We start from the raw sequence: 123,000 nt of genomic DNA, 5'->3' as shown, positions 1-123,000 counted from the left end.
GGGCTGCGTGGGCCAGGAGGAGGGGGAGGGCCAGAAGCAGATGTCACAGCAGACCCTGGCTGGCTGTCACTGGGTTTGCTCCCATGCCCAGTGACAACATGGCCGTCCCCAAACACACCGTCTTTGATCTGATTCACGGCAAATCAGCCGAGCCCGAGGCCTGCCATGGAGGGTGCTACCTTCTCCACTGTCTGACCTCCCCGTCAGGCGTGCTGAGCCGAACTGAGAGCTGCTCAGCGCAGCGGGCAGTAAGCTGGCTCTTGCCAATAACTGGAGTTTATCACAGAATTCATGGAATGGTTTGGGTGGGAAGGGACCGTTAAAGCCCACCCAGTCCACCCCCCTGCAAGGAGCAGGGACATCTCCAACCAGATCAGGTTGCTCAGAGCCCCGGCCAACCTGGCCTGGAATGTTTCCAGGGATGGGGCATCCACCACCTCTCTGGGCAACCTGGGACAGTGCTCCTCTTATTTCAACAAATATTTTTTATAGAAAACCTGTCACACTGATTTTTTTTTTCAGTAAGAAATGACACCTGCCTTCCTTTTTTTTTCTGACAATTTGATTCAAATATTATTTCTGTTATCTGTCTCCAGCTGTCTGTTCCCTGTCCCTGAATACAGATCTTTGGGGATGCTGCTCATCGGAACACGACAGGATTTCTGTGGTGTGATGTAAAGCTTTTCCTTTGCAAAGCAGCTTCACGGGAGAGAGTCTGGATCCCAGAGCCCTGAGAACCACTATTGCTCTGTTAAATGAAGATGGATCTGATGGCAGTGTCCCTTCGCAGATCCCTGTGGTGCACCCAGGTGTTGTCAGCCTCCGCGCAGGCCGACTGTGTCACGGCGCGGTGACATCCTTCGAGCAGAGACACGGGAGATGCAGCAGAGCTGGGGACAGAAAGGATTATCTGGCGAATCCCAGGTGAGAGCCCTGGAAAGCCTTTCTCCTTTGGAAGTAGATCCTTAAAACCTGCATCCATCCGTCAGTTTCCCTTTATGATTTATTTCTGCTCTACGCTATGATGTTCTGATCTTTTTTAAAGTCTCCTTTATGTTCTGGGATTATTTCCAAATTGCTGCTTAATGAGATTTTTTAATTGTTTTTATTATATTAGCTGACAAATACAGACAAACTTGAAGGTTTGAGTTTTTTTAGCATTTTAATTTTTAAAATTGTTTAGTGAAAGCTACAGAGTAATCTCCAGATTGTCTGGAGAATGAAATAAATGTAATTGTATGGGAATAACATTTAAAGGCGGATTATAAGATTGAAGATAATTGAGAAAATGTTTTCATATTATGACCTACAGTCTCCGCACAAAGCTCTATCAAATTCAGAGTTTGGTTCGCACAGCTTTGGTTACCGTCGATAGCATTTTTCTCCTAAACCAAAGAGAAAGCGAAGCCGTTGGAGCCGTTAGCGAGCGGGAAGGACAGCAGGGTCCCGCTGGGTGCTGGTGCCCGTTCCCAGCCCAGGGGCCGGGGCCACACCGCTGCTGTCCCCAGCAACGGTCGGTGCCCGGGGGTCTGCTGGTGCCCACGGTGGGGATCCAGGAGTCACTTTGGGGAGGAGAACGGCTCCCGTGCTGCGGCTGCGGGAAAGTCACGCTGCGTTTGGGCTGCATGGGCTGCGAGATGGGACCCTGGAGAAATAAGTCCTGTCTGCTTCGTGAGATGTATCATAAATAAGTAAATGATGTACTGTCCCGCTCCTGTTTTCTCTTTCTTACCAGAATGAGCTCTGGAGCTCCATCTCTGCGAGCCGGCTCACGTGGGATCCATTAAAATGTCCCCTTTCGACCCGCACGCCTGTGAAAAGCAGAAGGCAACGAGATGGCTGGCGGCCAGCAGAGCAGAAACCATCGGCCTGTGCTCGAGCGATGTAATTCCCAGAGCCTTCTGTGTCAGAAAAGGGGCCGCGGGCTGTACCCCGGTCCCGCAGCCCAAACCCATCCCTTTGGAAGGGCTCCATCGCCCCCACCTCCTTGGTGCCACCCTCGGCCGATCTCTCCATTTTTCTGCAGTGCCTGCTGCCTGCCATCCCTCTGTCCTGATCCGATTAGACATTGCCCAGAGAATCCTGATTTACTCCAAATCCAATTTTAGCAGTAGAAAGAACAGAGCACTAATGTTTTTCCCTTTCGAAGCGGGACAGTGAGCAACGTTGTCCACCAGCCCCCAGCTAACTGGGCTCTGAGCCCACCGTGCAGGTACTCCCCTGCGTTTCCTGACCACGGTTTTCATGGTCGGTGTGGATCGTGGAAGGCACCGTAAATCCTGCTGCACACCCCTGAGCGAAGGAAAACTCCGCGAGTCGGCAGGGATGATGTGAAGCGTTCCCCGATTCCACACAGCCCCCCGCACACCAGGTCCCCACGGCCGCTCCCGCGGCCCCTCGGCACGGCCGCTCCTTGCGTGAGTGCTGAGCCGGGGGGCTCAAATCACCGCGGGGCAGCGTGGGTGGGAAATCCTGATACCAGGAGTGGGGCTGGAAAGAGACTGCCAGCATTTCCAGGAACAGCTTAAAGAGGTGAGGTTTCCACAAAATGGGTCAAATGCACCACTTCTTCCTTGAAGTTGTATGGAAAAAGAAAACGTCAGTAAGTGTTGCTAAGGAGGAGGAACCTGCCTTCCCTTTTTTTTTTGTTGTAGTAGCTCCCTTCTCCAGAAGAGACTTTCAGTACGATAAGAGTTTTGTAGCAGAGACCATTTTCCGACTACTGCCGGTGAGCCGGTGTATGAAACGAGCAGCGCTGGCAGCGGCGGATTAGCCACAATGAATTTTGCAATCTAGAAAACGTGGGTGCGGGATGTCTGACAGGCGGAAAACCTCATTACTGCGCGGGGAGAGCGGCCGGCGCCGGTTTATCCAAAGTACAAACGTGCAAATTAGCCACGACGAAAGGCCAAGCTGTCGGAACCCGAGCTGTTTACATCTCCTTGCAGAGGTGAGCGTAGAGCCCGTTTCATTATAAAGGATGTCCCAGGCTGGGGATCTGAACTTGAAGACAGTCTTGCTTTCCCAATGGGAAACTCAGGCTCATGGCCATGACATCCGAGTGCGGGGCCCGGACCGGAGCCTCTCGGAGCGCAGCCGGCCCCGTGTGCAGCCGGGCCGCGTGGAGCCGCAGGCGCCCACAGCAGCACAAACGGGTTTGCTGCAAAAGATGATGCAGGAATTTTCCATCTTGTGATGGCAATTCATCTCCTCTGGGGCTAACGGACGGGCTGAAACCAACTGTTTTGTCCTAATTTCTGCGGGCTCCGGCATCAGCAGTGACCCTGGTACAATTTACTGCCAGTTTCAAGTATTTACTGAAGAAGTGTTAGAAAAAAACAGCTGGGTTTTCTGGGCTTGGGTCTCTTTAGCAAATGATAACTTCACCCAGAAACACTTTTATCAGCCCCAAATCATTTGTGAATTGATTTCAGATGACCCGCTCTTCCCGTTCATCCCAAGCTATGAAGTACTCGTGCACCATTTTTCCACAGTTTCTCTGTTTCTCCCCGGAGTCAGATGAATTTCGGAGCTGGGAGATGGATGACTCCTGTATAAAGTTTCCATATTCACTTAAATTCAGCAAGGAAGCCTCCACATAAATGTAAACGATCCCCAGCAGTAACGCAGGAGTTACGTGCCGTCAGATCTGCTGTATGGGAAGGAGCCGAGTGGTTTCTCGGAGGCTGGGACAATTGTCTGCTGTGGAGCAACCACAGGAAGAGCTTTTCCTTTAGTGAGAAGCTCTGAGCAATACGGGGAAAAGTGGCTTAAGTAAAAAACGCATTTTTTCTTACTCCATATCCTTGCAGAGAAGGAAGTACAGTTTAGCAGGTGCAAATTTATGGTGAAATTTTTTACAGAACAAGAAGACCTGGGCAACCTCTGTGACCCTCTGCCACGCTGAACTTCCACTGATCTACGCTTCCAAAAGATTTTTAATTAATACCATTATTTGCCGTCTTCTTTCTTCACTAAGCGTAAGCAGAGCATCGGCCGGCAGTGAGTACCAGAGAGCCGTGACGGTGGGAGGACCACGCAGCCCGGCGGGTCCGGCTCCGGGTGGGGAACAAACGTGCGGTGTAGGGCTGACGGATGAGAAAGGGAATAATGCAGAAAGAAATAATGAGAAAGAAATAATGCAAGAGCTAGCTGTGCTTAACGGCTGACAACAACGACAAGCAGCTCTTTTCACCTGTTAAATGATTTCTGGGAGTCCCAGGCAAGATGAGACTGGAGGAGAAAACAGATGATTCCGGGACTGTGTTGGGATTTGTACTGGGAAACTTCACGTGAAATGATCTGGCTGGGCTTTTGACGGGAAAAGCGGTGACGAAGGCTGCTGCGCATCCAGTCGCCTGGAAGATGCACAAACAAGCAGGCAATGCGTGCCTGCTTGTGGCGCCATTAAAAAGTTTACAGTCCCTTTGCCAAAGCCTCCGAGAGACCATGCAGTCCTCTTCACGTGTGCCTCTGGCAGGACTGGTGTCAGGCAGGAAAACTGGGATGGGAATCTGGTCTCGGGGAGCAGCTTCCAAGGAAAAGGGAATGTTGGCCACAGCCGTGTCAATGCCGGACACGGGGCAGCACCCACGGGAGCACCACGGGCGCTTGCTGCCGCGTCCCTCCCGGCATGCATCTGCCTGTGCCGGGAAGGGGCCCGGGAGACACCGTGTTGGGACGTGCAGTGGAGGTGGGACAGGGGAGATCGCAGCCCTCTGCTCGTCCGCACGGCAGGATCGCCGTTTCTAAAGCACCTGCCCTGGCTGCACACACAGCAGCGGCTCTAACGAGTTCTTAGTCTTCTGGTTCCAGCTAGGACAGGGTTAATTTTGGCTGGCACTGGGAGAGGAATTGGGGACACAGCTGGGACGGTTTAGCAACGGGCCAGCAGCTGGGATGCCCCACCCCAATTAGCCCTGGGCCATTCCCTGCCCTGGGCCGCTGTGCTGGGGGTATAAAGTGGGGCCGGGGCTGAGGGGCTGGTTTGGCTGCTGGGGAGGGAGCTGGGCATCAGGATCCATGGTGAGCTCTTGTACTGGAAATCGCATGCTTAATTTATGCTGTTACTGGTTTTGTCTTCTGTCTCTGTTTTCTCTTCCTTTGTTGTTCTGTTAAGCTGTTGTTATCCCAACCCATGAGTTTGCCTTTCTTTTTCTCCCAATTCTCCTCCCCATCCCTCTGGGGAGAGGGGGCGTGTGCAAGCAGTTATGTGGCATTTTAGCTGCTGAGTGGGGCTAAACTATCACAAAATCATTTTTTATTTCTTTCATCTTCTGTTTAGAACACCTCCTGAGACTCAGAAACATAAACTTCTACAATTTGTATTTTTTGAACCTGCTTTCTCCCGGGAAGGCCAGCGGGACCTGGTGGTCCCAGGCTGAGGGGCGCCCCATCGATGGCTGGCTGGCTGTGGGTGCCCTCGCAGGAGCAGGGCAGAAATAGCGGGGCACCCACGGCTCGGGGTTAAGGACTCTGGCAATGCACGGCAGAGCATTGTCCTACAATTAGATAGCAGCATGTAAAAGCTAGAGGACACCAGTGTCAGTCGTTAGCAATTCACAATTATGTTACTGTATGAATGTGTTTTCTGCTGCTTGTTAATTTATGGACAATTAATTAGCAGAGATGCTTGATTAAATTGCAAATTAAGGAACGGCAAATATCACACAAGTTCATCTAGCCGGATGTTGGCAGATAAAGCTGAATGAAAGTTTTCAGTGAGATTTTTGGTAGGGACGTGAGTGTTAAACATCTGTTGTGTTTTATAGGAAAAGGAGTCTCTCTCATTGGACACTGAATTAGCAAAACACTTTATTTTGAATTTATCGAAATGAAATGTCCTCATGTTTTGCTGCAAGAGTCATCGCTTGTGAGACTGCATCACTGCGCGTACCACAAAGGGCTGGAGCTGGTTTTGCTGTAAATTGCTCTTTTTCTCTGTTTGGTTTCACTGCTAATAAAGAAACCCAGGCATAAAGAGGCGATGCTGACCGGGAGCCAAAGTTGGCTGTTTGTAGTTCTCATGTTCTAGCTGCTTTGGGAGGTGTTTATTTGCTGAGCAGCGGCTGACCCAGGAAAATGGAGTGTGTTGTAGGTGACACATAGCAGCAGGAGCAGCGAGTGTCTGTGCTGCGGCACAGGAAGCGAGGCCATGATTCGGGGAAATGTATCTCCAGTAGCTGCTGGAGATTCATCAGCATCTCGGTGGGACAGACTGGGCTGGCGGGGGGGCAGGGGACTGGGGCCCTTGGGGAGCCCCCGGCAGAAGGTCCGCTGTCTTAACCTCTCCTTGATTCCCCAAGCACCTACTGAGCAGAAGAGGCTGGGGCTAGAGGTCTGCTTAGATTTAATTTCAAGGCTTTTCCTTTCAAAGTTGTGTGTTTTACTTCACTTTTGAAGTTTAACTGCTACCCCAGTGTGGTGAAGGCTGAGGGCTGCTTAATACTCAGGAACGGGGGCAGGCACCAATGAAATGACAAATACAGTGGCAGAATAAGCCAAACATAATCTTTAGCCGAAGAAAATGTCCCAGTGCTGAGCACTTCAGTGGCAAATCAGCAGACATGTGGCACAAGAGGAAAAAGGAATTGCATCCAGGCTGAGAACCAAGCAGCCAAGCAAACTCTAAACCAAAACGCTGGCAAAAGAGTAAACTGGAGATGGTCAAACAGAATGGAAAATATTACAGACCTACCAGTGCGTCTGACTGTGCCCAGGTTATCAGTCTGGTAGTTTTTATACTGGAATAACTCAGAGCTAGGGAGACTACTCAGGATTTTCATAACATTTATTGGATCAGCATCAGGGTCTAAATGGGAGGTGTCTGCGTGTGTGGAACAATGGCTCTCTAATGTCAATGAGCATCTGCGGTGGCAGGAGACCAAGATCAGCAAAGGCTGATTCATCAATGGCTTATTACTTGAATTTGTGTCCCTGTCTCGAGTCGGGGCTGCGGTGGGTTTGCCCGCTGCCTCCCTGAGCTGCCCATCCAGCAGTTGCTGGCATTTCACGCTGCCCTCGGGTCAGGCCAACTCGATCAGCATCGGTTTATTATGAAATGCCCAGAGTGATTTTACTTGTCATGTCTGTCTCAAAGCGGCGCAAGAGAAAGTTTAAATATTATTTCTGGCTCCTTCAGCTGCTAACTTTAACAGCTTTTTCATGGAAGTTTCCATGCTGTTCTGTGAAACTAAGATTTTTTTTTTCCCGCTGATTTACATTGGTCTAAAAACATTGAAGTAGATGAAAAAAGAAACACAGGATTTAGTCTGTGCTTTCAAGGCATTTCTGTGTGAAACAGCCAGGCACCCATGGACCTGTGGCAGCTGAAGGGAGCTGACCGCAGCTGGGTGCGGTGTCACCTGCCAGTACAGCCTCTGCTGGGGGGGGATTAATATGTTTCATGAGAACATTTTGGCTAATGAGAGGTTATCAGCATCTCCTGTTGTCTTTTGTGCTGGGAAGGCAGTGACTGAAGCTCTCGCTTGCTGTGTGTGAGGCTGCTGCACTTGGCTCTCCAAGAAAACAGTAGTGGGGTGGTGGGACCATTGTTAAACTGGAGGCTTTTAGCCAGCAACTGATGGCATGAAGAAACAAATAGCCCCTCTGAATCAGCTTCTGCTGTTTTTGAACCTCAAATACATCTAAGCCATTGCATGCACTCCTCCCATGGGCAAAGGATGTTCTCACCACGTCTGCTCAAGAAAAGATCCTGTGGGTATTTACAGCCGCTGAGCAACCCGCTTGAGCTCCGCTGTGGGCAGATCCGTTCCCCACAGCAACTGCAAGAAAATCTGCCATGGGAAGAGGAGCGAGCCTGGCGAGGCACGTGGATGGCTGCGGCTCCGGACCTTTCCATGTACCCAGCACAGATGGTTGCTCTCCTCCCTGATCTCCCAAGCCTGAACACACTGTCTGCTCCTGCTTGGTGTGGGCTGTCAGAGGATTTATCACTGCATTACGACTTAATTTGTTTCTTTGTCCTGCAAAGAAAAAGTGAGGTATAATTAAAAAGAACTCTCCCAGATTTTGGGCCTTTGTGTCCTATGCAGAGAAGAGATTCATTTATCTGGGATCAGTGTGAGTGGTCTATGATACAGATCGTAATCCAAGTATGTAACTTGCTCCTTACCTCAGCTTTGAAGATTCTGTTTGACCTCTCAAAGAGATGTTACAGCAGTACAAAAAATTTATTCATATTGAAATTGAAAAATACATATCAGGAGAACTTTTCATGGGAGTGCAATGGATGAAATGTATAATGCAATGGTTTTGTTCTGGTTTGTGCTCAGGCATGGCAAAAATGGCAATATAAATTGTAAAGACTAAGGCAATCATTCACATTCGTGGCTGTAGATGTTAAAAGCTTTACAGCAGTCATGTGAAGCCCCTCATCAGCCTAACAAATGAGGAAAGTGAGGCGCAGGGGTGGTCCTTGTCTGAAGGCAAACCAGTGGGTTTTAGAGCTGGGAACAGACCCAAACTCTCCAGAGAGCCAGTGCTGAACAGAGCCAGCGCTGATGTCTGCCCAGGAACAAGGAGCAGAGCAACAAACAGCAGCGATGCTTCGGGGGCAGCTGATCGGATGTGTGCTTCAGGCTGCGCATTGAGTGCATTGGAACAGCGGTGGGAAGCAGGAGATCCTGGTGCTGGCAGATGGAGCCGGGCTGGTGGGTGTGCAGGGTGGCCCACGCTGCCAGCTGCTGGGGAGGGCCAGGAGATCCTAACGCCACAGCCTGCCAGTCGCTGTGCCGGCCGCAGCTCGAGCAGCAGAGCGGGGTCATTGCTGCCAAGGGCTGTGCAGAAACCCTGAGGAAGGGAAGGAGGCTGTAAAGTGCATGAGCATCTTATAGGGCCCCAGTGTCAGCTGGAAATGTCGATCATCGATTTGTAAACTGCCACTAAAGATGAATTGCAGTTTAAATTGGATTTTGTAAAAGCAGCCATAAAACATCTTGCCATGCAATGCCATCTCCTTTATAAAGTGCCGTGAGCAAAATGCCTCTGATGCTGTGTGCTTCAGACAAGGTGGTGTGGAGCGTTGCTATCTGGTGATGCTGTTTGCTTGTGATGCTCTAACTTGTGCAGTTCACAGCTCTCCAAGGAAATGATGGGAACACAGAATAAATGCTCCAGCGCCTGGGGTGCCCGGGCTCCACTTGTGCGGTTCTCCAAGGGTGAAGCACGCAGAACACCGGGATTTTTTGGTCAGGTTAGTATGCTGAACCAAGCAGCTTCAAAGATGTAGGACAGAAGTATTTCCTGACAGCCACTGCAAGGAAACAAGGAAGTAGGATTCACAAAGTTTAACTTTCCATTCTGCCCCTTTACTTCACAGCTTAATTACACCAGTTAAAGGAGACCAGTTTGATGGCAGGAGCAGACAGCAGCATTAGCTTGCCCAGCAGAACAGCCCCTTCTGTCTCTGCCACACCAAATAGCTTGTTTGGTCAACAGCCCTCTTGCCAAGCCAGTGGTACAGGGAGAGCTAAACTAGTTAATCAACAGCTAGAGGCTGTAAACATTTAGTGAAAAGGCTTGTAATTTTTGGTCAAATATATTATCTCATTACAAGTCATCTGTTAATTTCAGGAGGCATTTCACATATTGCTTGTGTAAAAAACAGTAGCTCCACACCTGAGAAATGCCTGCAGAGCTGGAGGCCTTTGTGTTCTGTGTCCTTCATTCCCTTGCCCTTTGCTGGGCTGCCAGAAATGCTGTTAATGGAAAATGTTCCTGGCTCTCCTCATCAGCACACCCGACTCCTCTGCGATGAACATCCGCTGCCGCAGGTCTGACCCCCGTGCCGCTCAGTCGGTCCTGGATTTGCCTGCCTGTGCTGCCATCGTGCTACAAACTGGTCTTCCTTTCCAGATGAAAAGCACCACGAGCTCCTTTTCTGTTTGCTAAGCCAAAGCACCTCAAATTCATGGTAATGTACATTAACATCTGGATTTGCTATTTATGTACTTCTTACTTTTTAAAAATTGCCTTTGCTTTTTTTAAATTAAAAAGATTCAGCAGGGTCTTTTATACCAATGTGGGCACATTCTACTCCATGCTGTTCTTCACTACATGCTCTTCTCGGGTAAAATACTCAACAATTAAATGGCACATGCACTGGAGAGCGGGTCCTTTTCTTACGGAGCTGGCAAGCCAAGTGCTGCTGTAATGCCCACCTGCCCAAGCTGACCCACTTCAGCTGTTCTGCTCATTGACCCTATGAGCTGCTAATGGCCGAGCGGTGCTCAGCATCACTGGGTGGCCAACAATGTCTGCTCCAAGCACTAAAGCTGCATCATCTCACTGCCATGAAAAATCCTGGAAGCAGAAATGTTAAACTTCTTCAGTGCCTTCTGTCTCTGAAAAGGATATGACAGAAAACAATTCCACATGATCTTGTTAGACTAATGCTATTATTTTTAATGAACTGTTCCAGATCGTGCCTTGAAGTAAGAAGGGGAAAAATGATAACATTTCCTGCTTCTGATAGCTCTGTCTCAGAAAAAGAGCTCTGGCACAGGCACTAGATGTTTGCTAGGAATTAGATGCTGACGGTGAGCATCGGAATGTCCCAGTTTTCCTGCCTGTGAAAACAGAAAATGCTGTCTCTGTTGCAGGAATATTAAGAGGATAAATAGACTGATATTAGCACAGTACTTCAAATATTTATGTCCTGGTCTTGCAAGGTGTTAATGTGCTGTGGTCTGCACCAGATCCTGGGAAGGGCACAGAAAAGCAACGAAAGGACCAAGCATTGCCATGCTTGCAGGAGTTTTGTTCTTACCCCATCCCAGGCCAGTCCTAACGCTGCGTACCCTACTGTGGTATGTAAAAGAAGAGAGAGATTGAGCTTTGTAAAATAATACCGTACTTCCCGAGTGAACTTTGCAGTGAAGTAATTTATAGGTATCATTTAAACTCCTCTCTTCAGCTTTGGTGCCTGAGAAGTTTGCCTGCATTTTTTCTAATAGTTAACAGCAGTTCTTAAATGACAATCTGGGTAACAGTGACTATTATTGGAAGATTAAGGCAGCCAAACTGAGTACACTCTAGAGAGACTTTTGATCCCAGCTTTACGCACTTCTTTCCATATAAAACTTTAACAGCAGACCTTTTAAGAAGCATCGGTAGTGCACTTTGAAAGGCAGAGTCTGAAATACCACTGCAGCTCTCAGCCAGAGCTGCTCTGCTACCTCCTCCTGATTCTGACGCTCTAGTGTGGGTAGACAGGTTCTCCCCAAATATCACCAAAAATGAGAAGATGGGCTGCGAGTCCCTCTCATGCTTGGCTCACCCTGAGCTTGCTCTGGGAGCTTTCCTGCAGCTCCTCAGATGGCACCTGCCCCAGAGGGAGGGGACCTCGTGCCCCACCTGGCCCCCATCTGGACAGGCGCTCTCATCTTGCTTCAAAGTCTGCATGGAGCATCTGATGGAGGAGGGGGAAACAATGCGATTTCTTTCCCTTCTGACATCCTGAAAGGTCTGATTCAGAAGGAAACACTGCAAACAGATTCTTGAAAAAAGTGTTTAGTGCTACCAGTTACTAATACTATAAATGTCATAGCTAGATTACATTTTACTGGAAGCATAAAACTAAGGTAGAACCGTCTGGCTGGACACTGAACATACACCCCTCTGCCTGTTGAGGGGTGATGACTCTGTTTAAACCCCCTGTGTTTGGACCCTTGTGACTTGCTAAATGAGTCGTGTTGATTAAAATATATATCTATAGATTTGTAGCTCATAATCTTGACTGCTTACAAATCTTTGAAAGTAGAAACAAGACAAAATATGAATTACTGGTATGTTCAGGTGGTATTGTTTTTTAGCTAAAACTATTTATTACAAAAAGATGGTGCCAGTTGATGCGCTAGCTGTCGTGTAAGTAGCCTTTGACACTAAACGGTAAGCTCAGGCTGTGGTGCTGAGCCTTCTCACGTGCCCCTGACTTACCCAAAGGCTGTAACGCGCTATGTCTTTGCCGTGTTGTGCAGGCTTTTGACCGATGCTGTGTACGCGGTTCAGTCCAGGAAAGAATGAGTAAAGCTCTTTGGACGAATGCTGGGTCTCAGCCACATATCTGGGCCAAACCTTGTCTTGGTTAACTTGCGCTGGTCTGATGGGCTGTTCCGGCTATCTGCACGGGCAGATGTTAGATTTGAAATGCTGTTATTTTGGTTGGCGTGGTGAATATTTAATTCAGATTGCTTTTGAAAGTATTGCTTTGACAGGGACTTTGTACAGTGCCGTCTCAAGAGTCAGTACTTTGGGGTGGGATTTTTTTTTGTTCTAAAATTCTCAACATCAGACTCAATTTAGTCATGTAGAAATCAATAAATTACTGCTAACTTTAACATAAGGGCAGAGTTAGGTCAATTTTAAATGTTTTTGAGCAATCTTACTCATGGTATTCAGGCTCTTCTCTGTAGTTGGGAATGACATGATGAAAAACTTTCCACTACTTTAAATGTTAAGGAATCTCTGAAAATATTTAGAAACAATCAATTCAAAATGTTCTATGGTTTGGGTTTTGGTTTTTTTTTAAGTACAGTGTGTTCTTCTGCAGATTTTCATCCAATCTACGTGCTCATGTCCCAGAGGCTTGTTTTCATGGTGCATTTGTATTTCCATCATAAAGTATGTCCAGTGACACATACAAATGAGGCAGGTCTTGGTGGAGTGTGTCATTTTAAGAGCAATCTGCTAAGGGTAGCTGAAGATGAGCTGTCTGTCTGAGCACAGAGAAAAACAACAGTTCTGTAAGCAGCGCTGAAGCTGGAGCACCACTTGGGAACAAGCACTCTTTACATTAAGTTGTGCGCAACCAGCTGGGAACGACGTAAAACTCCACTTAAATATTTTTTTTTGTCTCAACAAAAATACTAAAATAAGTAGCTTTTGGAGACTTGCTTCGTGTCAGGCTACTCCACCTCCTACTAAGCTTCTCCATAGATTTCTCCCTGCTAACAGAACAGGGCAATAAGCTTACAGAAACGCAGGTTGGCACCTACTGCTGTTTTAATTTAAATGACTATTTCAGGGGATTGGGAGGAGGGTATAGGTTCTCTGTGTTGGTGTTCTGTGTATAATAACAAGTTGAAACTTGGTAGTTCATAAAAATAAACCAGCTTAGTACTGCTACACTGAAGTCCAAAGTGCCAATAAAACAGCGGGAGGCATTCCTACGGAGGAGGATAACTGTCCTTGCTCTGCAGGGGTCCTTGGGTTTAACCTGCTCCCTGGGACCCATCATGCTCAAGCAGGCTCCAACTGAGCAGGAGGGAGCGTTTTGCCTGACAAAATTCTCCCAGCAGTCTGGTGTGGCTGGAGGGCGGTGAGCGGCTTCCCGGTGCCTCTCCCCGCGATGGGACAGCTGCTGCGGGACAGCCCGCAGGACCGTGCCCCCACGGGGAAGATGCTAGCAAATAACCATGCTTGTTTAGCTGCCGAGGCTGCGCGGGCATCCGCTGCTCCGCCAGACGGAGCTGCAACTGAAATGGCCTTTGCTTCTAAACAACCACTGTCCCTCCGTGGGGTGAGAGGGCCCCCAGCTCTGTCCCTGCCAGCACAGATCCCCTGGCACAGAGGCACTGCAGGGTGGCTTTGCTAAATGCTGCCTGTGAGACGGAGCAACCCCCAGCCCTGAGCTCACCCCCTCACCGCGGGCTAAGGGGCTCATTTGGCCATGCTGTCTAAGAAGGTGGGTGCTCTCTGACTTTTGAGTTGTACAGTTCTTTTGGGCATAATGGAGAAGGATTCAGGTGAAAGCACAGGTTTTCCAGTTTTTTGATACGGTGCTTTTACGGTGGAAATGGTTAAAGTTGCTTTTTATTCAGTAGCAGCCTGTGTGGATGGTGCTCAACTATAAACCCATTGCCCTTTGCTATTCATCAGCCCATCAAAATAAGAAAATAAACATGTTGCTGTAGTAATGAATCCCTTGTGTCTGTTCCTGGGGGGGATGAGCTAATTGCCAGCTAATAAGCTCATGTCAGAAAATGTGTTTCCATCCCATCCCTGGAATGGGATCTGTGGAGTGCATGAGGGAAGAGAAAGAACAGAAATTGAAATAGCATTGTAAGAGATTGATATATTAATTTTTCACACCTCGCAGAGAAAGCAGAAGAAATGGATTCCTTAAGGTGAAGAGACTGAGCACTTAAATAGCAATGAAATTGTTCTGTAAATTCTAGCACTTTAGGCAAGTGTCAATAATCAGACCCATTCAAATATATAAATTTAGAGGTTCATAATGCCCAAGGCCAGCAGAGACCATTACAATAATTTTTTCTGACCTTCTCCATCATATGGGCCATGGAGCACCTTTTTAATATATATACATATCTATAAGAATTATTGCCAGTTCATGGATTTTTTTCTGATTCAAAAATCAGACTAGCACAAACCAGGAGTAAGACTGTGGAAATTACACTGCTACAAAAACTCACAGGAAAAACCAGGCATACTTACTCATGGTTTTTGGATAACAGCACATGTGAGTTACTAGCAGCTACAAAAGTGAAGTGCTTAAAACAAACCTGTGAAAAGAAGGAAGCAAAGTGAGGAGTTAGGTAGACTAATATATAAAATAGTTAAATATGCCTTGTGTGTGTAAAAACCTGTGCTACAACAAATTTAGTTGACAGGAAAATTTGCACCAGTGTGAAGTGTATCAGGGTATTGCAGCAGTGTCTGTAAGGGGATGGATGTTGTTCCCCTTCAGTGAGCACCATGTGCACTGCACAAGCAGCACGGCATTGCCTTGGTGCAGGCGTTGGTAAATGGCTTTGGAAAATTTAAATTGCACTGAGACAGCGCAGTTTGTTTGCCAAAGTTCATACAGGATGAAATTACAAGTGTGCTGAGTTCCCCTAAACTCCCAAACAATTATTAAACCTTCTGAAATGGCATCTGCAGTGCTCAGCTGTCATCATTGATTGCTACCTGCTGTTTTTTTAGGTTTTTTAGCTGTGTATTTTTGGCCTGGGTTTTGTGATGCCCCCTCTGTGGAAATCAAAGAGCCGCATCTGGCCATGCCCTGGACAGCGGTGGTGGTGGCGGCGATGCCCATTTCTGTGGCAACCCACTACATCCCCATGTGGTCTGTGCAGACTGTGGTTCGCGTAGCAAAGGGCTGATGCACACCTGTATGAGAAATGTAAGCAGCAATCAGGGCTGACTGTGAGCTGGTGAGCAGTTGATTGCAGAAGGGAAGTTAGGTTGGGGGCTGTTTTTCCCAATCTCATTGACAGAGTCTTAGGATGTTTTTTAAACCAACTGCTCCTGGAAGAGTCTCACATCTAGCTTGTGGGGTCACTCAGCGACATGTCTCATTTGTCACCTGCGTAATTAGCTTTTCACAGCGCCTGAGAATTGTGTGGCACCCATGGGCTGTCCGTGGGAGATCAACGAACACCGCCAGTGCATGGAAACCAGTGCTGTTATTTCAGCTGCTCCAAGGATGTCCGTGTTCCGAGGTAACCTCCACAGGTACACTGAAAAGATGAGAGGAAGGTGCAAATACATGAATAAGTAAATAAATGCCCACCACCGCTTTCCACAGCGTGGGACAGAGTGCAGTGACCAGCCCGCAGCCCCACCCGTGTTCGGAGCAGGCTCGGTTACAGGGAACTGGAGAACACGGAGGCTAACCAAAACGGGCGCACGCTGAAAAGCAAGAGGCACCGGCGGAGACGGGGCTGAGGGGCCTACGGGCTCCGCCGCGGCCCAGCGAGGGGCCGGGGCCCTGCTGCCGCTGCCGGGCGGGCTCTGCGCGGCCCCGCCGCCCGGCCTACAGCTCCCGGCAGCCGCGGCGCCGCCGGAAGCGCGGCCCGGTGGCGGCGCGCAGGGCTGAGCGCGGGGGATTTGGACTCGCTGCCGGCCGGGCCGGGCAGGGCCGCCATGGCCCTGGCGCTGCCGCTGCCCGAGCCGGCGTGGCCGGAGAGCCTGGCCCCGCTGAAGGTGTGTGCGGCGGGGCCTGCGGCGGGGCGGGCGGGAGAGATGGCGGCCACGGTGTCGGTGGGGCGGCCCGGCCTCAGGCAGAGCCGCGCCGGCACCGCAGCCCGCTCTGCACTGCGAGCTGCGCGGCGGGCGGGCGGGGGAGGCCGGCTCTCCGCGGCGGCGGGACGGGGGCCCGGCCCGGCCCTCTCCGCTCCTCCGGGCCTCGTCGTGCCCCTGCGCCGTAGCGCCCTGACACTCAGTCCGATTTCCCTTGCTGTGCAGCTGGGGGGGTGCCGCTGGTGCACGGCCTCCCCGCGCTGCCCGGTGACCGCGGCTTTCCCTTGCAGGCAGTGGACGACTTGTTGCGGTGCGGGATCTGCTTCGATTACTTCAGCACGGCCATGATCATCCCGCAGTGCTCGCACAACTGTAAGTACGGCGCGGCGAGCGCGCCTGCTCCTCGCACGGAGCGCGCTGTGTGTAAGCGTGTTGCTCTGGCGGGACTCGTCCCATGCGCTGCCTCCTGCCCCGGCTCCCTGAGCGCTGACTAACCTCAGAGAGGTCGCCACGAACCCGTTACTTCCCTTTCACTGTAAGTCTGTGCCTCCTGTCCTGCGTTAATGGAGGGTCAGTTAATACATCACTGTTGATTCGCTGGTTGCGTTTTAAATTTGCTTCAGTTTTAAGAAAAATCGCACAGAAACAGCCCTTTTAATAAAAATTGCTCACGTAGGAGCCAAAGTAGATGGGGCGTCTGTGGCAAGTCAATAAAGGGGCAGTAAGGTCGTCGTTCCCTCTGTCCTGTGACTTTGTGGAATTTAGAATTAACGTATGTCATGTAAGTGCACCTTGCCGTACATTACAGGCAGTACAGAGATGGCTGTGATGGAGTATGTCTTGGCCCTGTGACTCCTTTTAAGCCTGACTTGTCATTCAGTTGACAGATTAAAGCAAACGGGTAGGGCCAAAGAAGGTGTACTCAACGAAATTTTCGTCTTCGTACATCTTTCCCAGGAAACGTGAGACTGGAGAATGACCTTGTGGGCCTTATGGGCTGGCAAAATCCTCTCGCACCTTAGCCGAGTGACAGAAAACTATTGAAAAATGTCCTCAAGAAAGAGTTTTCTTTAGAATTTCAGACACAAGTAATCATTTGACCATTTGTTATTTACTGGCACGTAGAACAGCAATTATCAATCCTTTATTTCCTTGATAAAACACGTAGCTCTTTGAGTCGCAGCTTAGCCAGCAAGGATGGTTGCCTCTGGGGAGCTCTTCCGGATGGAAGCTGTGAAGCAGCCAGCAGCCTTTCCTCGTGCAGCTACAGCTGCAGCCTTCTGACAGCACAAACACGTCATCTGGATTAATGCACTTAAACACCACCTATTCCTACAATTCTTAATTTAAATATCTTTCATAACATCTTGAGGGTGGAACAAAATGCACAGCTGTATGGCAGGGAGCGTTAAGTGTTGTGAGCTAAAATTTTCCATGCTGCTCTGTCTGCCTCAGGCTGATATCTGCTGGAACGTGGTAGCAAAGCGAAGTACATTGCCTTTTCTCATGTTACAATAAATGCTTTTAATTGTTTTGTTCAGAAACTGCAGCACTTCCTCTTCCTTACATGAAGGGAGACATTGTAGTTTGGGGATGAAATATAGTTTAGCTTGGCAGACCTGTCGCCATTGAAAACAGTATATTTATGGTGGGGTGCACTGGCAATTCTCTAGCTGGTGTTCCGGCCTGCCTGTGACACAGCTGGGTTCAGAGGCCCTTAACTTCAAAAGGAATCTGTCTCCCTTTAACAGATTACACGTTGAATTTTACCCTGCAAATTGCAGCAAGTCAAGTTTTCTACAATAAATCAAGATTTCTTGAAATATTTTCTACTCGGTTGTCCTCGTGTAATCTCTTCAGTCCACTGAGATTGTACAATTGGAGCAAAAACCGCTCTGCCATTAATGAGTGATTATTTGTGAACAGATGAGGATGAAATACATTTGCTTGCAGAATTTTTTTTCTGTTTCTCTTTTTCTTAATGATGCATTACAGGGCTTCTAGCTATCTCTGTAATCTGTACCTATAGCCACTTAAATTTCCTCCTCTGCTTGCTCTTGGGTGACTGGTAGCATTCAGCAGCTCTCTTGAGAGCAGTTGTTTAACTTGCACAGTGCTTCAGATTGTCTCTTTAGTTGCAGATGTGGCACTCGTGTTTCTTTCACACAATAAAAGCCTCTGAAGATGGACATCTTGCCAGGGGTAGAGTGAATTGTGGCCCTGAGATTTCTGCCACTTTCAAACTCAGTCCATTCAAGCTGCGGTGGTGTAAGAGGTTATTGCGGTCGGGTCTGCTTCTTGTGGCCACGACTGCTGGCACAGGGGTGTTTAAAACGCGGTGCTCTCCCGAGGAACCCAGGCAGCTGGGACCAGCCAGGGGCTGGTGGCAGGCGGTGGTTGAGGGTATCTCAGCTCTGCCTTCTGCTGCCTCCGCCGTCAGGGCAGTGCCCTCCAGCAAGGGATGGAGCTGGTGCTGGGAGCTGCAGCATGCTGAAGTTTATCCCAAGCACAGGTCGGCATGAGTGCAGCCATGGCCTGGGGTCAGCGTAGCTTGGAAGGTGAGCAGGGGAACGTCGGTCTGTTTGACTTACTCAAACTGACTGTAGCTCCCTTTTGTCATCCAGGGTTTTCTTTTCTGTGAATCTGTATTGAAATTGCTACTATGCTGCCAGCTAAGCAGGTTTTGAATTGCTTGCTCACTTAAAAAAACACTGATGATCTTCAACGTGTGGTGTGTAAATTGTGGCATTACTGACTTTTCTCATGTCAAGCTTGTTTTATTCCTCTTTCTTCTCTCAACCTTGCTACTTCCAGTTTAAACTAATTACAGATTGCTGTTTGCTGGCAGTTATTTTTATGCTTTCACTCTGTTGTTGTCATTAAACATCCAGTGCTAGTTCTCAGATTAAATTCATACTTTGGCATTCTCTTCCTTTCTTTCTACAGTGCTGTGGCTAAGTCTTGTAACTGGTTAGGTAGATGCAGTTTTACAGGTGAGTTTGGTCTGTCAGCGCAGATGGAAGTGAGTCTGTGGTGCCATTTAATTTGTGGTGTGCGTGCCCTCTAGAGTAGACAGAGACCCCTTTTGTTACCCCAGGAGTGGCAGGCTGAGACCTGGGCCGTGGTGGGGCTGTTTGTCCCGCAGGAAGAGGAGGTGAGGGGTAGGGAAGGGACTGGGGACAGAGAATTGTGAGGCCGTTGTTTCCTCTGCGTGGGCCCAGAGCCAGCCCTGGGCACAGACGTTAAGGCCAGGAGCTGCAGTGATTTATTATCCTGGAACACGCTTCAGCTGCGCGGGCTCTGAACGATGATGGCTGCCAAGGGGGCCAGTCCCACTGCGCACTGAGGGTGATGGGCTGTTGGGTGCTGGCAGGCTAGAGGTGTAAGTTGATTCATATTCATCCAGTTAAAGTTTATTTCTTCTTTTTAATGGATTTCTGCCCCCCATCACATCTTACTATATAATGTGATTTTTGAGTATTTAGATGGATTTGTGGCTTTAAGTGCTGAATTAGGCCATTAATACTCCTGTCTCTGTGAAGGAGTCTGAAAAACGGCTCCTCAAAATATATCTGCTTGGGTGCTTTTGCTGAAGGTGTTAGGTGCTGAGACTGACCACTCTAGTGAGTGAATGTCTGTTCTGCTGGAGAGTGACAAAACTTTTTATATCTTGAAGTAGTTATGAAAGCTCAAAGATAAGTAGAGAAAGTAGAATATTTCAGGAATTTACTGTGACAAAATGAAGCAGATGGCGTATTTCACCAAGGAGTCTAGTGTATCCTGTGATGATGATACAACTTGCTTTTCCTGGGAAACATGTAAGCCATCTCTCAGTTAGTGTTCCAGTGCTGTTTCCCATCCTTTTTAGCCTTTTCCCTCAACAACAAATTGGCATTGTTTTAGAAAGAGGAAGAAACACCCAGGAAAAGTTGGGGATAGAGTTTGTTTGGGGCTATGCGGGAAGATGAAAGTGAGCCAACATTAGTCATGTCAAAAAAAGAGCAGTGGTGGGGGAGTGACTAGTGCAAACACACTGCTGTTGGTGGTAGCACACCAAGGTTTTCTCATCTTGTGTTAAAGAAACAAAAGTAAACATCTGCTTTTGACAGGGAACTGAGATTAAATGTTGAAAGATGCTTGCATAAAATACAAAGTTTTGTGCTAAAATGGTAATCTTAATTCTGTGGACAAGTGGTGTATTTTCAATGTTGGTGTGTTGTGGAATAGTTTGCATATATTGTACAAAAAGAAGACGCACTAGTAAGGGTGTTGAACTGCATTTGGAAGAATACCTGTTTAAAAACGACGTATTTCCTTTTTCCAGATTGCTCCCTTTGTATCCGCAAGTTTTTGTCCTACAAAACTCAGTGCCCAACATGCTGTGTGGTAAGTGTTTTTCTTTTCCTCAGCTTGTTGTTTTTTATTTATTTTTTGGCAAATCTCAGGAGCTTTTCCCTTTGGACTATGCTAAGTAATTAATTCTGGTCATATATTACCACCTTTCCTTTTGGTGAGCAGCTCTTTGGGCAAAGCGTGGTGCTCTTACAACCAGAATTCTCCTGTTTCAGAGCTACTCTTCTGTCAGCACAGGCAGAAGCAGATGGAGCATCAAACCTGGGTTTTGGCTCAGAGCTGTCGCAAAACATTTAATATTGCCTCTCAATTTGTTAAAGTATTTAACATCATTTAAAACACGAGTGCTGAAATTTAAACATTTAATTTTTCCATGACTGAGTGGCCTTGCTTCATCTTTCAAAGAGTCTTTAGAAGTGTCCGCAGACTGCCTAGTCCTAAAGCTCCCTGACTGCGCTGCGTAGCCGTTCGGGGGCTGCGAGGACTATGTTACGCACCAGGGAGAGGAGGCGTTTGCCGTGAGAACTGGGTTAAATGTGAAAAGCACTGGAGGCAGGTTTGGCCTGCTCTGCAGGTGGGGTGATTATTACGATCTGACTTGAAGGCTTTTTTTTTTTTTTTTTTTGATTAAAGGACACAGAATGCAATTTATTTTAGGCCTTAATCTAACTTTTCATCTTAAACCAATTGGGCTTTATTGAACTCCTAAAAATGGTAGGCTGCCTAAAAGCAATGAGTGACGCTTCAGGAATATTGGCAAAATAGAAGTAATTTTCTTCTGTATTTCTAAAGCATGAACCAGACTAGATTTTTCAAGACTGGAAAACACATCTATTTGTAGCTCTGACAGTTTTTAAAACTTCAAACAAGTGCAGGCTACTTGATGTACATTCCTAGGGAGTATGTTTTACTACTGCCTTCTTAAAAATCACAGCAAGACTAATAAAAGCTTTCTAAAAAAGAAGAGCAGAGAGAGATAAAAATCAGAAATTGTTTAAAAAGAACGAATTGAATGCACAAAGCCATCTCATAATTCATATTTTCATTCCATAATCACTCAAAAGATTAACATTTCCCCTTCATCAGTTTCGTGCCTTGTTGCTTAAGGTTCTTACCACATTCACGGGATCCTTGGTTTGGTTTTCAAAATCATTAGAACTGGGCTACAATAAAGCATTGCTGGAGACTGGGTAAGCTGGATTTTGTTACTTTAGCTTTATGCTTCATTTTTATCCATTACCTATAATTTCCCACACTTGCAGTTCTCAGGCAGTTATTTTAATTTGAGATGTTATTCAGGAAAAAATGTTTACACTTTATGCATCCTCATTCACACAGCAATTTAGCCGGACATAGTTGAGGCATTGATCCAAGAACCAAATTATTGATCACTTGAACATTTTCTGGGTACTTGTTATTTTCAGCTGCATTTGAATGTTTGTTGGGGTTTTTTTTTTCCCCCTTTAAAAAAATTCTTTTTTTTTAATAGGCAGTCTCGGAATCAGACCTGAAAAATAACCGGACATTAGATGAACTAGTGAAGAGCTTTAATTCTGCCAGGTATACTGTAATTTTATTAATACAATCTCTGGTTTGGCAGCTGGAAAGGCAAGTGTGACTTATGTTTGTGTGACCAGGCCAGGAGTCCTTGCAGAGGAGCAGAGTGAGGAACAGTGTGAGGACTGAGCAAAAAAATTGTGGTGTCACAGAAATATCGTCAGAGATGAATCTTTATGCTCTTGGAAAAATCCTGCAGTTTTCTGGCTGAAGGTTGCTGTCCTCTCAAGTGGTGTGTTGGGGTTGTGTAAGCTCATCTTGCTTTCCTTCTGGTTAGCTGCCGTGTAAGGTACAGTCTCTTCCAACATGTAGGAAGTCAAGCAGACGTGTCAGGATTCTTCAGGGAAAATAATGGTCATAAAGATCTTCTTCTAAGAACCTTCCTATGTGTGCAGGGGAAATTCTGAACAGAAAGGTTTTGTCCAGTGGGAATGGTCAAAGTGCAAGAGGATTCTCTTGGTGAAGTCATTGGATGGGAAAAATGTCAGTGTTGAGGGACCGAGAATGTGAGTTTCCTGGATAAGAAAGTAATGGAGTATTGTGCTTTCACCTGGATTTCTTATCTACTTTTCGTTTTAATTCATTTTTGATCACCTCATCCCTTTGAAAGACAGGAAGAACAGAATAAACATGACTTGGTAAACACTTACCACAGTAGATATATGAGGTTTCTTGTATTACCTCTGTTTTCTTTTGATTAGAAGCAGCTCAGTGATCTGCTAGGTATTTTGTAGGTATTCCTGTGTCTGTGGGAGACAAATACACTATCATCTTTTTCTCTGAAATGAACTTGGAGCTTGAAGTCACTGAGATTCTTGGCTTCATAAGTGATAGGAAGCATGGTTCAGTTTATGGCTTTGTTTCTGGAGAGGGTTTTGGTTTCTCTGTGATGAAGATCTCATCTTCTGTATGATCACTATCAGATTGAATTGATTTTATTTGAAGAATTGAAATCCTACAGTTCCGTTATTTTAGCTTGAACTCTGTCTTTGGTGTTTCCTAGTGATAAATGGATTACTATTTTTTTTGTTAATGTCTAATTTTGTAGGGAACAAGTGCTGACTTGGATCCATTATGATACTGAACCTTAAACATTCATTCTTTTTGACTGCTTTAATGGATCAATATAAATCTTACCAGTTAGAGTAGTTTAATCATCTTTCCTTTTGTGCCTTGGAGTTCAATCAATTTCTCAACATGAAGTTAGATCAATAAGACAAAAACTGTTCTGCACCAGGTGGGGAGTTAGGTGGGGAAGAGCCGGTGCAGGGTTCTGTCTGGATCTCTGTAAGAAAGGCCCAACAACAAATGGCTTGCTAAGAGAACTGCTTTGATAGGGCAGAGCGACAGAGGAATACAGCTAGCGAGTAAACCTTGCCTTGCTTCAGACGCTGGGCGCCGCGCGGTTGTGCCTCTCTCAGCCTGGGATGGCTTTTACTCTGCCGATGGCCCGCAGCTTGTGGGGAACGCTGCTTGCCTGGAGAGCCTCATGTGAGTGTCGTTAAAGTGCAAGAACGTTGTCGGTTTCTGCTCTAGTGATGCCGGTCCAGGACAAATCTTCTGTCTCCCCTCCTCCCCCAAGTCTCATTTTGGCCCTCCCCAAAAGAAATCCAAAGTCCAGGGCCTGATTTTTGGAAACCTAAGCTCTTCAAGTCCATCCTGCCTTGACTCTGAGCCTCAGGTGGTTCAGCGTTTATGAAAATTAGGCCTTAAATCTTTTCAGTATTTCATAAAATGCAAATACACTTCTTAAGTCAGGCCTGTAGGGAAAGAAAATGTTAATATTGGTCGTACTGAGCAAAGTAAAATCTGTGCTCCAGGGTCAGGGTGTGCATGGAATGGAAATCATTGTAAATCAGCCTGAGTGCTGACCCGTTTGTACTCTGCTCAACATTTAGCCCTGCACAAGTGTTTGCGGAACTGGAGCCTTCGTGGTCCTTTGTGCTCAGCGAGTGTTGTCTTGGGAGTCCTGCTCCCTCCAGGTAGATGGCCTCTGATGTTTCCCAGTGGAAGTGAAGGTGCTGTGTGGTTCCGTATGGCCCATAATGTTCTATTCTGCGTGGAAGCCTGGAGGAGCGGTTTTGAACGGGCTTTGATAGGCCTGAACTCGCATTGCCCTGCCCTCCTGTTCAGGTGCACGCAAAGATCCTGAGCAGGGACGGAGGTCAGGGAGTGCACCGCTCTGGTCACATACTGCCACAGGCTGCTGCCAGGGTGAGAGCAACCTTTGCTCGGCTTTCTCTCTGCTGCCTGTGCTCTGCTTTGCAGGCAGAATTTATCACTCTGACCAGGTCAGCAGAGCAAGACCGCGAGTCCTCTTTGTGCCAACAATAGTTTTCACTTGCAATGAGGCCAGTGTCTTCAAAAAGAATAAGGGTAAAGTTCTGGTGTTGTTTTGAAATTAATTTCATTGTCCTCTGAAGAGATTATTTTGATGAAAATTGTCAGTTTCTGCATCACCTAGTTAGAAAATTCAGCAACAGAAATTAGAATTATATTTGCATAAGTAGAAAACCAGCCCTTGCTGAAAATGGTGTGTGTTTTTTTCCATAAATGGGGAAGAAAAATATGTTTTTACAGTCAAGTTTATATCTTGGTTTCCTAATCTTGGTTACTTGACAGGTAGTGAGTCAGAGGAATAAATACATCTGCTCCAAGTGCTTGAGAGAGCAGGTACTGTCATTTCTAATACACCGATTAAACTTCCAGAAGGACTGCAGAAGGAATTTCAAGGAGAAAAATTGTCCTTTAGTACAGTTTGGACTGCCCTGTGTGAGCTGTTCCTAGGAAGATTCACAAGCCCATCTCCTCAGAGTTTATTTATGCGGAAGCACTAGATTCCCACCTACCTTCTCTGCTCCGTAGCTGCTTCGGCAAGGGAGAAGTAAAAGGGCCTTAAAATGGGAACCAGGATCTTCATGGAGGACGACAATGAAATTTTTAGGTGGGTCTTGCAGCTCTGAAGAAAGAATTGTGCCAGATGTTTATACTGTTATTAGAACATGCTTGGCAGGGAGAGCGTGCTGTGTACAGTGTATTAAGATGACTCTCCCTTTAGGTAAACTAAAAGAAGCGTAACCCCCTGCCCTAACCCAAGCCAATGATTAAAGAGGATGGGTCTCGGAGGAGGATTTGATCATAGCAGTCAATGTCAGGACTCACTAACATCTTGTTGATTCATCTTTCAGCCTTTAAAGGGTGCCTGTGCTCTCAGGCTGAGGTTTGTCAGCTGTGATGCATATGCTGCTTTTGTGCCAGGAAGGTAAAATTGTGTCTGCTAAAACCTTTTGGAGGTGGATAGTAGTCTGTGTTAATTCCTTAAGAGCATATAATAGATACTGTTGAAAACTGCAAACAAAACACAGAGCTTTTTGAAAATGGTGGTGTCCTGAGGTTTACCAGTAGATCAGTTTGTAGGTTAGCCGGACAGTCCGGAGCCGGTATGGGTGGACTTCTCCATTAACTGCATGCTTTCTCTTGCCTCTGCTGTCTGTCTCTGAATGGCAGATGAATCTTCCACTCTACTCAGGCTTGTCCGAATCACTCCGGTAACAACGATCAGAATTCCTGTGAATAACGAGAAACTTGAGTAATCTGCTTTGGCGTGGAGGGAGGGGGGCGGCAGCTGACACAGGTACTGTCGGGGAGCCCAGGGCTGTCCCAGGAGAGCCCGCGGTGCTCTGGCTCCTCCATCCCTGGGCACCGGTCCGGCGGGGCCGCTGGAAGTCATGGCACAGCCAGCGAGGCTGCTCGGCGCGCCCAAAATACCGCGTGCTGGGAAAAGCCAGTCTGGGGCTTTCCTCTCCTCTTTCGAATTTAGTACTAGCATTTTCTGTATTTTCCCACCAAAAAAAAAGGCACACAGAGATTTCATGTGTGTTTTGGCAAACAAATTTTCACATTCTCGTCCTAGTGTTCTTTCCATTGATTCTGTGCCAAGATCAGATCCCTTCGGAAAGTCTATTCATAAGTCTTTGTTCTTCAGTATGAGGAAAAACTCCATGTGATTATTTGTAGACCAACACTGTAATTAAAGGAACATTTATTATCATATTATTGTTAGGATAGATTTTGTTTTTTGTATTTTTTCCAGTTTCTCTCTCTTTGTTTTATACCAGACCACATCTTATTGAGACAGCTGTTATTACAGAATCTGAACTTTCTGTTTGGAAGGTTTCCTTATTCTGGCTGCCTTCCTGCAGATGCTAACATCTTGCATTAGAAGTGAGATGGCCTTCTGTTTGGGTAGCCTGTCTTGTCAGCTCCAGCGCAGCGCTCTCGGGTTCAGAAGCCTATCCCTTTGTACAGGATGCATGGCAAAAACGCGGAGTTTTGCACTCTGAGCCTTTTGCTGTGTGTCTGCTGCCTGCTTCTGCTGGCCACAGAGCTCCTTCCTCCCTCCAAACGTGAGTTTTGGCTTGGTGGCCTTCCTGAGGGACAGCTCAGACTGCTGAAGTCTCTGCTTCGGAGAATTCGAGGTACTATAGACTGTACTATTGTGATACTTCCTGAGAAAGCAATGTTGAGAGAAGGATATATGAATCAGTCTTAAGTCTGGTGAAAAGGTAAACTGATGTGAAGCTTGACTTTTAGGAGTCTCGTCAGCTAGCGTGAACGCATTGGGAAATACGTTTTAGTTAGTGAACACATGTTACGGAAAAGTCAACAGATGTCATTGGTGGTTACAAGTAGTAGAATGTGTTACTTTGACAAGAGGAGGAGCTCTCAAAAGCAATGGAAAGTACACTGAAAAGATGCATTCTCTAGATGAAGAGAATTTATATAGGCAACTGTCCAATTGTTCAGATATTTTTACCTTTTGGGGCTTTTTGTTCTTTATGCAAAGACTAAACTGCGATTGCATGTACACAGTGGTTTTGTGTTATCTGAAGGACACAGAATTCAGTGTGCTGTAGCATGGGATGCCGGGCTTTTGTGTAGAAATAGCTGCTCAACAGCCAAAATAATAATGTGGTAAGTGTGTGTGTTGACTTTGATTAGCTGCTTTAATGGTAGGCTGCCTGTATGAAGACCTGAGGGAGTCTGAAGAAGACGTTTTTTGCATAACCAGAAGATAAATTCCTTGTTCAAAAAGGGGGGGGAAAAATTTAAAAGTACATCTTTGATAGAACACCTAGCTGCTTCCTTTTGAGGATTAAACTTTGCCTAAGTGTATTAAAGGCAACTACTTTGTTCTCTTTTGAACGTGATTGTAGAACAGAACTATCTGCGATGTGACAAGTCTTCTGAGGCTATAGTTGGCTACCTTTAAGTTGAAGAATTCTGTGCATTTATCAGCAGTAAAATGCGATAACTTTGTCTGCCAGGTGTGGCTGCCAGTGGCCGTGCTGAGCAGCGATACCTGCCAGACCTTTCTGGGACTCTGGATGAAATACGCCGCCGTAAGCAGCACATGTGGGACAGGGCTGTGTGAAGGCACTCAGTGTTCCCATTAACTGTCCCCAGTTCCCTGTGACGCTGATCCGATGCCAACAGTAGCTAGACGCTCCGTGTCTGTGTCAGCTGGGGAATTAACCTCCCGCAAAACTTCCAGTCCATATCTAGGCATGAGCAGGCAGAAAAACATAGTTTTGCTGCCACAATTAATTGCAGTTGTTTGCACTGCAGAAAGTCAGTGTCCCGGGACAGACGTGAATTGCCACTGACAGATGTGGCCATCGCATCCAGTAATCCAGGAAATTTAAACTCTCCAAATCCAGCTCCTGAATCTGGCCTGAATATAACCACTGCAGGATGTTCGACGTGCCGAGCTGGTTGGTGTGGCTGTTCACCAGGCACTGATCTTAAACTAGTACAAGTGCGGGGTTACCTGATGACTTACATGAGTTTGTTTTTAAAAGATTTATGTGCAGACAGTTCTTAATTAGTTGTTCTTCTTGGACATGAAAAATCTTTACCTTAAAAAACTGAGAAGTTTTCTAAGTTACCCAATACTGAAATGTCTTCAGCTTTAAATCTGAGAGTATAGCTGCATTTCAGACTTCTTACGGGCCTTGCGTCTTCATGAAAGTGCTGTAAGAAATGATTTTATGGCAGTGCATGTTCTCTAGGTACATCACCCACAGCCCTCCTCCCTTTTAAAAAAAAAAAAAAAAGTAATCCAAATATTCTTCCTGAGTTAAAAACTTTGCAAGTTGAGGACCCACAGCTGTTCTACTTTCACAGGCTTTGTCACCTCAGGTGCAGTGAGTTGTGTCACAGTCAAGGCTGTAAAGCCATGGTATTTAAATGAAGAGCATGCACTTGCTGAGCAGCAGCAGTAGTAAAAATCCTAGTGCTTGAAAAAGTCAATGTGTTACAGATGGGAAGGAGGAGGACAGCTCTTCGGTGTTACTGACTTGTTTGTGGTCTTTTGGGGCCATGCATTTGTGTCTGGGGGGCGCTGAGCATCTTGTGCCGTTGTAATTAGTGCTGCGTGGGGTTGTCTCTTGGAAGAAGGCAGCATCTTTGTTCCCCTGCACCCTGAATGCGGAGCCCTGGGCCGCAGCTCTGCAGCAACAGCGATAGTGCAGTGTGGGTGGGAGAGGAGGAGGCACAGGGGCTCTTGGGCTCCTCAGCATCCTGAAAAGCTGTCCCCCTTCCTGTCCCTCCCTCTCGTGTTACCCTGCTGTAAAGAGAAGCGAAGGGAAGGTCCTCTCCACCCCACTTAGCAAGTGAGGACAGAGTATCTCTTAGAGGTGAGCCTGTCTCCTCCGTTCATTGTTAGAGAGATGCTGCCTTTCCTGTAAGATTTTCCATTTCTTGTGAACTGTCCCAGTTTGCCAGAGCTTGTAGATTTGTAGATAGTTGGGGTTTTTTTGTTGTTTTTTTTTGTTTTTGGTTTGGTTTTTTTTGCAGTTGCCTGTTTTTTGGTAGGACTTCTGATGATGCAGCAGGCTTGGCTTGGCAGATGGTGGCTGTGAGAATGGCGGCGAGTCAGGGAGAAAGCTGAGGACAGCTGGGCAGGCTCTGCTCCCAGCAGGCGCGACAAGTGAGCGGTGTGCAGGCTGCCAAGGGGAGACGGAGCAGTGAATTAAAGGGAATAGAGTAATGACCACGTGTGGACTTCTGCTGGCTGGTGTTGAGTGGATGTTATGAACTCTGTTGTAACCCTCAGGCTGCGGAGGACTCTTGTCAAAGTAGTAGTGGGAAAGAGTGGGACATGTGGTTGTCCGTTGTTGATGTCAGTCGGGAAACTCTACTGTGATGATACAGGAGTGAAAGTGAGCCCCAAGGTATGCGGGCAGGCCGGACAGCTGCATCGCTGTGCAGTCTCCCCGCCAAGAATGCAGTCTCTGGCTTAATTTATCTTAGATTGATCTGTATAAAATAGATGGTAAAATAAGCAAGACTGTGCAAAGACTGCTGAGACAGGGGCAGGAATAAAACATGTCTTAAGATCTTATGCAATTGCCTGAGTAGAACAACTGTGATTTTATAATTCTTCACATTAGCTCAAAGCTAAAAGCACTAATGAGACAGAGAGGAGAATGAGCCTTCTGCTGCCACCGTGTTCCTATCGCTAAAGTACAAGTTTATTTCTTTGAAGAGAGACTTCTGTTTAACTGGCGCCTTGACATGTGCTCGCCATGAGGAGGGCAGGGAGTGCCAGTGGGAGGTAAAGCACTCGTAGAGGGGTGGTAAGCGTTCTGGCGGAGGCTGAAGTGGGCTGTTCTTGAGGGCAGTTATGTTTTCCCCTTATTTTATAGGAGAAAAGAACAAGGGTTTTGTGCTCTTTGGCTGATCATCAATGAAACACAACCGAAATAGCTTGGGTTCCTAACAGCAAATCTCAAGAGCTGACAAGCGCAGTTATCTCTCGGTGGGGGGGCTGCGAGCAGCCGTGCTGAGGAGACCCGCAGTAAGGGGGGACGGGAGGAATATGGCAATGCTTTCTGCTAAGCTCTTTGGTTCCAGGAGCCTCTGTCACAGCTACGTGCTTGACGTACTCTGACTTGAAAATGGTCAGCTACCATCTTTAATAAGGGGAAAACCTTTTCTTTACTGTGCTCTGTGTGATGTTTTGAGAGGCATTTTGTTACATTTGGAAAAAAGAAATGTATTTTGTTTGAAAATCAGTAAGATAATTCTTAGAGCGTGGTGAGGCTCAGCTGGCGTGCTCCTGCTCCTGGTTTGTGTGGGCTAGCCAATTCCCAAGTGCTGCGTGTGAGGAAGGGGGAGAGGGAGGAAGGAATGGAGGAAAAGCTCCGTCTGTTTTCGTTCTGGTTTCTTCTCAAAGGAAAAACTAATACTGTCCAGTGTAGTTAACTGCATGTTATCTTCTGGATGCTTCTAGACAACAGCTGTACCGGTTGGTCTTGGATACTCCGCTGGTTCCGTCTCCGTTGGCCCCTAGCAGGCATTCAGCTGGCAAAAGCCAGGTTAGGAGTCCTGTTTCTTGGCCAGTGGTAAAAGAAGAAGTGCCAGTGATTGACAGTTTCTTGAGAAAGGAAGAAGTTTGCCCTTCAACAAAGGCAGATGGCCTGGCAGGAACAGATCAGAAGATATTCAAAACGGAGGAACATCAAAATCTTTACTGCAGTTCTGCAGAGATTGATGGTAAAGACAACGAAGTGGGGTCACAAGAGAGTCCTGAGTGCACCAAAAGCCATGAAAAGCCTTCTACATCCATGGTAAAAGTGGTCAAGAAAGGTGAGATGGTTAATTTTTGGTTTTGTCCTGTTCTCTTCCCCAAGTCCCTCGTTGTGGTTGGCTGTATGCATTAGAGTACATCCAGTGCGTGGCATTCCTCTCCTCTCTCTGCGTTATTCTGATCTGTTAAGGTGCTTCCCGTTGAACTGGACTATGCTTTATTCAGATTACTGCTTATGGGGGACGGCTCTGCTACAAGCATGTTCTTGATGAGGAAGTCTGGGCTGCTGCCAAGTAATTAAATGGAGTTCAAAGCTTACAGATTCCTTTGCTTTGAGTAACAACTCTAAAAAACAATAGTTGCACAACAGACTTATTTGGTAAAAAATGAAGTAATTTTCTCTTCTCCTTCCCCTTAATGACTACACAGACGTTGACATTAATTCTGCTCTCGTATCCTTCAGTAACCAGAAGCAAGGTATTTGATAATGTGCTTGTTGTTTGAGGGGTGCACCCACAACCAGAATGATCATGGCTTCAGCTTTGTTAATAATTCTATTCATACACTCCCTAGAAGAAAGCAATCTGCTTTGTTCTTCTGTGATTGTACAATGTTAAGATTAATTTATTTTGAAGCATGAAAATCACGGAATCATTTCAGTTGGAAAAGACCCTTAAGACCATCGAGTCCAACCAGTAACCCAGCACTGCCAAGTCCACCACTAAACCACGTCCCTAAGCTCCACATCTGCAGGTCCTTTAAATATCTCCAGGGATGGTGACTCCACCTGTTCCAATGCTTGACAGCCTTTTTGGTGAAGGAATTTTTCCTAATATCCAATCTAAACCTCCCCTGGCACAACTTGAAGCCGTTTCCTCTCGTCCTACCGCCTGTTACTTGGGAGAAGAGACCGACACCCACCTCACTACAACCTCCTTTCTGAGAGTTGTAGAGAGCGATGAGGTCTCCTATCAAGTGCTCATTTATACTAATCAACTAATGACAGAATCCTCTTAGTTTTGACATGATGCAGATGTTTGTTCTATGACCCAATTAAAAGCCTAAATTAAAATAAAGGATCAGGTAGGAGTAGAACACTGATTCTTATTAGTTCATATTTATCTGTTCTTTTGTTTAACAATTTGTTCAGCTGGAACACTGAAGTTCATATTTATTCATCAGCTGGGTAAATGCTGCTTAAAGACGCAACGCAGCCTGAAAAGTAGCCGTATGAAAACAGCATCAGCTTACCCAGAAGTTACGTTTCCTAGTTTTATGCATCAGATTTGCACTAGTAATTTAAACTAATCTGAAATTTTACTGCTCATTTATTCTTGAGCAATTGAAATTTTCACTTGCTTACCATTTTATGACCTTATTAAGTCCTTGAGCATGCATTACATTGCAATTATTTCCACAAATACAAGGTAATTGGTCAAACAATATAAGTGAAAGACTTAAAATGAGGCAATGCTGAAGTGGTTTTAGTAAGCGTTATTTGTTCCTGTGTTAAGAATTGAAATGTTAACTTCAAATACTGCTCAGAACTATTGTGTTATGTTACTGTCCCAACTTGTGGTATTTTTTGTTTTTTTTTTTTTTTTTTTTTAACCTTTGACTAGAATATGATGTCATGGGAGTCAAGAATTGCAAAGCAGTGTTACCAGATAACTCTAAATTCCCACAGCATTTCACAGTGTTTTTCATAGGTTGTTCTTTGTTTTGCCTTTTAGATGAAAACTGACTTCCTCCATCCTAATACAGAGGATGTCAGTTAAAGAATCTCTCATACTGTTTGTTTGAAGTTAGCCTTTTGGTTTTGACATAATGTGATTGCTAGAGGCAAATGTTTAAGTCTGTGTTTCTGACTGTCTTTACAGGTAATGTTTATAGTGCTTCTTGAAAATACGATGCTAGAAGAATTCATAATTTAGGAGTGAAATACTGCAGAAGTGAAAGATGTTAGTATGGAAATATGCCTATGTTTACATTAGCCCCTCCGTGTCTGTGTAGTATGTGTGTTATTCTAGATTTTGATTAGAGATTTCATTCCATCTGACTGCAGAGAAGATGAAAGCCATTCTGATATTACACAGAGAGGGAAATAAGTGTTCTGGAATGAAAATGACAGTGAAAAATGAAGATTCTGGATAGACATGCCAGATTTTTTTTAAAAAAAAGAAATCTGGAATTCTGGATTTTAATTTTCTTCAGTTAACAATTAGTTTTTCAGATGAGAACATTTGCTCTTTGCTGTAATATACCTGCTAGTAAATTCCTTCTCCCTTGCTTTCAGTGGATTGCCCTGTTTGTGGGGTTGCTATTCCAGAGCAATACATAAACAAACATCTGGACAGCTGCTTGACAAGAGATGAGAAGAAGGACAGCCTCAGAAGGTAAGAAACAACTTTAAGAACTTTTATATGCATGTAGCCATCTTTCTGCACTGCTGACGTAGGAAATACTAGGTGATGGGTTATCGTACACTGGATTGTGTGTGTTTCTTGGCTACCTGCTGTATCGATCACTCTAAAACCACCGTATAAATATGATAGTGATGATTTTCCCCTCTCAAGAAAGTATGTGAATCACCAGCAGAATTGCTTTTTGGCTTTTAGTGGCAAGAAAACACTGTACAATTTTTTAAACAGTTCAACACCAGGTATAAAACTTAGTCTGTACGTTATTCTCGTCACATTTCTGCTCACTAGCATTAACATTCCATTCAGGTAATGCTTATTCCCATTTTTCACTTGGTGAATGAATTGCTTCCCCTGATTCAGATGGAGCAAGAGACGATTGCTTCACTAGCTGTCAAGTTAAAAGATAAAAATTGCACCTTACTCACTCACTGTGGTTCTTTCTAAGTTGCCCCAGTCAAGGTTGTTTCTTTAAGATCTCAGTTTCCGTGAGATTAATGCATGCCTCTGACGTTATGCCTCTGCCCTAGAATTTGTCACGGTCTCCATGTTCACATCACAAGGGTAGACTTCAGTTTATTTTACTTACTGGCATAAATTTAGGCCATTATTATTTCTAACTGATCAGACTTAAGAACAGGGAGGGACTTCAGCTGCATGCAGTTTTACTGCATGATTGTATTTTCAATTCCTCTGAACGCTGAATTAGAAAGTAATTTTATGTTAAAGCTCTCATTTTGCCCAGTTGTGCTTAGAATGCAATCTGTAAGCTGTGGGACTTTGAAGATGAATAAATAATAAATGTAATATCAGATTTCAGTATTAAATTTTATTTTCATTTTGGATGTTCTTAGTGTTTTCTGTTTTTAATGAATGGAAATAAAAGCCGGTTCTTTCCCTGATGTCAAGCCCATGCCCTTAACAGAATTTTAAACTTTGCTTGTTTATCTAGACGGCTGGGATCTTAAAAAAGTATCATGCAAGATACTTTTCCGTAGGGACTGGCTATTGTATACGAAATGCTGGCTTGTTGGCAATGTATTTTTTTTTGGCAGTGGTGTTTGGGTTTCAGTAACAGCACATTTCTCGTTCTCTGAACGAATTTTAGCTCTGTTTATTCTCAAATTAGGAGCACATGGCAGGCTATGTTAAAAGTTGAGCAGTATTTCAGCGGAACTGATAATTTAGTCCCAAAACCTGCACAGGAGTAATTACAACAGGTAAGTGTATGTTCACACGAACACTGCGTTTCTCAAGGATGGGGAAGAAAACTCCACCAGTGTTAACATTCAGAACTGTTTGAACTGTTTTCATGTGGCTGGCTGCTTGCAAAGCTGTCATCACTCTTCTATGATACAAAGCTTTTTCAGAGCTTTCAAAAGGTTTAATTATTCAATGAATTTTTTTTTTTGTATTTCCCAAAAAAGTGTGAGGAAAGTCTTTTCCTGAGAAGTGTATTTTGTTAATGCATCTTTTTTTTTTTTTGCCAGCTATGCTACCTTGAAATTTATTTTCTATGTGAGAAATTGAAAGTGCTGAATACAGTTTTCAAATAAGTCTCTCGCTTTCACAATGGGAACCTGTTACCTTCTCTGGAATTCAGAGCAGTGCAGGAAGAAAAGTCTCTTTAACTAGATGCTGTTCTTCAGTAACTAATACGTTATTTAAGTTGAAGAAGATGAGCGAGGCACTAGATGGATTTTGGTACCTTTGTTGGCTAGTTTCGGTGTATTTCAGCAGGAGGTGTAGGGAAGACTGAACTAATTTGTGCACAAGGAAACTGTTCTGCTAGTTTTAGATGATGAAAGTTGTAGTAGGACTTGAATTTTCTATGGCAGTTTCCTGTAATTAAGATGTTTTCCCTAGCTATGCCAGGAACGTTGAGTTCTTCTGACATAAGGCAGTGAGAAGGAGTGAATTTTGATTTTTAGATGTTCTTCATCCGAGAGCACTATTAATTCTCTTTAATGTCACTTTCTGTATTACCAAACTACCCTGCTGTTAGCTGGGAACGACAGATTTGCTTTGAGGTACATGACTCTATGTTTCTTGAAGTAGTTGTTCTAGAAAGTTGAAAAACTCCTAATTCAAGTTTTGGCTTGCAGTTTTAACGCTTTTAAAACTTCAACCGATTCGGGTAAGACATGGCCAGGACCTGGGTGGCAAACCTGTGTATCTTACCTAGAGTGGGTGAAATGCCCTGTAAAAATTCACTAAAAAGTCAGTATGTTGATTCTTAATAGATGTATTAATTAAATACCAGTTTGTTTTCTTTTCCTTTCGCAGTTCTAGTCACAAAAGGAAGCCTATGTCTAAAGTTGTGTACAACTTGCTCTCTGATCGTGATTTGAAGAAGAAGCTAAAGGAACACGGTCTGTCTACCCACGGCACCCGACAGCAGCTCGTTAAAAGACACCAAGAATTTGTGCACATGTATAACGCCCAGTGTGATTCTCTAAGTCCCAAATCAGGTCAGTTAGAAATTCTAGGAAAGTTGTTACCTTCACAACGATTTGCGTGCATTTCTCCTTCTCTCAGTTTTCAGGGTAGGAGTAAGGCTGGTTTGAATATTTGGGAAAACTGGAGCTGGAATAATTTATCTTATTTAAATCAAGATTAATGCAAGAAAAGGAAATGTAACGATAACCAGAAATGTGTTGCGATACTCTGGAAGTATCCAACAAGAATGTAAATTTGTGTTGAAATTCTTTGGTTTACTAACCCTGTTCTGAAATGGTTTTATTGACTTTGCATTTTAATGAGTCCCTCCAACTTAAACTCTGAGGATTTTGAGTCAAAAAACTAGAAGTGCCTGAGGTTCTTAGTAAGTGAATGGATTATTAATTTATCTTTTGTACCATATTTACTGACTTCCTCCTACACACTGAGACATTTATGCTTTTATGCTTTATTAAGTTCAAAATTAGATTTCTTTTTGGAGATGATAGGTAAGGGTGGAATGAACTAATACAGACATGTTAATATTTTGCTGGAATTTGTATCCATGCAGGTGTTTGGCAGCAAGTTTCTACAATTAAACTACATATAGCACTAAACAGTTGTATGGGATAAAGGGAATGCGTGTTAGTCTCTAATGTGAGTGCAATACCAGCTTCCTCTGAACAGCAGTCCGTCTGCATGTGCCCAGGTTAATGCCCGGAGAGTGCCGGGCTGGATCGGGGAGGATGGGATCCAAATAAAGTGTTGGGCTGCCCGGTCTCGTAGGCAGTGTGGCCATTTTTTAGATTTTGAACAGCATGTATGAGCTAGAGGGAGAGCTGTCCCAGCTCATCTTGTTGTTGTTATTGTTGTTGGTTTTTATTTGATTAGAAGCTTGTGGCAAAGTCCTTTTAAAGGAGTTTCCAACAGGATGATGTTCTGATACTGCTCTCCTGGGAGCTGCGCAGCTGTTAGTGTCCTGGAAATTCTCATAGAGCTGGTATTGTATTTTCTGCCCTGCTTCTAGGACGTAGCTTGCTGTCTGCTAGGTCTGTAGCGTAGGTCAGTCCTGCTGCTGCCAAGAGCTGGTCCCAGGCTCCTCAAAGGTGGAGAGATGAGAAATATTGATCCTCGCACTCGGTTTGCTCTCTTTAATTTTCATGTTTACAGAGAGACTTAAGTCCTGAAGCACAAGTTCACTACCTCTTCCAGAAATTGTTAACAATTCTGAGTGGTTTTGTGTGTGCTGAAGGGCTCACAAACTAGTTGGACCAGATCAGTTTTTGCTCTTGCTGGCAGTGGGGCTGTCGGGAACTGAATGAGTGGCGCAGCGTGCCGGGAGCTGAGGGGCTGCTGGTGCACAGCTGGGTTCAGCACCTCTGTGGGTCGGGCAGCATTCCACTGCTGCTGCACAGCTGAACTTCACGTTTGCCGTCTGGTGCTCATGTGTAACAGGAATACGTGGGGGCCAAGGGCGAGAAATGCCCTTTGAGAAGGCCGCCAAATTTTAACACAGTAAAAACCACTTAATTCATCAGTTATCGTTTAACACATTTGACAGTACAGGGGAGTTTTTATTTCAAGTGAATATTAAAAGCTCATGTGTTAACTCCATGCACATATGGTCTTATATGCGATCAGACAGTTGGAAATGCGGAATATCCACAACTTCTACTGTGAGATTTCAAAAATAAAGTATGTTTTTGGTGTTCAACTCCTTTGTTAAACAGGCAGTACTACCAGATGTGGTGCTTTTTGAAAAATAGTCAGTCACTGGAGGTATGCCGTCATCCGACGGCTGGACAGGAGCAGAGAAGTTTTGCAGTGAAGCGTGGAGTGGGCTGGTCGGGAGCCACGGCAGCTCCGGGTGAGAGGAAGGGTCGCGGGGTTGGGGTTGCACTGCTACCGTTATGGTGCAGCACAGTTGGTGTGAGAAGTGGATACTGGTCTGACTGGAGCCTCGCCTCTGCTTGAGGCGTGCTGGAACTGAAGCCGTGCGGCACAGGCAGGCCTCTGTTAGTCCTTCGGCGTGTCGGGACATACTCGGCTCTTGGGGCGATTCTTCACTTGCTGCTGGGGATGGAACAGCACCAAGTCCCTGCCTGCTTCGTTCATCCAGGCCAGCTAGATGAAGAGTTCCTCAGTGTGCCACAGTGTACTTGAGCTAGTCTGCCCTAAATACTGCAAAACTGCTGTGGAGTTCTGGCTCAATACCTATAAAGGATGAATTATTAAACTAGCACTTAATATGCAGATGTGGATTTTCAGCGGTGGCAGTGAACCTAAGGTCACTGTATAATACTAATGCTAGCTTCTGAGGAGGTGTAGGTGCCAAATTCTTGGATTTTGCTTAAACCAGTTTGGAACAGGCTTTATTCCTTCACAGCCTAATAAGCTTCTTGTTCTCCAGTTACTTTACTGCCTGGTGAAAGTGTTTGTTTTAATAAATACCCATTGCTACCTAGTAGCTCTGTGAAAATGATTAAGTGTAGAAACAGATCTGTAAAACTGGAGGTCAGAATAAACCATGCGGGGTCCTGCATAGCTGCAGTTTTAGTTAAAAGGTTAACAAACACAGTTATGTCTGTTTATGTGCTCTGAGGTGTCCAGCTCAGTCGTTGGAGTAGGCTGTAATTCATCTTTGGACTATGGGTTCTGGATGGGAGCCTGCAGACAGGTTTCTGTTGCCTCAGAAGGTAGTCCTTGGAAGGTGTCATTATTTTGTCTTCTGTTTAAAGATACATTATAAAATGGAAACTCTTTTTCTAAAAGACGTGCCTGTGTGCCACAGAAACACTAGAGTGTGCTGGGGTAAACCTCTAACATGGTTTGAAAAGCCTACATTTTCCCATGAATTTCCATGAAGTGTGAGAGAAGAGCCCGGGAGGTGGCGGAGAGCCCGCTGCCGGCGAGCACCACGGGGCCTGCTGCAAGGTGCTGAGGCCAAGGCCCGTGGCTGCCGGGCTGCCTCCTGCTCCCCTGCCTCTGCTGCCTACCTGCCGTGGGTGGGAATGGTTCCCCTGCCCTAACAAACACCCGCGGGGCACTGGTGTAAAACCATGCGGAGCCCTCGTGTAAAACCATGCCGCTTGGATTTGCTTGTGACTGGAGTCAGTTTTCTCACCGCTGGAGAGCTGATGCCGGTTTGTCTCTGTGATTTAAATTGATGGTAGTGTCATTCAGTGCTGGTACATCTTTTTATTTAACAGCTCGTGTTTTAGTGATCCCTTTCTTATCTTTTCAAACAGTTGCAGAGGTTGTTAAAGAGCTGGAAAAGAACGAGAAGATTCGGGTTCAGCTGGAATTGAATAAAACCGGTGAAAATGTAAGCTAATTATCTTTGTTTTCAGAGCAGGGAATGGGTGGGAGAAATTGCAGAGTGGGCGCTGAACATGTTTGCCTATCGCTTTATTATGGGACTTCCCAGATTCCTAGGTTGCATCAACAGAAATCATCTTGATTTTCTCAAATCACTCACTTGTCATGGGCAGTTCTTCGTGTACTCCTGATGTTTCTATGCCCAAACCATTTAAGTAGGAGCATTTTCTAATTGCAATAAAAATTATTGAGAAATGTTCCCCATGGTCATACTGGAGGATTGTGACCCTTCATGGCAGTGTGGGTAATGCTTTGCTTCCTAGAATTCTCTAGGATTTAGCTAGCGAATTCCTTGTTTCCGTATCAGCAACAGCACCCGTTCTTTTCCCATGACATATGATACTTTTGTGACTTTTGGAGCATGTTTGTTGCACAATATTAGGAAACATTTTGTTTCACACATGCTGGGTGTTATATGGGGCGGCTTGGCTTAGTCCTGTTGGCATTGTGAAAGCAAAGCAAGACAGCATGTATACGTACTTTAAATATATATTACCGTCTGCCGATGAGTTGGTAAGAGCTGGTGGGGGAAAAACAGCGGATCTTTCTTCAAGTTTTAAGTTTCTATTTTTAAAGAAAGTACACAGCTTTGTCACCTTTTTGTTTCTGTAAATAAACATTTGTGTGATTTCTGTAGAGCCTGACCTTCACAAAGGACCAGACAGAGGAAGAAATAGATGAGATCCACACTGATTATCGTAAGTAATACACAAGTTTCACTTCATTTTGCTTTTAAATTCACCTTCTTTTCCTTTGTACTGAAATACACACACACAAGTGATGCTTTTCACATGTGTGTGCTTTCCCCGCCCCTCTATTTAATAAATAAAATCTGGAAATTCACTGTTTGGGCTGAAAATTCCTCTTTGAAGTTCAGTCAGTGTTAAGTACTGATGTTTGACAAAACTCTCTGCCAGGGCTGGGTAGGATTGAGTGGAAGCTGATTGCCTCCTTAGTACTTCTCCATTTGTGCACTGGACTTACCTTCTCAGTGGTCCTGCAGAACTTCTCTGCAAGGACTCCCTAGAGCCCAGCAGTGCTGCGTGCGTGTGCTGGCCGTATCCTCTCGAGCCGCCCAGGCTGCTGTCCCATGGAGGGGGGCTCTGTTTCCGTGTCCTCTCTGCCCAAGACTCTCCGTGCAGTTCTTGTGATGCTGGTTTTGAAGAACAGAAGAGCAGTTGTGACTGCAGTGGAAGCTGATTGGGCTTTGCTTGTGAGATCTCGCCCTTCCTTGCCCCAGATTTTTTGGCACATTCTCTGAGAATAATCTGAATTACTCAGAGGTTCATGTAAATTGGTTAATTATTTTGCCAGTTTTATACTTTGTTAAAATGGCATATGAATTTGTGTGTATTAAGTCACTCACTGATTGTCAAACAAACACACACCCCAAAACCAAAAAATACAAAAAAACCCAACAAATCCCTAAAGCTTATTACCTCCTGTTGTGTGTCAGTAAACAATGGCACGCGCTCCCGAGTATTTTTTTAAGTACGGCATTTTCTCAGTGTCAGGTTTGATATTGTTGTCTCCCTTCTTGGGGTTCTGGGCGCTGTACGGCGTTTGCTCTGCAGGCGGTTGCTGGCTGCGGGCCCTCCCGGAGCACCAGCCTGGCCCAGGCGCAGTGGGCCGCTCCAGAGGGCGGCATCTCTGCCGACCAGGGGTGTGCCCAGCTGGCAAGTGGGGTGAAGGCTGGCTGGCCTGGCCCTGCACTCGCCAGTATAGACAGTAACACAGATACTGTGTTTTCCCATTACTCTGGGTATTCCCTCCTCCCCTACAATTTTTATGATTGGACATTGGCTTTATTTGAAATGCGCCTGCATTCTGAGCTGTGATCAGTCTTCCAAAGTCCTCTGACTCATCCTGCAGCAGATAAGTTTGTATAAATCCATGGAGAAATCTGCTCTTTCCATACCTTATTTCCCCCGGTTTGCTGTCCAGTGCAGGGTGACATTAACTGACAAGCAGCGTGGCAACAGTGGTTTATATTTAATATGGCATTTCTAAAATACTTCACGGCTGTGTGTTTCCTCAACCGCGTGTTTTTCACGCTTCTGCAGTTGTCAAAGTGGCCCTTACTGCTAAAAAGTACCTTTTAACTGAGTCAAAAGCGCTTTTTCCATATTTTAATTGTATGCTGTGATTCTCAAACCATCCAGGGTTTCCCAGCACTCCTCACATTGCTCCTGTCCGTCACACCCCCTCCACACGTGTGCGTATTCCTGTCCCCTCCCTGCGTCGTGTTCTGCTTTCCCCTCCCGCCATGTGCTTTTGAAGCAGTCTGTTAGGAGGAATGCTCTGTCATTTGGGTGACCTCTTCCCCTCCACTCCATTCCATGCAGGCAGCTGGGGTTCAGTGCCAACTGGGTGATTTTTTTTCTCATTTTGCTGTTGCTGTTTGTTTCATTTTTTACACGGAGTGTGTGCAGGAGAGCAGTGCCTGTGTTGGGTATTAAACCTGCTTCTGCCCTGACGAAATAACAGCAAGTTTTTGGGAAGGGTAACTGGAATAAGTATCTGAGGGGAAGAAGGGATAGAAAATAAGAAAAATATCACAGAGCTGTGGTTCAGTGATACACTTTTGTTTGGGTTTTGCTGGGGGTGTTGGGGTTTTTTGCTCTTTGCTTGTTTTTTTTCTGACAGAGAACGGATTCCTGCTTAAGCTGACCCTGGGAAAGCACGGTATTTTGAACTGTCCTTCTCCTTTCCGTGTGCTGAAACTCAAACTGTGTTTTCTCCCTCTGTGGAGCCATCTGCCCACTGTTATGGTTAGTTTAGAAGCAAACATTCTTGTGAGAGTTAAAGACTGCAGGACTTGCACGCTGTTACAGTAATTCGGTACAGAACTGGCTAATGTCAACTGAAACGTACGGATGATTTCCTGACCCAGGTGTGTTTGTGCACCAGGTTTTCAATAGCATTACTTTGTACTCAGCTCCCTACTGGTGTTTTATTATTCAGACATTCTTTCCTGTTGTTTCCCACTCACTTTGCTTCACCTGCGCTCTGCCTGCACGCCCAGGCGCGGCAGTTAGCCGTGTGACGCTAACGCGATGTTCCCTGAACGTCAAACTTCCCTGCTTTCAGCTGCGGAGGAGCGCAGCAATGAAGGGACAGCTCATTCTGATCACACCTAAGGGTGTATTTAAATCTGCGATCTGATCATATTTCCCATGTTTTCCCTGCCTTGTTTCAGGCATATAAATTACTCCACAATGCAGCTAGATTTAACCTTGCTGATTCTAGTTGGGTTTCTGTGAAGGCTAAATAAGGGCCTAAATCTTTAGCAAATTTTTCCCTTGCTTTTTGTTGCTGTTCCTGAGAATGTATTTTTAAGTGCACACACACTGTTCCTGGTTTTGACTCTTCAGCATTCTCCTCTAATTCCAAGTAACTGGTTAATGATTACTTTCTGGTCATGCAGAAATCTTTAGGAATACAATGCAGGGAAAAAAAAAAGTAAAGCAATTTAAAAAATATTAATCCCAAATTGGATCTTTCTCCCCATAAGGCTTTAGGAGCTCTGTAAAGAACAAATCCAGAGTCCAGCGATTGCAGGAGCCCCCGGAGCAGAGCACGTCATTGTAACTAGCTGATAGTGCCCCGTTCGTTAGCGTGCTGCGAAACGTGGAGGGTGAGTCTGACCAAAAGCTGTCCCAGGAAAGCCCCTGAATTCGCAGTCGTCTGTGAGCCTGTTCACCCCAATCCTTCTGCTGCAGACGAGGAGCTTAACTGAACTTCTAAAAGTCCTTGAAAAAGAGGAAAAAGAGAAAAATATTTTAATGGGAACATGTGGCTTTATAACGACTAAAAAGTGATGCCCAAAGAGGTAAATGTTAACCAATGTCAAACAAAATTTGATAATTTTATCAAATGCCTCACAGCGACACCTCCAACCCCGTGTCAACCTCATTCTGCTTTTTTTCATGAGCAGGCCTCTATTTAAAGAGTTAAAAAATCTACAGAAAAATAAATAGATTTATTTTAAAAAAGTATTTCTGCTTATAAATCTTTTAATTTGCAGTGTCATTTAGAGCCTTGCTGATTGATGTTTTGTGTTTTAAATATTTGTAATTATATCTGCAGTTGGTTACTATTGACATGCCTGTAGTTTTATGAGAAGTGTGTGTTGTGCCGTTTCAGCGCAGCGGTGATTTACAGCGCCTTGCTTTGCCAGGATTTTTCTTTTTTACTTGAAAAGCTTTGTTGTTGCACCATAAAACAAACCAACAAAAAATAGTAATACTGGAAAAGCTGAAGCGCCAAAGGAGTTACGTAATGGATGTGCAACACCAGCATCTGGGACAAGAGATTTATTTTTATTAAGGGAGCTGTTTTATTAAAGGAGTTGTGTGGTGCTTTCAGCTACGCAGGGAGAGGGACTCGGTTTTAAACGGTTTCCTTCTGTGGAGCAGAGCTCGATAGGATTTTATCTCGGCTCTTCCCCCATCCTGTCCCTGTCCAGGACATAGATTTGGGTTAGACGGCACGTTATTTATATGTGCCGTGCCCAACACAGCACTCCACGATGGCTGCCTGCTCCATGAGGCGCCGGAACGCCCCGTCGCTGCTGCTGCTCGTGCCCGGTGCCGGCTGTGCCCAGCAGGATGCGAGGAGAGGCAGTGCTGGGAGAAGAGCTGTCCTGGCTGAGGAGGAGCTCAGGGCTGCTGGCGGGGAAGCCAGACCCCATGGCCCAGTCAGGGTGAGGAGGGACGGGGAGTGCGGGAGCTGGAGGGGAAGGAGATGGAGGAGCGCGGGGTGACAGGGAATTGTGGTGCGAGGGCAGGCTGGTGTGTGGCAGGACGGGCCAGGGCTGCAGCCCCGGCCGACTGGGCGACACGTGGCCCAGTTTGCCCATCGCTAGCCCTCGGCACTCCTTTCTCCTGCTGGTTCCCATTCCCTTTTCTGCCCGTGCTGTCTGCTGAGGTTTATCTTCATCTTTCCTGCAGCTGTAACTTGGGCAGCGTGTGCGTGGCTTTTACAGAACGGAGACTTTAGACACCGCTCAGTTCTGTGTGTGCAAAGCAAGAGAAAAGGCTGCGTGTGCGCAGCGGTGTGTGTAATGCAAGGTATGCTCTGCTCCCAGGAGCCCATCGCTACGTGGCAATTGCTGGGAAACGTTCCTCGCCGGTGAGCGCATGCTGCCAGCCGTTGGCTGTCGGCGAGGAGGGAGCGCGGTGGTCGCCCCTGTGAGGAGGGATCGGAAAATGCTCCGGCTGGGAGCTGGGAATTCACTGCATGTTGGACCACTGACGTTTCCACGGGCCGGTTGTCGAGACACGGCTGGAGAGGCGGTGGGGAGCCCAGTGGAAGGGTTATGTGTGCTTCACCTTCTCCTCCCCTTACAAAGCAGTTGTTTTGCCCCAAAGACGTTTTGGATATACAGCGGGCCTTCCTGCCTCTGGCGTGGAAAACATTTTGAATGCCTTTTACATAGGCTAAAAATTAGGCAAAATGTTTTAGCTGAAATACTTTATTTGTCTCAAAAAGACAAATCTGTTTTTCAGAGTGACTTTTTGTTGAAAGTCCAGCCAAGTAAAGGAAATTCACGTTTGCTGCCTTCGCTGTAACACGTCAATGTAACGCTGTGTGTGGACTGACAGGCTTTCACGCCGTACTAGCTGCAGGTAGCGACAGTCAAGCACACAGTTTCAGTAGAAGTTTGTGTGTTCTGTAGGGAAAACAGTGTGTTCCCTCCAGCACCAGCGAGGGTTAGGTAACCCCCGTCGTCTGTCTGAGGAGACCGACTATTTTCCCAGCCTCCGAGTAAAGAATCTGAAGTATCTGGATTAAAAAACAACGTCGCTTTGAATGAATACCAGCAGATTGCTTAAAACGTACTAAGTGATGGAAAGTGCAGAGTATGCCAGAGAGCAATTAACTGTGGCTTGGAGGCTCTGGATCAAACCAGTAGATAACCGTGACACAAAAGCTCTCGGCATTGCTTTACTGCAGAAAGGGAGGAAAAACCCAAAGCGACTGTAAAGCCGTTTGCAGAGCAGTGGGGAGATGTCACCCGTTCTCTCTGGCAGCGTGCTCCTCGCAGGCCGGCCCAGCCCTGAACCGCGTGGCTGAGCGTCGTCCCGCCGCGCCTGCGGCTCTGGCAGGCTGGGGGCCGTGACTGCAATAGCGCGTGTTGTCACAGTGGTAACTGCAGCACTTAACAAGTTTAGGGGGGAAAAAAAAGATAATATAAAAAAGAAACAAACACAGTTCTTCTGTGCAACAATTAAGTTTTCATCTGTGGAAATGTTCTTGACCACTGAGTAACTGTAAAAGCATGGATACAGATTTGGATCATCAGTAGAACGTGGAACTTTCTGCAGTGATGTGCGAGTTTCATCTGCTGTAACAAAAATGTTTTTAATTCAGTATTTTGTGTTTATTTCTGTTCACATCCTTTTCGTTTTGCTGGCGCACCTTGAGTCCCGCGGCAATGGTCAGTAATGCACTGTTATATTTCAGGAAACAAACACAGAAGTGAATTTCAGTTCTTGGTGGATCAAGTAAATAGTCGGTGGAAGAAAAGCAGTAAGAGGAAAACAGAGAGTGCTCAAGAAAAAGAAGAAGTCGCTGTCAAAGAATTACCAGCAGCCACAGGTTAGTAGTGTTGTTTAATATAGGCCCCCTCTTCAATCCACGCTAATAAATGGGGGGTTTCCCAAATAAATGCTCTTTCCTCCCATTGTTCTTCCCCTACAGCCCTTAAGGGGTAAAAAAGCATAAAATCAAAGAGACCCTAAAAAGATTGACTGCTGTTGATTTTAGTGTGATACGTAAGCACAACCCTTCATAAACATATGATTTGTTTGATTTTAGTGGTATTGTGTATAGGTGTGCTTTGTTTAGGTTCATACTTTAATTAGCTGGTGAAATGGGATCTTAGGTGCCAGTCCAAATCTCCTGAGGTTGCTGAGGCTATGTGACAATCTGTATCTTGGAAATGAGGGTGATGGTGGGCATTGCTTGGTGGGTTTCGGCTGTTTTGTGTCACTAATGTGGTAGGGAGTCAGTAATGGGAACTGCAAAGATATTTGTGCAGGCTGGAACAAGCATTTCTGTGTCCTGAGGCTGAAGCACTGAAATACCTTGGCTTCTTTTAGACTGGTTATATGGCAGGTGCCTCTTTCTTTAAACTCACTTCATTCCATGTTCATAGACTTCAACACCGTGCAAAGCGGGAATGCACAACTGCAGTGACTCCGTTCTTTGAGTCAGGAGCGAGATCTAGCATATGTTTGCTATCCTCACTCCCCAGAGCAGCAAAAACCCCTGCGCGCGCTTTTAACTCGTCCCTGTGGGCCTGTTCCGTCCGTTTGGTTTGTGTCCCTGGCTGCTTTGGCAGTGTACATGTATCTTTGTGTGATTTAGAAGAGCATTCCTCAACGAGTATAACTTGTGGAGTTATAATGCGTTCAAGGCAGTGAGTTTTGGAGAGCATTCCATGGACCGGAATTGGATGCGCTGCTGTCTGTATCCCTGGGAAAAACGCGGCAGTGTAGTTTGCATCAGCTCTCGCAATGCCTGCTCTCTTGAGTTGAGCTGAACTAATCTTTGACTGTCTCCTGCGCTGCCTCCCCTGGTAGAGCTCTCAAGAATAAAAATAAAGGAAAATACCAGTATAATAGTATGAATTTTACCCTTATCGTTTCATGCAGACCTTGATGCAGTGCTTAATCCTTTCCATGTGAAGGGTAAAAATTAAGGCATCTCAAGGATAGAGTTTATCTTGTTTGACATAATTTAGAGTCATGTTCCTCCTCTGTAGCAGAGACAGAAGCAATGTGTTATTAGATAACGGGATCACAGACTTGGAAATATTAATTTCTGGCTGTGCTCGGTGCAGAGACCGACTGCTATGAGTTACTGGGTTTCTATCTTCTGTGTCAGCTTTTTCTCTGTGCGCCGAACCACAGACTCTGAGCAACTGAAGGACAGCCATATAGTTTTTCCAAAAGAGTGCTCGAGTAGAAATGACTTGTATCAGGTGTATCGTTCTGTGTCGCGCTGAGTCAGGTACACGGTGCCACCTCGCCTGGTTCTGACAAGCCTGCGGAATTCCCATTGCACTTCCTGTGCAGTGAGCTTGCAGTGATCTTTGAACTGTCAGTTCCTAACTCTGTGCCAAACATCTGCACCTGACTGACCATTTGTAAACCATTGGAAAAAAAAAAAAAGGAAAAAAATATTATTTATGGCTGAAGGAACAGATGCCTAAAGCCTGTTTCCTCAGTGTCCCTTATTAACTGCAATACCTTGTAATTAAACTGGAAATCATAATCCATGGAAGGAAGGAACCCAGCAGCGGTCTGACGACTTGCCATTTGAAAGCGTAACTGCTGAGAAGAGCGAAGGCTGTGTATGCATTCCCTCCCTGCTTTCTTCGGATTCTCGTGGAAGTAGTGTAACTGTACAGAATTAAAACACACTACTTTCGTTTATTTGGGTTTTGGTTTTTGTTTTGTTAAACCCTTCCTATCCTCCCATTGCCCTCTGCTGTAGTGTTGGTGGATGTAACTGAAACCTCTCTGAACAGCTTGCTCTGGTTTTGGTGATGTTTAATCATCTGTTCCTGATTTACATCATCTGGTTTTTCATCTTTAAATTTAAAATGTTCTATTTCCAGACTTTATATTGTACAGCTCTTAGCCGAGGGTTTTGCGTTGCCTAAGGGGAAGCATTGTAAGAGTTTGCTAAATATTTGCGGTACGCTGCTTCGGGGCTGTGTTGCCGCACAGGACCTTTGCTGGTTTTACCCTATGGATTTCAGAGTTACGTTTCGTTAGCTGGACAACTGACTCGCTGTGATCTGCCAGTTGTTTGAGACAAACAAAAATGCTGATATTGAATGATGCAATGAGCATGGTTTTAATGTCCTGCCCAGCTTTCCAGCTGAACGACTCGTTGAAAGTATTCATGGGTATGGAATAAGAGTAATTTATCTCTACGTATCATACTTTCTAGTCTCTGTTTTCTCTTTGGAGAGTTAGAAGGTATCTTTTCAGAGAACTGTTCATCTTTTTATAGATAAAAACACTCAACACAAAAGTAATGGAATGGTTTTACAAATCGTGTCTGATGTTTTGTCTAGAAATTATTTTTCCTATAAAAATGGAAATATTAGTCATCTAGATTGACGTTGTCTGTCTTGGATGCTTCTCGTACTGAAAACAAGCATCTTCACTTGATCTGTAAAACTTTACAGCTCTCCAGCTGTCTCATGCAGTGGATGAAGTGAATTGGTAGCGAGAAGCAGCAAACAGTGCTGTCTCATTAAGTGTTTTCTAATTTCTGAAATAAAATTTATTTTAGGAAATGTGACAAATATCCTTACCCTTTATTGCTCTCCTTGTTTGTGTTTGAAACTCATCATAATGAAATGTTTCTGTTTCAGCCTCTGGTTCTTAGGGTGGTTTTTTTTTTTACTATGCAGCAAAAGAAATTAACCCTTGCAAACTGTGAATTTTGGGAAGCAAGTAGGTGGGAATGAGTCATCAGTATTTAAACATCTATAACTTCATTTTTTCTTAAAATCTATTTCCAGACTGCAAAAATTTAAACATTTTTGCTAATCGCTGCCTTTTTTTTCTTGGTAGAACATAGGGAAGAGCATCACCCAGCTACCATCCTTGGAAAAGCCCAGGTACTCAAAATGGAAGCTCCTGATGACCAAAGTGAATCTCATTCCTTGGAGGAAGGCCAGAGACCAGTCTCTCCTGCGTTCTCACTGTCATCTGGATCAACAAGCAGGTTAGTGAAGAACAGCCTCTTCTCCCTGCGTTGTACTGGATTAGACCAAGCGTGGCAAGCTTTGCCAGTAACCTCGAGCAATCTATGGAGAGCAATCTGTATATCTCCTACTTCACAGGAGGGGTTCCTAGGCTGTGGTTACTGATTTATTCTCCTCCATGTTTCTGACTGTTCAGTTGCTTGAGGGATGGAGCTGAAACACATTCAGAATTGACTTAATAGTTTTGTAATGACTTGATAGAGCGGTGGTAGCGTAAATGTTCCCTTTCATACAGAAACAGCGAGTGGAATGGCTGTGGAACCAGGAAACCATCTTTCTCTTCCACTGCATCGTCTTCCCTTCTGTTTTATTTAGAGAGGTCCAAAACTTGATATAGCCTAAATCTTTTGATAGCGCTTTCAATACTGCTGTAAGGAATAGTTTAAACGACCCATTATTTGCAGTCAGTGGTAGAATGCCACTGAACCTTGAAGCCCTGACAGCCGTTCACTTTTCTTTCTTCATGCATTTAGTTTTACCTCCTGAAATTGCATTACATTTGGTTTCAGAAAATGAAGGATCAAGGAAGGCTTTATAAATAATGTAAGATTTTATGCTTTTGATAGCTCGATGAGAATTTTATTGGAAGGAGGCTCAGCTGTTATAGCTGTTAGGATCTATCCGGTTTTTGAAGGTAATGTTTGTGTCTGTTTAAGATACTTACTTCATGGATCATAATTTGCTATCTACTACTGCTCAATTGTCAAACAGAATGATGATGAATACTTAGATCACCATCCTATTGCAATACTGGTTGCTGTGGCCCCAGTTTCTGGAGGAAAAGTGAAAAAAGACATCAAAAACAAATCAGAATAACTGATTTTTTTTGCTATGTGTCTGAAACCATGAGAGCTAGTCATGAAAATGGTCTTGCTGTCTTGTTGATAACAGAAATGGGAGGAGAAGACACCCTTTGCAGGTCTGCATTACTGGGAAGAAAAAGGTTTCCTGTGTTTAGAAGTGGGAGATAATCAGAGGAAGTAGCTGGAAGTCAAAGGCTGAGCTAGGAGTAACGTTTCTTAATTTCTCACCCATTGCACCCATAGTGTGTACTTCTTCCTCCTTGCTCTGCAAATATTAAGAATAATACAGTAGTTGGCATCATCATCATTTATTAAAAGAGCCATTTAGTTGTTGAAGAGTTTAACAGAAACAATTTTTTCTGAATTAATTTTGGTTCACAAAGAGATGTTGCCTTTCACAGAGGTAAATATTGAATGGTCAACGAAAGCCTAGCAAGACATAGAAAAGTGGAGATCAGCTCGGGATTAGAGAGCATCCAATGTTAAATGCCTGTTTTATATGATCGGGTTTTGCTGCCTGTTTCATTTACTTGGCCTAAATGGGAGCACACAGGAAACACGTGTCTGTGAGCACAGTGTGCTGGCTAGGTGGGTCGCTTACCTGGAGGCAGGAAGGGTCTTTGGTGCTGTTTCAAAATACCACTACCTTTTTGTTTGGCTTCCAGCTTGCATCACATACCAGTAAAGACGTTCCCCTCCTGGTAGCCTTTCCCCTCTTCATGTGTCTTTCTGCCTGAATTGTTCCTGTAAAACTGATAAATGTAGCATGCCGGTGTATTTGCTGTTCAATGCGTAACAAACCTATTAGGATGACTGCTGTACTAGTTTTACCGAAGTTTTTCAGGGTGTCATGCAAGTGGTGATAGTTTTTCCTTCCCTGGGATGCAGGTAACTGTTCCCTCTGTAATTTCTTTACTTTTAAAAGGCATCCAGGCTCTGGACTCATGAGGAGACTTGTACTCGATATTCGAGTACCTTCTGTGTGTGCGGAAGCCTCGGCTCTCCTGTTTGCAGCGCGGGCCGTGGCCGCTCGGCTGCGGAGGGGCAGTGCTGGGAGGCGCGCGGCAGCGGGAACCCAACGCCTGGTTTGCGCTGCGGTGGCGGAGGCTCTCTCCAGTGCTCCTGCAAGGCCCGCTCCTGCGGGTTTGTAGGAGATGCCACGTTCGACAGGGGCGCGGGTGATGGATGGCGCTGCTCCGTCTTCGCTGTCCCTGCTGTTGAGGCTGCCCTAGAGCTCCAGTTGCTGTTTTAGTGCCACCAAATAAATGCCTTCAGCTTGGCTCTTCACCCTGACTTTAAGCGAGGTGTTCCTGTTCTTCCCTATTTTACTTTATTTTTTTTTATTGCAAATTAAACTTTTGGCATTACAGACCTTGGAAAATCTGGAATTTTAATCTTACAAAGTGAATTCTTGGGAGGTAGAAAGGGCTTGTGTTAGCTTATCCAAGGTATCATTAAATCTCTGTTTCACTGCCAGTTTGGTGTGTGAGTGACATTATAAATGATCCTCCCCATGGCCTTTGATATTAAACTTTTATTCGTTACCTTTTTCTGTCTGCAGGCTTGTGTATATCAGCTTAAAGTCTGGGTGAAAGTGTGTCTGGGACGCTGCAGGAAAGTTTGCTGAAGGATATTAGCATGTGGCAGTCACTAATGATCTGAGTGTGCTTTCATGGCCCAAGCTGGCAGATTTTGTTGGAAAGCCTGCGTGCGTTTGTGTATGTCTGGCTCAAGGCAGAGTTGTTTATTTCTTCTTTGTATGCATTTGGTTTCTCCAGATGAAATATTTCCATAGACTTCTTGAATCAAACACAGAATCTCTCAGTTTGTACAGACCAGTGAGTATGCATCACAGATATTTGGACCTTCTTTTAAAAAAACTATCCTTAATAGCTCCCTGTGGTTTATCTTCAATTCAGCTCCTGTGGAACAAGAACAGAATTACTAGAGTCTGCACAGAATTGTTTTTTCAGAATCTCTCTGGGATTTTCTCTTCGCTTTCCTCCTTGGTGCATATCCCCTGGTTTGTATGGGTGGTGTGTTTTTTATTTTTCTTTAAATATAAGGCAGTTGCATAACCTGAAAAGCTAGCTACTGTGCTGGTCAAGAAGTTCACCGAAGGGGTGGATTTTTTTGGTTTGGTTCCCTCCAGCCCCGTTATTTTGTGCATTAAACCCAACTGGGTGGCAGGTGGGCTCTGGCGCGTGCCATAGGGCATCACGCAGTGCAGGTTCGCATCTTACATCCACGCCCCTGCTTTTATTCTCCACTCAAGAAGGTGAAAACGGCAAGGAGAGCACAGGGAAGGCTCAGCTGAAGTGACAAGCGATGCCTTGTCGTGGAAGGCCCCTCTCGTTTGACCACCGAGCGTTCTTCGGGCCATGCTGTACTGTTCTGAACGCTGCTGCGATCCCCTGTGCCTTCTGGGAGGCAGCCAAAGGTTCTGGGGGTCGCCCCTCTTCAAATCCTGATCTGGGAGGATGCTTGTGACAGAGAACCAAATGTGCTTGTTGTCTTTAGTGTTTCAGTTCTGCTAGCTCCTCTGAAAACCAGCGGGTCTGCTGTCCCAGTGCGTGCGCGGGGCTTCGTCTGGCCCTGTGTGGCAGGTTCTGGCTTTGGCCGGTGGAGTTCTGGCTGTTGGGCCGTGGCTCGGACGCCCAGGACGTTGCTTATGCGAGGCGGGTGTTGGCAAAATGGGACTGAATTAGGGCAAGGTTTTCAGGGATTGTCAAAAGTGGGTGTAGTCACATAGACGGCGTGAAAGATGGAGATGTCACTCCTGTTACCGTGGGGTTAATGTTTGGTTAAGGACAGTGAAATAAATACAGCACAAATCAAAAAAGAATGACTTAGATTTTGAGGGTTTAAGAAGCGTTGTGCTATTGTACCAAGTAATGATTTTCTGAGGCTTCTATTTTATTTCTGATAATAAGAGGATATCCTTTGACAACCGTAAATGTTTTTCCCATTGAAATGTCACAACTTGAAATATATTTCAAAGTCCCGATCTGCACGCCGTGTTTTTATGAAGAGAGCACTTCCAAAGGGAGGGCTGGTGTTACGATGGGTTAGAAGGAAATCGGGATTTTGAGCAGCATATAGAATATAACAAAACAGTCTTGAGGTTGGAAAATTGAAACATTTTGTTCTGCAAAATGATGCTGCGAGTAAATTAATGATTCTTGTGTTTTCTCCTTCATCAGACCGTCTGTCTTTTGTCAGTCTCCTGTCAGCATCTGCTAAGGGAGCAGCTGGTCAGCGATAGAAATTCACGCAGTCTGCAGTAAGCGCCGGTGTGATTCATACTGTATTAGTCGTGATTATTCAATATAGAATTCATCTATGTTATTATTATTCACATATATTATTCAATATATAATTCATATATATTATTCCAAAGTTGAGAAAATAAAAATTTTACACCTGCTGGAAAAAAGCTACAGGCCGTGCACGGAGGTTATAGCATTGACCCAAACATGTTTGGCCTCCATAAATGGACCATCCCACCAAGAAAGCAAAACAGGCCTAACAGAGAAACACCAAAACAAAGCCGTGACTTTTAAAGGGTAATTTTTCAAGGCTCTGAAGTCATGCATAAAGCTTTCATAGAACTTTAGTGCTCCGTATAAATAGTCTCACTGCGTTCTACTTTCTGGGACTGAAGCCAACTTTTATGCAACTATTTAAACAATAGGAAAATTAAGAAGAAACTAGGTGGGGCAATGATAAGCCAGTTAATGATCTATGCAGAGGAAATATTCCATTAAAAGTATCTTATATAATGGGGATAGTATTCCGTTTTTTAAACAAATTATTTCTCTTTAAAAGTTTGTGTTAGAAGAAAATGTTCTGGATGACTGGAGTGAAAGACTTGCAACGGTAGACAGTATATATTGCTGGCCTCATCTGAAATGTGTACCCTGGAACACAGTGACTTAATTTTGAAATCCTGGTGGAAAAGTGCTGTATCCACAGTGTGTATAAATCTCTGCCGCTGGAATGCACGGAGTGACTGCGGCGTCTGCCAGCTGAGCGTCGTACACGGGTAAGGGGCCTCATTTGCAGTGAGTGGGGCTTTTTGGCATCCAGTTTAGGAGCTATTGATCAGGATCTAAGATCTGGGTTTAGCTGGTCACTTGGATTTATGTGCTGTGCTGAGTTTGAACTTTAGCTCATCAGTGGTAGAAGAGGTGGAAATAGAGAGCTGTGCTTCAGTTAGCCTGGCGTTCCCTGGGGGGCAGCGATCCGCTGAAAACCTCGCGGTAGGCAGCAGTCTGTCAAAGAGACCGGTGACAGGATGGAAGGGTTGAAAACGCTGTGTCAGCTCTTCCCGGGTGGCTGCTTCAGTCTGAACTTAAAGAAAGCGTTGGCCTAGGCTGGCCATCACTGTCAATGAGAGAAATGTATGAAAATGTGTTGATTGGGGGAATAACTGCCTTTTCCAGTTCTTTGGTAGATTTTTGACTTCATAAATCTTGAACTGCTTTGGCTCAGAGATGATGTCTATTACAATGTCAGATAGGAGTGTTTTATCCTTGATTTTTGGCCTCAAATACGGGTTCGTTGTGGAAGGATGATGAAACTTCTCTGCTATGTTGTTGTTTGATACCTTTCTTCCAAAAACCGTGAGCCGTAACAAATGGCCAAGAGCTGTGAGGCATGGTGGAGAGTATCCCGGAGGAGTCACTTCAAACAGTAACAACTGAATCTCAGATGTTTTTGGGGAAAAGCGATTACATGTGGCCTGTATCCAGAAAGACATCAGGCCCTAGTCTAGAGCCGTGGGGTCTGGACATCTGTGAGCCCTGAAAACAGAAGCGGTAGCACACCAGCGCTCTTTGCCGCTTTAGCCTGCGTGGTGTCCCAACCAATCCCAGACTCCCAAGGAAAGCAGTTGAGATGGAGCCAGCAGATCTTTTCCTTTTCTGAAGGCAGAGCCTCCAAGGCATGCTCCTGAGCTGCAGAGGAGGCCACTGAAAGCCAAGAAAGCCTAGAAAGAGTCAAGAAAAACAATGAAACAGGTTTAGTAAGGTTTAGTACAGATGAGAGCCCTCCATGAGGAGCCCTGGGGAAAATCCCAGACTGGCAAGCCTGCTGTCTTCCCAAGATGGAGATGAAGCCATGCTTGGTGGTGCCAGGGGTGCGTGGTTTGAGGAGGAGGTACTGGGAAGCGGGGAAGGCTTTGTGGTAAATGGTTAATCTGGGATGTCACGCAGGACTTACGGCCACTCCTGCAGTGAGACCGTACTACTTACACGGGCAGTCTGAAGTGGAAGTAGGATTGCAAGGCAGAAAACCATTTTCCCTCACTCCTTGTGACGAGGCATTCACCTTCAAATGATACTGGTGAAAGGAGCCAGCGTGTAGCTCATTTCTCATGCCAGCATTGAGGGAAAAAAATCCACGGTGCATGTGCCAGAGCTAAGTCCATAACACACAGCAAGATGGAGTGATGCGAGGCCACTGGCTGTTCACCGTGAAGCCAAGAGAGAACTTAATCGGCCTTCAAATAAACAAATTCAAAGAGACGTTTGCCTCTTTCATTTTTAGAGTGAGACATGTTGTTCACACTTACGTCAGCTTTTTTCTCACTATTTTAAGATGGTGTGTTTATCTTTAAAAATAAAAAAAAGCCGAGTATGGGGAGCCCAATCCAAATGATGGTCAGGAAAGGAATCGTTCACCCCGGGTGGATTATCTGCAAGTGCCCAGAGGAGTCCGGTCGTGCGGAAACATGAGGCTGGGTTGGGGAGCTGCTGGAGTCGCTGGAGCTGTGCTGCTCTCAGCCTGGAGACCTGACGGAGTCCGGGAAACGGAACCTCCTCGCCCTGTCCCCTTCCGTCAGCCCGCTGCACCCTGAACAGCTCCGGTCCAGAACTGTAACGCGTTTGCTCTAACAGTTCTCTCCTGGAACTGGTACGTAAAGTCTCAGGATAGAATAGTGACCTTTCTTAAAGATAAGGACAGAAACCTCCTGTGGGAAATTGTCTTGGATTTGGAGTCTCAATAAAGTCTGAAGATGTATTTTGCTTTGTCTGGCCCCGGTACAGGTAAATACCCGTGGGGTATTGAACTGGCAGAAAATAGTGAACAATAGAACAAAACTGTTCTAAATTCTGTGATCTCTTTGGGCCTCCTAGGCTAAAACTTAGAGAAACAACATACGCAATGAGGTAGCTTTCTTTTTTGTTTAATTCATTTTCTCCAGTTTAAGTGGATTCATTCAGTGGTAAGATGAGCTAGGAGTTTTCTTCAGGGGAAAAAAAGAATTACTTTAAAATATGAATTCAGTTGGTAGCCAAAATTTCTTTTGCTTAGTTGAAAATGTTTTTTTGATAATTGTTTTTCAGCTGTCTGGCATATTTAAGGAGGTTTTTTTTAATTTGCAAACAATTTTTCCCCCCTGTGTGTAGTAGAAAAGGTACATCATTACTTCAACTCAAAATCAAGCAGTTGCTCAGTCTTTGTAGAATAAACTGATGTTTGAGAGAGACTGGGTGCAGAGAGCTATGTCATTGAGTGGCCGGCTTGGAACAACAGATTGCTTGAAGAAATTCCGAAACAAAGGGCGTTGTAGCTGCAGCTGGAAAGTTCCTACCCCGCAGCCGGGTCGGCACAGGTACGAACGGAAACCCTCGCTCTCTCCGCGCAGTTACAGCCTGAGAGTTGGTTTGGTTGCCTGGGGGCCTCTTGGGTTGGTAGCCCCTTCACGTCTACACGTGTAGGCTGAGGTGCAGCTCGCTCGAGGACATCTTGTGCTCAGTTTTAAAATCATTTGGTAGGCGTAGACTGTGAATTACACATGCAAATTATGAAATTTCATTATTGCTCTGTGTGTTAGCCAAATTTGTTCACTTTTATTGTTTTGCTTGTGACAAACGCAGTTGGTGATACATGATAATAGCGCTGCATTTTTCAAGGCAAGGAAGTACATCATGTTCAGGCATCAAACCTGTTTTTTTCTATTTTAGGGGACTAAAAGCACACAAATAGCCTCTTGTCCTCCTCTCCCGGTTTTTTTTTTTTTTTTTTCTTTTTAGATGTAACTGGAACATTGGGGTAGGATTTAGAACTATGATAACTCATTCCTTGGGCATCCAGTTTGTGTACGGAAAATGAGTTTTTGACAGATTTATAATTTTGAGAGTGGAAAAAAAAAAAAGCTTGACTTCAAAACTTTCCCCATCCACCATTGCTTTTACAGTTTGTTTTACCATGTTTTTAATTTGAACATTTCATATTAGATTTGGTCTGGAAATCAGAAATTTAAACGTTTGCCTGAGACCAGGCTATGGGAAGAGGCAAGCTCGGTGACTAAGGAACGCAGGTAATGGTCACGGATGCAGCAGACAGTTGCGTTACCAGGACGTATCCCTGTTTAGCTCGTGCTTTGAGGAGCAGTTGGGAAGATCTGGTGACCCCCTTCCTTCCATTGGCTGTGTCCCCCGGCTTCCTCGCCTCCACCCGAGCACTGGAGGCTGGGTTTGGGCTGTGCCTGCTCCTCTTCCAGTTATTGAAAGCAGTAGTTTTGGTAATTGGCGCATGGATAAAACATTTTTCCCTGAAAATGCAGTCACTGCTTTTAATTTCAGGTGATTTTGTTTCCGTATCCCTGCTGCTGTGTTGGGTGATGTTTGTAATTTGACAGATCTATTCAGCGGTTCATGACAGTTCCTGGGGAACCATGGAAGAGTTTCTAATGTTGCACGCAAAACTTTTAAATCCATTTTGTTTCAAAATAATTTCCTCCATATGGCACTAGTGCTTTGTGTGTATTTTTGGTATCTGCCTCAAATAGACGTTGTCCCCAGAGGGCTCTGTGAAGGATGGGGTGTGCCCAGATCTCTCAGCCCACCCTGAGCCTCCTCAGCTGCACGAGGACACTACATGGGTTTAAATTCCTGCTCCTGTTTGAGTTATTATCTTCTCTCTAACAATGCAATATGTTATGAGTGTTAAATGTTTTCTGTGAACTTCTGAATCCTGTTCTCAGCAATCTGTGAACTGGTTCCTGAGCCCGGGCTTCGACTGCTGCCCCTGGGACGTGGCAGTTGGGTACAGAACGGTTCTTGCTCTTCAGCGTGTAACTCTCCAGCGGGGCCAGTGCAGGGGCGTCTGTAGTTCTGGCGAGGAGTGCGGTTTACTGTGTGTTTGCACAAAGTGCACTTCAGCCAGCAAAACTGGTACTGAACTGGTAAAAACGGACAGCAGGCCCTGGTACCTGCACTGGGAGGGGCACTGGGGCTGGGAGGGGCGGTGGGCAGCTCACACCGTCCTTCGTCCCAGGAGCTGTGGATGTGGCCTCGCCTTTGAAAAGTGCCTGCAAAAATCACTACGTGGGCCTTCTCTACCAAGACGACCTCTCTAGTATGAACCATGTTGTCCATTAAAATTTTTGTTTTGGCAGACATACCGTTTGTAAACCTCAGCAGCTCTCCGTGCCGCCAGGCTCTGCTTTGCTGTGTGGAGTCGGGCCTGGCAGAACGCGTGTTTGGGGCTGTTGTCCTTCATGTGTTTTGAACAAACACACAAACGCACCAATATCTGTGTATAAAGTTATGACTTTGGGGATATGTTTTTACAATTTATGTCTGCTCTCTTCTAACAAGCAGAGGATAAATTTTGTTGTAAAACCTTTAAAGTAGATCCAAGAGAACTGGGATCCAACTGCTGTCCCATGGTTTACAGTAAGATCTCCCAACTGTTTGTGTAACACAGTTTGTTATGTAATTCCTGCAATAACCTACAGACTGCTTGAGCTGCCAGGCGTCTCCTTGAAAGTTAGTTTCCAGAAAACAACATTTTCCAACTTGTTAGTTGATTTCTGCAACCCTGCAGTTTGGCATAGACTTGAGAATCCTTGCAATAGCTGATGTCACGGAGCCTGAACATGCGAGAGATGTTAGTTATCAATAACTGACCAGAGTATTGTGTTCACTTAATGCGGATTTTATTGAGATGTGACAAACTTTTCTTATTCCAAATACAGCCAGAAAACGTGTAGGTTTTGGGGTTTTTTTAACTTTGAGCATGTGAGGAGGTCTGACTGGTGTCACTGTGCTCGTACTTGCAGTGAACGAGAGACGTGTGTACGTACGTGTGTGCACATCTACACACGCGTGGGTTCCTCCAGTGAGAGTGGCATTCAGGGTTTAAGTAGCCTCTGTGACTGCTGCAAAGCACGTACAAATGTAGCCAGCAGAATTCTGCTCCGCCCTTGCTGAGGGCACGTCAGGTAAGCAGCCGTGGCACGTGGGTCCCACGAGGAGCGGACGTGGACCCCTCGTTCCTGTGACAGCAGCGGGGGTAAGGCAGCCCTTCAGCTCTGCAGATGAGTGCTTCAGCTCCAGTCCAGCGCGCGCTCTTACAAAAGCAGCCTGGGATGGTGTTTTGGGCTCTGGTTACTGCGGCAGCCTGAAGGCTTACTGAGCAAGGACAGGAGTTGCTCGATTCCCTCGTTAGCCAGGTTGGTAGGGTTGAGCTTATTGCCGTAACCCCCATGATGTGGGGTGGTTGTTCTTATTTATTTAGAGTTACCACCTTAAATCCCTTACACCGAAGCTTCTCACTTGTCTGGCACTGTGCCTGAGTTTGACCTGATGTGTTCTGTACTGCGGGTATACACATACTGACTTAGAAAAGAAATCGTTTATTTTCCTTGTCCTGTTAGAATGTAAAATTTTGTGTGAAGATGAAAAACTAAACAATCTGTTCAAGCAGGTTAAGAAAAAGGTTGTGACTCATCTAGGTTGGTTCAATCCTCATGCACCTCAATTTGCAGTATCCAAGGCACCCAGTGCATCTCAGTGCTTTTTTTTCCCGCTTTATCTAAGAAAAGCATTCATTAAAGTTTAAAATTAATTATTTTTATTAAGAAATAAATAGCTTTATGAAATATGAGTTTCAATGGTCAGTTGAATTCTTTTCAGAATTCGTGATCAAACCACGGGGCCAAAACATTTTACTGCAGCGACAGCTAGCAGCTGGAGATTGTTATGCCCCTGCGTAGCGGGCGCTTTCGTCTGTTCTAGGTTGTGCCTTTCCCTCGAAAGGTAGGTTTGACACGGGAAACGTGCTTCAGGCAGCCCCAAGGAGCCGCCTCGCCTCGTGGGGTGAGCTGCTGTGCTGGCTGGCACAGCTCCCTTCGCTTGGCTCTCCTCGGGGTGTGCTGGCAGCCCTGGCAGTTTGCATTTTGTCACTAATGATTGCACTGTGAAGGGTTTTCTTTGATGTTGATTCATTTTTTTTTGTTTGTTATGGTCAAAATGTACGCTTACACCTAAGCCTTGAGTTTTGAGGTTGAAAACACCTTCACTCTTTGAAATGTTGTACTTTACCCACCGCGGTATCCTGCGAATCCTCTCCAGAGAAATCGTCTGCGGTGCGTGAATATGGGGGTGGTGTAGTTACCAACAAGCAGGCATGGACAGAGGGAATTGCCTTGTGTGCTAAATAGTGACAATGAGCCCCAGTAATACCTCTGAAAATTATGGCATGCAGAGCCAGAACTTTCTGGACTGTGCTGTTGGGTGAAATTAGTTCTCGTTGGTTGAACTGAGTTCTCATTGCCCGTGCTGTGTGGAGGGGTCTCTCTCAGCTGCAGGTTCTGCCTTTGCTACGTGGGGCCTGCTTTGCTGTCGGTGTTGCTAAATTCATTTACATCTGTTTTCTTTTCCCCTTCAGCTCCAGTTCAGACATTTTTAGAGATCTGCAAGGGCCCGAGACATGTGCAGCGTCCTCTGACAAGTAAGTAGATTATATGGGTGAAAAAGTGGTTGTGACTGATTTAGGTCAATATTTTGCAGTTTGGGGAATCCTACACGTTTTCTGCAGGAGAGGCAAATGCCTCTAAAAAGTCAGGTTCTTGATGAATCTCTGCAGTTGTGTGAGATACAATTTGGTCAGTGTTTTTGTATCCTTGGAAAATAATACCTGGGTGCCTCAGTCATCCACAGATGACTAGTTGAAAGTTATTGTTCTAACGTATATTTGAGTACGAAAATATATGAAGAAAAAGGAAAAAATAATGAAGGAACTTATTTTAATGGAAAATTAAGAGAATCTGCTCTTCTATTTAAAGTTACATGGTTGCAAGTCTCACCTCTGCCTCATCTCTGTCAAGTTGAACAGCTGGAATTGCAGCATCTTTTTTGACTTATTTCTATTTGAAGAGAGATGAGCACTTTCTTGTTTTTAAAATCTTAACATCTTATCTCTTAAAACTGAAAATCCACTTCTGTTATATAGTGCTAGTATTTAAAATCTGGGCCTAGCTGTGCAAGGTGTTGTACAAAGAAATCCTAAGAAACCATCCAAGGATTCCTGGAGTAACCCAATGAAATGGATGAAGGTGGAGGGGAAATACAGGGATGAATGGAGGCACAGGAGATGTGCGGTTAGAGTGAAATCTGAAACAGCCTAGTGTTAGATCAGCTGAAAAGCTCTGTGGGCATTATACACAGAAACAGGAATGAAGAGTGATGGAGTCTGCCCTTGCAGTTGGAACTGGCTCGATCCGAGATCGCTCTTCGAATGTCACGTCCACTTTGGTAGCTGATCATAGGGGCGTAATGAGAACCACGTTGCATTTCATTCTCTTAGCCTGCTTTTTAAAGAGCATTTATGACAGTTTTCACTGTTATCCATTACATACATGTGTGGTCAATAGATTGTGACAGCTCTTAAAATTCATGATTAATGACAGAAGTAACATTTGAAGCTCTCTTAAAATGTGTGTTGGACAATCTAATGGATTTTAAGGAGCTTTAATGGAAGCAGTGATAAGGCCTTGTTAGAGTGGCGTCAGAGATCAATGTGAGAGTACACCGCTGGAAAAGCAGAGAGTAATCATGAAACCTTTCTTGTGGAGAGGCATCGCTTTAGGAAGGTGAGCGGTGTTTACGGGAAAGATGCTCACCAGCGCGCTTTATTTTGTAGTACCTGTAAGTGACTCGTGGAGGCGGGCAGTGAAGTACGAAATACAGCAAGAGATGGAGAAAATGAGTGCCTGCCCGTTTGAGTGCATCAGCTTCTGTCTGGAGAGGAGTGAAAGCCATGAGTGGAGAAGCCAGGACAGCTGAGAGCTGCCCCTGCCAGCTGCAGGAGAGCAGTTCCCATGTGTGTGCGCCTCTGTCCTTGGTGGTGTGCGCGTGACAAGAGCTGCCTCTGGTCTGGGGGGAAACCGGGGTAGGGAGGGACAGTAGCGGGACAGCAGGGAGGAGGTGAGGATGGGCACATGAGAACTTAGAAGATTCTTGATTTCCTCGTGGTTGCAGTTGGGAACTCAGTGAGTTTATGGAGCTTGGTAATGTTTGCTCTTATCAGTTGCTGCAAATGCTTCTGAGCTCGTTCTCGTCTCTCACAGTCTGCTAACACTGTGAGGCTGTGTCTAGATTGCAGGGCAGGTGCTTTCTGCCGCGTTTCCTGTGGCCGTGGTTCCTTGCTCATTGTGTCAGTGCTGGCTCCTGCTGAGGAGGATCGTGCCCCTGCTCCTCGCTAGCCTGCGGAGCTCTTTGCTAGCCTGGCCAGGGCTGGCGGCAGCTGGACGTGCTCCAGCAGTGGACAGCGGGGCTCCTTCCACGGGACTGCAGACGCTTGTCTGGCGGGGAGCGGGTGGCATTACTGTTCCTGGCTATCCAATAGAATTTTTTTTTTTTTTTTAATGAATGCTTTCCTGTCATTGTACTTCTGTGCCTGCCCTGACTTATATAATAAGAATTAATATCCTAAGAAATATATTTTTTCTAAAATTATAATTCAATGTGTGCTGTTTGTCTGCTTGACAGTCTGTTGGAATGTCCAGTCTTTGGGAAAAATCCACCTGGTCAGGTCTTAAGGCATTTTGGTAAAACCAGTTTGGGACAAAATACCACGTCAGTATTGCAGAGTCAATACACCTGCTTCATTTTCGGGGGAGATTACATTCAGGAAGAACAGTAGTCAGCTCAAACTGTAAAGGCAATTACACATGCTTGCTTTGTCAGGGCTGAGGTTTCCCTGAGAGGACTGGAAGCCCTGGGTGGAGAGGTGCTGGAGGCCAGGATGCTGTTGGCTGTCTGGGCTCTGAGCGCACATTGCCGGCTCATGTTGAGCTTATTTTCTGTAAGAATTACAGCCTCTTTTACTGAGGGAGAACTTAGGTTTTCATGATTCTGTGCTTCCTATAGGAGGACATTTAATGTACTTCTGATATTTTGATTGTCCCTGTAATGCCTGGAGTATATGGCTTCTATCTATTACACCTAGCTTTAATTTTGTAGTCTACCACACATGTTAAAAACATCCAGTTTAAAAGTAGTTTTGAGAAGTTTTGTAAAAGTGAATGGCAAGGCGAACAGTCATCACCTTCCCAACGGTATTTTCCATATCTTTTAAGACTGCCGTCTCCAAACTTGCAGATAGTGGACTATAGTCTCTTTATCAGCAGACAGTGACTTGCAATTAATTCTGATGATGGTACAATCAAATTATTGTCTGTTCTTTTTTTGTCCTCCCTGAACTCCATTGTGGAGACGCCAGTTGGCAGGGTTGTTTTCTGCAGTACAGAAGATAATACGCTATGGCTTAAGGGTTTGGCATCGGTGGCCTCTTGCATGAGTTGGAAAAACGTTCCTTGGTGGAAGAAGCAATAGGAATGTCAGTAATGAAAACAGCGCGGGAGTTTGTTTATGGAGCGTTTCTGCCCAGCGGTAGTAGATGTTAGCATTAGTTATGGTATGTATCCATAGCAGAATCATCTGTTCCTTTGGCAATTTCCTGCACCCAGGAAACTTCAGTCATTTGGTGGGTCTGTTGAAGCTGAGCGCTAATAAAGCTTGGCCAGGTTGGTAAGTGCAGAAGAATGTTAGGTAAAGCACAGGCACAGCTTTCTTGAGAGTTTTTCTTCCTGCCCAGTGCAGAGCTGAGTCCCGCAGGACGCTGAGTGGCACGGCAGGTCAGACGCGGGCTCTGCTTTGGCAAACTCATGTGGGCAGGCACGGCTGGCGTACTGGAGAACAGGCAGATGGTCTGTTTCATAGCCAGCCCAGATTTTTGGAAATTGAGTTAAGCCAGAAAGATAGCATCTCTCTTACTTTGTTTTTATAAGAGTTAATAATCCGATACTTGCCAAACAAGAGAACCAAGTGATACAGAAGCTCCAGGTTTTGGCTTTGTGCTTTCATACAGTTTTGAACATAAGGTAATTACTGTTCTGGTGTGGAAAAATGTAGACATCAAAGCTAGAAACAGACAGAATGTAAAACAGTAGAGCTAGCCTTAAACTAAATGAGATTTCTGCTTCGTTCTGTGTCCTAAGTAATTTGTTCTTGCAAGGGTAATCTTATTTTGAAAATTCCCAGAAACAAACAAACAAACAAAAGCAACTGCTGGTGGATGCTCTTTGTGAGTGACACATTAGGGGTGCTGGTGGTCGGAGTGTTGTTTGTCTTTGCCCCGTGCTGTGTTACGCTTAGCCTCCGGATACTTAAACTGTGGGCTTTGAGCTCCGTTGCTGTCTTGCCTCTGGAGCGTGTTAAAAGTCTGCCAGTGGGTGAAGATGATCAGCAGTAAGGTTTCTCCATGTAGAACAAACCCCTGTAGCTCATGGCCAACTCGAATTCCTGTGCTGGATAGGCCTTTTCCTTGGCTGTGTGAAGCTCCTTGGTGAAGCCTGAAAGACACAGTGATGGCCTGTGTGCAGCCTGGGCCCCAGGGCACGTTTGGCACTGGTGAGAGTACTTTTAAATAGTCCGTATTCAGGCTTCTGCGTCCTCTAGTGTCTGGAAATCCCAAATGGCATTATTTGATGTTAGGGCACGAGGACTGCACATTTCAGAGCGTCACTGCGTGCTGCCCTGCAGAATGTCCCTTCTGAGGTGGCTGCGTGCCCAGCCCTTGGTGACGGGCCCAGTTGGGAGCCTGGCTGGGGCTCCCTGCAAGGCGAGACCAAAGGAAGGGTTTTCGTTAGATAGGGGTGTGATTGGGGAGAGTCCACTTCTTTGTCCTTTCTTAGTGTTTTAGATGCAAATCTTGGCAATGGCCCTTAGTTTTACACACTAAAGGACAAGCCAATATTGCTCCAGAATGCCATCCTTAAAAGCAGGATCGTCTTAGCTGAAATGGAGAAAGTTATTTTTCTTTATGTAAATGACTCATTCTTGTCAAATGTGAACTTAAGTCCTTCTGAAAAATATTTATCATTTTATGCTTTTTTATGAGAAGCCTTCTCATCTGCGCAGGCGTTCAGGTGAACTTGGTCTGGCGGTCACAGCTTCCCTAGGTGCAGTTACGTCCTAGCTGATGGTGAGACTCGCGTGAACAGATGAAGTCCTGAACCAGGATTTTGTGCCCTTTTCTGTGGGTACGGTGGTTTGTAGAGCATTTTAATTTACATGACAGAGAGAAGCACCAAACATTCATATTCTGCATTTAGAATAAATTGTCTATTTTTTTTAAGCTTTTAAGGAATTGAGACATTACTAACTTCCCTAGAGTCTTCTTCCTTGTTTTTGTTTTGACATAAAAGGTTAGTACTTATATAGAAGTACCTGGGTTTGGTTTTGACACCCTTGCTATTTATTTGTAAAAGCACAGAACAGAGCAGCGTCGGGATCCTTTAGGGGCAGTTGGGAGCATATTTTTAGCTCCAAAAGTTTTAGCAAAACTTCACTCCTTTCCTGCAACCTAAGCACAGTTTCAGTGCTCTCTGAGCTTCCAAAAGGAATTTTTTTTTCTTGTTTCTCTCCTCCTCTGTTAAGTAACAAACCCACTTGCGTGGAGTGATGTTATTGGGATGCCGTATTTGATGGAACTGAGGCAGCGCTTCGGGCTCTCGGTACCTCTTGGTGAGCGCTTACTGAAAGGCTCACGGTTCTCTGAGGTGGACATCAAGTAGGTCGTTGACGATGCCGACGGAACTGCAGGTTTGGGCCACCTCCTTGGGCAGTATCGGACCTGAATGCCTGAAAATCTTTGGGGGGTTTGGTGAAAGGCTTTTATAGCGGTTGTGCCATTCAGTCATGGCTCAGTTACGCTCCTAACTGCAGTCACAGCTTTTCTGTAGAGGTTTCAATGAAATTCCAAAAGTGATGCCAGGTGGGGAAATTTCCTAGGTGACTTTGTTGTGTGGAGAAAATAATATTTAAAAAAAAAAAAAAAGACTAAAAGGACTATCAGTCATTAATTGTGCACTGTTGCACTGCCTGCCTACCTCGAAGTGTACCTTGTTGTGAGAAACAAGTTCGCCTCCTCCCTCAGGTGAGGAGGGGTGCTGGACGTGTCACTGCAAGGTATCTGTGCCTGGCTGCACCTGGGGCGGGGTAAGTGACTGCGTAGGGTGCAGTCAGGGTCGTCTTGTCCCCGGCCGAGCAAACCTCCTTATTACAAAACGCGCCATGAGCTCTGGGAAGGGATCTGCCTTACCAGAGTACTAACATTTGCACATTGCTGTAGAAGGTCAAGTACATTTGCTTTGTGTGTTTAATATTGGTGGCACTGCGCCACGCGACCAGTGGCTCAACGTCTAGGAGTACAAAAATGTTCTTACCCTAATTAAAATGAATGTAAACCAGAGCTGAATCTATTTTAAACCCCTGAAGCGATCAGTCTGTCCTCACGGCACAGGGAGACGTGGTGGAGAGGCCGTGGGCTCCCAGAAGCTTCCTGGCTGGCGGGGCACCTGGCTGCACCGGCTCCTCGTGCGCAGCCCTGCAGCCACGGCCTCCCCCCGCCCGCGAGCGTCCTGGGCACGTCGGGGCGCAGCAGGGGACAAGATGGCACACGTAAAGAGGGTTTGTCGATATCCAATTGCACTGACTTTAACACCGCAGCGGCTTCCCGGTGAAAATGAGTGATGCTCTGCGCTGAACAAGTGCAGGGGTGGAAATGGGGGAGCGGGGGGGGAAGGCCTTCACCTTCGTCGTCGTGCGTTATGGACATCGCATTTTAGGGTGTGCAGCACTGAGGGCTGGGGAGGCTGGGTGGGGTTGTGCGTATGCATCATCCCTGCGCTGCGTGCCCCGCAGGTGTGTGCGTTTTGGTCACACTGCCGTCTCCAGAGGCACGGGCTAAATCTCGTCCTGCTGGCGTTGGTGCTGATCGTCCTGGGATGGTTAGTGGGCACAGAGATGCAGGAGCTCTGTTTCTGTCGTGGTGCTGAGCTGAGCTCTGAGATACAGGCTGCTCCTCTTCGTCTCTTTTAGTGTATAGCCTGCGGCAGTCGACAGACACACGGACTTTGGTGTTTGAGGGTTTTCTGTTGTTATTTTGAGTTGTGAATTCCCAGTTTAAGCCAAATGAATAGTCCCCACAGGATGGATTAATCCTAGCAAATGGCAAAAAAAAAAAAAAAGAGTGCACTTATAAAGAATGTTTAATTAGCAGTAGCTGTTGATGGATGAGCAGTATCTTTCATGTCAACACTATGTGGAATTCTAATCTGTGAAGCTGAATGATGGAAATTAGGTGCTTAATTTAAATATGGCTAGTTTAACATATTTTTCTTTAAAATTAACTGTATGACTAAAAAGAAAACACTTCTTTGAGTTTCCAGTGGAAAATTCTTTGTCCATAAATGAGAAGAGTGCCTGGCAAAGAGCTTGTTTAGAGATGGGAGCCCCACGCGCTGGCCTTCTTGGGTAACTGACCAAAACTGCTCGTCCTTTTCTTCGGTGGCTGTGCCGCTGAGGTGACTCTGTTCCAAGCCGACCCTTTCTGATACAGCATAATCGCGGTGTTGTCATCGCCGGGGCTCGGCTTGGTTATGGGCAAGGCGCTTGAGAGGCTGCTGCTCCTTCCTGCCCCGGCCTGGTCCCTGGTGACGGGAGGAGAGGCACCGCGACTGCCCTGTCCCCGGGCGCTCAGGGTGAACGGGATGGCTCCTGGCTGCTGTCATCTTTGAACAAGAGGCCAGAGCAGTTATTTCTCCTCACCATCACCAGTAACACAGATGCGTGTGTGTGCCCGCACACTGCTTACAGCGCTTCAATAATGATAATGCCTTCAGTATTTGCTGTGTTTAAAGCGTCTTCAAAAACGTATTTTCCTTTTTCTTTTTTTTTTTCTTTTCCCTGCAGCAGTTTTCTGGGTCTGAGAGTTAACAAAAGACAGGCGCATCGGCCCCGAATGTCAGAACATGATCAACTGCTTCCCAAGAGTAAGCGGAAGAAGAGCTAGCGCTGCAGTGAAGCTTGAAACTGCGCAGAAGGCTCAAGGCTGAGAAATACTGCCTAGGTTTTTCCAGTTTTCAGTGTATCTGGGTACTTAATAAAACGCTGAATTTTCGCATAAGCTGCCTTAAAATAACCGGATTGGCATGCTGACGTTTTCTGTTGACAGCACCGTGGGCCATTACCTTTAAGACTGGGCATACACGACCAGAGTCCTGCTGCAGCTCGGCAGCATTGCCGCTGAAGGACCTGGGTCTGCGCGTTTCTGCTGCTCCTGCTCGCATCCCGCAGAAGCTCGCTCTGCCCTCTTGGAAGCAATCACGGGACAGCGTTTGGCTGCGGGTCCGGCAGATGCTGCCGCTCCAGTTTCTTGGCTCAGCACGGGGAGAGGTGTGGGAGGAGCCGAGGGACAGGCAGACTTTTGTTCTACAGGAATATGCTTTTTTTTTTTTATGTATCTGTGTAAACTTACTCATGAATATGTGTCATTATTTCAGTTTAAAGTAATTAAATCTGAAAGGAATTGCAAGGTTGCTGGACATTAAGTATTCTAGCTTTAAAACAAATATTGGCATTAAAAGGTCTGGTCTTCTGTAGAAGATGATGAAGTTCTGTAATGAAATAAAGCAGTGGAAAAAAAACTGAAGTAAACCTGAGCAACAAGGTAGGTTTTTAAAATTACAGCTTGTATGCAAAATACATACCATGCGAAATATTCAAAGGTGTTCTTACTGCGCCCTGACGCTTTGGTCATAGCCTTTCATCGGAAACTTTGCAAAGAAAGCACAAAATCAGTTTAAGATTGAGAGTTCTGTGTCTTTTGACTTTGGACTAGAGCTGTAATTGGGACTGGGCATTTCGCTTTCAAAAATATTCTCCCCAAACTGGTAGCAGGCAGTATTTTTATTTAGAACAGGGTAATTGTGGCGAAGATAAACTGTAAATCTCCACTGAGGTAAGTAGGTGCAGAGGAAAAAGCAAGTTGATTTTGTTTGGTTTTTTACTGAAAGGAAACATTTTGAAAGAGAGTAGTTATTGACTTCTGCTTTAGGGCTGCCTTTTAATCATAGCAATTAATACAAGACACATACATTTTGTGATGTTAGCCAGAGAAGAATAAAAATGTTTGCGTGCGTAACGATCACTGCGTTTGACATTGATGGCATGTCGATCGGTTGGCATCAGCTGTTGAGCAGCCCTTAGAGGCTTTGGCTGTTGTGTTTTGATGATAGCTGAGTTAGCAGCAGCACTTCATTTTCCTTAATATGGTAAAGGGATCCCTGTCATACATGGAAAATAGCCTTGGAAAACTCCGTCAGTGCCACTGGAACGCAAAAGATGAGCTCTAGCTGTAAAGAGGAACGCGCCGGTGCCTCTCATAAGGCTCGAGGTGGTGCCCTGTTGTGGCGTGGGGGCTCGGGGTGGCTCACGGAGCCGGGCACGGCCGGGTCACTGTGCCGGGTTCAAGGCACAGTCGCACGCTGAAGCAGGGGCTGTAGGGCTGGGAGCCCTTGGCGGCTGGTTCATCGCACGATGGCCGGCTGGCTGAGGCCAGCCTGGAAATTGTAGCGCGCGTGCCGTGTGCTGCGCGAGGTCCTTAACTGCGGGACCCACAGGGAAAATCGGGATCCTGCTGTACGGAACCACCTGGGAGCTCTCCTCGATGCAGAGAATGGGCTGTCAGTGTGCTGAGTCCATGGCAGAGACTTCTCGTGTGGCTTTGGAACCAGGGGCCACGCGCAGAGTTAAATCTGCGGTTAATAACTGCTGAGGTGAGATGGAAATGTACCTCAATTCCCAGTAAGGAGAAATAGTCTCATTTATTCAGTACGGGCTAGAAAGTACTTAGGAAAAAATCAATGCAGAGGGTGAGTAAAGATGAAATGTGAGTACGCGTGCTGCGCGTGGCTCCGAGGGGGCTGTGCCAGCGCCGGGAGCGTCGTCCCAGCAGGCTGGGGGCTGGTGGGCTGCTGCTGCTGGGGCCACAGAGGGCTGGCTGGCAGCGGCACCGACCTGGCTCTCCTGGGGACGTCACAATACGTCCCCTGCCACTTGAGGTGTACGGGAGGGGGGAAAAAGTGTTGCCCTTTTATATGCTCCAATGTGTAAAAATGGCAAGCTGTGGAAATGACTGTTCTCCTTCCTTTCGTTCCCTCAAATCCGCGTTTCCCCAAGCAGAAAGCCAGAGCTTGGGCTCTCCTTGGTTTGCCTTGTGTCAGCCTGGGCAGAAAGCGAGGAGGCGGTAACCTCCTTAACAATGTTTTAATCTTCTGCAAATGTTTTGAGTGTAAACCCTTCCGCTGTCGTTTGCAGGGAACCGCAGAGTGACCTGCTATCTTGGATCTGCGGCGGGCTTCCCCCAAAGAGCTGTTTTCAGTTAAAATAAAAACCAAAATGTTTATTTCTTATGCACGTTTACTTTGTACTTTGCAAACACAAACCTCGGATGTTTATTTTTTTTATATTGGTTTTGGCATTTAAAGCTGCCCTCGCTTGCGTTGCTGGCGCAGCTGATGCACGTGCTGTGCTGCGCGCTGCTCCGCGCCAAATCTGAGCGTCGCAGCTGCGGCGCTGCACCGGGCGATTGCCCGCTGCCCCTGCGGGCCCACGGCGATGGGACGGAACAAAGCCTGCGCCCTGGTTTCGGCCGCCGTGGGCCGCGTCGGCTCCAGCGCGGGCTGGGCTGCAGCTGAGCCGGGCGGCCCGCTTGGCAGCCGCTGCTCCGGGCGGGAATGCAGCCTGCGCTGTGCTGAACGGACGCGCGGCACTCCAGGTACGGGGAATCGGAGGAAATTATTCTCAAGGCTGTGTCGGCCGCACTATTCTTAAAACAGCAGAGCCGTTCCAGAGCCGTTGCTCCAGGCGCGTGGTGGCAGGGTGGGTGGCTGCGGCCGATGCCGCCGGAGCCGCGTTGGTGGTTTTGCAGCCGCAGAGAGCAGCGGTGCTGGCGGCTCGGCCCCAGTGCAGCGCCCGCGGTCCCAGTGAGGAACGCTGTCCCGAGGTGCAGTAACCCGATGGTTGTTTGGGTTTAGTGGGCCACATCCTGTTTTCTGAATGGTGACTTTTCTGTGCACCTGTTAGAAATGCTTGGGTTTTGGGTATAGTGAAACACTGCTCAGCAGCGTGCCGCGCTGCGAACGGGAGCGCTGGGAGCCTGCTCGCCTCTGATGGCCAAGGCCCCTGGCTGGCGCAGAGCCGGCGAGCTTGCCGCCGCAGCTCCTCTGGCGCAGGACCGGCACCGCTCATTACCGGTTTCTATTCAGGTAGGAAATGACTTGCATCCATCCCGCAGCTCAAAGACGGCGTTGCGCGTCGCTGCGGCTCCCTTCCCAGAGCGTTCGCACGCTGAGTCACCGCGGGCGAGTGTCCGAGTGTGCGCGGGGACCCTGCTCTTAACACAGGATACGGATTTGAGCCTTCCTGGAAAAACCTCTGCATCCTCCGTTGTGCCACGGTTTTATCGCTGCTAATTCTAAAAGTTGAAACTCCCGGCCAGTGACAGCTTGTCAGTGGCAACGCTGCTAACAAGAAAAATTCTTTGTTGAAATTGTATGAAGGCAGATACATAAGGAAAGCTAAACTACGAAACAGAAAACTGTCAGGAAGGTTTTATGAAGCGAAATTAAGTTTCAGACTGTAGGAAGAAAGCGATAGTCGGGGTTATTGCTGGGTAACCGCACAGGTCTCCAGCTGCAGCACTGCGAGCTGGATAGGTACAGCTCCCGTTTCTGCGAGGGTGATGCTGTTCGTAGGCACCTACGAGCACGCGCGCCCAGGAAGGCCCTGAGGAACCTTCTCTTTCAAATTGTGTGCGAGATTAAACGAGCTCCTAACTGGCGATCGGTTCCTTCGTTTCACCTGGTGATTTCCTCTTGCTGCCAACTGTGTTTGCACCTGTCCTGGCTTCAGGGGTGGAGGGGACCGGAGGGCATCGCCGCTGCTCCGTCCCCGTCACGTCTCACTGCGGGCTGGGTGCCGCTTTCACTTCGGTGGGAGCCCCCAGCCCAGCTGTGGCTAGCGCAGAAGGAGCTGGGTCCGGGTGTCTGTGGGGGAATTATTTCCACAAAGGAAACAATTCGTTAGCAAACGTGCTCGTAAAGCAGCCGCACTGACCCCCCAGACCAGGCTGTTCCCAGCTGAGGAGCAGGCGCGGGCAGTGACTCACGGGTTCTGGGTGCTAGACGCGAGCCACCGAGAGCTCGTAAAATCATCACCCAGAGGTTTAACGGCGTTGCGGTGCTGCCGGCCGCGTCGCCGCGTCCCGGGGCGGCTGTCCCCGCGCCAGGGCTGCCTGGAGCTGCCGGCAGAGCCCGGGCGCAGGCAACGGCCTCTCCTGCTCCCCGGGGCCCGGCCTGGCACATCGGGGAGATGCTGCCGCAGCGAGGAGCAGTGCCCAGACTTGTTCTTCTGCAGGAAACTGGAGCTTTCACGGCGTGACTCCAGCCTCGCGGACTGACTGAGATCAAGAGGTTTTTATTGTGTTTCGTGCTTTGCTGTGTTTCCAGCAGACACCCTTGGCAGCCAAGCGTAGATGTCCCCGCGTGAGGGCTGGCGCAGGCGGCAGAAGGTGGTGGCACACGGCGTGTGCTCATCCCGCGCTGCTTTCAGCCCTGACTCACGCGGAGCCGTGAGGGCGAGGAGAGCAGGGCACGCCGTGGTGGGCACGGCAGCACGGTCCAGTCCGGCAGAAGGCAGCTGCCCCGGCTGGAACTGGGCACGGACAGCCAGGGTAGTGTCTGCGAGCAAGGCCATGGGAACTGCAGAGACGGCCGCAGCGGGTCAGGACCTCATCCTTGTGTCCTCTCCGAAAGCGCCGGGAGCGGAGAAAATGAACGGCAGCAGTGGGGTGAGCGATGTGCACAACAAGAGCAAGTGTCCTATTGGACACAAGAGACGGGAGAAACGGCTGACGGCGCGGGTCGGGCGGCGTGGAGCTGCTCTGCTGGGAGGGGGTGTTTCTGGATGCGCTGCCCACGGTCGCCTCCCGATGTGGGGATGCTTGTTTTGTGGGCGCGTTTAGGAAACTGGCTCCCAACTGGCTACAGGTGACTATGCAAACCCAGCTCGGAAAGGAGTCTCCAGAAAACACGTCTGATGGCAACGCAAAGGCCAGGTCGGAGGTGGTTTCCCCGTGCGTGGTGGGAGGTTTCCTTCTTCCGTCTCGGCCGCCGAGGAGGGGTGAGTGCCCAGACCCCCCTTTCCCTCTCGATGCCCTCTGCCATCTCTGGCCTAATGGAAGCCCCAGAAAATCTGGTTTTCAGGCACGCTCCTGGCTCTGCGTTAGGTCTCTGTTAGAATAACAAACAGTGTTTAAGCTGAGCACACAGAGCGGAGGCTCGCTATGCCTGTGGTTTGCTATTCTGGGCAGGGCCTGGTATTTTGGCTCCAAAGAGACAAAAACGAGGATTACCGTGGGAAGCGGCTCGTAAAACCGATGAAGCGTTTTCCGTCTTGAGCCACAGCATTGCACCTTGAGGACCGGCTCTCCGGAGGCTGCGCAGTGACAGGCCTGGGGCTGATGCTTTTCCTCGCGCTCCGCAGGGACCAGAGATGCGGTCCAGGCAGCCGTCAGCACACGGTCCCGGCCAGGGATGCTGCTCCCGCTGCACTGGCCGGGATGCAGCTGCAGGCACAGGAGGGGTGCAGGCACCACCGTACCCCCTCCCCGAGGCGACTGTGTTCTCAACGTGAAATGCGATGGTGCGTTTTTGGGTGTTTTGCAGCGAGCTGAGGGCTGGTGGGAGGGCAGAGGCCGGGACACGGTCCATCTCAGGGGTCTCCAGCCCCTTATGTTTTTCTGGAGCCGCCGTGCTCAGCTCTCCCAGGGGGTCCTGAGGGGCAGGGGGCGAAACAGCGGGTGGGGGTCTGTGGGCTGGGAAGGTTGTGGTGGTTCTGAATGGCAAAGGACCGAGAGTGTTTAATTTCCTCTCTTCTGCTAAGGCCCCTCAGCTGGTACCCATTTTCAGCGTGCTGTTGATCTCCAGTAAGGAGGAAATCCCTGCCCTTCCAGGTACAACCAAAGTCGATCCACTACTGCTTTGTGTCCTCTGGGAAAAGCCTTTCTTGTTAAATCCCTTGCTGGGGTAGCCCTGCAGACAACGGTTTATTTGCAATTCGCGTTGGGTCTTGGCTCAGAAATGCAGATGATTTGCGTGAAGCACAGCTTCAGCCTGTTTGATCTGAGCACACAGCTGCTGACAGCTGTGTCTGCATTCTGGGAGCGTCCCCCAGCACAGCAAATAATTTCCCTGAGGTATAGATGTGTTATGTAGGTGACTCACGGATCCCGGCTCTGCTTTGAACAGAGTTCTGGGGTTCTATCCCAATTTATAAATTCCACAGTCTCTAGTCCGGGAGCTGCTGCGTCGAGGCTTCATCTGCCGTAGCCGGGCTGCTGGTGGCCGAGGTAGGGGATGCTCCCGAAAGGCCGCGTCCTCATCTCGCCTTTTTTTTCCTTAGGCAAGGAGCACAGCCTGGCAGTTCCTTCCTTCTGCAAGCCAAAGGAGGTGGTGGCACATCTGGAGTGGCCAGGGCTGTCTTTGGTGCCCCAAAACCGCTGCCCGGGCAGGGTGCACACAGACGGGGAGGCTCAGGTGAGCTGGGTTCTGTGGGAGCCTCCGCTCGTGTTCGCTGCGGACGGGGAGGGACAGCCTGGCAGGCCGGATCTGACCCTTGGGCCCCCGCGGGTGCTGTGGGCGCAGGGGCTGGCGCAGAGGTTTGTGTGGGTCCTCCTGCCGCCTCCCAGGCAGGACTCATCCTGGATAAAGTTTGGGAGCTGCAGGAGGGCGTGGAACGAGGGGAGATTTTGCTGTTGTTGCAAAATGACCATTTCCTCCACGCTCCTAAAGCCTGCGCAGGTGTTAATATCGCACATAGTTATCCAAATGTTTGATTTTCCATGAAAACACTGCCTGGCGTGTTTGCCGGGCTGTAGAGCCCCCGAAAGGCTGTTCGGTTCTGCTGACTCAGCTCCCCAGAAGCGCCCGCGTTTGACCCAGGTTTTCCTGTACATCTTAGGGAAGGATTTCACAGATGGCGAGTTTCAGTTTTGCTGCTGCAAGTCAGGAGCACGGGGAGGCATTTTTCAACCCTGTGAGTCGATTCCCCCTCGAAGGGCTGCTTGGCCGGAGAGCTGGGTGACAAACGACGCCACGTGCCGCGGAAACAGCGGCTTTCACGGCACTGGAGCCGTTCAGCAGGAGAACCGATCTCCCTTGCCGTCCCAAACCGCGTTGCTGTCGGTTCAGAGCCTTCCCGTAGCAGTAAGTTTAGGCTGGGACTCCCATTTTCAAATGTTCATTTTGCTTTTTCATGTTAGGGTCACCTCAGGTCTGGGCACTGAACAGCATACTTACTTAATTTTTTTTTTTAAATGCTTTTTTTGCGTTTTTCAAATTGGTGGAAGGTGAGCAGGTTCCCGGGTCCCTGTGGGCGTTAAGGGGATTTTGTGCCCCTTTTCCTCCCACGCCCGGCTGCCAGGGCCAGCGCTCGGCGATGCTCACCAGGAGGAGAGTGGGGGGATGCACAGGATTTGGGGGTCCATGCAGCGCAGGGAGCTCCAGCTCCGGGGTTGCTGTGGGGGGAGCTGCACCCCCACACCCCGGGGTGCCCAGCGTGGGGTTTTGGGGTCTGCACGCCTCACTCGGGATCACTCCCTGCCGCTGGCACAACCGCTGCCGGGCGTTGAGGGTCGGTGCGAGGGAAACCAGCTCTGTCCTGACGCTTCGCTTGCGTTGTGAAGTTGAGGTGCTCTGGATTTTTTCCCATCAGAGCAAACTCCAGTTAATTCCATTAAGGGCAAATGGAGTTTCTCTGACTTCTACCAACCAGGGATCTGGCTGATTGTGTTCAGTGGTGAAACGAGGGAAAACAAAACCAATCTAACCATTAGGAGCAATTACTCAAAAAGAAAAATGCATTGGGTGATAATTGCTGCAAAACTGGCGGGGGTTTGCGCACACATGTCCTGTACCTGCGGAGCTCCGCAGCGCCCGGCTCCTGACCCAGCAATGCTGGAGTAACGCCAGCCTTTCCCTCTCTCTGTGGAAAGCCTAACGATGCGGGATGTGAGGCAACCCAGCGCGCTGCGTGCCTGCCCAGCTGACCCCCAGAGAGGGCAGCAGCACGGCTCCCTGCCGGGGGCTGCGCATCCCACCCTTCCCCTTCCCCACAATTCCCATTCCCACCATCCCTTCCCACTGTGCGGGTGCTCGCTGGCTCTTCTCATCCTGCAATGGTGGCACAGACAGCAGCTTGCAAACGGGGCTCAGCACAGTTTCATCCGTCGCTGCAGCTGCTGATTATTATTATTATTATTGCCCTGTTATCCTTCAGCAGGTGTTGTGTGGAAGTTTAAACTTGCCCCGTTACGTTAGGGAGTCTCCGTGCCCTGTGTTTAGCTTTTACGCCAACGCCGGCAGCCTTCCCCACGGAGGACCTTGCAGGCAGGGCCGGTCAGTGGGCTTTCTGCAGAAGCCGACATCCCCACCTCTGGGGTGTCAGCCCTGGCACCCGGGTGCCTGAGCGCTGTGGGGTGAGGAGGTGCCCTAGAAACCAGCGCTGTCCTTCCTGCCGTGCCGCCAGCCGCCCTGAGCCGCTTTACAGTAACAGAGACTGACACAGATAAATCTCTGTGCTTCCCGGTGGAGTCCCGGCTCAGAGCAGAGATCCCAGCCACCGTGAGCACACCTCGTGCCTCGCGCAGCGCCGGGGCGATTACACGAGCCTGCCAAAGAAGACGCAAATCAGGTGCATTAGTTTCAGGGCGAGCCCCTGGGCCTGGGTGGTGGCTGCAGCCCGTTTAGAGTTCGATGGTGTGTTGGTCAGCCGAGCGTCCGGACGACGTCCCGCTGCCGGGACAGCCCTGTGACCCACGCTCGCCCGCTGCCGGCCACCGCTGCTACCGGGTGAGCCGGGTCCCACAGCTCCGAGCCAGCCCCACGGGGAGCAAGCGTCTCTGCCTCGCTCCGCCGGCAGCCGCTGTCCTGGAACGACGGGGCTCCTCTTCGGGGAGGGGGGGAGGTTTCCACGCCACAGGAGCGTCCAGCAAAACCTGGACCTGCAGGCTTCAGATGGGGGCGTGATGTTGGCGATCCTTCCGTGCAGATCCAGCTGCTGCTGCCTCCTTGCCCCGCGTCGCTGGGTGAGCTGTGACACCTTTAGCGTTAGAGGAGCAGAGAGCTTTCTCCGAGCAACGGCAGACGAGCCGGGTTGTGACTCGGAAAGACGTTTGTACGCGGGGATGAAGCAGGTCATCAGTTCTGCAGCATGATGTGGAGTGTGGTGGCTGCAGATAATTACATTTCCATTGAAAATAAGCTAAAGAGCCGTGCCACCACAATAATTGGAGCATTAAGATAATGAAGCAATTACTTGGTGTAATAGAAGAGAGATGGAACAGCTATGACACATTAAATACCGACGTAAATCAAACTGGTTTGCTGACAACCTGTTGAGACTCATTTTTTATGTCACTTGTTGAAGTCACCGTTTGAAGTCTAAGGCGGTTAGCTTTGCTGGAGATTTTGTATTCACGTAATGTATCTGTCGTGCACATCTTCACTGGTGTCCTCGCAGACCTGCCAGTTTAAGCAGCTGCCCTGGGGTCTTTCACAGGTGACGGTGGCTGGGTCACCTCGTCCCGCGGCTGTGGGGGTGTCAGCAGCTCGGTGATTCCCTGACGGGACGTGCTGGCGCGGGGGGCAGGGGCGGCCGTGGTACCGAGCCGTGCTCCCGTGTGACGATGAGCACGACAAGGTAAGTGGAACAGCGGCCTGAGGCCTGAGATGGGGTTTTTTCTCCCTTTTGTAACGAGTTGTGAGTCAGTGCCGAAGGCAAGTGGCTTCATTTGTGCGACAAACCTGAGTGGGGTGTCCGGACGCATGGAGCGGCTGTGGAGGTGCGGGTGGGGGCTGCACGGAGCAGAACCCCCTGGAAATACAGGGGGTTAGGAAAATCAGGTGGGTTTGGTGGCCTGGTGCCCCGTGTTTCCATCCTGGTGGAGCGGGGCGCCTGGGCAGGACCCACGGCCACTGGTGCGGGGCTGCGGCAGCGCTGCCAGACGCGGTGCAAGCTGTGGCCATGGGCGAGCTTTGCCACGGGTGTCTGCCGGTCCCCGTGCTGCCATTAACGACTCCTCCGGGGCCGTTTGCCGCACGTCTCTCACCAGCCCTAAATTCACATAAACCGGATCACATCAGGGAAAAAACAACAATGCTGACAGAAACGCAGTGTCCTCGCCGCGCTGTCCTGTCCCTGCACTCCCTTGGGCAGCTCCGCTCCTCCGTCAGCGAGCCAAGGGGCAACGGGGAGCGGTCAGGGACTTGTGAATGACCAGGCTGGGGACAAAAGTCGCAGCGAAGGAGGGCAAAGGCAGCGCTTAAAAGTGGCGAGGCTCAGCAAGTTCGCTCCCTCCCTGAGCATCGGCTTTGCTTCGGCAGAGCCGAGCTCCCTCTCAGCTCTCAGCCCAAACAAGCGTGGTAAAGGCAGAAAAAAACCCCAATTATGTTTTTGGAGTGAGTGATCATAGAGTGATCATTCTCTTTTCTCAGTTTCCTTAGGTTGATTTTTAATGGCTTTGGTCACATTTGGTGGTCACCCGCAGCCAGCGCCTCGTGCTGGGCTCGCCGGCACAGGGGGACGCGGGGTGGGGGGACCCTCCGCTCCCTGCCCTGCAGATCCAGAGCCTGTTCAGCCCGGCGGCTGCGGCTGGGCTGGTGGGGGAACCGCGAGCGGGGCAGAACCTCCCCGTGAGCCGGGGCTGGGCGGGGGGTCGCGGCCAGAAGGCTTTGGGAATGGTTGCTTTAGGCAGAAAAATCCATTCAGGAGGAAATTAATTTAGTCACGGAGTAGTTCCTTAGGCTGGGGCAGGAGGGCAAAACTGGAAACAAAATAATCACAGAGACAGGAAAAATGTACCCCCCGCCCCAAACCGTCACGGGAGCCGTGTGAAAGGCACCGATTCCCGGGAACGGCGGGGCGGCAGCAACGGAGGCCGCCAACGACGGGGCGCGGGCTCCCCGCGTGCTCCCACGGCCTCTGCCCCTCCGAAACGCAACAGCCGGGGGTCAGGAGGGATCTGGAGGCAGAGGGGGCTCGTCTGGTCTGGCTTTGTCTGGCACTGGCAGGTGAGAGGGAGCTTCTGTCAGCCTGTTTCTCTCAGCAGGAACGTCTCTGGGCTCGCCACAGCCTGTGACATCCATAGCTGTTCTGCGCCCTGGCAGCGCCGGTGGGATGCTGGGGGCCGGGCATCCCGGGAAAGCCGCCGAGATGCTCCAGCGCGGGCGGACGGGGAAAACGCAGGCGCGGCAGCGGGTCTCCTTCACGTGTGGAAGCGGGTGGCGTGACGGGGTTATTCTAACATTGCTCTTGGCCCCCAGCAGCATTTGTGTTTTGGAGGAAATAACAAGGCACTCGCGTCTCTCCCGCCGCGCCCGCTCCGTGCCGGGCGGCCCAGGGGCTGCTGCGGGGCGGACGCGCTGCGGTTACGGCTGCGTTCCCACGAGGTCGCGTTTCGAGAACTGCACGGACGGGTGAACGGCTCCTGCCTTTGGTTTGATCTTCTGTGGCAGAATAGGATGGCCGCTGTGTTTTGAAGACACTTGAGAGACTAAACAAGATGAAAAATGGTTTAATCTCCTGAAAATTGCTATAGGATCTGGTGACTTGAAAATTTTCCATCTCAACTTTTATCACAGGGGAAAATCAGTTTTCCCAGTTATTGAAAGCTTTTACAGAAAGTATTTGCTTTCTTTAACTAACATTTCCTTTTTTTTTTCCATTGCCTTTCCAGCACTGATGTCTGGTTAAATTTTTTACGTTTTGGTGGTTCACATTTTTTAAGAGAAAAAGGCAGTATTTTCCATGGCAAAAGCATATTTATTCACCAGTATTATAGCAGGCTTTTTAATGAAGGCTTGAAATGCTGCAGTTAAGTGTTCAATGTGAATATTTGTCCTGTTGCTGGTGACCGGCTCGTGGTGAAAGCCTGGGTTAAACGCAGGTTCCTCTTTAACTGAACCATCAGGCAGAGGGCTAAAAATTAAAAATATTCAGTTGTTTTCTGGGGAAAAAAAAAAATAAATCTGCAAATGAAGCAGAAACAGAGTTTACCTGCCAGGAAGGGGATCTAGCAGCATGCACCGAAGAGAAGAGGAACTGCAAAGAGGCAGTCCCTTCCCTTTTCTTCCCTTTTCCCTTTTCCCTTTCCCAGACGTGGAGCCGCCCCAGAGCCGCACCTGACGTTCTGTCACGTTTGAGATGTCCCATTAATTCTCGTGACGCGCTCTGCCCCGCAGTTCGGAAGGTTCCTGGTCGCGCTTAGTCTGACCTTTTCAAACCGGCTCCTGACTTCCCGCTTGGCCCTGCCCTGCTCCAGGGTGTCTGATTCCCAGAAGATGAAGCCGTGCGGCCGGAGAAGCTGTGCGCGCAGGCAGATTTTTGGGCAAAGGCTTGGCTTCCCCAGCACTGGAACAGGGGGAGACGGCATCGGCGGGCAGCGCTGAGGATCTGCCCTCGGGATTCAGACGCTCGCGATGGTTTAGTTCTGGGCTCACCTTGTTTTTCAGGGCTCAGCCCCGTGGGTGTGCGTGTCAGGCAGTTACGTTTACGCGTGTGAAGTGGCTGGGTGAAATTTCAGCAAAGCAGCTTTGTTAGTAAGTAATTTTCTGTTAAAAATGACACAAGAAAAATCTGGTTTGATCCTTTGTTGGCTGTGAGGCGGTGGGTCACGGGCAGAGGTGGCAGTAAGTATGCGGGCCCTGGCATCCCGAAACCAGGCTGTGATCCCACTCCATGCAGCCAGGCATGGGCAGACCCGGGCGCACCAGGATCTCCGGAGTGGAACTCGGCTGTCCTGGGCCAGAGGCTGCCATGTCCCAGGAAGCGTGGGGCCGGGCTGGGATTTGGCTGCTTACGCGCCAGGACCTGCCATCGGGCCAGCCAGGCTGGCGTGCCCGTCCCCTCTCCTCTCCTCTCCGACGGGATCCGGAAACACTCCGGTAAGCTGGGGGCTCAGTGAACCAGCTGTGTCTGACTGTGGTTCAAAGAACCTTTTTTCTTTTATGTCGACATCTGAATCATCTCTCTTTTTATAGCCAGTGATCGCGTTGCTGTGACTGCAGCTCCCGGCCCCAGCCCAGCGCCTGCTTGGGTTAACGACCATCGTCACGCGGGGCACCAGGGAACATATTTTGCTCGTTTCCCAGAAAAGCGAGCCTCTCTCAGGGGATGCTCTCTGCGCTGGCTCTGCTCTCCCGACGGGATCCTGTGAGCAGCCCTCGCTGCCGGCTGCCCACGGGCTCCTCCTCACGGGGTGCTGCGCCCGCGCCGGGGGCTGCGGCTTCGCCTGCACGTGCCCGAGAGACGGCAGCAAGGGCAACACGCTGCGTGGTTGTGTCTTCTAGGATGTGACACCCCCACCGCCTGCAACGGCTTTTGGAGCTCAGGAGAATCCGGCCGGGGCTGGGATTGCGTCTTGGAGGCCCTGCCACCCACGTGCACGAGGGTTCTGTGGCTTGGGTCTGCGTGGCAAATCCGTGCCCTGGGGTCCGTCACCGCCGGTCAAGCTCCCAGTTTCCGTGTTCCATGCCGGATCGGCTGTTCCTCGTCCCCTGCGCTCTGGCAAGCCTTCGGCAGGGGATCGCAACGTGCAGGACTCCTGTCCACTAGTGATAACTAATTAACGACCTGGCCGGCTTCCCTTCACCTTGGTAATGGATGAGAAGTCACAGCCTGGGTTTCTGAGCCGCTCGTTAGTTCCTGTGTTCGTTAGTGTGCGCTCGTGCCTGCAAGGACGCCTTTGGCTGCTGGCTCCTTGCACCAGCGCTGGGCTGGGTTCGCCTGAGCACAGCCCCGTCACCCACCCCTATGGAAAGGGCTGATCTAAAAGCACCGGCATGTGTCCAGGTGTGTAAGGAGTAAACAGAATATAAAAACCTGACTTTACCTGGACTTAGTCTGCGTAAGTGAAAATTGCTGAATGTACATTAGGGCTTTTTAGAAAAACTGCTGCTATCTCGCACTCCGTTGTGTTGACTTCTAAAGCAATGGTCATAGATGAGAAAACTTAATTTGAGGCTTTAGGAAAAAACCCCACGTAAAACCCAGTGAGAAAATGAGGATGACATAGCCGATCCATCGGAGGCCCGCTGTGCCTGGATCATCCCGTTGCTGGTACAAGCTGTCCAGAGCTGTGGGAATCCACAGAGGAGAGTCCCCCCGCCGCAGATGTCAACACACATTCTAAACTGAAATATTTAATCAGCAGAAGTATTAATTTTGATATAGGAATTTTTCCAGTCGATGACTTTCTTTCTAAAGCCGCTATTTAACTTCTGGTGTTAAAAACGCCTGGGTAGTCCATGGTGGCAGGCGCTCGCGCGATCTTCCCATTTCCATTTGCAGTGCAATCGATTGAGCGCAGAAGTGCACGTCGGTACGTTAACGAGAGTACCGCAGCGCCCGCGCAGCTGCGGCAGAGACAGACCCAGTGCGGGAGAAAAGGGAGCGCAGGGCTGCGTGAACACGCGGAGCACGGAGTGTGCGATGACTAGGGGGGAGATGTATGTCTTCTTGAAAATTTAATGCAATAATGGTGAAAAATGCCTTCAAATGCGTCTGTTCAGTGCATGCTGTGGTTTTGAGGGTTTTTTTGTGCAAGCGGTTTACACATTTCTTCATGCTAGGTTTCAGCTGAGAAGTTTCATAATAAATTATTCTGTCCTGACTAGTTTAGACGCAGCAGAAGCGTTGAACAGCACACAGGCCGGCACGCGTGCGGCAGGCTCGCCTGGGCAGCGGCGGCCGGGACCACGCGCAACCTTTCTCGGAGGTGGCTTTGTAACAGATCGCTGTAAACAACAGCCGAGAACAAGCGGTCAGGGAGCTTTTCTGGGGATATAAAACAGATCTTACTTTATTCCTTAAAAGCTGTCCGCAGTAATCGGGCGTACCTGGGAGAGGTCTCCGTCGCAGGACGGGGTGGCCGGGGGCGCGGAGGCGGCTGGTGGGCTGCGCGCCCCGGCCACGGACCCGCGGAGGCTGGGATGGGCAGGAATACGAATGCCTTACCCAGGTGTGGGAATTTTGAGCTAAATCATCACCACTGCCTGTCGGGCAAGCCTAACACCAGTCGTGTTCTGTTCGGAAGGAACTAAATAATCACATTTTTTTCACAGCCCAGCAGCGGAGGAGTCGCTGCCAGCGCTCTGAAGGAGAGGACCTGAATTCTAACAAATTGGTGGGTTGGCTCCAAATCAACCTCCCGAAATTAAATAAAGAGAAGGACAAATTACTGACTTCGGGGAGGAGAAGGTAAACACATTACTGCAAATGGGGAATAATTAGCGAGGCAGAAAAGTTTGTATAAATGTCGCTGGGCTTCGTTTTCGGAGCGCAAGCTTGCCGCCCTGGTTGGGCCTCATTTTAACGGACAAAAGCGTTCTTCCGCCGCTCTTTGTGTGCACAAACCGAAGCCTGCGTACAGGGCCGGAGCCTGCACATCGGGTACCGGGCGTTAAAGGAATGATTTGTGGCTATGTGTGTGCAAATAATCAGCGTCTGGGGTGCGGGAGGTGATGCTCAGTAATATCTCAGTTCCCGCGTTGGTTTTGTAGGTGCCATGCAACTCGTTATTGCTGCGCGTGCGTTTTTCCGATTGCTGTTCATCCGTGCAGATGGCTGGGTCAGAAACCGCCATCGCCCGCCCAGCGCAGCCGTGGGCAGCAGCCCCGTCCCCACGGGAGCAGCCTGGGGGGATGGAGGCAGGGTGCTGGGTCTCGCTGTGTCTGTTCGGCTTTTTATTTCTTCTTCAGAGCATTCAGGGCAACTGAAACAAAGAGCATGAAGTTATACAGAAGTACAGTAAAAAAAACAACAGAAAAAGCAGTAAAATAATTATATAATTTCCCAAAAACTTGAAATTGAAATATCTTTGTTAAAAAACATCTGTGTATATGTATCCACCATATGTGTATGTATCCCCACCATCCCGTCCTAGGCCAGCTCGTTATTCCCAGCGCCTGTGCAGGCTCCGTTGATTTTTATGGGCTTTGAGGCTGTAATGGGATGAAGTGAGAAATATTTCAGCGTGAACAACGTCGTTCTGCAGCCACGCGGAAAGCCGTCAGCCAGGCGGGCTCAGCACGTCTGCCCTGGGAAGCTCTGCCGCCGCCCGGGTGGGACTCTCTGGAATTCAGGATCAGCCAGGATTGTAGGATCAGCGTGCTCCGTAGCCTGTCTGGTTTAAATACCTTTAAGCTCATTGATTTGCATGGAGGGTTGCTGCCACATCCCTGGGGAGAGCGGGGCCCCAGAGCAGAGATGGCATCCGTCTGCGTTTCTGGGCAGCAGGCAAAAACCAGGGCATCTCCAGAGGCTCCAGTGGGGATTTTACTGGCTGTGCGGCCGTGTTACTGGTAATGATGGTGGAAATGGGTACTGGTTTAACGCCAACAACTTCAGGCTCTGTTTCAATACTTTATCTACAAAAGTGAAGGAGCGTGGCTTGGGACTCTGCGTGGTGAGAAGCGGGGGGCTGCGGGAGCGGAGGCTGGCAGTTTTCAGTAAGCTGAGGATTTCTTTGAAGGCGATGGTTTGAACCCCATGAACCTTGCAGCAACGAGGTGTCAAAGCATCTCAACAGTGAGTTCTCTGAGGAAGCTCAGTGTTCCCAGCGAAACAGAAAGAAGAAAGGGTCTTGATGTGTGGCATCAACTCATGCAAATTCTCTTCTTCAACCACAAATGATTTCTGAAGCTTGGCCCTGCAGCATCCGCGTTGTTCCTCCCTTCTCGGTCTGTCTGTGCGCAGCCCTTCTGGCTCTGTATTCCCTCCCAGCACTGCTCTGATGGCACAGTATGAAACTCAATCAGTGTTCAGGACCAAATTATCTTGTGTATCACTTCTGTTTCCGTGTTGTGTCTCCTAAGACTCGTTGCCTTTCATATGGTGCATTTTACAATATTTACTCTCGGCGTGTACTCCTCTGAAAATCGGTACCCCAAATGGATAGCGGTGTGGGAATTTCATACCGTACTTGGGGATTTACTCATGTGCACGTTTAAGAAACACAGGGAAACCCTCATCCTGCTCTCGACCCTCGGTATATTCCCAAGCCTTGTCTGAAGCCCATGATATTCGCAGCTTTTTATTGACGCGCTGATACGCCTTTTCCAGGGAGGTGTGCGCGTGGGACCGCACATCTCTGTATTTTTAGTTAATTTACCAAAGCTGGGTGTCTTGCAGACTGAGTGCAGGGGGTGAGGACTAGGAAAAAATTCTAGGATAAAGAGAATTTCCCATGCAAAAGCAGCCAGATAAAATATCCTGGCTTTCTAGCTCGCAATGCCTGCTACGGGCCACACCATACACGAGAGTTCACGAGCGGCCGCAACTCTGTCTGTAAAACAGTGGCCTGGACTTGAAGTTTTGCCAGACCTCTTCTGTCATGGGGACTGTAAAGTTGGGATTCAAGATAGCTATTGGAAAAACAGCTATTTCAGATGCAGCAGTAAACTGAAATGCAATTAAATTTAGCTTTATGTAGCATTTGTGCTTTTGATTATTCCAAAGCATGTATTTTTAAAACAAAAATGTTTCCAGTGCTATGGCATCACTGAGTTTTTAAAGCTGGAAGGAGCTGGAGGTGACTCAGAGAACCCTTTCATTCTCACAAGATTCTTTGCTTTAAATTCACGTGTGTTTGTTTTTCAGTTGTGGGGCAGCTGCAGCTTTGCCTGAACAAAGACCGAGGGGCTACGAGGGGCTGTGAGCGTCTCCCTCCCCGCGCAGGGAACGGCACTGGGAGCCGGATGTTGGCCCCAGCCCCCAGCGTGTCCCGTTGGGCACTGGTGGGACATTTTGCTACGGCAGTTCCCTTTGCTTTCTTCCCGCCACAGCCAAAAGGAGTGGCGATTAAAACCTCATGGCTGGATTCTTCCATCCCACCCTGGCCGTACCCACTCGAAGCCTGTGGAGAGAGGTCCCTGGGGCTCGGCTCCCGGCGTGGGGCGCGGGGCTGCTTCCCCATCGCCGCTGTGCCCAAGGGGCCCCAGTGCCTCTTTACGGGGCCCCTCGTGGGATTTTATACTGGATGTGAGAAAACTGATGAGCGGCTGGAATGACGAAACCTCGGCTTTGACTCTCACGCCTCCGTGGAGGGAAACCCCAGCAGCGGTGCCTGCCCGCAGCACGGCTTCCAGTTGCTAAACCCAAACTGTTCCCCCCTGCATGGACACGCAGCGCGCAGCAACCCCACGCCATTGACAGTGAAGTGTTTTAATGTCACAGTGACAGCGTTATTGTTTCCTTGAGCCAGGAGGGTGAACGTGCTAGCCAGCTCCAGGAGTTGCAGCCACCGCAGCGGGACGGATCCTAGAGGACGCAGTCGCTGTTGCGTCGGGGCCGTGTCTGCAGGTACCGGCTGCACGGCACGGAGCCCCCGTTCAGTGCCATCTTTGCTCAAATTGCTGATTGTAGGCACACTGAAGTGGACTCTTATGGCAGCTGGCAGTCGCAGACTGGGCTTAGTGGTTTTGAGAACCAGTTGGAAATTTTCCTGTAACTGAGACTGACAAAAAGAAAATAAGCAAGGGCAAGTTGAAAATAAATTAAAGAAAAAAAGCCTGAGTTTTCTCTTTATTGTGTGTTTTGCTCTCTGTGCCTCTACACAACCTGAGGACCACCCTCCACACCGGGCCCACGGCACCGGGAGCTGCGGGGAGGCCGGGGAGGGAAGGTCTCCTCGGCGGAACCTGGCCCGCTCCCCCGGTGCAGGCTGGGCTGCGAGGGAGGGCTCGGCGTCGGGCGGTTTCCACGCAGGGTATGGAAGTGGCAGCCCTGGAGATCTGCCCGTGGGCAGTGGTGGCTGGGCTGCACTGGGAGCTTGACGCCAGGACATTTAGCAGATTTGGGACCTGGGATGAAGCGAGCCGGGGCAGAAAGTGGGGACGGTGCCGTGTGCTGCTCTGGACGAGGGGCTTGGCCGTGCGAGTACGACCCTGCGCCCCGACAGCCAGCGCCTCCCCAGCCCCCTGCGCTTCTGAGTCAGAGCAGACGGAGCGTTAGGAGACAGCCCTGGGGACAGCTTGGCATTGGCGAGGGGACGAGCAGGATGAATCCTAGGAGAGCTCTTCCTCAGCTCAGCGCTGATGATTCACTGTTGAAGTAAACCGTGTTCTGCAATTACACACCGCTCTCCGAGGCGCTCAGCTGCAGCGCGTCAAGGCAGCACAGCTGGCACAGGGCTCTAGACGTGGCTCAGTCCGAGTCTGCGGAGAAATCAGTATCCCTGTAGTTACGAACGCCGCCTTATCCGAGGGCAAAGAGGAACAGTGGCCGCTCTGTCCCACCTGAGGTGGGTGCCGCACTGGCGCTGCCGGGGTCCTGCAACGGACTGACCATCTCTCAGCGCCCCCCAAGACGCTACGGGGGCCGTGCAGAAGCCAAGGGCAAACCTCGCCTCGACTCTACTGGAGCCAGGATTCACCCACGGTCCGTTCCTCCTACAGATCGCTCCCGAAAAGGGCAGAACAATGAAAAAAAAAGCAACGCACATGGTGAGCTGTTATCCTCAGCGATTCCCACAGCCGTTTTATTGCCTGAAGGAGGAAGAACGTGAACCCTGGAGGGAAGAACTTGCCAAAGTATTTAACATTTCTACATCTTGCCGAGAGCTAAAGGTTCCCAAAAAATCTTTAAAAATAACTGCAGAGATGTTTACTCAAGGCCTAAGGCTAGGCGAAGCAGAGTTTGAGGGGTGGCTTTTGGGGGACTGAGCACCAGCCCGCTGGCTTTTGCCCGGGCCTTGGGGCTGCAGCGGGTGGGTTCCTTTGGTCAGGAGGCCTGGGAGTGAGCGGGGGTCCGGGAGCTGAGGTGGAGCACCAGGCGTGCCAAGGGCCCCGCTGCCATCGCAGGGCGCCTGGCTCCCGGGGGGCACGGTGGGCTGCGCAGCTGGGCGAGCCGTGCTGCTGGCCAAAGCTGGACACAGCCCCGCGGTGCTTCTGCTGCAGAAACGGTGTTAAACACCCTGAAGTGGCCCTCCCGACGGGAAGGGGAGGGTCGCGCTGGCTGTTTTAACCGCCGAGGAAGAAGACAGTGAGCCCCCCGGACGGGGCTGTGCGGGAGGACGCGGGCAGCTCTGCGGGGCTGCTGTGAGCAGCCCCCCCGGGGGTCCTGCCGCCCACCGAGCCGGGGCTGCGGGGGAACGGCCTCCCGCCCCGTCCCGCCGCGCCTGCCCGGGCCTCTCTGCCCTTCCCAGCCCGGCCGGGGTCTGCGGGCACCGGGGGACTGAGGGGATCGGGGCGGGGGGTGCGGGCACCGGAGGGTTGCGGGCACCGGGGCGGCGGGGGGCGGGCGCTGAAGGCACCGGGGGCAGGTCAGCCCAGCCCGAGGGGCTCTGCACTGAGCGATCGCCGGTCGCCACGGGGGCTCTGCAGCCCCCGCCCCTCACCGTGGGGCGGGCCACAGCAGCCAGCCGGCGGCGGACAGGATCGGGCCCACCCCGCCCACTCTCCCCCCCGCACCCACCCGGGTGGGCAGGGTCCGGCCCCCGCCCCGCCCCGCCGGGGCTGCTGCTGCCGGCAGCGGGGGCCGGGGGCGAGCGGGGGTCGCCCCGGGAGGGGCCGGCGGGGACCCGCGGCGGGGACAGGGGGTGGGCCGGCCGCTCCCCCAGGTGAGAGGGAGCCGAAGCGGGGTGCGGGTGCGGGGGGGCTGGGAGGGGCCAGCGCCGCTCTCCACCGCCCCTCTCCCCTGTCCCCCCGCCCCGCGCTTCGCTTCTGTCTGCGGGCGGGAGCCTGCGGGGACGTCGGGGGCCGGGGAGGGGCCGGGGAGGGGCGCGGGGGGGCCCGGCCGCCCCGGAGGCTGGCCAGGGGCTGCCGGCCGGGCTCCCCGCCGCCGGCTGTGTGCGGGACCGCGGCGGCCATGGAGAAGCTGCCCCCGGCGGGGAGCGGCGTGTGGCCCCTGAACGGCTCCCTGGGGAACGGCAGCCTGCGCCTGGAGAACCAGAGCTGCGGCAGGAACGGCTCCGCAGACCCCCTGAAGAGGAACGAGGACATGGCCAAGGTGGAGGTGACGGTCCTTTGCCTCATCCTCTTCCTCGCCCTGACCGGCAACCTCTGCGTGCTGCTGGCCATCCACACCACCCGCCAGAAGCACTCCCGCATGTACTTCTTCATGAAGCACCTCAGCATCGCCGACCTGGTGGTGGCCATCTTCCAGGTGCTGCCCCAGCTCATCTGGGACATCACCTTCAGGTTCTACGGGCCCGATTTTCTTTGCCGCCTCGTCAAGTACTTACAGGTGGTGGGGATGTTCGCGTCCACCTACATGCTCCTGCTGATGTCCCTGGACCGCTGCTTGGCCATCTGTCAGCCGCTGAGGTCTCTGCACAGGAGAGCGGACCGGGTCTCTGTCCTCCTCACTTGGCTGCTCTGCCTGCTGGTCAGCATCCCGCAGATCCACATATTTTCTCTGAGGGATGTGGGGAATGGGGTTTACGACTGCTGGGCAGATTTCATCCAGCCCTGGGGACCTAAAGCCTATGTCACCTGGATAACCCTCATGGTCTACATCATCCCCGTCTTGATGCTGAGCATCTGCTATGGCTTGATCAGCTTCAAAATCTGGCAGAACGTGAAGCTCAAGACGGCTCACGGGCCCAATGTGGCTCTGAGCTCCGGCTCCTGCAGCGGGACAGCGTTTGCCAGGGTCAGCAGCACCAGACTCATCTCCAAAGCCAAGATCCGGACAGTCAAAATGACCTTCATCATAGTGTTGGCTTTCATAGTGTGCTGGACTCCCTTTTTCTTTGTGCAGATGTGGTCCGTGTGGGACACGAACGCGCCACAGGAAGGTATGTCCTCTCCCCCCTCGTAGCCCTGCGTTTGTGGGGACTGCTTGGCTCAGCAGGACACCGACAGCGGACTGGGGGGCTGCGAGCAACGGCCAGGAACCGCTCCGAGACGGGGCTGGGGTGGAGGTGGGAAAAAGCCCTGAAGGTGGGAAAAACACCCGACAGGCAGACTGGGCTTCCCTGGTGCAGGCTAGCTGGGTCCCCGGCAAATTCGGGCTGTGCCGATGGTGATGGGGGGGGGGGCTTTCGGGGTCCTTGGGGGCTGAGCTCAGCCCTCCTGGGGCCGTGCTGGGGTCCCCGCAGTTGGATTCCCCCCCGGGTCCCGGGGGCTGTGCGGGAGCTCAGCCCTGCACTGGCCGGAGGAGAAAACTGCACACTGTTAGTGCCCGACTTCTCTTCTGTATTGTTTTGTCCTCGCTGACTTCTTCACTTTCTGTTTTGCCCTCTTTTCCCTCCCCTCCTCTCTCGTTTCCATCCGCCCGGGACTGTGCTGCTGTTATTTTATCTTCGACTGGAGCGCGGCTCCTGTGGAAAGCCGCTGATTGATGAGCAAAGGCTTTTCCTAAAGGACGCGGTGTCACTGATTTGCCATTTTTTGTACTTGGCGCTGGCTGCTCCTGTCATCGCAGGGGCTGCAGACAAAGCGAAATGCGTTCCCCTCCGCGGTCTCGCGCGCTTGTCGCTGTGCAAGGCTGTGCTGTCCCCGGGCGGAGGTGGCTGACGGTGCCTGCGCACCCGCTGCGAGAGCCGGCTGCGAGAGCTTGGGAGAAAAAACTCTGCGCAAGTTTGTGAGGTGGGAGAAGGGGCAAACAAGTGCAGGCAGGGACAGCTCCTCCTTGGACAGACCGACCCGGCTCGGCAGGAACGCTGAGTCTGGGGGTGTCAGGGACCAAGGAGGGGCTGCGGCCCCCTCTGGCCCCCCACAGCCCTCGCAGCAGGGGGCACGGCTGGCGTGCGCCCCGCGCTCTTTTCCCGTCGTTACCGCTGCTCCAGCTGTACATTGGCGTCTGCAGCAGCCCGCGCACAACTGTTCTACCCGATGCTGGTTGCCTGCCTGGCTCGGCTCTCCTTGCTTTGCCTTTATTGCTTCTCTCCGCTCCTCTCATTCCAGGCGGAGAAGCGAAGCACAGCTTTTTAGAGCTCCCTAGGTGCTCCGGGTGGCTGTCTCGTGGCTTTCCGCCTGATTCGGGCTGCTTGAAACTTCCAGCTCTGAGAGACGCCCCGGGATGAAGCCGCACCTCTGCCTTTCGTGGTGTTGCAAACCTGCGATCCCGAGGGCTGCTGCCTGACTCATCGGCAAACAAACCTCTGCCACTCGGCTGCATCCTGCGGCGAGGAGCGGGGATGCGGCTGGCGTGCTGATTCGGAAACTTTCCCCCGCTCGCCTGTGCAGCTGGCCCTGTGACGCCTTTCTTTTCTGCTTTTGTGTGGCGAGGGAGGCTCCAGCCGTGCTGGGTGCTGGCAAACTCCCTTTCCTTCGTGTTTCTGTGACTCCTGGACCCGTGTCTGCGGTAAAGGGTGGGAGTTTTGCCAGAGTGTTTTCCAGCACCTTGCATGGCACTGAGAGGAAAAGCCTCAGGTGGGTCATTGTGGGAGACCCCAGCCCTTCCTCCCAGGCCCACCCTCCTCCTCGCTGGCTGCCCGCAGGCGCGGCAGGGTCTGGTTGCTCTTCAGAAGAAACAGGCTTTGCCCGCTGCCTTCCTGGCAGCGTTGCCCTGCATCCCCGATCCCCTTTCTTTGCTGGGCACCGTCGCTGGCAGAGGGGCACCCCGCAGCAGGAGGGGTCTGGCTGTTTCTCACCTGGCAGGCTTTGCGTCTGCATGGTCAGGGAAGGAGGAGAAGCGGGCAGGGTGCTGGCTGTGCGGCAAGGCCCCGTCGCGGTGGCAGCAGCGACGGGCTGCAACTGGGAGGTGATGAGCAGATGACCAGCGCTCTGTGATGGAGAGTTGCTCACTTAAGAAAATATTTATTTTCTCCGTGTAGGACAAGTCTGTTTACACCTACCCAAATCCCAGAGCGTGGCGGGATGCAGATCTCGGGCGTTAGTGAGGGACGCGCAGGCTTGGTCTGCCGCGGGCAGGACTCCGGTGCTGCTGCTTGTGGAGCTTTCACCTCCGCAGGGTGCAAAGCCTGCTGCGGCTTGCGTGTGCCAGGGGAAGAGATAAGGTGTAAAGGAACTGAAGCGGAGAAACTGTCCTGTCCTAGTGCGTAAAGTGATCATCAGAGAGAGCTCGCCCTGCTGTTGCTGCTTCACCTCGGTGCCTTCCTGCACCCGGCTTCCTCGCTTCGTAAAGCCGCTGAAATGAGATGGGGCAAGGGAGGTGCAGGAGCTGCACCCCTGCCCTGGAGCAGCCGGATGGCGCAGACGACAGTGCCCACATGTGGGTTCTGAGCGCTGGGGAGCCCTGCTGCTGTGCTGGCTGCCTGGGTCTGCTGCCCGCCCAGGGACGGGCGATGGGTATCGGTGCGGTATCACGAAACTGGATGTCCCTGCTGCCAATCCCTCCTGAGAGCGCAAGCTCCCCGGCCCCGCTGCGGGGGGATGTTTGGGGCCAGGGGGGAGGGACTGTCCGTGACGGCAGAGCACCCCTCCGGCATCTCGGCAGCCCCGCTGAGGGGGGGAGAGATCCGTACCGGAGACCTGCCCTGCAGTGAGCTCCGTGAAATTAAATTTATCTCCCTCAGAGAGAGGAGCGCTGAGTCAGCCACGGCTGGGGTTTTTTGAAGTGGGTAGAAATGCTGTGATGTATTTCAGGTCTCATACCCAGGATTTGTAAACCATTCCCCATGGGTTCCGTTTAGCATATGCTTGAAATTAGAAGTGGTTGGACCAGACACCACTGGAGCGGGAATTGTGCCCGAGTTGGCTAAAGGTGAATTTGGAAACTAGTCAACGCTTCTTTTCTGGTTTCAAGTCTGTGGGTGGGTTTTTGCAGAGGCAGAAAGAGGTGAGAGCAGCAGGAGAGGGGAGGATGGGCTGGAACCACGGGGAGCAGAACAAAGGCTCGGTCCCTGCCCGCAGCCGCTTCGTGGAGGTGCTGCCCCTCCCTGTCCCGGCTGCTGCGGCGGGTGCGGGTCCCACGTTCCCTTCTCGACAGAAAGTCGGGTACTTTGTGCTCTGGGGATGGAGAGCGGCAGCCGGAAGCTTGGCATCCTGGCGCCCCACTGCTGCCATGGCCTCCGGTCCCCAGTGTCACGCTGGCAGCCAGGAGCGGCGCGGAGCGGCGTCTGTGAAAAATTAATTTGGGGGGAAAAAGAAAAATGCCGCTGCTGTCCAGGGCTGGGAGAGCGCTGTGCAGAGAGGGGCGGGTGGGCCAGGCTGATGGGCACTGCCCTGCCCGGCTTTGGTGGTGGGGACGCCCCGGAGCGGGGGATGCCCTGGGCTGGGGGAGCGTGGCTTCCCCGCAGCCCGTCCACCCCAAATTGGCCGCTGGTGGGGAAAAATGAGCCACCCGGCTCTTTTTGTTCCAGGTCCTGCTCTTTGCCATGGCAACTCCAGGAGGCCGCGCTCCCACCTCCCCGCTTTGGGCGGGACAAAGGCGAATTGTGCAGAGATGCTGGGGCAGCTCTGCTTCTTGGTGAGGCACTTCTAGGGTAACGCCGAGCAGGCAGCTGTGTCGGAGCTGAGCGAGGAGGGAAAAACCCTAAAGCCAAGTTGCTTAAACCTGGACTCGCTTACCTCCTTTTTATTCCCAGCTCTTTGCGGATGGGCCGGCCGTGGTGTTGCTGCAGGCAGGGCAGCCCGTCCCTGGTGTGGGGGGAACGTCGCGGTGCTGGCCGAGCTGAGGGCTCTCGGCAGAGCCCACCACGACGTGAGCCCAGCGCCCACCACCCCGGGGCGGAGGTCCAGGCTGCCCGCGCCGTGCCCTGACGCTGCCGTGCTTTCTGCCTTGCAGCCTCGCCCTTCATCATCGCCATGCTCCTGGCCAGCCTCAACAGCTGCTGCAACCCCTGGATCTACATGCTCTACACGGGGCACCTCTTCCACGACCTGATGCGGCGCTTCCTCTGCTGCTCCACGCGCTACCTGAAGTCACGGCCAGCGTGCGACCTGGGCGTCAGCAGGAAGAGCAACTCCTCCTCCTTCGTCCTCAGCTGCAAGAGCACGAGCCAGCGGAGCTTCACGCACCCGTCCGCGACATGAGGGCACGGCCGGCCAGGACCTCGCTCCGCTGCCGTGCTGCCTCCAGCGCTTCCCTGAGGAGAGCCGGGATCCGGACACGCGAGGGGTTTCTGTATAAATAGGTGTACATATCTCTGCGCGCCTGTCAGCATGCACGGCCGCCGTTACTGAGCGGAGGCGGGAGTGGGGAGGACGCCTGCGGTCCAGGCCTCGGTGCTGCCTGAGGCTGGACGCCGGGAACCCGCCTCTGAGCCCCCAGACCTCTGCCCTCCGTGGCTCTTGGGTACCACCAGGGTTTTGCCCCACGCAATCCCGCGCTGCTGGGGCGGGTGGGCGACATCCTTATCGGGTGCAAGGGGCTGCGGCACGGGGTGATGGGGGCCACCCCAAGCACCAAGCACCCAGCCACACCTCTGCCTGCAGCCAGAATCCCGCGGGATGGCAGCGCCGGGCTGGGGCAGAGCCGTGGGTGCTGTGTGCCCAACACAGGGCTTGCTTCGCTTGCGCTGTGGGGCAGAGGCAGCCCCATCCCTGTGTCCCTGCTGGGTGCCAGCCCTGCTGCCCCCAGCCCGCGCCCACCAGACAGCGTGGACAGGGCTGGGGACAACGCTCCCCGGGGACGCTGCCGCCACCCGGGTGTCCCTATCCCTCCCAGCTCTGCTGCGTCAGGCTGCGCAGGCGGCTCAGCGGGCGATGGGGAGTGGACACGATGGAGGGGCAGGGGTCTGTGCTGTGAGGCGTGCGCTGGGCGTGCTCCGGAGCTGCTCCGAAGGCGGGCGTGTGGGACCGCAGCTGGGCTCCCTGGGGTTTCGTGGAAGAGCTCCTGTCGAGGCCCCCAAGGCCAAGCTTTTGCTTTGGCTTTACCGCAGATAGCATTTAATCTTTGACACCGATGCAACTTTCCTGTTCTGTAACGCACAAGGTCATGCTGATAGCATGGATTTTTTTATTGTTATGAAATAACCTGTAAATAAATTTTTCTGACTGCGTCTTGGTGGAAAGCGGGAGGGGAAGCGCAGAAGGAGCACTGGATTTGAAAAAATGAAGGGAACTGATGGGAAACAAGACCCAGGCATGCTCAGTGTAACGACACTTCTGTTTATAGAGCGCCGGCCCAGGCGCTTGAGATCTGCACCCCGCTCCGTTCCCTAGCCTGAAGCTGTCTGGGCCGGGGCATGGCTCCGGGTGACGGCGCGGGAGCTTTCGGGCCGGCGGCTGCAGAGGGATGCTTCTGCCTTCCCGCGCGCCGCCCCCGGCTCTGTGCTGGCCAGGGGATGCGCAGAGGCAAGGTCAAAGGGCCGTACGCTGGGAGTCGGTGTGAAACACGCATTTAATTGTGTACTTTATTTTTTTTCACGGTCACCAACAGGCACATTTTCACCTTTCATGTCCTGGCATTGCTGTGATTTTTTTTTTCTGGTGGCTTCAAGTGAGCTCTCGGCACATTTGGTGAACACAACCCAGCAGGTTCACTCTCAGCGTATTTTACCAGCCTGGTTCAGCTTCCCAAATCCTTTGGGAAGCACGGCATTTTCCTCCCGTGTTCACCTTCTTTCTCTGTCAGAGTAATTGGCTCCTGCACAAAACAAGGAGGGGGGCCACGGTCTCATTTTATCGTGAACCTGGGGGCGCATCCTCCGCCTGCCAGGAGGGAAGCGCAGTGCGGTGACGGGTTTTACCGCGGTGGAGCACGGAGCAAGGAGGCCGCTTTGGGAGACACAGGGGGCTGCCATGTGAGCCCTGGTTGCAATTTCGGGCTGCGGTCAGGGGGTCGGGCCGACGCGGCCGTGCCCGCACGCCTGGGAACACCGCACCCCAGCCCACGCCCCGGCTCCCGCGCCGTCCCTGGGCTGCAGTGAGACGGGATGGGGAGAGGAGCTCCGGTTTTGTTGCAGCGGGAGGATATCGAACGCGCTGCCGGAAAAATTCATAAGGGTCGAAAACGAAATAGAGGTGCTGACACACGAGCAGCGTGTGCTCCACGTGTGGGTAGCTCGTAGAGCGCTGTGCTGGGGAGATCAGAATTTTGGGGGTGTTTTGGGTTCGTGCTGTGAACTACTAGGACAAAAAAAAAATTAAAACTAATATAATCCCAGTATTGTTTTAAATTATTTTTATTCCCACAAAAAGCTTTAAAAAATGCTTATGATAAAATATTTTTGGAGACTTTTTTTTTCTGCTACAAATATCTAAATATCAGGGGTTTTCGCATCGTTCCATCCATCTCCAGACCCAGGTTTGCCAGAGCGTGGGTGCTGTATTGCTATGGAATAATAAAGTCCACGATCCCAAGCCGTTGGAAGAGCACCAAGGGAAATCTGGCTCTTTCTTGTCCTTGGCATGGCACTGCAAGAGGCTTTGTTGGAAGCCGGGGGGAAAAGGCACGCGGATACAATGGGGAATAACCTCTGAGCACCGAGACCCCTGGGCCCCGACAGCACAGCGCCAAAGGCCAGAGCCTGTAAGTGTTCACGCGCCTCAAAGGTAAAGCATGGCTTGATGAAAGATGGACTAAGCAAATTAATTGACAGTACAGGGAAGGAAATAGCTCCGAGCTGGGCTTTTTTCCCTCATCCCTGTGCTTTCGGTGCCACCTGCCGAACCCCACCGCGAAGCATCACGGGCCCCGTCGCAGAGCGGAGTTGCGCTGCCACAAGTGGGCTTGTGATCGCCAGCGGCCCAGGCTCGGCGCGTGCTCCCGGGAGGCAGACACGGCACTGCGTGCACTAACGCATCTGGATTTCAAGGCTTTGCTGAAATGCAAACACACGTGAAAAAAAAGTTTGTTTCCACTATTCTATCCACAAAACTTTGGTGCAGCGTGATTTAATACAGAAGCTTCCACAACCACAATTATTTGCAGCACATAGTAATTCGTATGCAAGTGTTTCTCTTCGTGTCGTGCTGGACCGAAGGGGTGGAGAAGCAGGCAGGGCTTGGTCTGTGGTCCAGCAGCATCTCCGCACTCTCGTGTCCCGCTCTGCAGCTGCGGGTGGCCCAGGGCTGTGGTCCAGGAGATGCCGTGGTCCCGGAGATGCTGCGGTCCCTCCCGCGGTGCTGGGGTCCTGCGGGGCAGAGGGCTCTCCCTGGGCTGCTCACCAAGCCTTGATGGGCTTCTCTCCTCCTACAGCTTGCTCCAGGACGGAGCAAGGGGCAGCCTGGACCCGTCTGCAGGGAGGTTGCCCGACAGCCGGCGCTGCACAGGGCCCCGGGCACGGCTGGGGCGGCTGCGGGGACCTAGGTCTCCTTCCGCAGAGCAACTCTGATGTTGCTGCAGATCTTGGAGAGCGCCTCGAAGAGCGGGTCGCAGAAGGTGTGGATGCAGAGGGAGTAGATTCGGCTGACGCACTGGATCTCGATCAGGTAGCTCTTGATGCAGGGCACCACGGCCCAGATGTGGCAGAAGGAGATGAGGGCGAAGAGGAAGCCCCAGACGACTGCCAGGGGGATGCCCAGGATGGCGGAGAGCAGCCGGTAGCACCAGTACTTGCTGACGGTGAAGGTGGTGTAGCTGGTTTTCCAGACGCCGTCAAAACTGTATGTTCCCACGGGCTCAGCTATCACATCCTCAAAATCCACCTGGGAGGAGAGAAGAGGACGCAAGGGGGATTTGGGGGGGTCCAGGCTTCACTGGGGGCACAAGACCCCTGGAGCGTTCCCCGCTCCCAGAGCCCGAGGTGCGGCGGGTGCGGGGGCCAGGAAGGAGCCCAGGAACAGGAGCCGCGCGCAGGAGCGTTCGCTGCGGAGGAGGCCAGGGCCCGTTCCTACCCTTTTTTAGCATTCAGGGACACGGGCTCAGCAATAAGGTGCTTTATGCTAATAAAAATCCAGCAGCCCTCTTGATTTACGATTTATTTATCCGTATCTGCGGAGGTGAGGTGCTGAGTCCTGTCTGCCTGTGTTCTGTCTGGAGGGGCAGCGGGATCGGCCATGCCCTTACGGGATAGCGCGGGCGCTGGGAATGTCTCTGAATGACAAATGCTCTTAAAAGCCTCTGAACTGCGGGGATCTCTCTGGAGTGTAACTCATTTCTAGGGAATACTGAGCCAAGCTATTTGTCTTGAAAAACAGCGTGACATTTCCTTGGGAAGCCAATGTGCCCGTTTGCACACTTAATTTGGATCGCAATATCCGTTCGGGTTTGGGGAGCGCTTTGCCTGCAAAGTCATCCTGCACCCTCTTTAATTTCCCGGAGTGGGCAGCAGGTAGGGGGAAGTGTTGCTGGGGATGGGGTGAGGGGGTCCTGGGGTGCCCGTCAGCGGCCACGGCCGAGCCCTGCTGCCCAGGTGGGCTGGGAACGGGCAGCAGCTGCCTGACGAGCCCATCAGGGCTCCGCTAACGAGGGAGCAGCGGGCTATAAGAGGAGGGTCCCTGCCCTGCTGCTCCTTTTGCTGATGCTGTACCAGAGAGCAGCGTTGGAGGCTGAGTGCTGAGCCCGGGCGCAGCCCCAAAGCATCCGGGGAGCGGTGAACGCAGGTACTGTGTGACTGCGCTGCTGCTTGGCCTGGGAGGGGGCTGCTGGAGCTCTGCAAAGCCGCTGCTGTCACCGTGGCGGGGTCTTGGGTTCTGGCTGTTGCACTGTTTATCTATGGCCGTGTGAGCCCTCCAGCCTGTTCTCCCCCCTGAGCTCTGCGAGCATCGTGTGCTTTATTCCCCGGGGTGGTTTTGAGTATCCAGAGCCTGCCGGAGAGCAGGGGGCTTTGGCCTTCTCTTTGGGGCGCTGGCAAGCAGCAGCGGGGCAGTTGTGCCCCCGTCCCGAGGCTGGCTCTGCCCTCCCTCCCCAGCCTTATCGGCTGTGCTATTTTTAGTGCAGGAGGAATGCTAGGTAGCTCGAGCAAGCACGCTGCGAGCTGCCAGAGCTGATGAAGCAGCGGTGGGGCTGTGTCAGTGAGTGAGCCTGACAATCCTCTCACAGGCTTGTGGGGCTCTCTAGTGGGAAAAGGCAGGGGTGGGGGAATGGGGCTGCCACGAGGGGGTAGGGATGGGGCTGGCATTGCCCCCAGTGCCAGCTGGCGACATCTCCAACCCGTCGCCTTCCCAAGCCGCGGGCCGAGGCCGTTGGGACATGCTGGCGCGGCACAGATGTGGGACGTGCTGCTGGGAAGGTGCCTGAGGTACCGGGGTGCCTGGCAGCTGTCACGGGCACGTCTCGGCGTGCCGGAAGGGTGCCCGCCTGAGGCTGCCGCTCTCACAGCTCCTCGGGGGGGTTGATTTGGCCATGCCGTGGTTTCAGGGCAGTGTGTTTCGATGCACACATGCGGGCTTGCCTTTCACCAGTGCGGCCGAGGTCGCAGCCCGATACGGAGCCCTTGTGTGCAGGCGGGGTGCATGCTTTCCTTCCCGGCACATCATCCCCTTTGGTCTCTCAAATACGGTTTTAACAAAACCCTTCTTCCTCCTCCTGTCCTCCTTTGGGCCAAAAAGGTCTTTAGCACAATTCTAACAAAGCTGAGAGCAAACTTCAGTGGTCTGTAAAACCTCTTCCTGCTCAGCTAGACTGAGGATGCCTCTTGATCAAAACCAGCCGGAGGCGGCTTGCTGCACCCTCCTGCTGCCACAATCTTCTTCCAAACAGCACACCGTGTGTCCAAATGCTCCGGTGCTCAGGTTGCCAGGTCTCGAAGACTAGCAGCCTTTTTCCCAGGTTCTCTGCAAACTGGGGGTATGGGCTGACCCTGTTTTATTTTTTGCTCCCCACTTACTGGTACAAAGCAGGATGTCTCCATAAATTTCTGAGCTCCAGCCCATGAAGCTGGAGAGCGCATTGAAGGAATGGGAAATACGGCCTTAATCAGAGCTGTGCACAGCAGCCAGCCAGGGTCCGGAGCCTCGGCAGCGGGGTTGGGGTGGGCAGCAGGCCACCTCCCTGGAGATACCCCTCTGGAGCACGGGTACTGGGGGCGCCAGCCCGTACAGAATGCCAACACCGATAGCGTGACCGCGCCAAGGAGGCGGTGATGCTGCTGAAACACAGCGCTGAGAGAGCCCTACCTTTACCACGTCCTCGTTTATGCGCTTTGGGTCCCTGTTCACCAGGTCGATCTCCTTGGTGTGCTGGTCCTTGATGATGATCCTCTCCTCCAGCCCCGTCTGTTCCTCCGCCATGACTGCCCTGCTTCCAGCTTGGCTCTGGACGGTCCCAGCACTGGGAACTGGGGCTCTGCTGGGGGAGCGCAGCGTGGGGAGGCGCTGGCCCCCCCGCTACCCACAGCAGCTGCTGGGCAGCCCTGCGCCCCTGGCAGTGCTCCAGCCTAAAATTAATGTTGTGCCTGCCGCGGCTGTCCCGAAGTGTCCCTTAAAGGGGCTTTGCTGGGGACAGCCCCTGCGGTGGCACCTCGGGGGGGGGGGTTGTGGCCCTCCAGCTGGTGCTGGGGTGGCACGGGGTGGGTAAGCAGACCCCAGCCCGGCTGCGCAGGTGGGATTCTCTCCCTGTGCAGGGAGGCAGTGTGGGAGAAACAGTGCCAAAACTGGGGCCAAAGTCCTCAACAGCCTGAGAGAAATAGTTGTTTATGAGGGAAATTATTGTTTATGGATATGTAAATGAAGCGGCCCAGGGGAGATGGGAATTGTGTCTATAAATGTCACATTGTCCTGGGATGGCCAGCAAGACTCAGGGTGTCTCCAGGAGCCCTGAAGAAGGCTCATGGTATCAGCTCAGATTCAGTTCCAGCTGAATTCATTCAGTTCCAGCTTCCTCATACAGAAAAACTCAAGGAGATCCCACAGATCTGTGATGGGCGGGTGTCCTGGTTCTGGCCAGGATGAGTTAACTTTCACTGGAGCTGGGAGAGGAGCTGGTGGCCCCTGTGGCTGGGCACACAGCTGGGACAGGTTGCTAATTAGCCCACAGCTGGGACAGGTTGCCCAAATGAGCCCAGGGCTGGTCCATCTCCTGGACACCACGCTCTGCATATCAGTGAGGAGGGGCTGAGGGGGGCTCCTGCTGCTCTGGAGGGAACCGGGTGTCAGGATTTGTGGTGAGCTACTGTACTGTAAATTATCTGCTTCAATATTGCCTGTTATTGGGTTTGGTTTATTTGTTTTCCATCTCTGTTTTGTTTTCTTCTGTTATTCTTGTAAACTTTTTTTTTACCTCAACCCACGGGTTTTGCCTTCTTTTCTTTCCCAATTCCCCTCCCAGGCCCACTGGAGGGCGGGGGGAGCGAGTGAGAGGCTGTGTAGCTTGGTCCTGAGCAGGGCTGAGCTGCGACAGCAGGATATCTCCTCCATGGACCCTGGGCACGGTGACATTTAGCATATTAATGAGGATTTATTTAACTTGTGCTGTAGTTTGATAATCCTCATCCATCTCTTCAGTGCTCTCTTGGTTTTTGTGAACTAAGGATTTGCTTAAAATCAATGGTTTTGTGAAAAAATACCCAGCAACCAAAGTGACTAAGCAGCTTTGATCCAGAGGGTTGGTTATAGACGCGTTTGTTTGAAGCAGTGTTGGGATAACGACCTCTGCTCTCCCACCGCATGTCCCTTCGGTGAGGGCTGCCCTGCCGCGGCTTGGCGGTCTCTGTTCAATGACATATCCATGGCTCAAACGGTGATGGCTGGAGCTCGTCAGAGACCTCCCTGACCCCTTCTGCAGGGAAAGGGCAGAATGAGGGGTGGAAATGAACCATGTGAACCCATCAGAGGCACCAATGGACAAAGGACAAATTCTGTGAAGGTTTACATGGGGCTGAGGGTTTAAATTTGGGCAGGTTGCTTCCAGAGAGGAGCGCCCATCAGTGACCCCATCCTGGCTGTGTTCCTCCAGGGGAAAGGACACTGGAGAGCCCTCCAGCAGCACCAGTTCCTGGATCTCTTACTGGTGGGATGGCTCAGTCTGGCCCTGTCGCTTTGCCTTCCCGCAGGGTTTGCGGAGCAGAGTGGCGGTGGTGCCTGGGAGAGCTTCTGCCAAAGTTACTGGTGCTTCGAGTTTGATTGCAAAGGGTGTTTTTGCAAAATCAGCTGTTTTTCCCCTTGCTCTGAGCTGAAGGAGCGCGCCGCTGGTGTGAGCGGAGGCGGCGTGCGTGCGTAACCGCCGTTTGATGAAAGAGCAGTGCTCGCTTGGCCGGGAACCAGCGCCGAATTTAGGAGGTGCAGCTGCTCCTGGCAGTGACAGAAGGCATTTGCTCTGCTGCAGCCCTGCGTTTCCATCGACCCATCCCGTTTGGAAGGCATTGTGCTGGGAATGGGGGGTTTGGTGGCCTGCCCTCCCTGCGGTCTGGGGGGCCTCAGCCGGTGGCCCCGAGCCCTGGGGCTGCGTAGGGGGATGGCAGTGTGGCCGTGGGGTGCAGCACGCGCCCGCCCCACCTCTCGTATGGGGTTCCCAGCAGCCTGAGTCACTTGCTGTCTTTAGGCTCGGGCTGGGCCGGTCCTTGCTGTCTGCACCCAGGAACGCGGCTTTGGTGTCCCGGGCGTGGGAGCAGGAAAATGTGAGCCCGCGTAGCGGTCAGCGTGCAGTCAGTGTCTCAAGTGGCGGTGAGAGAGAGGGGGAAGATTCTGTTGCGCTGTAGACGCTATAAATAAACATGTTTCCCAGTACTGTAAGGCTGTGAATGGGACACCATGTTGAAGCCACTGGTGTGCAGAGGCTGGAGTGGGCTAGCAGCGGTATTAGTTCGTTAGTAACTAGTGACGGCCAGGAGTTGGGTTGGTAAGTGTGGATGGTGAAACCACAGCAGTTTTAGCAGATGTTAGTGCTGTGCTGAGGATGGATACAGAGGGGCCACGCACTGAAAGGGTTTGGCTGTGGCTTGTCCATGCAGACCCGCTCCCAGCCCGGCCCTGTGGGAGCCTCAGCCTTTACTTTCCCAGCGGTGCCCTCCGTTCCAGTCTGGGGCTTCCAGAGAAGCAGGACTCAGGCGTGCGGCTGGGCGGTCCTCATCCCGAAACCTTCCCAGGCTGGCAGGCGTCGCTTACGACACGGAGGAGACTCCACCGCATTCTCTGCCTGCGGCACAGCCCCACTCCAGCGCGGGCGCCGGGAAGGGCTCGCTCTGCCCAGGTGCCTACGGCGGGACGCTGCTCCCTTCCCCGGCCCGGGTGCTGGAGCCGGGTGTCCCGGGACCCTGGGAGTCGGAGCCCGGCTGTGCCGAAATTCAAGTCTTTCCTTTTGAGAGCACTTGTTAGGAAACCTTGTGAGAAATCTCCCTCTGCAGAAACCAGTAGTTACCACTGACCCCTGACCAGCCTTACACGCGATCTCGAGGTGGGTATTCCTTTTTGGAAATAGATTATCAAAACCTGGGCTGGCTGCGGGCTGGAAGGACTGGTGCTATCCACTTAGAAGCTTCCCAGAGGTCAGACAAATAGCCTGCTGCTTGGTCCCAGTGAGTAAAATATGTCTCCTGAGCAGAGAAGAACAAAGCAGAAATAAAGCTTGCAGAAATCAAAGCTCCTATGAAAATAAATAGACCAGAATTGCAGTGAAGGGATAGTAAAGGAGGAGGAGAAACTGGGGGCGTTTGCTATTGAGCCCTCTGAGAGCATGCAGTATGCTGTGGGAGAGAAAAGAGCCAAGCACAAAGTGATGCTGGCAAATTAAATCTTAGGTTAAAGCAAGAGGAACGACTGGATGTGTAATCCTGACCTTGGGGACTTTTAATCCTCCAGCTCAGCTTGGTGTGTGTAACAAGGAAAGCACACGGATGGGTACTTCAAGCACCTGGAAGGCGCTGCCAATTGGGAGCTTGCTTGGAGCAGAGCTCTCTCTCCTTTCATCTGTTTTTAAAAAGCAAAACAAAGTTACCTTTCATGTCTCCTTCTGATGAGCATCTTTTAGCTCTCCTGAATAGCTGGTGCCGGTTAAAGCTTGGTTCTAATGATCCACTCCCTCGTGTTACTCCTCGCAGAAAACGGGAGCCCACAGGTGGTCGTGCTGCGTGATCCCGTCCTTGGTTTCTCGTGCCCATCACCACCGTGACGCTGCGAGTCGGGAGCCAGGGCTGGCTCTCCTTGGTGGCAGGAGATGCGCGTGTAGGCTTGGTGCTGCTGGTGATGAGTTTCTCCTGTTTTGGGTGCAAAGAAGTCTGCAAACGTATGTGTCTGATCTTTAGACACGCGATTCTCCCCTTGTCCTCCTTCGCCGGCCTGGGAGAGCGATGGATGAGCCGCGGGCAATGGCTTTGTGCTGCGTGCGGCTTGCACTGCGCAGAGTTCCGTGTGCAGGAATCGTTTATTGTTAAACCAAACCAGGTGCACAGGAGGAGCAGAAGCCCCAGGTAAGAGAGCTGTTTAACGTGTGCTTTTGCTGAGCAACTTGAGAGTACCTGAGGGAGTTACGCGTGCTTCCAGGTGAAGCAGATGGTCTTCTCCTTGGTGTGAAAGGAGTCCAGTCTCGCTGGAGCTGTTTGTGTCAGCCCTTGGGTGAAAGCCTGGCCCGTGGGACTGGTCTGCAGAGCCCTGCCCTGCGAGCGGCACGGCATCTCTTGCGTTTAGGCTGGTCCTCGCTCTTCAGTCCTCAAGTGCTAATGAGTACCGGAGTACAGAGGGCAGCTGTTTAATAGCATTAGCATTTCAGAGGCAACTGAAATAGGTGGCTGGCAAATAAAGGTTTGAGTAGAAGCTCTGTCATTTTTAATATCAATTAAAATTAAATTTCACTGAAGAAGTACAGAAAAACATTCATTTATCATTCAAGTACTCTCCTTAGTTTGTTTCAGTACAAAGTGTTTTGCCCTTTAAAAGACAGAGAAGGTCTATGAATACCAAGTTGGTGCCCCTGTGGATACACAGCCACCTAATCTTTTTGCATTCCTGCCTCTGTTGTAGATGCTGGGGTAGCAGCTTGCGCCCCTTTTCCCAGCAGGATGCTGTAGATGCTCGGCCGGGGAGCGAGTGCCCAGGCCGGGCAGGTGCTGCCCCTTCTGCGGACGTGGGCAGGAGGGGACAAGTTTGAGTCAGGCAGAGCAGAAGCTGGGCTGTCCTGGTGGAAATCCTGTCCTTATCTGTAGCTCAGCTGCGGCACAGCACACGTAAAGTTGCATCTCATCCTACGGTCCGCAATCAACAATTCCTCCTTCTGTCTTTAATTTGAGGTATGAGCTACTTTTTGCTTTGGATGTATTTGTCCTCAATCTCCGGGATGCCCGGATGCGGAGGGCGCAAGGCTGTGGTCGGAGCTGTTGGGCCTGGGCAGTTGGTGAGGTGATGCAGCCGTCCCCGATGGCTGAGGAACTGGGGGCTGCCCCCCACCAGGGACACAGCGTGTGGGTGGAGATGGTATCGCATTAAGACCCCCAGGTACTAAAGAGTTTCTGCTTTAATGCTGTGTTTAACAACACTGGTGCACTGGGTACCATCCAAAACATCTACCACTCCATTTCTGGTTATGCAGCTCGTCAGGCACTAATTGAGCTTGTAAGAAACGGCCAGCTCTTTCCTAATTCCTTCTTTATCACATTCGTATGGCTGTGGGCAAAGCCACGTTTTAAATGTTGAACGAATGACTCTTCTGTGTCAGGTTGGAGGGGGTCAAAAGTGCATTCAGTGCCGGAGTAGCTGGGATGTTTGGGCGCAGCCGTCGCTGCTCTCCAATGACTCTGCCCGCGTCGCGGGCTGCCTGCAGCCCCGGGCCAGGCCTATCTGTGCTGCTGTGGGGATGCCCAAAGCCCGAACGCTGCCGGCTGATGGCCCAGCCATGCCATCAAGGCCTGCCGGGGGCTGCAGCCAGAGGGTCTCACCAGCCACTGCCGCTGGATGTTGCCAAGCCTGCCCCAAGAAAAACCCACATCCAGAAACTCGTGGGATGTTGTTCCCCCTCCAGTGAAGGCACAGGAGGACAGTTCTGGAGCAGCCCCCCTTCAGCCTGTGTTTATATATCTCTTCTCAATCTCGGCTCTTTTCTCTCACACTAGCACTCTAAATTCCTTTGGATTTTCATTTTAAAATAGCCTGGCTTGGCTTTTCCTTATCAAGTGGGAGTCTTTTCTTGATTTATCACTTGTGACATAACCAACTGGGTAGTCTGATAATCAGATTTAACTAGTTGGTGTGTCGCCGATTAGAACGAGGGGCCAAACTTGCCTTTGGCTATTTATCCTGGCGTTATTAGTTATTTCTTCAATCAGAAACCACGCAGCAGCGGAGTGCTGCTTTCCCTTTCGGCAAAGAGACGCGCTGCCCTGTGTCGTGGGTCAGAGGTGGGTAAGGAGGGGAGGCACTGCCAGCGGGCAGATCGCAGCCGTGGCTCGGAGCGGGGTTTTGCATCAAGGTACAGAAAATGCCATGGGAAACCAGGCTGAGCTGGAGCAGAGCAGGAGCAGAGGGAGCCTGGGGGGTGCAGGGATGGTGGGGGGGGGGTTTAACCCCAATTGCATTGCTCTGCTCGCCTGCCCACAGCCTGTCCTGGGGGGGCAGCAGCCAGCACCCCTCCGCACACACACCTTTCTGCTGCCTGGCAATCCCACCAGGAGCCGGGTCTGCAGGATGGGCCTGCTGCTGCTCCCGGGGCTGCGGCAGCAGGGGCGAGGCTGGGAGCAGCTGATGGTGCGTGATGCCCTACCACCTTCTAGCTGTATCTTTAGAGATGGCTACCTTTGCTGCCTGGATTCCCTGTGGTGCTTAACTTTGCTGCATGGCATTTATTGCCAAAGTTATGCAGAGCTGCAGTTGTAAAAATAAACAAATCCTTCCATCAGCCTGGGGCAGCCATTTCAGCAGGATCTGGCTTACTGCTGGTGTAAAGCGATGCTCATGGGTGGCAAGACCAGGTCAAATTCAGGTTTCCAGTTCCAGTTGAAGAGCAGCAAACATGTTGCTGTTAAAAGGAAGGTCTTACCGATGGTTTCAGGGCTCCACTTTCCTCCTCTAGACTGGCATTTTTTGAGAACAGAACAGATTTGAGAGGAAGCAGACCAAGCGTTGTACCCTCGTTGAGGTGGAGGGTGTCATCCAGGGGAGACAGGAAAATCCACCCTGGCACAGTGGGGCGAGTGGGGCGTGTGGTCTGGGGCTGCTAGATCCCTGCCCTGGCCATCCAGGGGCATTGCCTAACACATGGAAAGCCCTCCCCACGAGGAATGCTGGATGTTTTTCCCCTTTCCTGCCGCGCAGGTTTAGCAGTGCTCTCTGGTTACATATTCCAGCGTAGCAGAGCAGTAACACGGTTTAAGGGCTGGGGCTGAGAAGCCCGCTCCTTCTTTGAAAGCAACTGGGCTAAGCTGGGCTTTGTGTGAATAAAACCCTCCACGAAAGGTCTGTGCGAGGCAGCCACAGCTGAAGTGCAGAAAGCAAAGCCTGTTGCGGCTCATAAACAAGAGAAGATGCTGCTCTCTGGGTGATGTCACGGGAAAGACGTGCGGAGGCATGTTTGCGGTGTTGATCGATACTGCTTAGCTGTGGCACGGCCAGGAGGCTCCTGATGCCTTCACACCAAGCCCTTTCAAGCCCTAGAAGGGGGGGTTAGTCTCTTAACAACCCGCTGCAGAATGCAGATGCCTATTTCTGGCTCTGGGAGCTTTGCATGTGGAAGGTTTCAGCTGCTCTTCCCTGCTCTGCCCTGACCTATTGTGGTGCTGCTCTGCCTGCAGTGGCTGGCTAAGAGATAAATACTGCACGGACTCGGGCTCCGGCGGAGCTGCTGACAATTTTCCCCCAGAATAGCAATTTTAGAACAGAGGTCGATGGCCAGGCAGTATTCTGTGGTGCCGGTGGGCCGGCTGGCAGGTCTCGGGGGGTCCCTTGGGCAGTGTCAGCCCTGCGGTGCTGGCTGGGTTACTTTAAGCCAGAGGAAAAGATGACAAGGTTGTGAGCACCTGATGTCCCAGCTTAACACGCCGACAGCTGCTAAAAACCAGTGCTAAGAGACTGGCAAATACGGTGTGATGAGAGGAGTTCCCATCTCCCTCTCCTCAGGGTGAGTGGTTCGTCTGTAGCACTGCATGCGACACTGCAAAAATAGCGGCTGCTCCGAGGAAGTGTATGTAAAACCATGGCCTGGTTCTGCAAAGCCAGAGTGAGCTCAACCCATGAAGTCCTTGTTAAACACAGAACAGACTTTCCATTCCATGAGGGATTGGACCATCAGGAACGGATTGCGGTTTGACTGTGCTCTGGTCCAGGTCGCTGTGCTGTCCCCCCTGGGCTTTGACAGGGAGATGGACATGCTGGGCTTTCTTCTGTACAGACACCTTGTGTGTGTCGAGCTGGCGCCAGGCTGCATCGAGCAGAGTCCTTCCCGTGTGGTTTGAGCACCACTCGCGTTTCAAACCTGAGCATCTCCTGCTGCGCTGCGAAGGGAGGGGCTCTGCGCTGAGGGACCCTGCCAAGCGCCCAGGTTTTCAGAGCTTCGGTACCGTTCACGGTGTTCAGCCCGATTTACGGCTTGGGAAGATGGGCTTCAGAGCAGAAATGGAAACCTGGTGGTTATTGCTACAAATTAATGTCCCTTTTGTTCTAGTTTCTGCCCTTGATGATAGCATTACAGGTATGTTCTTCTGAATTTGCCGTTTCATCCATCAGTCTGTGGTTGTCTGTGCATCCTGCCCACAGCCCTGCTACTGAAACCACAATGGCTCTGCCCCAAATCCTCCCTGCGCTGGGGACGGTGGGCGCAGCAGCGGTGGGTACGTGGGGGAGTTCCCGCGTGCAGCAGGAGGGCCGGGGTGGTTTTGGCAGCAGGGAGTGCCGCTCCGGGTGCGTTGGGGCCTCTGGCTCTCGCTGTCGGAGCAGCAGGTCCATGTCTGCAGCCGCCCTTGGCCGTGCTGGTGGCTCCGCTCCTCCCTGCGCCGTGCCAATGGCCTAGCAGGGGAGCTGTGCGGGGCGGGTGCTCCGAGAGCTGCACCCAGCCCAGGGTGGCTGAGCAGAGGATGGAGCCTCGCGGGGCCGAGCTGGGCTCTGCCCCCGGGGTGTCCCAGCTGCCCTCGGCCCGTCCAGCCCCATCGGTACACAGTCTGTATAGGCACCCAGTAACGGCAGAGGAAGCATCTTCTCCTTTCCTGCCAGACCTTATTTATTGAAAGCAAAATAAATGCTGTGTCTTGGACTAATATCATGAGCCTTCATTGCTCATGCAGAGCATGATAAGCGAGCTGTTTTGGGGACCGTGGTACATGATTTATTTAGCTTGGATGCGGATGTAAATCCAGTCTTTGGAGGAAGCGTTGTTGCTCTGTAGGAATGCGGATGCTCTCACATCTACTGGAGCACAGCCAGTACCTGGTGCCCAATTTGTTGTTTTAACGTAAACAGGGCGCCCAAGACCTTTCGTAACATGGTTCTGTGCTGTAGGAACCGGCTGATTTCACCAGTGTAGAAGAGCTGAAAAGTGGATGAAAGGGAGGAATACTCTTTATTTTGTTCCATTGCCTGTGTCTTAGACATCTTTTTGGGATTTCAGCTTGGACCGACAGCATCCCCAGAACAAGCCTGCGGAGAAGCGTGTGTCAGGCTTGGAGGGGAGGCTGCTGCTGGAGCCTCATCCCTCCCAGTACAGAGCAGGGGCACTTCCCCTTGTCCCACTGGTTTTGAGAGGTGCATGGCTGGGCCTGGCTCCCCAGGGAGCCCTCTCTGTGCAGCCTCCTGCCTCGGTGGGGTAGGGACACAGTGTTTGCTGTACCCGGTTGCTGCTTCTATGCCTTATTTCTGTATCTAAGTTTTAAAATTTTGCTTCAGAGCCTGGGATGCTTTCCTGGGTCTCTGAGATGGATAGCTGCTCTATTAAAAGGAACATTTTACCTGCAAGACAAGATGGTGAAGGCTGGAAAAGCTAATAGGTTTTTCTTTTCCTTTGAGTTTGTGAGAAGCAAATCCTGTGAGGTGCTGGCGTATCCGCCCTGGTTAAAGCTGCTTGCAGGGGTTTGGCCTGTGCTGGGGATCTGCGAGCCTGCTCCAGTTTTATGCTGGAGTTTTCCAAGAGTTAACACTGGCCCACTTGTGGTTTTTATGGGTGTTGGCTGTCTAGGACTATTTATGACAGCAGAACTAAGTGAATTAATAGCCATAGACTTTTCCCTGACTATACAATATAAATCATGGATGGTGCTGACAGCGTGCCCTTGTTCTAACCACAGCATGGCAGTCGCACAAAGACTGTCCAGTGATGTCTAAGTGCAAATTTAAGCTTTCCTGAAAGAGCTCTTGCCCTTCTGGGACAAATCGGAGCTTCGCTGTTGCCTCCAGCACTGCCAGAGCACGTCTGTGCTGGGCCCGGAGTGGTGCATCCCTCGGTGACCCTTTGTTCCTCGAGCTGTGGTGGCAGCTGGGCTACGGGGATGTATTGATGGGCAAGAGACTCCGGGGCTGCGGGATCCACACCTGGACCTGAGCAGCTGCCCAGGCATCACAGAGTGGCTTTGCAGGCTGTATTAGAAAACTGCAGGAGTGCACACTGGCACTATGACCAGCCCTCCTGAGTGCAGTGAGGGGGGTGGAAATGGCTCAAGCAGGTTCCTGGTGGCAATGACAGGGCTGCCCACCTTTGGGGTGATGAGGGATTTGATGAGGAGCTGGCACAGTGCAAGCAATGGATGGTGTGATAGCTTTTGGTGCTCGGGGTGGGCGTGAGCAGGAGGGGAGCGCGCATTCTGCAGGTCCAGCTCCAAGACAGCGGAGATGCCTCTTCATGGGGACATTGACAGAGAACTACAGCACCGGGGTGTGACTGGGATGTGGAGGTGTGTACACCTTGCACCAGACAGGAAGGGAGAGATCGGGGGTGTTGGGGGGCTGTGGCTGAGCCACGCTGAGGATGAGGCAAAAGATGGCCAGAAATGGAGAATATGAGAAAACAAATCAGCAATGGTACAATGGAAGAAAAAGTACAAGAGGGTCTAGCGAGATCCCAGCTCTGTCAGAATCAAAAGGGATGATACTGGTGGGTGTAAATCCCTCATTGGAACTGGTATCCATATGTGGAAGAAAGCGATGCTGCTTTTCTCCTTCCACACACTATTTCTGTGCTCTCTAAAGTCATGCCCAAGGCTCGCTGGTATTTCGTGGAGAAAGTGCTATGCCAGAGTCTGGAAAAATAGATACTTTAATAGCCATGCGATTGAATAAATGTTATTCTTTCCCTTGTTTTTGTAATAAGAGAAAGAATCTGGTGAGAAAACTTTATTACTTTGATAACTGACATCTTCCATCGTTCAAGCCCTACTGCTTAGATACGGAAAGGGGAAAGCTGCACATCCCTGAAGAAAACAAGCAAAGCAGCTGGAGCCTGCGAAGCGGCGCGATGCAGCTGGTGTGGAGCCTGCAGAGGCGAGGTTGAGCATCCGAGGCAGGGCTGCTGTGCCACAGTCTGCCCGCGCTATGGGAAGATGATGCTGGGTCCCTGTTCTGGCGAAGGCATTGGAGGTGGAGAGCTGAGGTGGCCAGGGATGCGTGCTGTCACATCCACGGCTGAACTGCCCTTCCTGCAGAAGTGTCAGCGGGAGCAAACGGCAAGGCCAACCAACCCCGTCCTTTGGTGATAAGAAGTAGCCTGAAGCCTTGCTGTAATTGTTGATTGGGAGCCCTTTCTTGGAAAAAGCCAAAATTATTCATCCTCAGGACACAGTGGTCACAAGCAGAAGGGCAACATTTTCCAATAGCTTTTTCCCAGACAAATATAAATACACATGAATATTTTGTGTGCTCATGTCTGTTTTGCCATGTTCTTGGTTGCAAATGCCCTTCCATCTCCTAAGCAGAGCAACAACAACAACAAAAAAATCCCATTTTGACATTTTCAGCTCTGTTTTTTTTCCAAGGATAGTGTGTGAGAGTTTTGAGGACTGCAGCATGGAGAAAGGCATCACTTCGTCTGTTTGCACGTCTGTTATGAGCTGGTAGAGCACAATGAGCTTGAACGCGCTGGGGAGAGCAGGGTGTTAGGGTGGCCGTGTCCGGTGGTGGCCGTGTCCGGTGGTGGCTGTCCTGCCTGCGGCGAGTTTAGCTGGTGTGGCTGGGTGGCGATGGAGGGGTGTGGCACGCTTGAGCGGCTGAATCAGAGCCTTTTTGCTGTTTTGAGTGAGGTGAGGTGCAGGTACACAACATAGGTGTGAAACTCCACTTCTGAGGCTTTCTTGCTGTACGTTGAAGTTATTTTTCTTTGAGAACAGACACAGCTCCTGTTTTGGACAAGGCAGCGATGTCTGCGCTGCCTGTGGAGGATGAGGGCGGCTGCGGAGCTGCGTTAACCTGCAAGTATGAAGGCAAGGCTGACAACAAATGTTAAACCTCAGGTGGGTCTTACACAGGCAAAAAATCCTTCCTTTTTGTGGAAAATATGCCGTGATGTACGCTGGCAGGAGACGTCCCTTAGGAGACTGGGTGAGGTTTTCTCCAGCCCAGCCGCGGCAGAGCTGGGCCACTCAGACGTGCGATGTGAGTTCGCATCTCCGAGGTTTGCCGTGGCTTGCGGACAGCGTGAGGAGAGCTCCAGGGGCCAGGGCTGCGCGGCGTCGAGGGTGGATCTCCTTCGCTCCACGGGCTTTCACCCTGCTCTCCCGTTCCTGTGGCTATAATGGGGTTGTCTGTTACCCTGCTGCGGTATGGTCGCAGGGTTATCTGTTACCCTGCCGTTAGAGACGGTCGCAAACAACCCCTGCGGCTCTGGGCAGCTGCCGGTTCCTGGTTTGGGAGCCCACATCACACGTTTTGAGCTTGGCTCCAATCTCCAGTTCACAAAGTAGCTGGATTGAACCCTCAGCCATCCGTCTCTTACTGCTACTGCTTTGGAAGCTGTATTTATCATTTGGTAGTCTTTGTGCAATGGTTGTACAATGGAAATGCTGACAGCAGCCCTCTGGGGCTTTGAGCCCAACACCTGCTGGGAGCGGAGCCGAGATCTGCTGCTCTAGGTCTTGGTCTGCTCTCCGGCACGGGCTGCCTCCCAGTCATCATTGGGAAGCAGAGACATGATGGCAAAGTGTCTATCCTAGGAAACCCAAGCGAGGAGGAGGAGAAAGGCGCTAACCTGAGCTGCCGGGATCTGTGGTGTGCTCGCAGCATGAGAATCATGAAGGAAACCCTCAGTCAGACCCTACTGGGTTTCCTTTCCAGACCTAGGTGGCCATGAGTGTGTCTTTGTTCCCTAAGGAATAATAATACTTTTGAATATGCAGCAGACCAAGGAGCTGGCTTTCCTGACAAGCTCTTCTAGCTGGTGGTGGGGTGGAGATGCTCTGAGATGAGCTGTGCCTGGCGGTGAGACCGTGCTCATTAGCGCTTAAAATAGTGTAGGCACAGGTCCGGAGATAGAACAACTTGTGTAGCCTGAGGTGAAGCTTAAAAAGAATTTGAACTGTCAAAAGCAGAAAAGGACATTTGAAAACATAACACTCTGCTTTCCCACTTACTTGTGTAACTGAATCAGCTAACCCATGTGTCATCTACAGCCCAATTCTCCTTTTATAGTAAAAACAAATATTGGAGGGACTCAGGGGCCAAATGCTGCTTTTTTTTTTTGTCACTCTACATTGTTGGCATGACTTCCAGAGCTGCTGAATCTTGACTGGAGGCGGGAGAAGCGATGATAGTTTGCACCTTTTGGAGCTGGCCTGAATCACCACTCCTTTCTAGGGAAGAGCTCAGGTGTCCTCAGCACTGTCGATCCCCAGCCGTCCTCCTCTGACAGATGTGCTCAAACCTTCTCCTGATACCAGCCCTTGAACATCCGAAACATCTTTGTTTTCCACAGGTTTCTGCATGGGGGAAGAGACCCTGCCTGCCCTGTGCCCACATCGCCTGCCTTGTCCTTCCACGCTGGAGTGCTCCAGACACACTTACGTGTGCGGGCCAGCGCATGTGCCGGCACAGCCCAGCTGCTCCACTCCTGTGGGCACACGGAGGGGATGCTGGGCCATGACTGAGCTGGGGTGTCAGCCCTGGCCAAACATCACGGACTTTGGGCCAGGCACCCCAGCGTCGCAGGTTGCGGGGAGGGCACAGCCCTGCGCCTGCCTCCCCTTCCAGGGAAATGGCAGGTCACAGTCAGGGTTTGGGCACAAACAAGGAGAAATACCATCCTCAGAGGGATGGGGGGATATGTAAAGCCCTGGGTGCCTTGCTTTAGAGGTCTGCTGTGGGTGCCTGCGGGTCGGGTGCCTGAGCTGGATTTGCTGCTCTCATGGTCTGAGACAAATCACTGCCAGGGAGAAGTACCTGTGGAAAGGGAAGCTGTTGTGCGCATGGAGATAGAAATACAGCCTATGGCAGAAGCTCCCTGTGACGTGTGGTTGCTCCGTCCTGTGATGGGATCCCTGCTCAGACCACCGTGGCTGCTCTCCATCACTGTCCCGGCAGTAGGGTGCTCTGGGCTGAGCCGTGGGTTGGAGTTGCTGCCCTGGGCTGGTTGAGGTGCGGCGCAGCCCGGGGAGAGCGGGGAACCCGGCAGCTGCCTCGCATGGATGCCTGAGTGTGGGTCACAGACCTCTGTCTGCCTTGAGGACTTTGCTGGGTCTCTGTCCTGGCTTAGTCTCTAGTGAAAAAGCAAATTTGACCCTGAAGTAAGGTGTTTAATTTTTTTTTCCACAGCTGCAACAGAACTCTCTTCTATATTGGGAGTGAGCGTTAGCTTCATTTCTTCAGCATGTGTGAGTGGAGGAAGACGGGGAGACAGGTCCTAAAACTGTCTTCCCATAGCAATACGCCTGCAAAAAGTGTGTGACTCCATCAGCCAAAACGGTCCTGGCCTTGTCCCAGGGCCTGGCTGGCTCCAGTGGGGCTGGATCAGTGGGAACAAAGGCTCTGGGTTTAGGATAGTCACAGTGGATCAAAAGCAGCCCCAGTGGCTGTGGCTGCACTCCAGTAAAGATGACTACAAATTTCACTTTGTAGCTTTGTACTCTGAGTCTTTATGATAAAATTGCACCGTGCGTTAGTTCTTGCCTTGATCTTTCAAAATAGATCATAGGCAGGTTTCCTGCTACTGCTCTGCAAATGGCGCATGGAGAGCGGTGTGGCTGCTGTGCCCGACTCGATGGTTGTCACCAGTAACCCCAGCTCTGGCTTAGATGCAGGTACTGTTCAACTTTTTTTTTTAAAAAAAAAAAAAAAAGAAACAATCTTTTATAATAGAATTAAAGAAACAGATGGAGAGGACAAAGGGAGCCCAGAGTCCTGGCTGTGAAGCCCACTGGGCTCGGTGGGACGCGCCCACCAGTTTTGGCACTGCTCCAGCCCAGCTTTGGGGTGTGCTGTGCTGCCTTGCTGCTGTTTGGAGCACGCGGTGGGTTTGGAGCACGGTTCATTTCCTTGGGACTGCTGCCTAGACGGGGCTACGGCTCTTCCTTCATTAAAAATGTAATTAATGAGCTATGGGAGAATAGTGTATAAATAAACTGATGCTGAGCACAGTGTTAGATCCCTCCCCAAACCAATGGCTCGAGGTTTTCTACTTCATTTAGAAAATAGGTGAAAAAACAGATGTAAGAACTCCTGGCTTTGTTCTGGATGGTTTAAATGCAGTGGTGGTTGGTGTGGGAGCTCTGGAAAAATCTGAGTGTGTGCAGAGTAAGGACTGAGAGTTTAAACTTTCTCTTGTGTACAGCTCTTATGAAATAGTCTTTATTTTTAAAAAGCTTTAGTATAGAATCTTTAAAGTAGGTGAAAGGAATATTTCATAGAGGTGAATGAAGAGTAGATGGGCTCCTAGGAGCTTTGAATAAAAAATAAATGTTGGCAATAGGTATGCCAGCCTTACAAATATTTTATCAAACTGGAATTATTTAACTAGAATTTTTGTTCAGATCAATAAAGTATGGGAGAGCGTAGGAGCTGGACATGGGAGGTTTTGATGCTATTGAAATATTTGACTTTGATTTTGAAATAATTTTCCACTTCCAAGTGCAGTATTCTGTACTTTACCTAGCAAGTAGCACAAAGTGAAAAGGCTAAATATCTGACTGACTTTATTTTTTTTTTTTCCCCCGGAATCTAGAGGACTTGTTCTGGTTCAGAACAAAGCCAAACTTCCAAATCTTTCATCACGCATTTCAAAACAGGCACAAGGACTCCAGGTCCCGACTGATTCCGGAGGTCAGGAGGGCTTCACATCCTTTCTGTCCGTCGCTGTGTCCCCCGAGCTGCGTGGTGAGTGTCACCCTGGCTCTGGGGAGGATGGCTGCGGGGAGACAGCTCCCCGGCTCTCATGGGTGAACCCCGTGAAACTTCTAACCAAGGAGCACTCCCATCTCGGTCTTTGGACGGCGGGCAGATCGATGCTCTTAGCTACTTTCTCCGTGGTTATTTCATGGCATCGATATTGCACTGAAGGGAAACCAATCGCTCCGAAGATCTACAAGCAAAATCCCCTAGATACACTGCTCCGTTCTTTCTAGTCATCCCAGACACATCGGCAAAGGAAAAGGAGCGAGTCTGTCTTCCAGCAGCGCGTGCGGGGCGGCCGATCCCGGACCGACAGCACCATCTAGTGAGACACTGCCCGAAGGCATCCTCCTCCTCCTCCTCCTCTGCCCCGAGAGCATCCTCCTCATCCTCCTCACTGCCCCGGCTCCGGTTTTCCTTGGGGAAAGTTGAATCTGGCGGCTTTGCCTCCCAAAGGAAAGAGCCAGACTTTGCCAGGGGTTGCTCACGCCTGGCGCCGAGAGGTTTTCCTGCAGGCGGGCAGCGGAGCATCCCAACTCCTGCCTGCCTGTGTCAGAAGCAGGGCTGGATGTGTTGGTGTGCAGGCCGTAAGAGGAGCAAGCGACTCTCTGAACTGCAGTAATTTCAGTCTTTAATTTGCACCCTTGCAGGTGCGTCTGCACGCTGGGACCATGGATGTGAGCGCCGAGTCAGAGCTGCTCCGCTGAAGCAGAGGAGAGTTCTCTCTGGCTCCGAGGATGGGCCTTGGAGAGGCCCCACCATCCCAGAGACACCCTGTCTGCAGAGTGGCAGATGTGCCCTTTGGTACCCTGACCCTCCGTGAGCAGCATAAATGCATTTGATGGACCCAAAATCGTAGCAGAGCCCTGTCAGAGCCTGGAGACACCCGCTAATGCACCTTCCTGCACTGGTGTGGGGTTTCCAGCTCTGAGCACCCACACCAGATGCTCGTTTCTCAAGACAACAGCAGCTGTGTCACTGAACAGAAATGGAGAAGAGAGTTGATCCGGTGAGACTCTAAGAGGTAAGAGTTTATCTTTTGGGAAAAGCACCCAGCTGTAAATACCAGGGAAAAGGAGGGCTGTCCCCTTCGCCTGGTCCTGCCCCTTGGCCTGAAATGCCGCAGGAAAGCTGGAGGAGATCTCACCATCCAGAGCGTTAAATGCTGTGTCAGATACTGTGGGTGCTGCTCCCAGTGCTCCTGGGGACCCCTCGTCCCTGCAAACCAGTGGCAACTTAACTGTGCATTGGGAGTGTTTCTAGATGTCCCCTCTGTTAAACCCCGCTCTCGCACAGGCGTTGCTGTAGCTCCGGGTCCCCATCCTGGTGTGGAGCCCTCTGCACCCCCCAGGAGCTGGTGGATGCCAGAGCACACGTCCATTTCAAACCCACTGCACTGTTATATTCAGCTCTGTGTTTTTGGATAAGTGTCTGCTCCATGTACCTATTTTGACGGAGTTATTTTTGCTCATTAGAATAACCATTTTTTGGTGTACTGTTATATTTAATGATAAGATAACTTTGGTTCTGGCAGGAAGCATTGTTTTTCTGCTTGGACTAATGATTGTATTTTTAATAGCTTCAGATAAAGGATTAGCACTTGGTTTTGGCACAGAACGGCTTTTACTGCTTGAAATAGCCTGGAGTGTGCGTTCTGAGAGGGCGAGTTGCCATTAAAAATGATTTGTCCCCACCCAGAAGAACAAAGCCCTACTATTTTTACTCCTGGGATAAAACAAACAGATCAGAAAAGCCAGCCCTAACTGGGGTTTGGGTGAGAACAGCCGGCCTGGAGAGAACGCCTGGCCAGCTCCTGCTGTCCCCGTTTGGAGCTGGATCACCAGAGGCTTAGCCCTCGCTACTGGGTTGCGATGAGCTGGGTTTGAAGGTGATCACAAAAGCAATGGCCAGGGGTGTTCTGTGCTTCTCCTGGAGAGTGACTGCCCTGCTCCGTCTGCCTGCTTCCAGGGCTGTCCCTGCTGCTCCGGAGCCGGTCGTGTCCCATGCGGCTCCTGCGGAGGATGCGGCAGGGTATGCTGGTGGGGGGTCCTCGTGGGTTTGCTGCCGGTATCGTCTCCACTGTGAGAGAACAAAACACAGGTATTTTAAAAATACTTTGAGAAGTGGGTGACACCAGCTAACCTCCCTTGTCATCCTCTTTCTTTTTTTGAGCTGTGACAGGAGCAGAGAACTCTGTGTGAAGAGAATAAGGCAGCGTCTCTTGCCTTTGCAATCGTTCTCCCGGGTGGAGGGAATAGATAAGACAGGGAATTTAGCGTGGGATGGTGAAATGCTTCCTCTGCTTTCTGAGAGGAGGGAGTGACTGCACATCTGAGAGGTTTCTCAGAACAAAGAGGAAAGTGTGAGGGAAGAGACGTAAATCACTGTACTGCAGTTTAAGGACTGAAGATCATGGGGCTGACTCAAACTCTGTAAATCTCTGGGCAATTTTCTCAGCTGGAGTTAAACCAGGCCCCATCTTCTCTGAGGAAAAACAGGACCAAACTTACACCGAATTGGGTCAAAACTACAAACACCCTAAATTGAAAACCTGGCCATTCCACATGGCTACTCGAGGAAACAACGTTAGGAAACATCACAAAATGCGGTTGGCTTCCCCAGGGGTTTTGGACAGACTGCTGTGCTGGTGTTGCCGAGATGGGAAGATAAGGAGCCACATCAGTAGAGAGGCTTTAGTGCTGACGGCTGGAACAGAGAGCGTCGGGACGTGCCTGAAGGCCCGCCACGTGAGCATCCTGCCGAGCTGCTGACAAGGACTAACATGAACCAGTTTCCCACTAAAAGTGCTTCTCTTATATCTGTAAATATTATTTTAGTTAATTGTCCATCTGTAGCCAGCTCAGATTTTAGTTTTTTGGTGTAAACAAGCATCCAGAAAGGTCATCTCAGGGTTTTTTTTTCATGGTGGATTTGGATGAACTGTTTTTCAGCTGTTTGGAGGGGAAGGTGTCAGTGTGAGTGAGAAGGTGATGTCTGGTAGCAGGGGATGGCTTGTCTCTGGGGCAAACGGGCTGGGGTGATGGTCACAGCACCTTGTCCCAGGTGGAGAGCTGCCTGAGTAACCAGCCCATGGGATCAGTCACGCTGAAATGCTCGGGCGCGTTGGTTTTTGATGAAGTGATGCCCAAACAGGTGCTGTGATATGATGGGTAGTCAGTCACCCTCGTGACAGGATGAGCTTGGTCCCAGCTGTCCCAGCCCATCCAAATACATGGGCAGCAGCATGTGCAGGCGAGATCTGATTCTCTGGGCCAGATCATGCGGAAGACATCGTCCTTGCTGATGACGAGGGCTAGCGGGGTGCTCGGCAAGTCCTGGGAGCTGAGCTGCTCCTGCTCTGTGTCACAGTCCCTGCCGGGTGCCTGTGTTGCTGAACCCCAGCACCTGAGCACCAAAACGGTGTGCTTTCAGCAATTAAGTGCTTGACTGGATGTGGGAGACTTATTGTGAGGGTCAGACAGGGACGTGAATTTCACAGAGGGGCAGAGGGCTTGCGGGGGAGCTCCTGATCGGCTGCACCGAAGTCCCGAGAGCGACGCGTGTGTGCTCCCTGCGCGGGATGAGCAGCAGCGCCCGCTGCATTCTGCTTGTCGGTGTGTGAAAGATGCGGAGCTCAGTGATGTCGGTCAGCTCAGGGAAGGTGACAACAATGTCCGTACCAGAGTCAGTTCTGCATGCTTCCTTGCTAAGGGGAATTAGTTGTCCTTTGTCCTGAGACCCTGTGAGAGCTGTGCAGAGGGGCTCTGCTGTGGGTAACGGATGGGACAGGTATGGGGCTGGGGAACGGGAACACGTGTGCCTCCCCTCACCTACCCGGAGCCCTGTTGAGCCGAATGAGAAATTTCCATTGTGGTTCACACTCCTGAAGGTGACTATGTTGGAGGCTGTCCTTGCGTGGACTGTCTGAATGTAATTAATACCAGCTTGCGCTTGTATTCAAGTGGATAGCAGCCATATGACTGCAAGGACAGCGATGGGAGGTAGATTGTGGTCCTGGTAAGTAAGGACAGCTCTTAAAAACAGGCTTTTTTTCATAATTTGTGATTGTCAGCTAATTGGCCAAAGCCTCTCATTAGCTGGTTTTTGAGGCTGTAGTCACCGGATTACAATCTGAACAGCGTTGTGCCGCTCCCTCTCTGTGCTCACGGGCTGATGGTGGGCTTGGGGAGAGCGAGCAGAGAAAGCACAAACGTGAGCTCCCCAGGAGGAAGGTGGGAAAGCTGGGAATGGCTCGGTGGCCAGGCAGTCCTTAGCTCCTCGCATGGCTCCTGCATTCCCTGGAGACTTGGCTTTGGTGATGTGTGGGGCTCGCACACGGCCTGGGGAAAGAAAGGTGCTGAATGTCTTCTCTAGCACCTGCAGGTATTTAATAATGGTACTAGATACTGAAAGAGGCTAGCATCAAGAATTCTGGATAGCTGGAATATCCATGGGATGCCCCAGAGGAACCTGGCTGCGCAGGCAGCTCCCTCCCTGCTGAGGGAACGGTGCCTCGAGCCCCAGCGTGAATGGACCCTGTGCCTCAAACCACCAGACTTCAAACACCGCGAAGGGCTCTGAAAGGTCTTACGGTCCCTTACACCCCTCTAGCTGTAATGTGGTGGTTTCCATGATTTCTGGCCGTCATCCTCTCCGGTGGGGCATCCCTGTGGGCAGCCAGCACGGTGCGCGTGGGCTGCCTGGTGCTTCCCCTCCTACTGAGCCGCTGCTTCGTCCCACTTTGACATCAGTTCACGAGCTCCCACCATCTGCATTGTTTGGCAGAGGGGAGTGGCTCACAGGGGCTGGGTTTCATTGCTGTGAGCACAGAATTTGCAGAAAACAATGTATTCCAGAGGAGAGTGCTGGGACAGGATCATCTCTGCTCTCGGCCTCGGAGAATGGAACAAGAAACGAAGGCAAACGGTAAGTAAAACGGAAAGAAACACATTGCATGCCATGCTGACGAATTTCTCTACTATTTTTATGCAGCTGTACTCCTTGATTAAGATATCCATAAACTGTGTTTTTCAAGTAATAAGTTAAAAATAACTGCTTCCAGAACCAGACTCTCCCCCACCAAATGCCAGCCCGTGCACTCCTCCAGCCGGTGTTTGTGGAAGGAGCGGAGAGGGTCGGCACATCGCTGTGCCCGGTCTGAGAGCTGGAGGTGCTGCGGCACCCTTGGGCACGATGCAAAGCCCACCAGTGCCAGTGGAATGGGGACCTCGTCCTTAGAGGTGTGAACTTGGTCCCTGCTCCTGGGGTGCTGCCCAGTTTGTCTTTAAGGTGGGATTCTTGAAGTCCGCTGTGAGCCACCTGACATGGGTTAGAGATTAAACTGGGGTTTGTTATCTTTTAACAAAAGACTACTTAATCAAAATATCTGTCACGATGGAGCTTTGATCTGATGCCCTTGATTCTATCTTTTTTATTAGATGCTAATATGGTGCCTGAAGAAACTCTAATTATGCAGGGCTCCAGAGAAATATTGCCTTCGCTGATGTTACTGAGAAGTAATTGAGTTCTGAGGTTCCTTAATTTATGAATGAGAAGCTTTGATTAGCTTACGAAGAAGTAATGATGCTACAGGAAGTTCATGTTTAATCAGAAAAAAAAAAAATCTGTGGTCGTGGAGGGCTGACACCCAGCTCGGGCAGCCGGAGAGCGAAGCGGTGGGGAGTGACGGGTGGGAACAAGAACTGCATGTTAGCTGCTGGGGCTTGCCGGAGACTGAGACTCTCCCTAACTCCAGTGCTAAACGTGCTGAAAATGGGGGGCTTCCCGCTGACACCTGTGGGCTCTCGCTCGGCTCCTGCCTGCCAGCTGCAGTATTCGCCGGCCCCACGGGCTGCCTGGTGCGGGGGAAGCAGCCGTGCGGGTCTTTACTCAGCTTCAGGAAGGGCAGGAGCAGGGCACTGCGCAGAATTGCCTGGAGGGGCTTGCTCGTGCAGCCGTCCAGCATTGCCCCGTTTGCTTACAGAAACACCAGACCTCTTACAACCTGATGTTCGAGCAAAGGTGAAATCCCGTTTTGGTGCTGGCCCGGATGAGACCGGCGAGAAGCAGGGAGCCACGCGGGCGGTGGGCTCGGCGCCCAGGACCTTGCAGCATGCCGCGCTCTCGGGGATGCCGTGACGCGGGCCGTGCGCGGGTCTGACAAAGAGAGCTTCGAGTCCGAGGCTGGAGCTCGCGCTGCTGCGTGCCATGGGAATTTTACCACCTCTTTTGGTGTGCGTGGAGCTGGACCCTGGTGACACAGAACAAAACCTGAAGTGTCAGACGGGTAACAGTGTAAGCTCCAAACTTCCCGGCTTTGGTCTATCTCAGACTTATTGTTGTTTTAAAATAGAGCTGTGTGTTCATGTTTATAGACTATTGTGATTTCCAACAACATTGCCGTAGCAACAGCTGTGCAGTTGATTTATTTACTCCAAATTTGGGATATTTTAAACCTGGCCACTTAAACCATTTCAATTGGACTGGAATTCAGTACTCATACTCTTATCTCCATCCTTTGCTGTAAACAGATTTTTGTTTAACATTTGCACATTAAAAATAGGCATTCAGGTTCTCTTGGTAACATTTACAGAAATCCATTATATTCTGGAATGAAAATAAAGGATTTGTTGTGATACAGCAGTTAAAATAAGAACCTGGGAGTTCATGGTCCTGGAGTATTTCTCTGCAGCACGCTGAGGGGAGGCACCCGTCCTCCCTCTGCCCATCTCCCCCGACGCGTGCTGAGCAGGGCTGTGTGACTCCTGGTGACCTGAGAAAAGGGGAGCCCTTGCTAAAGGTGTGCAAAGCCCTGTCAGTCGTTAAAGGTTTGTAAAAGTTCTGCTTTCTGAATGAGGACACCCACAACATTTTCAATCACAGTTGTGCGTCCTTTCCTTATGAGCAGGCAATTGCTTACAGGGGTACCAAAACACCAAAACCAACAACCAGCGATGCAGCACCAAAAGAGAGGGAGGGATTGCACCCTTCCCATCCCGGTATGTGGAAGGTGAAGCTGGAGCTCTATCATGACTGAAGCCCAGGTAGATTCGCATTGTCTGCGAATTAATTGGCCAGTGAATCCAAAATTGTTAGAGATACTTTACCCACCACTTGAGGAAGATGTTTCTGGTAGATCTAGACATGGCAGAGATAATCACACTGAAGGCATTTTGCTGATTTATTTTTCATGAGGATGTTCTCTGTGTATTGCTCACCACGACTTGGGAACCTGTACTCCTTCAGCTCAAGGACAGCCTTGTCTTCTCCTGAATGAGGGATGTGACATTTCAAATGAAGCATGCAGTTTCTTATTTTCATAGGAAGAAATAACAGAGAGATTAATTTAGCTTCCCGGAAGAAAGGACCATGCCCTCAGAAGAAAAGTCTAGTAAATCAAGTTGATGGATGACTACCCGGTCTCTCCGTGCCGGTCGGAGCGTGTGTGGCTGCCAGGCTGGCGTTTCCTGGCTCCTCCGTGTGCTCCTTTCTTGCACAGATGGAATTTTCATAATCAG

General features: G+C 50.2%; 3 protein-coding genes and 1 long non-coding RNA gene across 8 annotated transcripts; 2 read left to right on the top strand and 2 right to left on the bottom strand.

The window, feature by feature from the left end:
- Window positions 1-7,808: 7,808 nt before the first annotated feature.
- On the bottom strand, window positions 7,809-15,493 carry LOC147599575 (uncharacterized). 2 transcript variants are annotated; one of them, XR_015259590.1, is made up of 4 exons: window positions 15,347-15,493; window positions 14,476-14,543; window positions 11,959-12,142; window positions 7,809-7,937 (listed from the first exon to the last, which is right to left on the bottom strand). It is a non-coding gene; the product is annotated as an uncharacterized LOC147599575 (long non-coding RNA). The 2 variants fall into 2 exon arrangements; XR_015259589.1 differs by lacking the exon at window positions 7,809-7,937 and adding an exon at window positions 10,950-11,431.
- Window positions 15,494-15,866: 373 nt separating this feature from the next.
- On the top strand, window positions 15,867-68,628 carry RAD18 (RAD18 E3 ubiquitin protein ligase). 4 transcript variants are annotated; one of them, XM_086755770.1, is made up of 14 exons: window positions 16,293-16,374; window positions 18,949-18,995; window positions 20,327-20,388; window positions 21,845-21,915; window positions 24,535-24,856; window positions 30,209-30,564; window positions 32,802-32,901; window positions 35,212-35,396; window positions 38,613-38,689; window positions 39,380-39,440; window positions 45,211-45,345; window positions 48,342-48,495; window positions 60,022-60,084; window positions 67,392-68,628. In XM_086755770.1, the coding sequence occupies exons 5-14, from the start codon at window positions 24,813-24,815 to the stop codon at window positions 67,489-67,491; spliced, it is 1,275 nt and encodes a 424-aa protein (XP_086611896.1). In that variant the 5' UTR covers window positions 16,293-16,374; window positions 18,949-18,995; window positions 20,327-20,388; window positions 21,845-21,915; window positions 24,535-24,812; the 3' UTR covers window positions 67,492-68,628. The 4 variants fall into 4 exon arrangements, with proteins under 4 accessions (XP_086611897.1, XP_086611894.1, XP_086611895.1 ...); XM_086755771.1 differs by lacking the exons at window positions 18,949-18,995; window positions 24,535-24,856 and adding an exon at window positions 15,867-15,966; XM_086755768.1 differs by lacking the exons at window positions 18,949-18,995; window positions 24,535-24,856 and adding an exon at window positions 15,891-15,966 and having other exon boundaries at window positions 67,395-68,628.
- A 19,713-nt stretch (window positions 68,629-88,341) lies between these two features.
- Window positions 88,342-94,446, top strand: OXTR (oxytocin receptor). Its single transcript, XM_086755753.1, has 2 exons — window positions 88,342-89,334; window positions 93,231-94,446. Exons 1-2 carry the CDS (start codon window positions 88,404-88,406, stop codon window positions 93,476-93,478), a joined length of 1,179 nt encoding a protein of 392 aa, XP_086611879.1. The 5' UTR covers window positions 88,342-88,403; the 3' UTR covers window positions 93,479-94,446.
- Window positions 94,447-95,553: 1,107 nt separating this feature from the next.
- CAV3 (caveolin 3) lies at window positions 95,554-99,652 on the bottom strand. The gene is made up of 2 exons (XM_086755754.1): window positions 99,449-99,652; window positions 95,554-97,036 (listed from the first exon to the last, which is right to left on the bottom strand). The coding sequence occupies exons 1-2, from the start codon at window positions 99,560-99,562 to the stop codon at window positions 96,695-96,697; spliced, it is 456 nt and encodes a 151-aa protein (XP_086611880.1). The 5' UTR covers window positions 99,563-99,652; the 3' UTR covers window positions 95,554-96,694.
- Window positions 99,653-123,000: the final 23,348 nt, after the last annotated feature.

The sequence above is a fragment of the Chlamydotis macqueenii genome, chromosome 10 (assembly GCF_036417535.1).
Source record: "Chlamydotis macqueenii isolate bChlMac1 chromosome 10, bChlMac1.mat, whole genome shotgun sequence".
NCBI lineage: Eukaryota > Metazoa > Chordata > Aves > Otidiformes > Otididae > Chlamydotis > Chlamydotis macqueenii.
This window is presented reverse-complemented; position numbering and strand designations above follow the sequence as displayed.

Bases quoted from the DNA above. Each gene is read 5' to 3' on its own strand.
- RAD18 (XM_086755771.1), top strand. From the start codon at position 15,907: ATGGCCCTGGCGCTGCCGCTGCCCGAGCCGGCGTGGCCGGAGAGCCTG. The intron at 15,967-16,292 runs GTGTGTGCGGCG...TTTCCCTTGCAG, and splicing joins AGAGCCTGGCCCCGCTGAAG to GCAGTGGACGACTTGTTGCG. The intron at 45,346-48,341 runs GTTAGTAGTGTT...TTTTCTTGGTAG, and splicing joins AGAATTACCAGCAGCCACAG to AACATAGGGAAGAGCATCAC.
- CAV3 (XM_086755754.1), bottom strand. From the start codon at position 99,562: ATGGCGGAGGAACAGACGGGGCTGGAGGAGAGGATCATCATCAAGGAC. The intron at 97,037-99,448 runs GTAGGGCTCTCT...CTCTCCTCCCAG, and splicing joins TAAACGAGGACGTGGTAAAG to GTGGATTTTGAGGATGTGAT.
- OXTR (XM_086755753.1), top strand. From the start codon at position 88,404: ATGGAGAAGCTGCCCCCGGCGGGGAGCGGCGTGTGGCCCCTGAACGGC. The intron at 89,335-93,230 runs GTATGTCCTCTC...TCTGCCTTGCAG, and splicing joins CACGAACGCGCCACAGGAAG to CCTCGCCCTTCATCATCGCC.